Genomic DNA, 144179 nt, shown 5'->3' with positions numbered 1-144179 from the left:
GTCTTCTGCCACTTTGATCTGCGTGAGCTGATGCCTTGAAAATTAATGAGAATGCTACATGTGAAATCAAAATCAATCTACTGTGGATTTTTTCCTCTCTCCGCCTTTCCAGGAGAGCTGGCAGGGGGAGGGGGTGGGTGGGAGACATGCATTATCAAATCTGAAGCGTGGCAGAGTATAAAGGCTGTAATCTCATCTCAGGATTCTTATGGCTTTAATAAACTCTTCATGCTTCATTCTTGCAGTTTACTGCATCATAGGGACCCCTCTGCAAAATTGCAGCCATAAATTTTCCCTTCTGCTGGACAGATTTTACTCCCTTGCTTTGGTATATATGTCATCCTGCTTTCAACAGAGTTGAGACATGACAAAACTGATTAAACATTTGTATTACTTTTTCAAAATATATAGAGAAATACAATTTCTTAGATGGAGGGAAAGAAGGCAAAAGCATTGTTGAGTACAGTTCATGGGTACTTCTTTGTGCTTACAAACACACAAAGAAAAGTAAAATTCAACTCCTGTCACCTCTTGGGATGAAAATTCCTCGTCGCTTGATCTAAGATGGGCAAAATATCTTTATCACCACTGGTATTTGGCAAAAGGTATTAGTCAATCATCCAAAAAAGCATTATTGTCCTGCCATCTGCTCCCACATCTGCTTAAGTCCTGATGGCCCCCAAGAAACTGTCTGCCATTAGCAGTGATCCCTAAAAATAAAGTCCTTTTTACTATGGGTAAATGAGCTAAGTAGACCACGTTCTCCCTTAAGATGGTCGTCTGGCTGCGATTGCACATTAATTATGGTTGGGGCTGGCAGCTGTAAATTGCAGTAATTGTTTGCTGGCTTCTGCTGGAGGAATTTGCGGGGTGGAGCCTATTACATTCCCATCATGTTTTCATCTCTATTCTTTGTCTCCAAGGCCCAGGCATGGCCTCAGCTCACCCTGCTGCTAGCAAAGCTTTCTCCTGTACTGCCTGCACTGCTCGCTGGGGGCAGCTTACGTGGCACAAGACTGGCGGTAGCAATTGCTGTTGAGATGAGCCCAGTGATGGAGCTACCCGCCAGGTGTGACACCTTGGTGTCCCTGCTGCTGTCACCCAGGCTAAGCCAATGATCTCACCGCTGCCTGTAGGGCCCGTTCCCAGGAGGAGGCAAGCCCCGAGGGCTGCAGTTTCCTTAGTCAGGAGTGCCAGAGCAGGGATGGTTTCTATGTTCTGCAAGGATGGGATATCTGTGCAGGGGAGACAACAGTCTTCCAGCAGGGAAGGCTTCCCCAGAGCTGCCAAAGGAAGGAAACTGCAGAATGCAATTAGAGTCAATACAGCTGGCAAATGTATCTACGCCCGTGACAGCAGTTTAGTACACACAAGTGAGCGAGCATCAAATGAAGAGTCGGAACTGGAAGCAGGCATCTCTGGGCACTCTATGCATGCATTTAGGTCGTGGTCTATACCACATGGAAACTGTACTTGCAGCTAGAAGTAAAGTTTTACGTGTTTGGTCTTCATTGCAAACTGTTTTGAGCAAAGTGTCACACCAGCATTGAAATGGGGTAACAGTGATGTTAGCAAAACGTTTGCTTTATAACATTTTGACCAATAGGAAACAAACTAATCAGAACCTAGCCTTTTGGGGTTTGAGATGATCAGAGAAGTTTTTAAAAGGACAAGGACATTAAGAGTTTCATCTCCATCTTTCTAAAATTCTCAAGTAAGCTGTAGAAAATGTAGGATGTTTCCATTCCAAAAAGCTGCTTAGTACTAAAACTTAAGAGTTAGAAGCATTCTCCTTGTTTTTCTTTTGTTTCAGGGACTTGTGTTCAAATTAATCATGACATAATATATTGAAGGCTCTTCTACTGATAATGAAAAATAAATTCAAATAACGCTGGTGCTTTAGTATAAATGTCACGAAGTTTGAAAATGCAAGTCTAGAGCATCAAAACTCAAAGGTCTTTAAATTAAGAACCAATTTTAAATTTGCAGTTATCACGCTGGTTTCAGCAGGGAGCAAGTCTAAAAGGATGCAGTACATGAATTGAAAAAGGCAGTTAAGATTTATGTGTCTGCATTACCATTGCCAAAAGAATCCTTTTTTTTTTTTTTTTAAATGGATCATATTAAGTCTGTAGATTCCTAAGGAAGGGAAGAAAAGATACTAAGCCTTAAATATGAAGACAAGGATGAGACATAAACATTTCATAGTTAAGGAGGATTGTAAGATGGATGGGAAGGAAGATGGATAGACAATTACTGGGAGTTTCTTTTGGCCTTATTTCCTGTTGTCCTACAAATCTGAGAACTTGTTCTGATCATCCGTATCGATGGTGGGACCCAGTGGTGTGTGGCAGTGGAGGTGCTCCTGTAGATTCCTGACCAGGTCCAGTTGTATTTGTGTATGGACAAGACTTGCTGTCTTCTCTACTGTAAATGAAGACCAGTGATTAAGCCCTTCTGTTTTAGCTAGGTTTAACCCACGTTGGAATAGGGAGCTAAGCAGTTAACTTTATATTTTCATATGTATTCACAGTGTTCCTGGAACCTCTGTCCTTCCATAAAGAGAAGTGAATATTTCAACTGAGTTCATATTTTTTTAATGACTTCCCCAGTTCATTATTTTCTTGCCATTAGCCTGTGGAAGAGTTTGAATCATACAATTTTCTATGATTACCTTGCTCAGTTTTTTACATACATTAGCACAAGGAGCACTTCTGCAGTGTGTTGCACCTCTGATCTGTAGGACTCGCTGCTTCTTGTAATCCAGGCTGCTGAACATGGAACATAAAGCCCTCCCATAGCATGTGCACTAGCTGTATTAAAGGCCCCGAGACATATATGCTGAAAAGACTTTGAGGACCTTTATAGTGTCTCACGGATGTTTTGCCTAACAGGTTGTAGCAAAAAAGGTGATTGAAATACGGAACATCAGTTTTTCATTCCCAGTGGGTAGGAAAAAAAAAAAAAAAAAATTAGGTTTTCCAAAATAGTTATGGGATTTAGGAAGACTGGTTTCTTAGGAATTCATTAGGAATTCATAGAGCTGGCCAGGAAATTGATATCCAAAAGGTATTTCAGCAGAAAATATGATTCCTGCTAGATTGTTATAGGCATTTTATTTCCAGTGGAAAAGCTGAAAAGTCCATTTCAGGTCACTTTCAATATTTGAAATTATAGGGATCTAAAAATTCATTCCAAGCTAAATCAATAAGAGGTTAAGGTGTACGTTCTTCTGGTAACCTGTATTTCCAGCCCTTTCCATCTCATCTGGACAAGGTTTCCTGAAGTACTAGTATTTCCAAAGAGACACTATGCTAAAATATATGTAACCAAATTGTACAGCACAGCCTGCTGCCACCATAGTTGTAGTGCTTTAGGGAAGATGTAGTTCATAGTAGGAGCTTGGGCCACATGCAGGGCAAAGAACTACAACTTCATGAGCCACCTTGGGGATCTCAAAGGAAGAAGCAGTCACTGCACCGTTTTTCTGCTGGACAAGGGCTATGCTCATTAACCTTCACATCACATTGCAAGGTCTATTTGCTCAAGACTTTCCTTGAAGGAGAGAAGATATATGCTGAGCTGATTTGACAATAAAAGCATCAATGTCAGTTCTGTGTTTCTTTACGAATTCATAATGTTTTAAATTGAAATACATTTGTTCAGAGGCTGCCATGGGTATACATGTATCAGAGAGGAAAATAAAGTATCACACTATTTCTGATTCACCAGCAGCTGTACAGAGCACCAGAGGCTGCTGTTCTATGTCAAATATGCTACTTAATCAGGTGGAACAGGGGAAACAAAAGTTTTCACAGCCACATCCTCCTCCCGTTGTCCTGCTGTGTTGGTTGCTGCATTTCCAAGGCACTGGGTTGCTAGCCAAAACTTGCCTGAGCGTTGGGAATTTTCAAAGACATCCAGGACAGCATGTTGCCCAGCTCCCACACCAAACCCTACCCATTTCAGCATCCAGATGTAAGTCTACTCAGTCGGATAAGACGTTGTTTCTTCTAGGTTTATTCAGTCCCTGTAGTTGTACATACTGGAAGGTGGAGCAGAAGAAGAACAGGGTGCCAGAATGAGTCAGTGCCGGGGCCAAGGGAGAAATGGATGGACATCTGCTAAGCAAGAGGACGTCCAGGGGAACATATTGGCCCAGTTACCCCCCAGTACTCTGATCAGACCTGTTTTAGTGAGATTTGTGATCTGTGCTGTGTCCTAGAGCCTCAGAGGATTCAGTCAGAGTAAAGCAATTTGTGTTCACAAGAAACATTGCACTGGAGTTGCAACCTGTCTGTGCTCTTGAGCTGGATACCTCAAGAGCCAAAGGCAGGCTACAGGCATGGTAGCAGTGTCTGGACTGTCCTCTTTCATTGTCACGTGTTATCCCTGTCACTTGGCATTTGCTGGTTTTCTGCCCATTATGCCTGCTCAACTACTTAATCTGTTCACATAACAAAGCTACAAGAAACAGGTTAAGCTACGTATTAATGTTTCAGTGCAACACTGCAATTTGATAACAATAAACAGAAGCTTTTATGAGGCTGTAAATGTCTCTTCCATTTATAAATATTGTACTATAACTGCAGGCTCTGGGGTTATCAGGCAGTCAAACCTTTCATCAAAGCCAAATAGTTCCTAAAGTACCGCTCTTAAAAATCTTTTGCAGGCATTAATGTTTCATTAGTTCTCTCAAATGAGTCTCCTTGGGAATCTGTATAGCAAGTAAAATCTAGCTCAAACCCATGGAAAACTTAACTGCATTTTTAATTCATTTCTTCAGAATTTACTCCACATGGCTTGTGGTGGTACATAGCTGATATTCCAAATGTACTCAGTTTTAAAGGGTAGCAGTAAAATTAATAACATATGTACAAATGCACTTTTTACAAATGCGCAGTCACCCTCCAGCCAGCTTTCTTTCTGTGTACCCATTCAGCTCTCCATCTATCCCTTGCTTTCCCATGGAGAGGGGCTGTGTCTACCCCGAGTATGTGCGTACTCAACAGAGCATATTGCAAAGCTTGCTGAAGCTCTGAGTAGATTCCCAAACTGGGGAATCTACATTGTGTGGGGTCAGCATGTGCGCAGGCAGGCAGGTCTGTATGTGCATCTCTCCAAACCTGGTGCTTCCTGCCTCTGCTTAGCCAAGTCAAACTTCCAAGAAACTACATTGGAGTTGCACCCATGGTGCAACAATCAAAGCAGCACTGTCCAGTCTGATTCATTCACAGGTCGGCAGGGACCACTGTGACTGCCATAAATATACCTATCACCTATCCAATAGACTACTCAAAACACATTGTGCCAGCAACAAACACAGCCTGTGTATTCACCATTCCTTTTTTTTTTTTATCTCTAGCCTTGTAAAATATATATCCTCAGTTCCTGCTCAGTGTTTAAATGTAAGTAATTGGCAACCTGTTGTTACTGCACATTGGCATGGGGCTTTATAATTGCTGTGAAAGAAACTGATTTTGGCATCTGTAGTGGCTTTGTTTTTTCCAGTTCCTATGTGGTTTTCCAAGCAGTGCTTAATTTTGTGTAGCTTATCCAGTAGACATTTAATATAAAGTACAGCTAGAGTGCAAGCTGGTAAGATTGAACCTGCATCTTTCATTTCACAAGTGACTGACAGTTTATCCTCTCTGGGCAGGCTTTTTGGGGACAGTGAAGACCTGAACTGATCAGTAGATGTGCTTTGTGAGCATTTGTGGTCTTATAAGGCCTCTTAGAAGTAGAAACAAAAGGAAATGTCTACATGCTGCCTTTGCTGGGATGTTGGGAGTTGGGATGGCAGGAACCGGAGGGAGGAGAGAGGTGGGGGAAAGCAGGAGCACATCAGGGAGGTGTGTCTCTGGGTGCCTGAGGGGCTGCAGATGTGGAAGTGGGCATGAGCATGTGAAGTCCCATGGATTACACTTCTGCTCACACTGTTCAATTGAACAGTGTTGTAGTTCAAAGTACAGTGAGCTGAGCAGTTCCTTGCTTGGTCATGTCCAGCTCAGTGTGACCTTGGCTCTCCTACTTCAGAGAACTTTGGATTTGGGGCTGAAATTAACTGTTAGCATTGGGAAGAAGTGTGAGTCTGTCCTTGACAGTGAGCTTGAATGTGGTTATACCTGATGTCAGCATGTCTGTAGATTTCTGCAAAATGCTGACATTCATCTCATTCATCTCACATCTCTGTTATTGAACGAATTGCGAGTGTATTTACTGATAGTTACCCAAAAGTATTAGTAAACAAGGAGTCAGCAACAAAATGGTCGCACATCTAATGGGTCCCCCGGGAACCTGTTTGGACTATATTATCTGTTCCTGTGGTCTGGAAGAAACTGTCCAGACTTTGCTGGGGAAAAAAAAAAATTATAATGATAGAATTGGCAGAGTGGAAAATAGCAATGGAGACAATCAAATTGTATGGGGCAAGTTGAGATTGTGCGGTGCCATTGCTTGATTTGAACAACCTCTTTAGCATAGTCAACACAAGATTATGCATCCAGGAGTGCACACTATACTTCCCACTGACTAGGTGGTGTTGAGTATCTCAGAAAATGGTGTCTCAGGAAAGGAGTTGAGCATTGTAAGAGAAGTATTCAACAGAATGTGAGTTGACAACTTCTTCAAAAACCTACCTATGCCAAATCATCATAATAGGCCCACAGGGATGCTTTCTTGATGCATGTGCTGAAAGCATTTGTCCTGCGATATCACATGGTCATTTGCAGTGAGTACAGAGGCCCAATTTGTGAATTCACTCTCCAAGTTTTCCCTCTTTCTTTCTCCCACACTTTATAAAATTGCTGTCTGTGGCAGTGACAAGGCAACATGTAAATACCTTGCAGAAGAGTTATTCATCATTAACACAGACAGTTTGAAGGCATAGGCAAACAGCATTTGGCAGGAAAAACTTTTTAATGAGAATGGTATTAAGGAATTCAATTTAAAAACTGTGAAGGGATTCTTTGCACATGCCTCCGGCTTCTCAGCCTTCCAGTTCTTTTCCTGTCCACTAAAGATTAAAAAAAAAAAGGCAATTTGGGATTCATTTTCCCAAATTCTGGGCTTCATTGATTTCACATGACATCTTTGCCACTTAGCTTCTCACAAACAGAAACCACAAAAAGACTTTAGACTTAGGGGGAAGTGCAGCAGGGATTTTTGATACTAGAAATCTCTAGAAAAAAGGCGTATTGAAAATAATTGGCTGGAAAATGAAATTGGCCGAAATGAGTCTATAAATAAAGTGGAAATGTTTAACAGGGAAGGAGCAACTAACCTCAAGTTGGGGTGAATAATCCATCTTTTCCTGTGACATCTCCCTAAAGCAACTGCTAGTGCTCAGTCAGGAATTACGGGGTCAATGCAGAGATTATTTGGTATTGATCTTCGGCCTGGCTTTATGCAAAGCATAAGTCTGTAAAATTACAATGGTCCTTGCAAATTTTTTAAAATGGCTTAAAATTTATTAATCACTTTGTAAATGCAGGTCATGGACTCTGAACTAGAATAATAAAGCTTTAAGCCACTACCAATTATCTGAGAAGTTTGTACAATGAGGTGGTTCAATTACCCTGTGTGCAGGTTTCCCCACCAAACTGCAGTGAGTCCACACTTGCCATCTGTCCTTCCCTAAGTAAATGGGGCTGCCAGCACTCCCCAAGTTAACACCATATCCCACCATCAACAATTAATTCTCATTAGTGAGGTATATCTGTAAATTATTACAAGGATATTGAAATAAAATATTAATATCAGAATCAAAATATGCCAGACATGAGAAATGGGAGACATTAGAAAAAGCTCCGGGCATGCATCACTGTTCAGGGGAGCGGCAGGGGGATGCTTTCTTATCTGCACAGAAATAATGGCTATGCTGTCGTATCCCATTGCTCCTGATAAAGGAAGAGGTCATTGTTGTACATATTTTCTGACAGAATGAGGTTGTTGACGTTATCCCTGATTAGTTGAATAATGGCCATGACAGATTCTTCGTTGTCTTACCTTAGAAATGACAGTCTAGTTTCCTATCCTGGCTGACCTTTTTGTCTTAAAGGGAACTATACTTGCAAAATAGCAGCAGAAGCTAAGATCTGTGGGGGCTGGGTTTTTTCCTCTCTCCTTGTGAAAGGATAGTAGGAAGAAAATGAGAAGAAACTTTAGTGGGTACTGCAGCAATAATCACCCCTGTTTATCTTGCGGTGCATGTGAAGGATATGGTCTCTGTGGCAGCAGAGCTGGTGGAAGAAATTCTTCCACCTAAGCCGTGGCAGATTGTTGCCCCTCAGATGAGACAGGAGAGCTCCTTGCAGGGTTATTCTAGAAAAAGGATCGTAGAAATAGTCTGAGTAAAGAGCAATGCCTTCTGGATGAAACAGTGGGGGTGGGGAGGAAGGGAAGGGCACTTGTACCATCAGCTCTGCCATCAGAAGTGGATCTGCCCCCTCCACCCTGCAGGGTCTCACAGGCTGGTGCTGGCTGGAGGTGCTGCTCCTCCCACCTCTGCCAGAGATAATGTCCTTGTAGCAAGGATCGCCACTTGCCATCATCCCACGGGAAGTGGGAGGGTGGTGGCAAAACCCCAGGGGGGACAGCAGGCTGTGACAACTCACACGACTGTGGTGAGGAGGACCCCAGCTCATCTGCCAAAATGCTCAGCTGGTTAAACTGGGTCTCATACAGCTGGGGCAGATCCCTGCTGAAGAGACTCTGAACAGCAAAGGGCTACTCTTTAAAGGAAAGATTTAACTGGTTTGCCTGTGAGAGAAATTTCTTAAGTTTGTCTCAGTAAGTTATGGTTAAAAAATCGCAGAGCTGAAATTGGGGCCTTCTTATTTCAGATAAGTTTAGCAATATTTCCACACAACTTGATTCAAACTGGAGAAGGTACTTTTATACCAAAATGAGAGTTTAAGTTCAGGCTTTATTCATTTTCATAAATTTTAAGGCCAGGAGGACACATTAGATCATCTGCTTTGCCCTCCATAGCGTCTCAGCCCTGTGCCCCCGTACCGAGCACAATAACGTGACTAAAGCTCCTCTTAACATTTAACAGCCCCATTAATTTTCCATTGATGCACCACTCAGACTAAGGGATTTGCACCCTTGACCTTGGGCATCTAACACATAAACTATCAGAATATGTTTTTGCAACTCTCTTGTATGCATTCAGTCTTTCAGTGCTGGGAGCACAGACGGTTATAACCAGCTCAGTCAGCCAACATAAAAACCACTTAAACTTTTCTGGCATAGACAAGGCTAGAGACGCTTAGGAGAAATTCAATGTCCTTGTCTTGTTTAATAAGTCTGCAAGCTTGAAAGTGTTATTAAACATTCAAAAAACAGAACGTGACACACTTAGAGAAAGTTTGTGGGAATTACCTTTTCTTTTTTAAAATTCCTGTTGAAGTCTCCTTGAAAAATGAGAACTGAGAACAGAATTCTCATTTTTGGTGCCTTCCAGTAATTTGGATTGAATGTGAACTGGTTTCTTTTCCTCTCCATTCATTTAGCCAGCAAATGGAAAACATATTTTGCTTGAAAAACCTTTAGGGAGTGCATGAGAATGAAGTTATTCTAACCAACCTCTGCATTGGAGAAGTAATATAAATGAGGTTCAGATTTTCTGTGGAACTTCTCTTGAATTTGACCTGAAATGCAATGAACTAGATCAGAGACACACACTTAGAGGAATAGTTAAATTATAGGGAATAGGAAGGAATGTGAAAGTTAGAGCTAGAGCTGACCTGTGCCTGTTCTCTGGATCATCCTCCCTCCATGCCCACCAGACTTGGATAAATTTGGAGTTTGTAGTGGAGGTTGTTAATTACTCACTTAAGCAGCTCATGGGAACTAATAAAGCACCAAGTCTTCATGAGGGCAAACTTCAGTAAGTTAAGTGGCTGCTTTCCTGGAAAACTCCTTCAGACACTTCTTACTTTATTTGCAGCAGGAAGGAGGGTGAGATGTAGGTACAGGGTGGCTGTAAAGCGTGAATAAGCTCTCAGGTGAAGCCGAGTGCTCTATTTCTGAGACTGGTGTGCCACATGCAGTGCATCTCCGGATTCGGCAGGAGAGCAAGGAGGCTCCAAGAGCCTCTGCAGTGTCTGTGCCGGGTGATGTCTATCCCAGCCACTTACGGGGCCCTTAGGGTTTTCTAGGTGCTGTGAAACTTCAAATGCCATCTCAGTGCAGGTGTCTTGGCAGTGTACAGTGTTTCAGGTCACTTACAAAGCTAGTGGAAACCTGCTAATTTGAAAGAGGACCAAAGACAGTGAAAATGCCTTCTCTAGGAGCGGGTTTGTTATCCACCTTTGAGGCAGAGTCGGGACTCATCTTTGGTGTGAGACACAGAGCACTGAGATTATGGGACGTGGGTGCAGGCACATGAGATGGAGCTGGCATCGGTCACCCGCAGGGGCACGCAGGCATTCCCCAGATTGCGGCAACACATTTTCTGGGGTGGCACTGGCCAGTGTCTTCTCTCCTGCAGCAGGGCTTGGTTTGCTAGCCCAGCCTCTGGCCAGGCCAGGCTGATCTCCTCACAATACCCACCGGGTGGAGTCCTGGAGAGAGAGAGATCCTCCTGCTGTGCCGTGGGAGTGGGGTGGGCTCTAAGACAGCAGGTCTCACGCTGCAGGTTTTTTGAGGCATGTTCTAAGCAACAACATCTCCATTTCTTTAGATTAAATGCCTTCTCATTTTGAAACCTGTTAGGAGGCTAACTCAAAGAGCTATAGTGTTTGGTTCATGATCCAGTATCGTCCACTACTTAGAATGAAAATAATGACTAAACCCTTTGTAGAAAAGGAGAGGAGGCAGTCTGGGATGGAGCAAGAAATAAACTGACAATCTAAAGTTATAACCAGACACGGAAAGGCAGAATAATATTTTCCAAGGTTGTTTTCAGGGAAAGTTAATAGAGCTCTAATGAATATTAATTTATATCCATATAGATTGCTAACTTCTGTGCTTTTGCTGACATGGCAAGCAATCAGTATTTAAATGTCTAGTATTTCTTTTGATTTGCCACAATTAATGTTTCATGGCATGTATGTGAGTTTATAAATTAAAAAATTTAATTAGAAGTTGTCGTTCTTGGTTTTTTGTAAAGACTGAATGGCAAACAGAGCCATAAAGCCATGTCATATTCAGAATCAGGATGCTGATGTAAATATGGGTAGATGATGCTAACGACCCTGAATTATTTCTTTTTAATCTCCTCATATTTTGAATGGAAACATGGCTTTAAATGAAAATGCTCATTATACAAATTAGATGGATGTTATTACTAAGCACATTAATCATTTTTTCTCCAAATGTTCACTTTACAAATGTAATTATTTTTAATCATACTGGTTCCACTAAATTAGAGATTTGGTTTCCTTTTTATACTCAAACTCAAGGCCTTTGTATTTAAAGGCACATTATTTTTTATAGATTATTCCCTGCCATTTTATTTCAAAAGCACCTAATAAAATTTCAGTAAATGTGATTAAATAGCACAGAAAAGTTGCCATGGTATTTTTCTTCCTTTCAGCATTATAAAATAGCTGGTTTCTCTATTGCAGGTTTGCAGCTTCACAAGGATGTGGGTGTGTAATTAATCTGATTCCTTAATGTGTGTATCAAAAATATATTTTCTTGCAGTTCAGTGACTGATAGTAAGCTATTGAGTATTTAACCCTGGCAGAAGATCAGGACAGGGTCTTTACGACATACAAATACCACCTATAGCTTATCTTGAAGACTCACAAGGTACATAGTAGACCTCGTTGTCACCTCAAAAGCAAGCGTGAATTCTATCCCACGCTTAAAAAAATCCCAAATCCTCAAACCCATGGGAGATTTTGCAGACTGCTTTTCCCCTGGCAGTTTGCAGCAGAAAAAGCAGCACAACATGTTGTGTTATGAACTGCCATCTGGCAAAATTTCTTTGTCTGAGCTTTTCACCTGCTTTATGAGGAACAACAATTAAACTCCACACTGAAGACTGTTCAGCCTCACAACCAGATCCAGTCATTTTCAGTACTGCCCCTCTGTTAGTATGTATAATTAATATGGACTTTGAGACATTAAGCAACAAATTCTGTAATTGGAAGATATTTCATGTGCAGATTAGGAAGCAACCATCTGCCACCTTCTTTGTGCATTACTGTGGTTTATTTTAGAAAGAGAAGAAAAACCCTAACATATTCACTGTTTTGCAAAGACCAAACATGCTCCCAAGAGAACGTGGCTTTGCTTTTGCTGGAAAGGTAGTTCAGCTACAAGTAAATTCACATTCTCTGTTCACATTTTCTACCGCAATTTTGCTAATGTGTTAAGGAATAGCACTTCTGTGAGATTCTGCCCGACAAAAAGTTCAGCAGAAGCAAAAAAAAAAAAAAAAAAAAAAAAATCTGCCTTTTATGTTAATTCACACAGCAATCCATGAATAGCATATTATTTGTCTGTGATACAATGTTACTTATGGTGGCATAGCTTGCTCTAATTGCAGTGTTGCATTCTGTGCTGCCACGCTCCATGTCTGATCTTGTATGTTACAGTGGTTTAGTGGGTTAACTCCCAAACTGCACTTCAGTGGTGCATCCCCATCCAGCTTGTACGATCTTCACTTTTTTTTACAAAATAAAAATCCACTAGCTCCTATTGTCCCTGACAAGTCTGCCTCTCCACAATTCGTCTACAAAAGGGATCATGCAAAAATGCAGATGAAGGAAAGAGATTAATTGATGGGATTTTGTAATTTGGGATGAAGCAGAGAGATGCTGTGACTATTTGTGATAGTTTAAGGGAGCATAGGCATTCATAAACATGTAAAAGAGAACGTCCATTCAAAAACTATTCCATGAGAAAACACTGCTCATCTCGTTGAGTTAGCAGTTTAATGCACTTTGAAAAATAGTGTGAAAGATTGTTCTTTTTTCAATCATTGTACATCAGGTTGCTGTTGTAGAGCATGGTGTTATAGCATCGATGATTTGTTGTTTCAAAGACATTTTTTTAAATTGGCAAAATATCTATACCGGTTTTTGTAAAAGTGAGCAAAGATCTGTCAAAAAGAAGGATTGGGGGAAAAAAGGCCTTAAAGACATTGACAGGAGAGAGGCCCATTGGCAGCTATTACATGCAGCGACCCACTTGTAATCTGTTGGATGCAAGTCTCTACTCTACAAGAAGGTGGGAGAGAGTCCCAGAGGAATGGGTACTCTGCCTATGTCCTCCTCTATGTTCTTCTGCAAGGGCTTCTTCCTGACAAATTCAGAGGTAGAAACTCATTCTGTGGACATTTGAATTGATCCACAAGGGCTGTATATGTAATTCCCATGTTGCATTTTATAGATTTTACTGAGATGATTGTCTTGGATTTCCACGTGAAGTTCAAGGAGGTAGGGAGCTGTTTCACTGAGTTGTGCTTGTCTCAGTCCCATAGGGTTTTGTAAGATCCCAGCTGAAATATTTCTCTTCTGCACTTCTCTTTACAGTGTAAAGCTTGTTTTTTTCATTCCACTCCATAGTAGGTACAGTGGACTCATCTCCTCCTTGCAGCTCTAAGTATAAAACCTCTCAGGTGAATGACCACAGAAATCCAGTACCGCAGACAATCAGGGCAGTAATTATTTTGCCAGTGTTATTGCACCTCACCGGCATGTTAAAGAGCTGGCAGCTCCATCGGTGGTGGGATGAGTATAGCTTGGTTTCCTATGACTTTTTGTGCCATGTTGGCTTCTTGGAGGTTGATGCACGTGACTTGTCCCCATCTGTTCTTTCAGTCAGAGGCTGCTAATATATATCTCTTTCTTAGCTTTTCTAGTTTGTGAAAGTTTTTAGGAATTTACTGTCTTTAAAATCTCTGCCTTTTTGTAAAATTTGATGGAAATCTTTACATTTACTGGGGACGATGAAGGCATAGATGTACGCATACATACAGCATGATTACCTGGCCTTTGTTTCCTTAAGGAAGCTAGGTTAAAAGTGTCCACTGCATCCCCAGTCCCCATCAGTGCACAGTGGTGAAGCTGTCTTTCTTAAAAGGCATTTAATTATGGCACAATTTTAAAAGAGAATGAGTGATGTGAGTTCTATCTAGTTGGTAGTAAATGGGCTGGGATTTTTTTTCTTTTTCACCCCTCAGAATCCTTGACATATAACCTTTTGCTTATATAAAACACTTCAGCTGTTCATTCATAGGTTTAACTATGCTGAAGACTATCCAGTGGAAAGAAATCTTATTATCTCCAGCTTAATGTTTCATTATCTGGCACAATATGAGGATATTAGACTTTGATTGCCGGTTCTCTTCAGAGATTACAACATTTAAGTTCTTATTCCCATCTTCATGTTAAATTTTATCTTCTTTTTTTTAAACTGGTCACATTTATGTTACATTTAAATCTTGTCTTTCAAGTTTTCAGGGTAAAAAGTTTAGGTGAGAAATATTCTAATTAGGTTTGCCTTAAATTGTCCAGATTATCCTGATGTTCATCCACTCATTTTATATCCTAACAATATGTAGACAAAATAATGGACATCAAGCAATTGCAATGACTGTTCGCTACACACCAACATCACAAATCTGACCAAAAAAATCCCTTCAAGAACGATATGATGACCTGATGCACCTATGCATTTTACAAAACCATTAATCTGTGACAATGTCACCCAAAGTTACAGTAAATAAGTTATTGAAGTAGTTTTATGGGTCACAGTAACTTATCTGTTTGGAATCTGTGGTACTCAGAAAGGCATATACTTTTGCTGTAAATGGATCTTCAATCTCTGTGAATCATTTTATTCTTTTTTTACACACTATAAAATTGCCATTTTTATGGCCAGGCTTGATGTACGATATGGCTGAAGAATTGTATGAGTTAATTAAAGAATAAAGGGCTGTCCCTTCTGCTGTATATTTCTGTTCATGACATTAGCATCTTAGGAGCACTGGTTTGTACCGTGCAGAGATTTAACTTTAAGTGAATCACATAGGTTGTGGCAGCCGTACTCTCATACTGTGCCAGAGCATGTGATTTGGTCCAAAATCCAGAGGCTTTGTATCACCAAGGCAAGCATCTGCACTCCTAGGACTTCTTTACATTTCTTTGGAAGCGTCAATAACATCCCAGACTGCAAAGCAGAGTAGTGTCTGTAAATGGTAATCCCACCAAGAAAATGAACATGGAAAAGTAGGGCAGGAAAGGATCGCTTAAATTCTGTCTGCTGCTATCACAGATGGCCATGTTGTCTCATGCCAGTCAGGCACGCATCAGCCTCTACCTTAAATCTCTTTGATGTTTGCTTTTTGTTGCTTTTTTTATTTTTGCTTTTTCTACCCCCACTGGAAGGCTGTTCCAGGAAATCACTCCTCGAATAGCTAGAAATCACCCTCAGCTTTCCAGCTAAAATTTATTCATGCTAATTAATGCTCGTTTGTTCTCATGCCAACATTGTTCTTTAGCTTAAATTGCTCTTCTGGCTTCCTGACGCTTACCCCAATGTATTTATAGAGCACAATCAGATCTCTCTCGGCCTCCGCTTTGCTAAGCGAAATAAGACAAACACTCTTAGTTCACTCTTGAGGGACAAACTCATTGTTTCTTTGATCATCCTGCACCTTTGCCCTGTTGGGTTTATATTTTTGCACACAGCTGGCAAAAACTGTCCCCTGAACTTCAGTCAGGGTCTTCCCAGGTTGTCTTATGTGGCAAATGATATTCTCCTCTCCTGGGAGGAGGGAATCGGGGTCACGGAAGCGGCCTGTTTTGTATCAGCCTTCAGAAGAGAATGTGTGTACCCGAACACCTGACTCTGAAATTTACACTAGCCATGTATTTCCCAGTCAGTAGCTCTCGTCTCACACCAGACCAGAGATGAGCAAAAATCGTATAGCCAGGGAGCACCTTCAGTTTCGGTATTTTCCCTTTGAATCCTGGCTGCTGTGCGTTAAATAACGTAGTTTCTTCCTCTGTAACTATGTGATGGAAGTTCCCATGAGCACGTTCCTTTTCGTCAAGAGAATATTATTTAGACAGCCAAAAGGAAGGCAATTGTAGCATAGGATGATCACCGGAAAGAGAAAAGAACGCCTCCTTATATTTACATTTTAGAAAGCATGAAATTCTGTTTAGCTTGCTCATCATTATCTACTATGAGCTAAGACATTTGCAGAATGTGTGCTCTCCAAAATGATTTTAAAGGATAAAATATTCTAATTGCTCTGAAGTATATAACAATTTTTTTTCTCCGTATTAGTCTCAGAGAAAAAATAGCACGAAAGTGTCAGGAACTGTAACTCATTGCTGTTTTTCCACATAACTTAATCATGTGCCTTAATTTCGAAGCCCACATCCAATAATGCATGTTCACTTTTAACAGCATCTTCAATAAATCATCCTTCTTCTGCACAGCCTTTATTATAGCTGGGCCCTTCCTGTCATATTTTTTCTTCATGTAAATGCTATTATATATGCAGATTTTTAATATCGCATGGATACCTATGTTTTCTCCTTGAGATCATTTTGTTCTAAGAAAAGAGGTATAGTCTTTAGTTGCAGTTACAGACAGATACAATGTCTCATTCCCGCGGGGCTGGTTTGTTGCAAACATGCTAGAAAAGCTAGAGGCACAGTTAGAGAAATGAACAGTAGAGATGGCAAAACACTGCAGGAAAGTTCTCTAATGCCTTGTGGGTTATAGGGCTTTAAAAGGTACATGGCTCTGTTATATTCCTTCCTAGAACCCAATTTTGTCTTCACAAATATGCCATACAACTATCATTTCTCTCACATACTAGGCTTTATCACCTCCTTGCCCTTTACAGCCTTCCTCATGTCCTCTGTTAGCTCTAATAAAAGTTAATCCATAAGAAAAGGCTCAAAAGACCAAGCTGACCAAGCTCAATTAGTTCTTTGATTAACTTTATAATTGAGCAATAAGCCACAGAACCAGAACTTCCTCAGCTGAAAGGGATGGCACTCAGCAGTGGCAAGGTAGAGCCTGCTCAATGTGCATTTCAGCACAATTGTATTTATATCACAGTGTTTTATAACTTAAAGCATTTTTTCTTATTACCTGAGTCTTCATGCATTTTTCTTTTATCTCGCCCTGTCTGTAAGTCAACTGGAAGGGCACTCTCACAACCTCTCTGGATCTCATCACATGTGGACCTCAATAAATGACGATACCAGCCCTGTTTACTTGGCACGAGCCACTTAGGACCTGTAAATATAACTTAGCATGAGTGCAAAACATTTGCAAAAGAAACCTCTAGTTTCTTCTCACACATTTCAGCATAGTAGGAGGGGGGCTTTGTATTCTAATGAATGTATACAATGGTTAGGTGAGTATATCTTGGTTAACACCAGGTAAATAGGTGAAAGACCGCAGATAAGACCACAGTTTGTTTCTCTTACTGTGCTTTGAATTGGACAGATGTATGCTAATTGTAGCCTGCAAGATGCAGATCTTTTAAGCAGGGTGTATTTGTCTGAGCATATGTGCTATTGCTGTTATGTATTTTCTGCCTCAGAAATATTTTGGCTGTGGGTCTTTGGATTGTACACTGAGCCTGTCTGCTTCTGCCCACGTAGATACACCTGCTGAGACACAGTCCTGAGGCATATGCAATCGTTTTGTCATTGTGCTCCTCCTCTGTCACCCTTACTGGATGCTTTTGAAGACAAGATGCCGGGTCAGAGGGACCTTTCATGTGATGCAGCGTGGTCATAGCCTTGTGCTCTGCTCCGGACCAGGCTGCCCACAGCTGTGCGCCAAACCTTTCGTGTGCTCATGAGCCTTTCCCTGACATCCTCACATTTACATTTGTAAGGTTTAGCAGGGACGTAGTCTGGGTGTAACATGGGCTTTTAGTAGGAACACCAAAACATGAGCAGCCAGAACTAGACATTAATTTTTAAGCCTGCTTTTCTGTGGTAAGAAAGTCACCCTGCTGAGTACTGCAGAAAGGTCATCTTTTTGAGGCAGCTGTGTCCAGAGGAGGGTGGGAAATGCAAGGATTTGGGCTGGGAGGCAGAGGGGAGGCAGTAGAGGAGAAAACAGAAGGGTCCAGGAAGGGTGCCTGTGATGCACCAGCATTTGGGAGCATAATTTAGATGTCTGTCTGTGCAGGGGGAAATCTGTCTGTCCGTCTTGGTATAGTGTGCAGTAGGTGGGGTTTCCCATGTGTGTTTCTGTACTGAGATATCCATATGTACGATACACTATATAGGTGTTTGGAGGAGAAGAGACAGAGGAATATATTTTTTTAAAGGACTCTGCAAACAACTCAGATTGGTTTTCAGAAGTTTTCTTCTGCAATTGAATAGTCGAAAAATGCTCTCACAATAAACATCTACCCATCTGTGATACTCGCTAGCAGCTTGTTTTAACTTTATGATGCTGGAGACAGACCTCTAATCTCAGCGGGTGCATTCTCACTGAAGAAATAGCCCTATAAAAGGTAATGGGTAATTAATATAATCAAAAATTCTTCAGTAATGGCTGGGGATATCAGATTTTGGTTCATATATCCTTTTGGGACCATGGAAATTAAGTTTTATACTTTGTGGCAAAAAAGGCTGATCTTTCTATTCTGACTACTTTTATCTCAAAGTGTACATGCAACAGCAAATAATACACTTCCACAGTTTTATACTATTCTTACTGGAATTTAATTTCTTCCTTTACTTAAGGAAGGAAAATCTGAAACATCCTCAAAGTCTAACGAGATGCTAATGTGCTAGAAAGAGCCTTTGAATTAGTTTGTCTTAGTCAAAATATTGCAAGTGTGTTAATTCTGAGACCTTCAATGACACTAAAAACACTCATTGACAAATGCCTCATTTTCTCTTAATAACACTTGCTTTAATGTTGCTGTAAATGACATCAACTTTGCCGTAATGATACAGCGTTAGCAGTTAAAATCTACCTTCAATGGTTATTTGTATTTTAAATTTCACATTTTCATTTGATCCCATATGCTTTTGACAACCCTGGATTGATTTAAACTCAGGTGATTACAGAACATTGAATTAAAGCAGAATTCCGGGTACATTACAAAGGTGAGGGAGCAGCTGGATTCTAGGCAACACCTGAGCTAGTGTCTGTTTTCTAATTGAGTGATAGTCAGGCAGTTTGCAGTGCCAGCAAGTATGGTTAAATCAAATTGACTTTTAGTGTTAGACCAATGGTGCTAATAGGCTGGGTTCACTGTCTATGAAAGGATATGGAAAGACAAATACATTAGAAGCAAAGGTCATTCTTATCTTTTGCTTTTGGCAGCACAGACTTAACTGTACAAAGTTCGTTTCCCCTCCAAGAAATTATCGTTCTTCCAGTTTATCTCAAATGAGTTTGGTAATGAAAATCTAGGACTTTTTCTTTCCACGTCATTCTCCATAACTCAAGACTTATCACCCCCATACCTTGTTGTATTTGTTCCCTCCCCTCATGCTCAGATGGGAGTAGGGATTGTTCTCCTTTTTAGTTTTGCTTACAGCACAACGATGTCTTGATGTTTGCTTCAGGTACTAATGTAGCAACTAATAAGCAACAACAGATCCAAGTACGGGAAACAGGAGGAGGCTGTGAGCTGTCTGGGGGAACAGAGCACGTAGTAGGAAATATGGATCGTTGCTTCCTTCAGCAGCCAACAGAAAGAGAAATAGGCATCCTGGTGAACTTGAAACACTATTCCCCTGCTGAATTCATGAACTTTTTGCCAATGCTAAACAAATGGCCTTTTCACATAGCTGAATACCGTGGGCAGGGGAAGAGTTTTAATACTGCTTTCAGTGTTAAATGTCAGGTACTGAGGGCTGCAGAAGTCTTGGCCTATTGATTTGTGTGGGGCTTGCAGGCTACTTGGGGTTAAGTATGTGCCTATGTCTTGGCTCAGGATAGCAACCAGAGAGCTCTGAACACTTGTGTAATGCAGATTAATAACAATGCTGGTAGCGGTTAGGGTACAGAATAACTACCTTCAGCAAAGTGGTAGCAGTGACAGCAGAGTAAAAATGCTGCATGTTTACAGCTGAAGGTTTGCGTCTGATGATGAGGCAGGATGAAATGAGTTGCATTTCAGGGAGGACTTCAGCAAAAGACAGCAACATCTTCTTATGCTAAGAAGTAAAAAAAACATTTTGCCAGTAAATAGCAGGAACCTCTACCTATTGATCATGTCTGAGAGTCCTGCCAGCATTTTGACAATGTCTGATCTGTGGTGTTATGTACCTAGTGCTTCCTGCCCCCTAATAGGCTGCTGAGAGCTGTCTGGGCAGTGCTGTCCCCCCCGCAGTCACACATGCAGGAGGAGAAATTCTGCCGAGAGCCTGATCTGCTCAGGGGATCCGTATAGGGTGCGCTTCAAATCCTGCCAGCACCCACAGGGTGGGACAAGAAAGAGATCTCTTACTTCTGGCTTGGAGCATGCTGAACGTGATGGCCATGATTCACAACGCATCACTCGCTCCCTAAACCGCTGATTTACCGAGGTGCTTCTTTCCAGTCTCAAACTTCATGGTTTGCATTACTGGAGGGCACACACGGAAGGAGCAACTTCTGCATGCTTGGGTTTAATGAGCTGAGAACTGACAGGAGTCTGTGCATTGCTGCCGCTGCAGCCAGGAGAGGCTGTGTCGTGCTGCCTGTCGCTGTGTCTTTGAACAGTACAGAAATACAAGAACTGCGGAGAACAGATGCAAGAGGTCTGACGCTCAAGAGCAGGTAGGGCCAGACACTCATGCGCTTTGTACCCTCAGTTATCGGCACATTCCTTGGCGCTGGCCAAAGCCATTTTCTAGAATGACTTTTGTTGGAAAATGCTCTGTTTTGACATCTGAAAATTCTGTAGGAAGATATCCAACAGCTGAATTAAGACAGAGCACTTTTTTTTTTAATAGTTTCATTTTACCCATCAATAGTACTGCCTATTTGTATTAGTTTGGATGATAAGTAATTTTTAAATGCAGCTGTCGTACTCCGCGCTGTGAATTGCAGCAATTTTATCATGTTGCAAGGAAACAGTTTGACACTATGAAAACTAAACTTTTTACTCAAACATTTTTGACGTCCACAAAGGTAAAATTTTTCTATGGTCATTTCATGGTTTCACTATAGACCAGGTTCAAAATGCTGTTCCACAACACATTTTGAGTGTGCAACAAATTTTTCTCACTTGATTTAGGGAGGGCAGAATAACAAGTGAACTGAACACCAAAAGTCTGGAGCTTCTTGCAAGTTGAAAATTCCGTGGTTTGTTTCCCTCTAATACCAAGAGAGAAAAGGTTAATCTGAAAGCACACAGAAATTCACATTTACAAAATCTGGTCTCCACAAGGCCGTGAAATCTTTAATTTGTTTATTTCTCCCAGAAGAATATAAATCACTGTTGCATTCCCCAAATGTTTGTGAGTTTATCAAAAGGAGCATTTATTCAGCATTCATTCCACTCTGTCATTAAATCCTCTGGATTATATGGCTGTTGTTGTCTTTTAAATTCCTGGTAAATATGTTGCTGACAACCAGCTGTTCTTTTCAATGCATCATAACCAAGCATCCTAGAGTAGATCATTAGTCTGCTTGCATCCATCTATTTCATTTATGTTGCTCAGGGAGATTACAATGGCCATCTGCAACTGTGGGCAGCTTTTGTTTTGGAGGAATGGCACCACCGAGGGCAGAGGAATGTGAGGGACAGGGCAGAGCTTCAGAGGCTATTAGCTCACTCGGAGTGGTAAGGCTTGCTGAGAGCCTGGTAAAGGGACACTTTGGTGTCTCCGGTGACTTTGGCCCTTTTTGCCCTGGAGCTGTGCAGACTGGTGACACTACGAGAAGCCTCTTGGGGCTGGAGCCCCAAGCAAAGCATGGGGAAATGCGTGACCCATGCACCACCTGGTTATCCCTGGGAGCCAGTGGGTCTCAGAGACCCTCTGCTCCGTCAGACCCTCTGCTTCCTCCTGGCCCTTGGACAGTGAGCCCGTGCTAGTGGCAAACTCCATTGCATCAGCTGGGGGTACGGAGAGAGGCAGCCTGTTTCTCACACGTTTCTCTCCCACATCCATCCCATGGATGGAGCAACCTGGACACTGGCCCCATGTCTACATTTCCATTTCAAGTATAAGGGTAGTCCATTTTCAGAGCAAAAATTTGGGTGTACAGTAAGTGTCAGTTATGGTACAGTCTTTTCCCCCTCATACTCTTACCCCATGTTATATTTGTTAAAGAAAAGGTCAGAGCTTTCCAGCTACATTTGTTTCCCCCTTGACAGCATGCTGAATCTTCCCGCTGCTGCTTTTGACTTTTCGGTGGTCTGAAGCATCAGGTTTGGTTCACTCGCAGTTCAAGCTGTGTCAGACTCCCATGTACAGAGCAGTCAGAGGATGTCTCTGCTGGGGAAATCAAACACTATGTTTTCCAGTTTGCAGTGTTCAGCCCAGCTGGATCTTTCTCTGAAAACAAGGGAATGCTGTCCCTTCCACTTGTAATTTACAGTAATTAGCAATGAAGTGATGCTTGGTTTGAGGGAAAGAAACACTGAGTAACTCGTTCCTAAAAAGGAGATTTGAAGAGGGGGGTCCCCAGTGGGAAGTAGTACATTTTGATTCCCGGTGTAAACATAAATATTCAACACTTTATGTAAATCAAAAATTGGAAGGAAAAAAACCAAGTGATTTTGGATTGATTGAACTTTTTCTCTCGTAGCTTACGCTGAAATGCTTAGTATTTCAGCTCTGTGTGAAATGCAAGCAAACTGATAGATTAGTTGTATTAATTAGAAAAAAGGGGAAAAAAAAAAACCTACCAAAAAAATCCTAGATGAGATACTTTACTTTCAAAGAACAGATGGTTTTCATTTCTTGGGGCTGTAGAGTATTTTGCTGAAACATAAAGGCATATAGTATATCCTCTGGGGATGAAGGAAATTGAGATGGAGAGAAAACATTGCAGGGAAATTCATTAGAAGCTCTAGAAGTAATAGAAATACCAGGCATGATTTTTGGTGCCACTAACCTTTGTTGGCTTTAACTGGCAAGTCTTACAGGGCTTGCCTGAGATCAAGGCGTCAGGACCCCTACTGGCCCCGAGTTTCAATCCTTCTCCCCATCAGGACAGCAGCAGGAGAAGTCCCGTCTGCAGATATTTCTTGTGGCAAAGGACATTTTTTATGTTTTCTCTACCAACCTGCCTGGATTAACCTTTTGACCATCCTTCAGCTTGCCTCTTAATGTGACTGTTTTATCGACAATTGCAGTTAAAATGGCAGTCAGTTTAGCCAGTCCTGCCTGCTGCTGCTTGAAATTTTTATGTATCATGACCTTGTTTGTGCCCTTAATTTCTGCTGGAGATGCTCATCTCCTTGCACTGTAACCAACGAATCAATTTTATTTTCTCTGCTGAACGTGGCGGGGGAAACATAGTTTCTTCCCCCACTCCTTAACTCCAATAAGAAAACTCCTGCAGTTTTTCTCTCTTTGTAACTGCCTATTGATTGTGTATGTCAACCGTACATTTGTGGGCGCTGAAGGATTTGATTTTATTTCTGTTTGCTCAATGATATCTGAAAAGTGACTGCTCGAAGGGCTGCGGAGAAGTGAGGATCTTGTCAACATGTTTTATAATGCGTTATTCGCCTATAATTACAACACGACAATGTGATTACATGAGGTATTTCCTTTTGCTTGCTTAGATATTCTTTTTGGATGATATATGCATCTGCAGTCCCAAAGCCCCAGAACTGCAGTAGGCAAGATTGACCCATATTGCCTGTTGCGCGTGCCCAGATTTAGTGCTCTTATACAAACGGTTTGCCGGTAAATAAAAGTAGTCATTTTTCTAAGTGTTTGATGGCAATGGCTGCTATGCTCACTTCTGTTGGTCTGGACAGTCCTTTGCCACTGAGAGCGAGTCAGATGTGTGCCTTAACGAAGCTTGGGCTGCGAAGGACCACAAGAGTTGCCTAAGGGATGAGAAGCAAACATCTTGCTCAAGGATGAAAAGCTGTTTGGTGGACTGCTTATTTAGATGGCTAAGCCCATCTTGCATCTGGCTTCAGCATCCTGGCCTTGCACCTGCAGCACATCTCCTAGCACAGCTGTGGCCAGCTTGTGACACTTCAGCTCTCGAGCAGTTCAAAGAGGACTTGTGCGCTGGAACTGCTGGCCGGGGCCATGGCCCATGGGCAAAGGGACTCTGAGAGGGAGAAGCAGTGGCTGAGATGGGCTTTGGTCCATTGTGGACTTAGGCACATCAGCACTGGAGCAGGGCAGTCTGTGGAGACTGTTATCTCCTATCTGTGAATGACTCCTGAAGCTCACACACTTTGACACACTCAGTCGAAGCGTCGTGTCTGCCCTAAGGATTTGGTATTGCAGTTTGTAAGGGCAGGAAAATTTGCCACCACTTCTCTGGTAGGAACTCAATTTCCCTGAGAAAAAAATGAAGACAAGTAGCTATATATAATAACATGGCATGCAGTAATTCCCTGTGTAACTTGCGTTAATCTGTGCAAGTCTGTCACGTGCTTATAGTGTGTGAGTGAGAATTATTCTAAAATGTGTATTTCCAAACTAAGTGCACAAATGTCTGAGGTACAGCTTCCAGCAAATATTTGCATGTGATCAAAATAGATTACCTGTTTATTTAATTTCAGATCCATAATCAAGATCAGCACTGCCTTTATTAGATTGCCGTAAATCCTTATTGCACTGCTGTCTCCTGGGATAGATGCCCAAGGCACTGAGACCCTGTGTAGACGCCAGCTCTCAGATTGCTGCAGCCCTGTTCACTTTGTTTCTATATCCATATAAGCAAAATACCTATCTTCCTTTTACCTGCTAGGGCCCTCTGAATAAGAAAACATGTCAAACATGTACATGAGAGTGTTGCAGCTTCTATTGTTACAGATTTATTGTTTAATAGTAAGATACTGTTGCAAACCTGGAAGAATTATACGTATATTTTTGCAGAAAGAAGTCCCTGAATAGCTTCAACCATGCAGAGGTTAGGAGCAAAGGAAGCAAGGACAGTCATTTTGAAGTTAGGGCTCAGGTACTGCAGAGTATTGCAATTCACTGCTTTGAGATTTAGCTCTGTGTTCTGCAACTGGATTAAGGTGGGATGTTTAGCAAGTCGCTGAACGTGGCATCGTGCTTCATGTGGCTATTGGAAGGATAACTAAAAATGGCAGCAAAATAATCATGTATGTGTGGGGCAACAGGGCTGAAATTGGTTAAGAGTGTACAAACAGATTCTTCATCCTTAATGTTTTGAAATCAACAGCTGTTTTTCCTGTGACATCAGTGCCTATATGAAAGCTCTAATAGGTAAGTAATTAAGAGTTAGAATGAAAGTCCAAATGCAAAGCACCTCTGCAAAGAGATGATGTAAACCAGAGGGTAGAAGAATACAGTGTTTGTATATGTGACAAATATTCCCTGTTGGTTTAAGAATAGGTACTTTGTTTTTCATTAGATACGATATTGGAGATGTGTCATCTTTAATCCATTTCTGTCAAGCTCAGTTGTCAGAAAGAGTGAAATTTCTTTCCAAAAAGACATAGCTGCTAATCCCTAAAAGCACACTGCGACCACATTCTGGTCCTTCCAACTCTCTAATCAATGTATCCTTCTGCAAGGATGCCCTTGAACCTGGGAAATGGCCTCATATTATTAGTAGAAGTGAAAAAAAGTACCTTTTTTTTCTATTCTTGCCTTGAGGAGAGGGACACCTTTATAAATATTTGTTTGGTTTGTAACTCAGTGACACAGTGCTTCACCAGTCAACTGAAAACTCATCAACTTTTCAGTACGAATAAGAGGAAAATAAAGTTTGATGTGGTCTGTTTTCTTTGGAGCCTGTCCTGCAGTGCTTTAAAAGAGCCCCCAAATGGTGAAACTGTGTAATTTTAAAACAAAAGCCTTCCTTATTGAGTATGGCTGGGTACCTGGAACAAAAGGGATCACTGGTAGAGCTATATTATTTTTCACAGGAATAATACTGTGTATCAGGAGGAAGCTGGCTAACAATCAGATTTCTTTGACAAAAGATGTGAAGTTTGCTTTTTGAAATAAGGAATTCATTAGTAGTATTGAATACTCTTATCATATTTCTTTTAACTATCAGTGATTTCCTCTTACTTGGTTCCTCAGTCTTCAAAGGCTTTAGAAGTTAGATAAAAGCAGGTATATGTTAGAAGCCTGGGTATTGTGGAGGTGTTAATATGTGGGAGGTTTTTTTTAATCAAAGCGCACATATTTCAGGACCCATTAACTTGACTTTTGCTTCGGTAAAGGGGTTTTAGATTGACTATTATAATGCAAGGAAATTCAGTGTGCATTATTTCAGTCACACAGTGACTGACGCTCCTCACCTGGACAACTGCTTGTCCAGTCAGACAAGGTGGGCAAGGAAATGTTTTTTCAGATATCCTCACAGGGCAGAGCCGCATGAGAGCCAGTCTCTGGTGTGCTAGACAAATAAATAAGCAAACACTGGGACCATGATAAAGGCCCAGGACAGCTCGGCTCTTGGTTCCAATACCTGCAGAGAGAGTTGTATGTTTGAGTCACATATGGCTGAAGATATGCAGAGACCATTAAAATAAACATTCTTCTGTGGTGCTAAACATGTATGATGTGAAAATTGCCTTTAATCGTAGCTATACAGCAGCCTTTATACACTCATCTGTGATAAACCAGGCTTTTCATAATAAAGTATTATTCATGTAGATACTAATCTGTGTGCAGTGACAGCACAACACTTCATTTACGTTTATCTGTGGAACACTGGAACAGGCATACAGTGCATTTCTCTAAAAGCTTCCATGAATGTTAATGACAGGGCATATTGCTTGAACACAAAACTTGTGCCTAGGAAAATACGGAAAAGGGAAGCCAATAAAGCATCACGTGGAAAATATTAGCTTGCTGGAAAACTCTTTACGGTTTGAATTAATTTTTAGTTCAGCAGCACTTGTTAAAACTATAAATAGATAAATAGTCTCTTGCTTTCCTACAGCTTTCTTCCTCTTATACTGTGCTTTAGAAGTCTTCACATTCAGTGATTTTTATTTTATTGTATTTAGCTATCACTGCAGGCTCTCTTTCAGAGAACTACTTTGATATCAGGCTGCTTTATCTCAGTTCCTAGTGTGATAAAAGCCAATTTAAAGTCACTTTCTCTATACAAAACAATGGAAAGTACAAGATATTTTGATTATAATAGCATCTTTAAAAAAGGATGACCATCTGCTTTTATTCACTTCTGCTTTCAGTGTCCTTTCAAGCTCTACTTTCCCTATGGAAAGATGAAATCATTGAGATCATTTTCAGTCCTGTCAGCTGCAAAGATGTGGTAACCGTCCTATAAGGCAAGCATATGGCTGGGGTTTAAGGGCTTTTTCAAACTGAGGTTCCAAATACAGGCTGCCAAGTTGTGTACAGGAGCATCTGCCACGTTGGTTCCCCATCACAACGCCTCCCTGCACCACCAGGAAGCCCGAGCTGGTGCCTGCTCTTTTCCAGGCTGGTGTTTCATGGCAAGAGCAGGCCACAAAAATGCAGAGCTGCATATATGAAGGCTTAGCTTTAGGCTTCTGAGTTTGAAAGTCTTGGGAATACTTTGGGAAAGATGGGACTTGCCCGCCTGAAAGATCACAGCAGAAACCCAGCTGCAAGCTGCAGGGTGAACACGGAGGGACCTGGATGTTAGGCAGTCTCTCCAGGTGGACCGGGAAGCATTTATTTTGAGACACGCGTTGAGCCCACAGGCTGAGCAATGCCGTTCGCACAGTCCTTGTGGGCAGGCCAGGAAGGCCCCGTTGGCACTTCTGATTTATTTTTACACAGCCCCTGCCAAAACTGTTGTCTAGTAGGCCCAGTGCCTCTGTATCTTGCTTTATTTGTGGTCCCCTGGCTCAGACGGCTTAGTTTCTGAGGAGCATTGAGCAGGAATCACCCCTATACCTGGGGCCCTAACTGTGCCAGTGACCGCACCGGCTCCTCATATCTAACCTGAATGCGTCTCCAACTTCAACCACTCGATTTTTCTGCTGTACGGCGCTGCTGCCTCCTGCCTTTTCTGACAAATGCCGTAATTTGTCTCTACGAGCTGTTAGGAAAGCTTTGGGGCTGACAGAAGCCACAGGGCAGCTCGGGCTGGCCCTGGGAGCGAAGGCAAGGGCAGGGCACCAGTGGGAGTGGATTCACTGCCCTGCAGCCTGCCACCTGTCCAGATGCAAAAACTGAGGAGAACGGCATCAGAAAGGGATTTCGCTCAAAGGGACAAACTGGGTTTTCTTGCAAGTAGTGGATTTCATGGCCCTCATGGAGAAGCGGGATTGCAAAATGTAATTCATGTTGTCCTGATTATTTTCCCTTTTCCATGGACACCAGTGCATCCAGTGCGCTGGAATGGTGACATCCTCAGCAATGCCTGTGAAGCCGCTCCGTATTAAGAGTGGCCAAAGCGGGGAGCAACTACCCGAGCTGCATCTGACGGCTCATACTGGAGGTTGACTCCTTCCCTTTGACTTTGAAACACGATGAAATTCTGGTAGTAGTGTGGCCTTGCCCCTGCCTGCCTTCTACTGATGGCTCTGAAAAAGTTAGGTCTGTGCTTAAGAGAAAATATTGCCAAAGGAGTTTGCAGTTAACCATTTACTTCCTCATCAGCCCCTAATACAAGAAATACCAGTACATTTAGAGCTCAGTAAGGCATTTTTTTCCCCAGGTAATTACTACAGTCATGACAAACTTTCCCATGAAAATGTTTGTGTGGAGACAACTGTTTTGATTCAAAAGGTGCATTATACTTGTGGGTAAAATCACTGTCGATCGCAACTTTTTATATAGTGATACTTACTTTTTGCCTGGGTTTTTTTGTTTGCTTGGGGCTTTTTGTGGGTTTTTTCTTTTTTTTCTTTTTTTTTTTTTTCAAAAGCAAGGCCCCCAAAACACTTATCAAAACAAAGACTGACCATTTTTATATACTTTTTGTTTTAAAGCAAAATGTGTCCCCCATGCCAGGAAGTTAACTTACCTGCTCTAGCCACATGGAACTTGCCCTGAAATCAGAGAGGACAGAGTAATACAGAAAGATCTGTGAAGGTGCAGGAAGTTGGATTTATTGCTATTTGTGAAGCCATTTAACACTGTTCAGAGCAATTTTAGCTGGTCAACACCTCATTGGTGAATCTCAGAATATCTGCCACATTTATCTGAGACAGCCTTCTGTGACATATCTTCATTTGTTCTTACCTAGTGTTTGCTCTTACCCCCGTTTTAAAACTTTAGTCGTTTACTACAGGAGACAAACCCCTTCTCCCCACCCCCCCGCTCCACGTGCTGAATGACCAACTAATAAGCAGGGAGGTAAACAATTTCCAAAGTACTTCCTTTGCCTAAGCTAACTGTTGAATAGGAACCTTGCTCATAGCAATTGGAATCACTCTGGAAACAAGCCTTGAACAGACTTAAAGCTGCAGCCATTGTAATCAAGAGATTAACAGGTAAGGAAGTAATTTTGGCAAGTTACCCTCCCACATGAACTATTTTAAACTTGAAGATTGCTAAAATGAGACTTCTAATAAACATGAAATGAAAACAATCCTAGTAGCTGGATTAAAAAAAAAACAGTCAACCATCTTGACTCAGGAATCTATCACTGGCTGGAAAAAAATGGGTTTCAAAAATATTGTTGCTAGGTATAAGTGACTAAAGAGTGCAGAAAATCATTTTTCAAAGATAGGTCTTCATAGCAGTCTGGGTTAGAGGACTGGATGTTCACTGTGACTCGAGTTTTTCATTGACAGGAATAAAAAATTCTAGGTGTTCACAGGTTACAAGTTAAAAAACTACAGAAAGTGATTTATTTACATTACCAAGACGAAATTGAGTTACAGTGGCTAATAGGATAAGTGTTGCAAGTTAGACATTAGAAGAGGGATATGAACCCGATTTACTGGGCAAATTAACTTTGTTAGAAGACTTGAGCTGGTGCAAAGATAACAGCGCCTTTAGGAGACAAACTGCCTGCCTTGCTTGTGTACTCCGGTGTTTCTCTAATGATTAAAGTTCTTTAGGCAAGATTTTTCACCAGCCTAAGGGAGCCAGAAGACACCGATAAATGTGCAACAGAAATAGAATGAAAACTGGACTTAATGCCCTAACGCTCCATATCTTAATACTTCCTGAAGCAGTTCTGGTTCTTTTGCTCTCTGTAACTGAGATTGTGCTTCTGCCTGACATGTATACCACTGATTTGCAAATGGAGCCAAATAAGTGTTTTCAGGACTTGCAATAACAAGCCCAGAGAATCCTTTAAAAAATAATGTCCTGGAAAGCAAAGTAACAGATAGTAACCAAACTGAAGGGGAACTGAAGCCTTTCAGCAGTGTCCACCCGAGGCAGTTCAGATATGGACTGAAATGCATTTGGCAGGATCCCTTTCCTTTTCGATAATGAGCTGTACTCTGGTTCACCTTGTGCCCAAGGATTTCACAGTGCTTGATACAAGTAAGGTGAATGGTGTTTGATGCAGCTGGGCACTGAACAAGGGGATCTTAACATGCTTGTTAGTCCAGAAAAGTCTTCTCCTATTTCCAAAACTGTTCAATGTAAGAAAGGGGGATGGACTTAAATGATGTTCCCAAGGTCATGCTGCACATTAGTAGCAAGATGGGAAACACCTCACAAACAGTCCCCTCCTGGGATCATGGGGCTGATCTGCCTACCTGAAAATAAAAGAAAGCCAGACCTCTCTGCAGTGATCAATTTAAGCCAATTTGTATTGAATAATTTGCTATGAGATTCAATTTAAAAAAAAAAAAAAAAGAAAGAAAGAAAAACCTTGTAAAGCTAGACTAAACTGTGTTAACAGTGCAGCAGTCATTCTTTGATGTGATGCTTTAAAGGAGCTGAGGCAGAACGTGCTGTTTCTGTGCAGTTTAATAAAAATAAGGCTGTGAAACATCTTCTGATGCAAAGAATCCAAGACTCTCATCAACATCTAACACTGAACCTTAAAATCACCAGACCTGAATGCATGCAGATGAGCTGTATTTGTTAATTTTAACAGCATCTGTGCCCATTTACACCAGCTAAATATCTAGCCTAACATTCAATATAAGCAATTTTCTTGTCCCTTCCCAATTAGCTCCATTACAGAAAATCTAATTAAATCATATCTTTTAGCAGGAACCAAGGCTTCAAGAGCTACATTTTTTCACTTAATTAAAAGCTCTTCATCTTGAACTGTTAATTTTCTGAAAAAGATATCCAATAGTTCTTCCTCTGATCCACTTTGGTTACTGAATGAAATGGCTCATTTGCTCTGAGTTAGCTCTTGAACTGTACACATAGGCTCCAACTCTTGTGAAGAGCTTAGAAGATGATAGGAATCATAGCTGCTTTTCTCCGCACCTCTGGGTAAAATCTCTTCAGGTACAGCTTGTGTTTCTTTTGGGCCCAGAGAGACATCTGGATGACCATCAGGAAAGCAAAAATTCCAACTACCAAGGAAAAAGAGGAAAAGAAGAAAGGATCATGTGTTTTCTTTCAGTGTCTGTTTCTGTGAATACAAGAAGGTTCATGGAAAAGTCTGTAGTCTCTTCTGTGGGCAGAGACAAGTTAACTCTGCCCTTGCTCTCAGCCTTGCAGTTGCTGATATACCGTAGCCTGAGGCTCAGCCTCCACGTCAGAATTCACACAGATGATGTTCACATCTCTTAGACACGCCCTGTATCACCTATGACTTTGCCATAAATCACAAGGCCTCCTTGGGCATGGTGCTGTCTCAACACAGAATTACCCATGGCCTCTCTCAACTAATTTTCTGGTTTGCTTTTGGCCTATAACACTTCTTTGTTTTAACCTCTGGCTCCCAACCATAAGAGGGAGCTGTGCTGAACTTCCTATTGTGTGGAGGGAGAGCTTGGCCCTGGAGCAAGTAGGCAATAGGTGCACAAACAGATATAGCTGCCTGGCAGCGAGGTCTCACAAAGCCTAACAACTATAGATGCCCAGGCCCCTGCTGCAGTTGTCAGGAGCCAGTAAGTGGTGTCTCAGGTACCTCTCCCTTCGGGCTGAGTGGCACTGAATGGGGAATGCTTTTACAGGTGCTTTTTCCAAATTCATTACCCTTTCTTCCTTAAAATGAGCTGGTGGGTCAGAAACATTCATTTGGCATCTGGTCAAGTTATCTTTGGGACAGTTACAGCAAGGATGAGTGTGCTGCATATGTTGCTGCTCCCTGTCCTCATCAACGCAGCCCTACAATGTCCTCAAACTTTCAGGTCATTTCCATACCAGAGCCTAACGCACAAAAAATGTTATATCTTTAAAAAAAAAAAAAGAAAAGTTTGATTTTTGCATGAAGCAGGTTAATCCACTTTTGAAATTCATTTCTTTTTCATTTGTAAACCATGTGGGGCTACTTTTTGCAAGTAGCTTTTATAGGTTTCAATTTTGGAATAGAAAAATAATTTAAGAGTTAATATTTTGGAGACCTCAGTCCCAGGGACCATATTTGTATGGGTATTTAGGTCTCTAAGGATGCAGGAAAGTACTGAGCAAGAGTTGTGAATGCTACTAAGCAGGCTTCTGTTACAAGCTGGCTGCCTGATATAAGCAAACAGGGAAATGCTACCAGGAACAAGTATCTTTCCTCTTTTGAAATACTAAGTTCATCTGTTTTCTTCTCCCTGTTAGAAGTATTATTCCAGGTTTACAATACAAAGAAATTTTCCTATATAAAAAATGATTGACTGTAAAAGAAGAATACTGACTTTTTTTTTTTTTCCCCTACATTTCAATGTCTGCTTTCACTGTGGAAACAGAAGAAAAAACAATATTTCACAAAAAGCAGAGAGCTGGTTTTGATCAAAAGAAGATATTGCAGTAGTGTTCATGCTCTCTGCAGCTTTCTCAGGGTAGGACTTTAAAAGTTTATACAGTCATGTCACAAGGGGGATTCGATGGCAATATTTCATAAGCTATAAATTTTTTGGCAAATTTTAGATTTTCAGAATTTACTTCCATTATTTAGAGGCTATCTTCATTCTGTTTCAAACCTACCTGGCAGGGTTTGTGTCATCACTGTGAAACTAATCCAAGACCCAACCTGTTGCAAAGAAAAAAGCACTGTTAATCTGTTAATTGTATACTTTATGTAAAGCAAAAGGGCAAGTTTTCGAAAGCTCCTCCTGGAAGAAGAGCGTGATACTTGTACTGGAAATGGAAGAGGAAAAATAGCTAGAAAGGAACCCTGCAGTGTGCTGGATGGGGTGAGGAGATGGATGGTAAATCCTTGGATCACTGGGGAGTGTGTAGTGGAGGGGAGTATACACAAGAGTCATGATATTGATGTGAGGGAAAAGAAGGGTCTGGTGCCGAAACATTGTGGGAGCACGGAGACTCTGACGTACAGAACATAATGATTGATGAGCAGAGGGAACTGCATGGAGGCATTGCAGATTTTCTGCAGGCAAAGGCTGTAACACAGTAACCACCTACCCTTTGCATGTAAGCAGAAGAAAGTCATGTACCTCGTATGTATAGTTGGGACAGGATACCAGCAAGAAGAGCCACGTGAAGGGGTTGTAAGTTGGACTTGGAAAACAGGCTTTACTTCCTTTAAGAAAGGAAAAAAGAAGGAAAAAAAAAAACCAAACAGACAAAACCAGTTTCAATACAGGGAGGGGAACTGAGCCTTATAACTTGCCTGTGTAACAGCCATCCCCTTGGCCAATGCTCCGAGAGTACCACTTGTTAGAAAAGTTTCACTGAAATCTTTTGAGACAGCAAAAGCTGTATTTATCCTAGTGAGAATGCTGCTTAGTGAGCCAGGTATCACTTTTTACAGGAAGTTCTGGCATGTCCAAAGGATGCGACCTTTGTTCAGAGGAAGAAAGACAAGTAGTTTAATGCGGGCTAGCCAGCAGGCGAGGGCTAAGGGCACTCTTCTGGGATGTAAAGGATGCAGCTGTATCTTATTCAGCCTGACTCAGGAACGTGAACCTGTCCCCTCTCGCATCTTCATCCTTCATCCCAGGGTAGAACAGGAAAACAACTCCAGAGCTAACAGGATGACTCTCTACAGCCACAGATAAAACTCACAAAATGCCATATACGCAACACTTCATTTTTAAGTTCTGGCAATAATGTTATCTTTAATACTTGTAGGCACTGAGAATGTAGATGAATTATTTGGGTCTTGCTGTTTTTAAACTGAATTAGGCCCCTTGCAACAAAGAACATAAGGACCTGCCTAACCACAGCACATCAAAAGTTTTCCAGACTAGAAACTGACGTCAGTGTGTGAAGTTGATCATACTGTGGTAAAGTATTTTCTTGAATACAGTGTTATAGTGGGAATTATACTATTATTATCTGAAAATATATTTTACTTTCTAGTATATAACTTTTATTCTCATGGTACAAAAGATCCTGAAAACCTACGCTTGGAGCAGCCTTTTAAGAGCATATATATACTTTGATGCCTGTGTAGGTATTCATGAGTCTATCTTTGTGTATTTGTACATATACGTGTGTGTGTATCTTTGCATGAGATGCAAGTACCTAAAAACTCTGCAATCTAGTTTAGAAGTTTTTCAAACATATTTAAAATGGAATCCTCTGTTGTCAGTCAACAGGATGCTTTAGAGAAATTCCATGCTTAAATCCATATTTAAATTGCAGTTGTGTCTAATTAAGATAAGTTTGCTATAAGCTTCGAAACAACAACAGTGTTGCTAATGTTTCCTTGTCACCACATTTATTTTGAAGATGTTATACCAATGGCATGGTATCTACTTCATCTTTCTTTATTCTGTGGATGTGGATACATAAATTACTGTATACCAGCAGAAGATAGATAGGTTAAGCACACTTCAGTCTTAAATAGACAAACAGACAACAAAGACAGACCTGAATGATTTTGGTGAGCTAAAGTTACGTTGATAAAGTGATTTCCAGCTTCACACATCTGCAAGACATTAAAAACATATTTTCAGTTGTATCCCTAAAATGCTGCAGTAACTCCGTTGCAGTGCATAACCAGAATCCCCCCATTACAACTCTAGTCTCTGTATTTAGAAAATATGTACTCTGAAATGACTCTCCCACAGGAAATACATTCTGTGATCTTTGTCAAACACACAAGCGTCTAGCGAGCACCGCGGGCACAGCCTGGGGATGAAGGCCCATGTTTCAGCTCCGCAGAGCTCAGCGCAGGCACGCCTTCAGCGGGGTTCTCATGCCCGGCATGTGCAACATGCTTTGGTCTGGGGAGATCGGAGAGGCTCCCTGGGGTCTAAGGAATTTAGCAAGATACTTTTCTGAACCGAACATCATTGTCAGGATTTGGATTTAATCCAGGCTGCAAAGAAGCAGGTGAAAAGTTGACCACTGTTTTTCTAAAGATGTCACGAGTTAACGTGCCTACCCTCTTCCTACACACAGTTTGAAAGGTGTTCAGCGTAACACCTTTGTTATGCCAGTTACAGAGTACGGTAACTGGTTCTTTAGGTAAGTCAGAGGAAGGAAAACCAGGGTGAAAAAAAAGGTAGCGGTTCTCTGAAGGGCAGACTGGTCAAATAGATAGTAGTTGGGAATTGAAAAATGAAGGGAGCCAGTATTATTCCTGGTTCTGCTACTCTCTGGTTATGCTGTTTCCAGCCCTAACCAACCTCTCAAACCTGGTCTTTAATATTTAGATGGTTTAAATCTTTGGAAGAGGTACCATGTCTCCCCACTTGGTTATATAGCATGTAGTACAAGGTATTTCAGATTTGCTTGTGGCTTTCAGTACTTCATCAATTACAACTACTGTAGAATCAAACCCAATCACTGCCTATATTTAATGTGAGAACTGGTAGGAAAACCAGTTTCAATTCCTTGAAAAGAAAGCCTGTCAGCACAGCAATCTAATTTTTTTTTTTTTAATTTTTCCCCAGCTTTGTGAAGAAAACCAAAATGCTGTATACATTTCAATCTTGGACTGAATTGAACTTTTTTATTCATTTCTGGGTTTGAAGACTGATTTCTCCTCTCAAATTGAAAAAATGCAGTGTTAAAAAGTTGTGTTTTCTCATATCATTTGTCATTCTAAATTTTACAAGGCTGGAAAAAATTAAGAAATTAAAATAAAAATGAAGAGTGCTAAAACCTAGAGACATTAAAAGTGTAAAGTCACAAAATTAATACAGAAAAAAAGAAATACAACTGTAATTTTTTAAAGCCAATTCTGAAAGTCATCCATAACAAACTTCAATTACAACTAATTGAAAGGAATATGTAACTTCATTTTGTATTGAAATGTGCCATTTTCTGAAAGAACATTGTAGATAGCGTTGCTGAAGAATTTTCCCCTTTTTGGCAGAGAGATTTCTGTGGGTTTTGTCAGGAAAGTTTAAATCAGTTCTATCAGCAAAGCTGTTATTCTGCATGGATATGTAGTCATGGGTCAAATCCTGCAGTCCTTTTATGTTTTTTAATTACAACTAACTGGCTGTCATCTATCATAAACACCAGATGTAAAACACTAAATAGCCAGAAAAGGAAATTCTATTATAAAATACCATATCAGAAGCTATAATTCTAGCCACAGCAATAGAAGTAGTTTTAATTTACGTACTTCCAATTATGAGCTAGGAACATGATTTTTTCTGATTACTATTATTTTAAAGAAAAAAGTTTCAAAGTTAAAAGTGTTTTTGTGAAACACTATACATACTGAAATATGCAATGCCCATACTATTGTGAAGCAAGAGAGATTCACACACTGTAGTTAACACCTACTAATTCTATAATCAATTCTAAGTAAAGCAAGCAAAGGGCATTTCTGCAGGGATTTTTATTGGCTTACCTTTGACTCTGCAGCTGCATTCTGCTGTAATTAGCTGTTATGTCCCTCTTTATAAATGTGGCTGCTAATGCTCTATATTGAGAAGTACTGCTAAATGTAAGCTAGTCCTTAATGTCTCAGATATAAAATATGGGGCAGTGGGGAACAGCAGGAAAAAGGCTTACCATATTTATGCTGATAAAATATTGAAGTCTACGTACTGTTCCCCCTCTTTATATTCCATGTGACCCTATGAGAAAAACATCCCTGCAAAGCTTAGAGTGGTTTCTCAAAATATGAGAATCAGAAGGGCCTGCTGACACTCTTCAAATTATTCAGTACTGTTGTTTACAGCAGCTGCAGATGTATACACTTAAATCAGGATATGTAACAAAGGCAAGCGTTAAAAGAGGAAAAGAAAAGAAATCTTCCAAATATTTTATTTGTATGTTTTAGAAACCTGTGAAAACAGATTCATGTTATTTTATTTTGTATGTTGCTGTTTTAAATTCATTGTCTGGGAACCTGCCAGAACAAGGTCTGAAAGGGAAAGGTTTTGAATTTCCATGGGTAGGAAGTTCTCAAAAGAGCTGCAAGAATTCAGAGCGCAGACCAGGTGCTGATGCAGATCTGAAGGGGTTGGCCATGTTTTGTAGCAAATACCCCCAACAGGGCTCATCTCTTTGCTTGATGGCAGCGTTTTCCATAAAAGCTATAGCAGGGCCTGTTATATTGAGGTGAGGAAGGATGTTTCATTAGAAAAGGAGGCTTTTTCTATGCAGAGATTTTGATGAGGGCTAGTTTTACTGGTAGCAGTGAATATTCAGACAAGCAGTTGCTTTTCAAGTAACCCCTGAGCTTGGGAAGGGTGCAGACAGTAAGGTTCTGGGCGCACCACTGCCTACCGCTGCCACAACCTCCTGTCTCCACAGTACAGGATTATTGCTTTCGGCTGTAGAGCCTCACTGAGTGCATGAACTTCTTCATATGAGTATTTTACTTGTCTTTGCTATACTTTATTAGAGCAGGAAAAGCTGAGAACTGCATGGCCAACCCCAGAGACAAACACTGCCAAAACTGGGATCTTTAAGGGTCCCAAATTTACAAAAGCATTTAAATATTGCAAGGAGTTGTTTGAATGCTTTTCTGAATAGTGTTTGCCTGAAGAAGCCTAGACAAGTTACTGTCTCATCTTCTTGTTATATTTCTGGAAACTGAATTGCACCTGATTTTCAAAGAGGCTGACCATTTTGGTTACTGACCCATGGTTGCTCGGGAAACTCAACACACAGCATTTCCAAGTGCAATGCTCACAGAGGACGGAAGAGAATATACATTTCCATGTGAGAATTTCTTACTGAGCCTCTGTCTCACTATATGGTTCTGTTCATTCAAACATCAGGTTCAGTAGTCTCAGCCATCCTTTGTCGCCTGCATTTTCCCTTGGCTTAACCCACTTTGGCAAGGATTGTTTTTATTGTTTTTAATAGCTGTTGAGGTTAAGTTATTCAGGGCACGCAGTACTATCGCAAAGTCTGCTTAGGATGTAATTCTTCAGTGTTATAAAAATGGCAAGTTCCAGTCTAAGTATCTGTGTTTTTACACAATTATGAGTAGTAATAATGCTGATGATGTTTTCATGGCTCTCAGATACAGTCCTTCACATTAAGCTTTGTATAGGTAAACAGTACTAGGAGACTTCCTGGCCTAGAAACTGTAATAGATTATCACTAAATCCAGTCAAAGGACACACGGCTATGGGCATGGACATATATATATATATATATACACACAAATGCATAGCAGCCTTACTGTATTTTGCTAAATCGGGAGTTACTCCTATTCCACAGTCATTAATAAAACTTTATTTTTGTACATACCAGAAAAGCAAGGGCAGCAAAAGAAACTTGTCTGTGGCCAAATGCTAGAAAACAGAACAAAATTATAAATTGCATTTTACGGTATGCACATGGTTTGCTATGGGTGAAATTAATCTAGTGCTGAGGAGCAGAAATACTTCTTTCCTGACAGGCTCTGCAGAAAGAATTGATATTATCACACACAATAGGAAGACAATGCAAATAGTAACAACACTCTAGAAATGCCAGTCTCTTCGCCACTGATCTCAAGGCAGTTTTCACCTAACTTTTTCTAGTGTTTGTCAGCTTCACATATCCAAGTGCTTTGTGGTGTTAAATTCCTTGGAAAGGCACGAGGAGGGATGAAGTGAAGGTCAGTGGCAGAACCAGGGCAGGAATCACAGGCCCTTGTATCCCATGAGCAGAGAACCCAAGATATAACCTATGCATTAATTTTTCCTTTTTTTTTAGGAGTGAGGCTTTACTATATAGCCACTGTCTGCTACACAGTCTCACCATGCAAGAAAAATATTTAGCCTTTGCAATTTTTACCTGCCCTTTGCCTGTCCTCTCCCTTTTTCCGTTGTCCCCAGATCACTGTAGTGCTGTATCATGTTCATCTCCAAAGGTTTACAGTTCCCAAGTAAATCTTGGTTATGGTTGAGGGACACAAACCACGTTTATGTACCTCACTTCCCTGACCAAGTCTCATCGAGACTTTACTTTTGAGAACCCTTTTTCTCTGGCTGGCACACAACTCCTCTGCAGTGCCAAGGGCATGTGCTAAAACTCCTGCTCAGAACAACCAGCACATGTCAACTTGTGGGTATGTAGCGGCTAAGCAGATGTTCTTCATGGGTCCTTTGTCAGCCTGGTTTAATTTACCACTCCTGCATAGCATTCTGCAACTACCTGCTTGCCTTTCCTTACCTGTCCCCAAACCAGCAATCTCTGGATATGTCTGTGGAGGTCACCCTCTCCTGCATCCAAATAAACCATCAATATTTTACTGATCCAGCTAACTATGCCAGAGGGCTGGTGATCCCCAGCATTAGACCCATGTACCTATAACTGTCATTTTAAGGCAGTGGCAAGCAATTAGAAGTACTTCTTCTGAATGCTTTCTCTGTTGGAAAGCTGTCTTGAACAAATGGTTTCGTCTATAAAGAAGCTGCACCTACTGATTTGATGGCCCAGACTGCTAAAAACTGTGTCTAGGGAGGTTTCAACGTTGTTCGCAGCATTACTGTTAAAGCCACACCAAATTTAACTGTCTTTCAATGAATCACATCATTTTGGAACAGAAATTTTGTACTGTTTTGAAAGGAAAGCAAATGCCATGTAGGAGAAATTTTTGTAAAAAAATTAGTAATTTAACTGAGTGTAAATAAAAAAGGCAAAGCAAACTCTTTGTTCCCAAAGCTCATAGATAAGTATAAGATGCAGAGAAAAAGAAAGATCAAGGTGTCACAAGAAAGTAAAGTAGCAGGAAACAAAACTTATGCCAATTATGCTCAAAAGAAGCAAAAGCTCCAGGAGTAAACAAGAAGAAAAAAAATTGTGAAGAAACAGCAGTGCAACAATAAAATATAATGAGAGGGAACAAAATGATGAATGAAATCTGGAAGCAAAAAGCATAGGATTTTTTTCATTATTATCAGCAGTATCTGTTTGACTTCTACTGGTTTATCACCAAAAAAAAATTAAAAATCTTAATTTTCATGAAAAGGATGTATCTTTAGCAAATAAATATTTCCTCCAAGAAAATGCAGCCAGCTCTAGTTCTCCCCTGCATTCTTAATACAAATACTGTGAAGATGAGCAAAATACATCAATCTTTGTGTTTTCTCCGCTGAGCCAATATTTCCAGTTCATAAAACTGGGCAGCGATTGACCGTCACTGAACAGGAACGTACATGCAGTGGCACAGCAGGAGTGCCTCCTGCACAACAGTCTTCCTTCTGACAGGGAGTAAAGGCTAATCTCTGGCTAGATGAGTCGTATGATCTCATGTGGGAGCCATCTATCGATTTTGGACGTCTTAAGGTTGCATACCAAAAACTTTTTAAAACCAAGGTCAGTTTTGTGCTCTACTTATACATACATGGTGGCGTATATCGTGGATGGTTGATGTAGTATGCAATCCAGGAAGTGAATCCCCAGTAAAAGGCACAGCCCTGGAAGGGACAAAAGATACTTTTTTTTGTTAGAAAGGGCGATAAGCAAGTACAAACTGTAACTTTATAAATATAAATTCTGGTAAGTGCAAAACCCAGATGACCATTGAAAGACTTTGTAGTGGCTTCTTGAGACAGAATACAGAACTTTTCAAGACGCTATGAAGCCACTAAAAAAATATATAAAAGGACACACAGTGTAGATTTTTTGGGCTGCGTTGAATGCGTTTTATGCCTGTTGTAGGAATTGACATTTGTTTTCTCCTTATTTGATTCTATTGCTGAAGGGCACTTTTCTCTGAGTTGTACTATTAAAAGTCTAGGGCTGGTTAACACAGCTGAGCTGTTACCATACCTTAAACTCAGCATTTCCAGGCAAGATAGAGCTAGCCAAACAGAACACTAAACCAGCTGAGACAATAAAGAGTAAAACTGAGTAGGCTTGGTTTAACCCTGGCAAAAAAAAGGCACACAGTTCCTATAAAGATATTTGAGTCACACACTGCATCTACTCCCATGGATTCAGCCCCACTCCATCCTCTTGTTAAAAAGCAGCACCCCAGCTGCCTTTGCTTGGTGACTGAAGCCGTGGGCTTGGGAAAGCCCAAACAGAGATAATGCAATCATGGTCTTGCCCTTTGTAGGGGTCACTGCTCCCGTCCTTTGTACAAGGAAAAAACAAAACCCACCAGCCAAACAACCGAAACCACCCTGGAGACTCGATAAAGCCTTTCTACATGTCTAGGTTAAGGGTCCCATGCTCAGGAAGAGCAGTGTGCTGCGACTGTCTACAGCTCCATCCGATAAGTAGGGTTGCAGGTCAGGATTTCTCTTTTTAATCTTTTTATGCAATGCTATTGTGGCACACGAGGGAATAATAGTAACTGTTGGTCTAACTCCCACATGCATGAATCACTTTGGAAATGGCACTTTGGTTCCAACATCGTTCAGCTTATATTCCTCTTTTTTTTTTTTTTTTTTTTTTTTAAACACTCTGGATTGTAAAACAACATCTCTAGCTGCGCATCTCATTAGCTCCTTTCTGACTGGAATCGGGTCTAGCCCCCTATCATGGCCATACATTTATCTTCTTTACTAAAATCTTAAATGTATTGCAAAGGGAGGGTCTTTACATCACACTGAATGGGATGGGGGGTGGGGGGGTGATACAAAATGACCGAGATTGAGTATGTGAAATAAAAGAAAGGAGAGCCTATAAGTAATGACACACAGTTGAAAATTGGGAGGCTTTGGGAGACAGAAGACTTTAGGCCAGCTCAGTATCTTCCTGAGGCCTCCATCTATAGAAGGAGAATACATTTTTTTTCCTACTTGTAATTTGATTTTCGCTTCCTGATGCAAGGCCTGTCTCTTGCTCTGTATTTATATTGCACCGAGAAAGTGGAGTGTGATTTCTGTCAGCATTGCTAGATGTTGGAGCAGCATATCTCATAATAAAATAGCATTCAGTCTGAAAAATGTCCTGGACATGACAATCAGCCCCTTGGGTGGATGAGTCAAAGTGGACATTGACATGCAGGAGCTAAAATGGACATTGATTTCAATTCATGTCCTTGGGGACATGGCCCTGAAATTCTTCCTATATTTGTATTTTGACTAATCATAATTCCTGGAGCTAGAAAATAAATTATTTTTTTATTTTCCTATCTTCTCCCAAGGACTGCCTTGATATAAGGATATTCTCTCTTACACAAAATGATAAACATATTGTCACCTTTATCATATTTTTCAGAGGAGTGTGCCCTCCCGAAAACTTGTGAACAAATAACGTCTCCAGAAGATGTCTGATGTAGTGTAAACAATGGCAGAAGCAGGCCAAACTGGAAGAAAAAAAGAAAGGAAATTAAGGTACGTGAAAGATTGCTTTTTATTACTTCACAGTTTAATGTCACAAAAGGAATAAGGACTAATATTGCAAAACTGCAGTCACACTGAAATCGTGGGATTTAAGATATTGTCTTAATTGAAGCATCTGGAACCAAAGATTAACGGAATCATTTTCAGTGTTATACAAAGTTGCTTTCATTTTGCAGGAAAGCAACTTATTTTTACTAGCCATGAATTAAAAAGAGCTCCTCGAGCTCTGAATGTGATACATGGCCTTGACAAGACATTAAAACAGGACAGCTGTGTATACAAGCAGGCGCCTGCTGTGCTTTTCCAAAAGACGTCTCCCACATTTTAAGGCCACCTTAATGCTCCTGTAGGATGTGCCTGACATTTAAAAACATTCTGAATCTCTTCTGAATGGTTTCCTCGTCCTTTGCCAACTCAAGTAGCTGCATGGAGGTAGTTTGTATTTCATTTCCTTGTGGACGCAAAATGAGATTTTGTTGCAAAGTTAATCCATTCTGATGGCTTTTTTGTTACCCGTTATAAAGAAATGAGGTAATTGTTGTAGAAATTATTATAGTGATTCTCTTTTGAGGAATATTATGAAACAATAATGGGCATTGCTTATTTGCTTCCGAGAATGAGTTGCAGCTCATAGAGATTGAGTTTCAGAAACAAATGTCAAGAGTGATTCCTGGTGTCATTTTATCTTGGTTACATTTGCCATACTACCAGAGCCTGTCTCACTGCAAACCAATTACAAGACGTAAATAAAAAGTGGTTTTCAGCATGTGAAATCTCAAATACTTTTATTATGCACCTTGTACGGTAGCCAGAGTCAAAGATTAAACAATTTCAAAGTAATTAAACCAGAGAGAGTTGAGCTAAGGAAATTTCAAACAATTAACGACTTCTCCAAATTCTAGAGCAAACTTCCAGCTTTGCTGGGAATTTTAAAATTAATTTGGCTAAGGATGGGGACCTCAGATGAACCCATTAAGGAGTGGTCACTGGAAGGATTCTGCACACCCCTTGCCCACTTGAAACAGGGTAAAGGCGTTGCTGGCTCTTCTGTGCTTCCAGAAACTCTCTCCTTTTAAGTGTATGAGCAAGAGAAGGAAGGCAAGCCTCTTGCAGCTCTGGGTTTGAATTCAACTAGTCTGTGTTCTCATTCCCAGCTCCACTAACTCCCTTAATGTCTCTCCAAGTCTCTGTTCCTCCATCTGTAAATGGTATTATTACTCACTGTGTTTCTCTGCTGTATACCAGCTCCTTTGATTCTGCAATCATAGTGTGCAAAAAGTGCTGTAGAAAAGCTGTACAGTTCCTTGAGGCTACTAGTTCCCTGTGTGCCCTCCCACTCCCAGTGCTCCAACTTATGCAGCAAACAGGCTTTCCTTGATCATGCTCCACCCCTCTGCCAGGCACTAATCCCCCAGAATGGGGACAATCACACTGAAGAGAAGTTCCTTAACTGTGAAATTTCCCAGCCTGCCTGGTGCATTAACCACTATCCTGTGGAGGGGTATGGTTGGTGGTGGCAGTGCCTTCAGCCTCCCTGGCATTATTGTGTATAGCTGCTTGCCACTTTCTTGTCTGTAACAGTTCTTAATCCCTGGCATTGATCAGGTCTGCTTTGTTTCTTCCAGAGTCCTTCAAAAGGCTTGGGAATGGCAGGGACTGTCAAAGGTCGTTAAAAGCTGTCTTGTTTGGCTGTCCTCTCTTCATTGCTTTTTGGCATGCTCTTGAGTTCTAGCAGACTAAGCAGGTTGCATTTCCTTGTGGTCAGCTCCTACTGTATTATATCAGAGCTGTTTAATTTTCCTTTTTAGCAGCACTGTTCCAGTGATGGAGAGAAGCAAAACTATCTGGTTTATGCTTATATATGAGCTCCCCTGATTTGTTTCTGTACAGCTAGATACAACCTGTGCTCTTCACTGGTCTATAACAGTGGCTGAGCTCTTATTTTTGTTTGTCACTTAAGTGTTTTACTTCTTAAAAGTCTTTCAGAACTCAAATATGTTGCATATGGCCCTGGGGAACAATTACAGTTTGAAGAGGTTAGTTTCAAAAATCAGATTACCAGTTCTGAATGTCTATGGTGCTTATTTTGAATTTCTCAGTTGTTCTTGACCTGACTCATGACATGCAGACCTCTTGAAATTCCTCCTTGTGCTTAGGTGAGAGCCGGTGTGGGTGTAGTTATCTTCTGTGCTGGATGCTGATGCTACTCATCTTACGAGTGGGAATGCACTGTAAAGAGACTGGGAGCAGGACACCTGATGTCTTGTCCTCTCTTCTCTGTCAAGCATGACTTTGGGTTACTACCCACTGTGTTTATTATTTCACCTTCTGTTCAGGCTGTCTAGAGTGCAAACTATTTGGGGAAAATACTACATGTCCCATTGTGACCAGGTGCAGTGACCATTGCAACTGGGATCCCATTTTTGGTCAGGCTTACGAGTGCTGCTAAAATGCCAAACCGCTATTGATAAGAACAATCTGAAAGTCCCACTGACTCTGAGACCAGGCATGCAGCCTCACACCCCTTGTAACCTTCTCAGCCCTGGAAATGAGATCTCCATCCGTCCGGCTCCCTATTCTCCAGGAAGACAGTTCACACAAGTGTCACTTACTGAACCACTGGGTGGCGGAAGTTCTTCGTACTTTCCACTTGATCATAAATAGTTGAAAGGCGAATGTAAAAGAGCAGATATATTAGAAGAGGCCCGGTGTATTCTGTTAGAAAAAACTAGAAATGAAAAAGAAAATAACTGTATAGGAGTAGGAAATTGTACCAATAAAGGCATGAGAAAAAGAATGCCCCTATCCACAACACCTATTCATCCTTCAAATGCCATTTTGGCTTCATTTTGAGGACTTAAATGACACATAGGGTTTTTCTGCTGTCTCTTTAGCAAAGGAGTAAAATCCATCTAGGAAATGAGAGAGAGGTTTCTGTGCAGAACATTAGCCCAATCAGGAATGCTTCACGGGAGGTTGTCACAATCACAGTTATCTCCTCTTTATACTTTTGGCTGTGCCATCAGATGCCTATTTGGAATCTAAATAACACTGAAAATCAAGGCCCAAAAGCTGAAGGCAGCTTGCTTTCTGCCAGTGTTTTTTGCAATTAAGTGATATATCAGTTGAAATCCAACCAAGCATGATAGAAACAAACACAGCTTTGAATCCTGGTTGCTAGCAGAGTCATCTGGAAGGAGGGATCATTGCTTGGAATTTGGTGGTGGGTGGAAGAGCAGGACCTGCCTGCCTGGTGTATGGTGCTTTGAGCCTTTGTTCAGTGACCAAGTGGGACTCCTCCCTGTGCAGGCATCAGCAGAAGTAGCCTGTGGTGGGCAGATTGGACAAGTAAGTTACCCTGTAAAACAGAAAGAAATAATTTCATCTCCCCACTGTCACCCCTGCTAGCCACAGAGAGCAGAGAGGACATATGGGCACAGGGAGAGAAGGCAGAGTTATAGCACTGCCATGAGCCTCTCTCAGTTTTACGTTCTGGCTTTGGTTTGGTACAGCCTGTATTGCCTTTTGTCAGGGCACACTCTTAAGCTACAAACAGCTGGAGGAAGTAAAATATGGTTAGAGTGATGAGAAGTCTGAGTTTGATCATCTGTCCCCACTGGAATGAATCTCAAAATAAAATGGAAATGGTGTGGTCCATATTTACAAGGACCAGCAACTGGTAAATCATAATTCAAGTGCATAGTATTGCTTAAGGGATGAAGATTCATAATTAATGGTCCATTTGGCTTTAAGGTGGCTATTTGCACTGCTATAGAATTTTAATGGATAAATACCTGTGGCTTAAGAAAGCAACACTGAATTTAGACTACCTTTCTCAAAAGTAGTATTTGGCAGGTAGTCCGAACCCCAGTGGGCTGTTCTTCTAATCCCTCTTCAGAAGAGCTTTGAAACAGAAAGGTTTTCCTGCAGAAATATTCTGCAATTAGGTTTCCTTCATTTGGGTCCCCCAGTACCATTTCTTTTCCTCTATTACAGGTGGAAACTTTTTGAAATTTCAGCCTTTCATAGCAGGACTGTCTCCAAAAGTAACAGACTTCAGCACTCGCTACCAGAGAAATGTCACATTCTCTTTTGTTCCACGTGACACCATGATTTCTGTGCTGCATTTAGACTCTGCATGATCCCAAGAGTGTATGTGTGTGTATGAAAACATTTAATCAAGGAGTGTCTAAGAGCCCACATCGTTGTGGAACACACCACAGCCCAAGGGCTTATTAGAGTTTTGTCCTAACAGTAGTTGTATAGGTCTCTTCCTAACTGTGAGCCCACTGTGTTAGGCACTCTGCAAACACTGTGAGAAACAGCCTCTGCTATTGAAACCTAATAGACTAAATATAGACAATGGTGGTATAGGAGACAGAGGTGCAGGTAACCTGGTCTGGGCAGGTGAGTGTAAGAGCTTGGAATGAGCTGCTTTCTTCAGTGTAGCTTTTTCTGTCAGCCATGAGTTGCACCACAAAATACACCCATAACTGCCAGCTTTTATCATCTGTTTGGCACGAGCGTATTACAAAGCTGCCAGGAAAATTTTGGCAGGACTTAGCACCAAGTTGTGGTTACTTGTCACTGCACCAAGTGTTACCCCCTTCCCCTCTGGCTGATTTCAGATGCTGCAAGGAGAAGGAAAGCTTCAGGATTTAGTAAAAAATCCAGTCTCTGTTTAACAGCCAAAGCTACCAGCCATGTGTACCTGAATCCCTGTGACTGGGTGAGGACATGTTTTTGATGTAGAAGGGGGGATGCAGAGCATCCCATCAGAGCAATCAGAGAAGCATCTGAGAGCACCAACAGCAGCTCTTGCATTGGGGTTTGTGGAGGTGAGCAGTATCAGCATGCTCAGGGTGCTTTACAAGCTGTGGACAAGGTCCCATCTTGTCTGTGTGTCAGTGACATCCGACACAAAGTGTTAATTGCCTATGCGGAGGCAGGCGGTCCAGGGTCAGCTGTGAGATTTGCAATCAAAGTAGGTATTGTCTGTCAGGCAGGACTGTATTTGCCTTTGTCATAACTGCATCACACTGCTGGAACATAATTAAGATCAGTAGCATCCTGTTTTAGAGGATGAGGTTCCATTTGCTGTAGCGGTTTTGGGGTATTTTTTACATTTTGGGTGAGTTTCAGTCTGCTTTCCTCTGTTGCATCTCCCATGCTGCAACCTCTGCTCTCCTTCTTTGGCCCACTGATTTTAAATTCAGCAGAAAGGAAAAGTGAGTTCCAGAAAGGCAGGCAGAGACACTCTGCTAAAAATCCCACAAGTTCAAGCAGGTGGAAGGGAAAGTAGTCTTAAATTAACACAAAATTACAATTGGTTCTAACCATTGGCAATCAAAGGAAAGCACCATTTTTTTACTATTAAGTCTCAATGAATATATGCAATTAAGCCTGCCTAATATCTTCATATTCATCCTATAGCTGACTAATTGCTGGGCTTGGGGAGTTATTAGTTGTGTTAAGGATCAGTTCAAGCTATCGTTTCTACAGATGCTCAAAAAACCTACAAAATTACTAAGATACTAGTTCAGGCTGACATATCTTGCAAAAATAATAGTCAAATTTTAAACAAAACCCTGAAAATGATAACATCATAGCTTGTAGTTTCTGGACAAAAGAAATACTATTTTGTAAAAAACAAAAAACTGATCATTTAAAACACAGAGCATTTTTCTTCTGTAGAAATGTAAAAAAATCCAGTATTTAGAAGAAAATTACTTTTTCTTTACCATCTTGTGGGCCTGCCTAGATTATTTTGATGTGTTTGGTGCAGTGAAGTATGGTGGTCCATAGTAAACACAAAGATCTTTTCCTGGAGGAGCATTACCTCTCTATTACAATGTGCATAGCTCAACAGAATTTAACTGTTGAGCTCATTATTAACTCCCTGAAGAAAGAAAACAAGAGATTGCCCCTTTTTTCCCCACATCTGTACGCTCTTTTTTATATCTTGTACAGTGTCCAGTTCTCTTACCTTCCTTCTCTCCTCTTCAGTGTCTGGCATTATATACTCTATATACCTCTTATTCTCAGTGCTGTTGTTGAATCAAACCTCTTCCAGACATGAGCACCATACAGGGTGCTAAACTCAAGCTTCTTTAACTGTCTCAATTACCAGGTCCTTGGGGACCTGATTCAGTAATACCTAAACTGGAAACATTTACTACATAAACAACAAAACTGAGATCTGAAATATGTCAAAAGAGAGCTAAGGTAGGAGTCTCCATCATTCAAGAGATGATGAGACAAATGGGAAAACAATACAGGACAGCTAATTCACAAACCAGCAAGGCATCTCATCTTGCATGAGCCAGATTGTATCTGCTTCTTTTATCTCTGTTGAGATGATCATGCCAGTAACACCTTGTTGAACTGAGTAACAACCAGGTCAGGAATTACAATTCCATACCTTAAGAGGCAGAGGGTATATTTAGGGAGATATGAATGCAGCAAAGGTGAAAGGAGCTCTTTAAAGTTATTTGAGGGAATGTGAGGGAATTTTCTGGCTGGTAGGAGCAGCTGGCATAGTGCCTGACACCATCCCAACAGGTCTACTACAGGGAATGGAAAGGTTTTTGTTTTGAGTTAATAATACCATGTGTACTGGTTGGGAAAAGGCAGAAAAGGACAAAAGGAAGCTATAAACAGAGGGGGTGGAGTGGAGAGAGTCTGAAAAAAGTCCAACAGAATCTTTATAAATGAACAGCCCACGGATTAGCAATCTTCACATGAGGGCATCAGCTAATTCCTCTCTGTAATGTTTATGACATGCCCTTTCTCTAATATCACACAACACACCCTATCTTGTATCATGTTGCCTTTTGGCATAGTCTCACATTATCTCATGTATGACAAGCTGCAGAGCAGAGCTGAGGAAAGGCCATTTCCATACTGATCCCTTCCTGCAGCTCTTTCCATGCCATGTAGGGGCACTTTCCCAGTTCGTCGGTGCTGGCCATGATGTTTTCTCTTCCACTGCCAATGGGATGTCTGGGTTCAAGCAGGGGAAGTGGAGGGTGTGGTATGAGGACAATACCTGCAACCAGGACAATGACTTTGGGTCATTGCCTGAAATTCTCAGCACAGCAAGAGCTACAAAACAGTTTAAGCACGTCCTGAGTAACTTTGATGGAAAAGCAGCTGCGGTATATAAATTATCTAATGGACAGAGCTTAGTTTCTCTGATAAATGTGAGACAAAGTCACTAGTTGCAGGTCTGAGCCAGGGTCAGCCTGAGACAGTATGTACCGCATAAAGAGGAGGATCTACTGATACGAGACAGACAGACCATTACTATGTGCAAGGCTACAGAACGCAGATGGGATTTCTGAGAAACCCAAGAGAAACAGGCAGTTGAACCCCCCCAAGTCCTCAAATCACATTAAACTTAGCATCTAACTACCTTGGACTCCTTTTACAATCCCAGCCCTAAGTACTCTTGAGCTAATGATCATTAAGAAACATTATTAATTTCTGGACTAATTTCTATTTCATATGCTTTTCTACCTCATTAAAGGCCATATAGTTACCTGGGGATGATAATGGCATAATTTTAGCAGCATCTCTAAATCTTCACTTTTTAAAAATTTTTGTATTTTCATGTTTGCAAAAATCCGCAGCAGCAGCAGCAGTTTTGCGTCAGGTAGTACAATTCTTAAGGGCTGCGGGAATATTCAATGATTTTTGTTCCAGTTCTCATGGAACTGGCTAACCCATTCTACAAAACTTAAATAGCACATGCAGGGGCACCTGAAACTTCCCTTGCCTGGGCAGATTTTTCAGTGACTCGGTGCCTAAGAGTATTTCAGGCTGCAGCTCAATATTTACTGCAAACACCTGAGATAAGGAAGGATTTGCTGTAGGATTTTGTAGGCAAATTGCAGCTGACTCAGGCCAGCTTCAGGAGCTGGGGAGTGAACAGTGTGACGGGTGCTGTTTGTCCCTGAGCCAGGCCTGTGCTCCCTCTGTGGGAAAAGGGAGGTAAAATCCCAGCTTCGTCCTGTCTTTTCTCCTAAGACTGAGCTGTCCGAAACCACTGGTTTGGCATCAGATCACTTCATACTCTGGTCAGGATTCTTCCCTGGGAGTACAAGCCTTTGCTTGTTTCTTATTCAAAATGGAAAATTACTGCAAATTAACAAATGCTTTTATACACACACATATATACATGTTATATATGTTTGTACCTATACATATTCAGCAAAGCACTCAAGTTCTGTTTGTAACCAAACACCTATGTGAGTTCAGATTTGCTGCCAAATCTTTACAGGCCTTTGACAGCATTTTGAAATCTGCCATACAATGTGTATCATTTTAAAATGTATATCTATTGTCTGCTATGTAGATACCTAAATGAAATAGTGCTTTTTAACACCTGGCTATTACTAATAACCTCAACTAGCTCTTGCACAGTGCTTTTCATCTAGAAGTCTCAAAGCACTTTGCAAAGAGGAAAATACTGTTACTTTCTTGCCGCAGATCTGGAAACTGAGATACAGAGAAATTCAGTGACTTGTCAAGGTCACCAGACAAGGTGGGCAAAGAATGACAAACGGGCACATGGTCCTCTCAAACACTGGTTCACTCTCTGGTTCACTTTCCTCTTTGTGCTCTCCTCACCCCCAGTATGGGGTTGGGCAAAAATTCCCCATACAAAATAATTTTGCCAGGCTTATGCATTCTAGAGGGACTAAAACTTCTCAACTTTGCATAGATTGACAAATTGTCAACCTCTCTCGTTACTCTGAATACAAATAGGAAAGGGTCTACATTTATCAGCACCATACATCAAGTAGCTCTTTGTTCCTTAAGTAGCAGGAAGGGTTTAAGCATAAAGCTGTGTATAAGTGAAAGAAACAGTTTGTTCTGTTTATGCTTACTGAATTCCCTCTACCTTCTTTTTGCACTTGAAGCAGTGAAAACTTAAGGGTACGACTATAAACACTTATGCATATGTTCTTCAGCCTGTACTGTGCTCAAGAGCAACCAAAATGTTTACCCCTCAAAACTGATTTTCCTAGTAGCTCCCTAACTCCCTTTGGCACCTGAAAAAATTGACACGCTGGCATGGTTCATTGTGAGCTTGTGGCATTTGTTGCTGGGACCAAGAGAAATTATTGCAACACTGTTTGCCTTATTAGACACAACTTCTGAGGAACCCCACAGCTGGGCAGTTTCAGAGGTCTCCTCTTCCCTTATCAGTTGACTTCATGCTGCCACTGGGCAGTAACAAAGAGCCAAAAGTATATGTGGCCCAAGGAAAGGCACAAACAATATAAAACCATGGCAAGAAATCAGGCAAATGCAAGCTGTTCTCTCCTGATAACCCTGGAGGTGGAAAATTATTAGACTTAATTAAATGAAAAATAAGACCACTCTTGTGTGTGTAGTTTGCCTTTGTGAAAGGTTACAGTATTTTGAAAGTTCATAGCATTTGACTGGGATCAGCTCAAGACTTGGCTAGCTGTACCAAGGTAGAGCAACACTTACTGTGTGTTCCAGCAGAAACCTCTGCCAAGTACAAACTGTTAGCTGTAAAATGAAGGTGCTTTGTGTTACAAATAATTGTAGTTGGAAAAGGTGCTGTAGAGGAAATAGTGACTTCTTTTTTTCCTGGAGATCATCTTCCATGACCAAATTATCTATTGATCCAAGAGGCTTAGCAATGAAAAACCATTTGGGGATTTCTCTCTCTTTGGCACTTTGTTGTAGTCATTCTTAAGCCACCCACAGATTTACACAGAATCACACGTTCTGTTTATTTGGCACTGCTGCTAAGTTCTCCTGGTACCCACAATTCCCTGAAAGTGTTATTCGATTTGTAGGGTCCTGTCCCACAGCTACTTGTGTTTGAATTGACCACAAAATATGCAAGCTCTGATACGTATCTGCTGAGAAATATATTCAGTGACATTCTCCACTGATACATCCTACAGATCCTCAGCTCTCTCTCTTACCTTGATCTCAAATGCCTTCCTAAGCAATGATCATGTGAGTTTTCTTACATTTATCTTCATCACACTGGCCCACTAATTTGTTGGGACTCCCAGCCCTTCCACTCCTTCAAATTCCTCAGATCCTGTCTTTTTTCTTCTATTAAAATTGTCTGTACTACTACATCCCATTGAGAAGTTATAAACCCTTATTGAAGTTTCTTCTTCAATTCCCAAATTAGGGAAAACATCTTAACTTGTTCCCCATGGAAAGCCCAAATCTGATCTCAGTATGGAGAAGGTAGAGAAAATGAGTATGCAGCACTTTGGCTGCCTCTTTCAAACCCATCAATACTCATAAATTGCTTCATATCACACTCATCCCACAGACTTCATGGGATTGTTCCACATTTACAGGACGAACTGAGTGAGCTCTGCCAGCCACAGTCAGTGCAAACTGCTCCTCCCCTATTCACCACCCACCCACACCCACAGGACAGAAAAACTTTTGTATGCATGCACTGTGAGAGTAAGAGGAGAGAACCACACCGACCAAAACACTGCCTTCCCTCCCGAGAGAACAGGCACACCTCGCTATTCAGCACAGCATGCACTTCCCCACGCTATACACCTGCTATACATAACCACAAAGCTTCAGACATAGATCTCTTGGCTTCTTGTTCATTTTCCACAATGCCTAACTTGGTGATAATTTTGTTTGCCAGCCAGAAAGGAACAGACCAATTAGTGAAAGTGTGGATTTTCAGATTTCAAAGATGTTCTTGGGTTTAAATAAGTATTAGTCTCTACATTTCTAAATTGAGCAGAATCTTTTTTTCATTGGAAAATTTGAAATGGAGCAGTTCTGTTGCCAGCCTCAGTATTTTAAGGCTCTCAGGAGTCAAAGTATTTAAGCAAGCCCTAATTTTAAATCACAGTTACAAAAAATACTGTGGTTTAGGGTTAATCTTATGAAATTCACAGACTTGGAGGTAAAATATGTTTTTCACAGTTCTGTGCTGTTTTCTCAGTTATATTTTGATCCTTCTGGTAGCCTGCCTGGGTAGCAACTAGACAACAGAAGCTGATAAATCAGAAATTGCAATCACTGCTCAAATGAGGGAAGCTTTAACAGAAGTCTGAATTTGAGCAGGAAGAATGCTTTTTTTTTCCTTTTGTCTACAGTAGCAGTATGCATTCTTAGAGGTAAAATACCAGCCACATTTCAAAAAGTCACATGCCACATTGCAATATGTAAAAAGAGGCCTCTGTCAAACATGCTTAGGCCCAAAATTGGACAGAGATTAAAAATAAAACCCATCACTCCAGTGGTGGGAATTTCAAACATGCCTGGGGGTATAATCTTTGCAGGAGGCATACAGAAAAGATCTGTAAACTCAGCTCCCATTAGTATCTCTGCAGCATCAGTCAGAAAAACCTCAACCAACCCCTCCAGGTAGGGTAAAGGAATTGGTAAATCTTGTGCAGAAGTAAATTATGTGTTTCAGGTAATATTTGTTTTACAAAAAAGAAGGCAGAGTAGAGAGCGAGTTCTAACAAAATCCATGATACTAAGAAACAGGTTTTGGTTTCTCCCTGAATTGCTTTCTGGAAATGAGCTTTGAGGGCCTCCTTTCTTCTAAAAGAGCCAGCTGAGGTTGGATTTCTATCCACATTATCCCAGGAAAGGGCCTCATTCTCAAAAGACATTGAAATGTATTTGCTCCAGTGGAGGAGAACTGCAAATCCCTCACCCCAGTTTGTCCTCCCTCAGAGCAAGCCAGCCTCTAGAACTTGTTGAAATCTGGTCAAACAATCTCAGAGCTGTAGTGTAACCTGAGCCCAGGGGATGTCTGGCCTTTCACAGCACAAAACACCAAAAATATTTTGGTCACTGTGCAACCATGTTTTAAGAAGGCTGAGGATGAAAAGGAAACTTCCTTCCTACAAGTGGCAGCCTTTGTCAGAGGGACCAAGTAGACAACAGGAGACGATAAACTCTTTAGCCACCACGGTAGAGTGTGACAAGAACTGTTAATCAGACACTGTGCATGCTGCAGGAGGGAAGCTGAGGTTTCTTGGTTCAGAAATATCCTCCTAGACTTAGAGACCCAAACTGATTGTTTGGGAACAGACAACAGCATCATCTTTTATTTTACAACATGCCTGGAGAGAATACTGCTCCCAGGAGGTGGAGGTGGGTACCACTTTCCCCTTTTAAAAAACACAAGTCATTGTCTTGGTGTAAATCCCCCCAGCATTGGGGGTCTTAGTGTTCAAGTGGGCATCTCAAGTGTGATCTCCAATGAGGTGACAAAGTCCCAGAAGACCCACCTCCGTGCTTGGTTTTCCCCTAGACAGATCCATGCCCAATGCATCGACTTCTGGAGCACCAACATATCTCCACGTGCTTCTGTGTCTATTTTTAGAGTCCAGACCTGAATGTGGCCCTTTGTACCTCAGCCATCATTTTGCTGATAAGTATATTTTTATTCTATGCCTTGTTTATTTAAACGTCAACCCTTTAAATCAGAAGCATCCCTCACTGTGTGCATAAATCTGATAGAGCGTCAAGGGGGATGGGAGAATGGGAGCTCTAAGCACAGTAAAAATGGCAGTAAAACTATACATTCTGTGTACAAATGCATTCTTAATTGCTATTGTTAGAATACAATCTTCTATGAACTTCTTCTCTATTGCTATAGACTAGCTATAATATAAAAATCTCTTGACTGTTTAAATGACGTTGCTAGGAAGATTTCTCCCACTGAGAATGGAGACAATTTAGAATATGGAAAAGAATAGGATAAGATGAATATTCAGAAACTCATGGAGTCAACTTTCTGCACACACAGATTAAATCATAAAAAAATGCCACTGCCTGCAGTATCAACGCCTAGTCATAACTGCACTATTTATAATGGGATATTAAGCTTTAGTTATGTTACTGTCTCAGGCTACATAAACCATGAGGAAAGGAGAGAATAAATAAGGTTCTTGCAGATTACTTAGTTGTAGCAAACAGGAAGCTGCACTACTCATAATTTTGCTTTGCAAGGAAATTCCATGGTCGAGAGGCAGTGGGATGGGTTGGGGGAGAAACAGGACCCCAACTAACATTAATCAGTATGGCCCCAGTAGGCTATTAATCAGCATGGGAATCAGTGGGGTAAAGCCTCAGCCTTGGTAAACTTGCAGATCTCTACGGAAACGGGTAGGTCACACAGTGCAAACTGCTCTAACTCCACTGAAGTAAACTGCTTGTCACCACCTGGGGATTTGGGTCCTGTTGTCAGAACTGGGAAAGATAGATATAGGTCATGTTCTTGTTCACAGGGGCTAAAACCTGCCAGAGTTTGTGCTGCTAGGGGCTATCTGCTTCCCTGGAGAGAGAGAAATGCACATGAGCTTGAGCAGGTGAGATGATATGTGACCTTACAGTGCTGATCCAGAAGTTGATTCTTCCCAAAGTCAAGGGCACTTCTGGCAGTAACATCCACCTTGAGTGTACTGTTTAACAGGTAAGGAGCTGTAAAATAGCATGTCCATTCTAAGTGTCACGTAGTAATGCTTCCTAGCCCATAGTGACCTATTGGAAAGAGGAACAGGTACTATCATCTGCAAGTTGCTTAATGACCTGACACTCACAAGCTCCATCCGTATAAGCACAGCCAAGGAAGAACAGTGGCTTGTCAGTGGGTCTTGTAGTCACCCCAGGTGAGCAGGGTAGGATCTGTGGGCTGCCTGAGATAAGAATCTGATAATTTGGCCTACAGCCATGATGCCAGTTAGCAAAACCTCACTGGTTTCATTAAAGGAATTGCAAGCAATTGGCAGTTTGTTTTCCATTGCTATGAATAGTCTCATCATCACTTTTATGGCTTTCAGAAACTCTAGTTCTGCCTTACTCATGTTTCTCACTGCAGAAATTGGGAATCTCATTACCCAATATACAGATGTGGGCTGTGTGTTACTCCAGCTAATGCAGTATATGCAAAGTACAGCAAAAGCTAGGTCAGTGAGACTATCAGTAGCTGTAAGACTACTTTCAGCTCTGCCACCTATGCCTGCCACAGGGCGTTGGAAAGGTCTCTTCACCTTCCATTCCTTCCCTGTCCTTTCAAGCCCTTCCGCTGTCTTCTGTCTTCGGGCTGTGAAAGAATTGAATCTTTTACTCCCTCCTTGCACAGACGAGCCTGCAAGGTTAGAGTTCCCCACAATCCCATTTGGGTGGAACATATTGCCTCTCTCCCACCACCCTGACCTTCCAACAGCTGCTTACAGGAAAATAACTGAAGACCAGAAGTAAAAACAGACCATGGTTCTACCTACAGCATAATACAGGTATTGTTGCTCGTGGTGAATGCTTTTGTTTTACAAAGAGATTCAGAAGTTTTGTGACTCCTGAGCCTGGCTGGGCATCTTCTGCCTGGAATCCTTGGCCTCACCACTCTCAGAACTGTTCTTCGGGTGAACAGAGAGTAAGATATTTCTATCCAATAATTTTCCTGTATTAGTAACAGGATTACCAGAAATCCATTTTTTCTTTTTAATATCCTCCCACTTTCAAAGCTGAAGAGCCTTGCAGCAAATGAATGTATTTGGCTACAGGATCCTGCACAGGCATATAAACCCTAGATAAGCTAAAACTGTTTTTAAAAATTGACTTTTTTTTCGTCAGGCAATATTGTTATGTCCACCTTGTAATCTTTAATTGGATGTCAGAGTTAGCACATTGATAACTTCACTCACCATCCATTTAATTCTGCTTCAACTGCTGATAAAGTAATTACACCATTTGACATAGGGAAGGACAGGCTGAGTAAGTTGGAGTAATTTGATGCTAAAACACATTGTACATTAAGATATATCATGTTGATTGTTACAAGGACATACTTACTGTGGTCCAACCAACCTGCTGACCCAGGTCTGTAAAATACAGTGTAATGATAGAGGAAACGGCAAGGCTTTGAATGTTAATGGAATCCTTCAAATAGGGCCCATCTGTAACAACAGAAGGGGAAGAGGAAATGTCATGAACAAGAGTCATCCTCTCAGAGGCTCAGCATAACACGTAGGCTGCCCTGCTAATGCTCAAGGTGTAGGCCCAACTTGTATTCTGATGTATTTTGGTGACTTGGTACTTATTCTCCAGGTTAGCAACTTAGAGCATTTCTATGAGAGTTATTCTCCTCTCGTTTTAACAAAAGCATTAGGCTGACGTGACACTGGGTGGCAATGCATAGCAGTTGTTATGGTGCTATCTCTGTTAATCTAGACCATTAGAGACATGCCATGCAATCACACAGACAATTTCAAAGAGCACTTTTTGTTCTGTCTTGCAAGACTACTGGGAAAGTCGATGTTATGCAGTGCCTCCCTCACTGATATCTTTTGCTGAAGTGTTTTTATTCTCAGACTATTTTACAATAGGTGGCATAACATGATGAACACAACTTCTTGGGCAAAGGCCCACAGCCCAAGATTTCTTTGTAAGCTGTCTGACCTAGGCAGACCAGGTATATCTGAGCATTACATTACTTTTCACAGTATTCTGAGGCATCTGCTTCCTGTCCTGATGGGCCCAGAGTGTACAGGCAGAGACATAACATGGCAGTATCTGGTTCTCTTTTTTTTATAGACACAGTGAGCTGGATATTAGGAAACCCCAACAGCCACTGGCATGGGGTGTTGCCATGGCTGCAACACTTCTTTTCTCTTTTCCACCTTATGTATTTTGTCTCCCTTTCAATATATGTTTGTTGACTGTTTAAGTCAGTGAGGGTGCTAAATTCCACCAGGTGCTGAGCCCTCATTTTCTAGGGTTCTGCAGTGCTACATGTCCACAGACCAAATGCCACACAGCCTGTGGCAGCTTCATCTCCCACTGCCATGCCCACCAAGAACTGGTGTACTGGCACAAAAAAAAGAGACTGCCTCCTGCAGCCAGTTGCATCTTCTGATGAGGCTGTGAGCAAGTATTAAAATGGATAATGCAGTGAGTGAGGAAAGTGAGTGAATGGTTTTAAAACTGCCTTGTCTTCATTATTTGATCATATACTGTATTCTGACACATTTTTATTCAGTGGTTATGAAAACCATTAGATTCCTTTATTAATGAGAAAGCTAATAAGTTAATCATTGATAATAATTAATGAAAAAGTGCTAACAGTTCACCCAATAACACATATGGAGAGAGCAATACTGTTAGGAGGAGAACTTGCCAGAGAATTAGTAATACGTTAGGTGACTGTATTCAACCATACGAATACTTACTGCGTTCTAGTTGCAGGCCAACACGCGAAGGGTACCACTGGGGACCTGTTCAAATCACAAAGCATGGTTGTTAATTTCATGGTGGAGGATCTAAATTTCTCTTTCTGTTAGTATTCTTTTTAGCTGATAGATACAAATGTGAGATTAAAAAAAAAATCCTCTCTTTCAGTCTCAGCTATACAAGGAGAATACAAGAGATCTAGCAGGAGCACACAATACACACATTAAAACAGAGATCCCTTCTCCCCACTTAAGTATTGCAAGGGCCAATCTCAATGCTGAATTGCTCCATCAGCGCACGAAAAATGGGCGTATGCACACACCACTGGGAAGTATAAAGAGGATGATGTTTATTACCATATTTGCTGAAACTCTATACTAAGAGTGTCACTCTTGCCCCTCCCTCCAAAATGATGCTTGTTCTACAGTCTGGTCCAAACGGCTTGTTTTTTACCATTTAGGAATATAAAACCTGACTAGGGATGTGCAGCTAGCACTAGTTCTTAATCATGGATTAATCAGGCAAATGGAGACACAAAAAGCACAGGCACCCGCATAGCTAATACTGGGTAACATATGATTTCCATGTTACCCATCAACTTAAGGATGTTCCCTAGAAGCAGATTTTTAAATGCTCTAGTTTAAAGGTTCCTCCTAAATGCACAATAGCAGTTGGCAGTTGTTATTAGGTGCCCTTTGATGATTTTGGACAGAGACTTGTCAGTTTGTTCAAAGAGGTACAGGTCTCCAGCTGCATTTGTTTCTCTCAATGTCAGGGCAAGTGGGTAACTGCCAGAGAAAGACTGCAAAAGAGATCATGGCTGTTCAAATTGTTAACTTGTCCGGCTCCTTGTAGTGTCTGTATGCAGAAGGTTGTGCCCCTACAGCTGTGCTGGCTGACTGGACAATATAAGCACTCTTCCATTGCATCACAAAGACACAGAACTTCGCTTAACCCCACACACACACTTTGGTTTGCTGTTGAAGGGTTTTAGGGCTGACCTGGAGCAGTCTGGGGACACCTTACACAGTTCATGGTGTTGACTGAGATTTGGGGGCAGCAAAGTCTGACAGAGGGAACAGCTGCACTATCACCACCCCCAGCCATTTCTACCTCATTTGTCTTTATTTCCTTTGACACACCTTAGGACAGCTGATAGCCTGAAAGAGATTTGCTTTGTCTTTTCAATTCAAAGTCTGGGTGAAATTGGCCAAATACAGCCATGGTTTTCTTTAGACCTATCCTACAATTGTTAGTATTCCTGTATTTAAGACACCAGTATTCCCGTACCTTAAACAAATGGAAAAAGATTCTTCAGAATGACTGTGATCAAACATGGAAACATTTGCCCTGAGAAGCTGTGGGATCTACTACCCTGGAGATAGTCAGGCCTCAGTTGGGGAAGACCCTGAGCAATCTTACAGGACTTGAAAGTTAGCCCTGCTCTGAGCAGAAGCCTGGACCAGATGAGCTCCAGAGGTTGCTGCTACCTTAACTGTATTTGAGGGTGATCAGGAGAGCTTGTTCACCCCACCGGCTGCCAGCTGGAGGGGAAGGGGAGCTGTACACAGTGTGCACTGCACCCACCGTGCAGTGGCACCAGCACACTCTCATTTCAAAAGCACTTGGTCTGAGTTTTGTTGGCAAGAACAGGCATTAGATGAACCCATGAACCAGGGCTAATAGCAGGAGGTGAGACATCCATCAAGTAAGTCGCAAACATTTTTTTTCAAGGTACCACAACAATCCATGGCTATTAAAGATAACAAAAGGAAGATAGAGAAGGAGCAGCTGTCTGACTTGTCAAGAAAGATATGATTTGCTCCAGGACAGCAGATTATCAATAGTTATTTGGGAGCCTGAAATGCAATGTACTTGCGTTAAATTGGAATCTTCCCCCCAGCCCCCCCTCCCCATATTACAGTATGTTTCAATAAAAGCCAATTTACCTGATCCTGTGGCAATGCGCTTTTAGGTATGGCTCATAATCTTCACAAGGGCAAACAGAGGTTGTGCATTTAAGCACGTCATCCCACATTTCCAGTCCTTTAGCCTCAGTACACCACTCTCTTCAAACATACTCAAAGATTTAGACAGATGGAATTGTGCCTTTGCTGCTGCTTGTTGGCAGTGACCTTGTTATCACACTACTGTGTGTCTCTGGTTTCCAGACCATCCTTGGGGTCCTGTGTGTATTTTGCTGGAGGGACCTGGAATTAGCTGTTGGGATGTTCCTTCCCAGCTCTTACTATAGGTGGGGGGCCACTAGCTAATGTCAAGTGGAAATGCTATGCAAATGGAGTGGGGGACAAAGTCTAAACATCTCTATTTGTAAGTATGTCAGGTTTAGTCTGAACATGAAAGTTTCCCACTTTCAATCTTCACTGGCGGCAGACTTTTGCAAGGCTGTTCCAAAGTCTTAGCTGCCCAGGGTCCTGCAAAAACCACTTTATTCCTCAGGAGGTCTCAGAGGTCTGGCTGCTCTGCTTTCCCAGCCTGATGAGACTCATTTCAGAGAGAGGAAACCCCACACATTCCTAGGCATCAGAGTCTTGTCTGCTCACCACTTGGTAGCAGTCAGCCAAGGGGACCCTGGCCCCACTTGTCACCATTTACCTGCCTTCTTCCTGTGACTGAGTGTTTTCCACGGGGTTCCTCCAGAGCTCTCACTAGGCCAGCTCTGGATTTCTATTTGGCAATGTGGGAAGCCATTCCAATCCAGCCTGGCTCTGGCAAACACACATTCATGTCATTCCTATAGGAGAAGAGCTCTCCTTTCTTTTAATAGTGAAAAGAAGCCAAATGCAGTGACTAATTAGCACCTGTATTAATTCTTGCTACCGCCTGTCAGAATAAGGGGTTGACGGCTCTCTTGGATACCTAGAGCCAGTACTGTCTGGCAGATTAGCTTCCCCTGCCATCAGCAGAAGTTCAGAAGTGCATGTTGAGAGTGCATGCTCCCAGCCAGAGTAAACAAGCACTCACTAAAGACAGAGACACAGCTGCAGCTGTGTGCAGCACTCGAAAGCCTCTCTGCGTTCCCACACCTGGCAAAGCTCCCCTCTCTTCCAGTCTAAAGCTGGCGGATTCCTCTTTTCCAGGGTTGTTTTTGGTTTGGGTTTTTTTTTAGTAGGGTTTACGTCCCAGTTTATTCTTATTAACACTTTCCATTGGTGCCTCCTGCAGAGATTAATGGCAATCCAAGAGCATGGGTGACTGAAGTTTATCTTGTAACTCCTGTTGCATCTAAGATCAGGCACATATTATTATTTACTTTCTGACATTGTGATGGTGCATCAGAGCTCAGCCCCATGGTACTCGGTAGGCCACAGTCCCTGTATATTCCTTGTGATCTACAGAGCTGTTCAGCTCCCTTGTGCAGGGCTGTTCAGCTCCCTTATGCAGGGTTATGGTTTTGGCTACACATTCCACACGCATTTTCAAGTTTTGACTTGAAAAGACTGACCAGAAAATAAGAATGGCCATCATGGTTCAAACCACAGTTCTATTTAGCCAATATTATATCCTCTGATATCTAGCCAATATTGTGGTTTGTCCATCACATTTCTTAGATTTCTAGCATTTGTGTAGAACAGCTTGGGTTCCTTTCTTTGCAGTGTGTTTGGACAGCTATTGAAATGTCTTCTTGGTTTTCCATCTCCTGTTTGATTATTTCTAACCTCCTGACTTATCCATCTATTGAAGGATGTCTCAGTCTTTAATACGGTCACCCTACAATTGCAGGCGCATAGCCACCTGAAAGCTTTGCCCATTCCGCAGCTGAAAGGTTATTCACAAACTCCTTGATTTTAAGTGACATCACAACATCATTCTTCTTCACTGAACAACCTGATCCAGTGAAAGATGTCCCTGCCCGTGGCAGGGGGACTGGACTAGATGATCTTTGAACATCCCTTCCAACCCACACCATTCTACAATTCTATGATTCATTCTGTTATGATTCAGATAATGTTCCTTCTATGTGTACAGGGTTCCTTTATTCTGGGAGTGTAAGCAATTCATGATGAGACTTAAGCCTTTTACCTTATTCTGTCTTCTCTGTCAGGAATCTGTGATTCCAAATTTGTGGAAAAAAGCCATACATTTATTTAAAAACAGTTAAAATATTTTAATGCTATTATCTTTAAAGCATCATAATTTTTCAACACAGGATGGTATTTTCTTGGAAAGTGACTCAATGTTTACTTTTAATAATCTGTTTTAAAAAATGGACATGAGGAAAAATATTTAATTTTGGATGGGTTATTTGTTGTACCTGCCAGTATTTAAAATAAAAATTAAAACATAAGCAAACTGACAGGATATATAAAAACTGACAGCCACCTTTAATTTGACCATCCCCAACTATGAAACCACCTATTAATACTGGATATAAGAAGGAGATGTAGTGCTATCAAACAACCATACAAATGCTTGCTAAAATGACAGCCTCAGCGCCATGCCCAGCTGCCAATACCACTATGCAAAGATGCACAAAAAAAGAAGTTGTACTGATCCCACTGTTCACACAGTTTGTTCTTTCACTTCATTTATACTAGAATTTCAATAAATGATTCAGCTGTCAATCACAGGAACTGAAGACAATTTTAAAAGCCTATATGCAGTTTTAAAAATGTCCAAAGGTACACTCTATCCACATGATTCAAATTGACCTTAATATGTGCTCCACCACTTAAATACCACAAGAGGTTTCAAAAATTTCACACCTAAGAAATCTAAGTACTAGGTACTTTCCAATAGTTATGAAATTGAAGGGGTCAGTCTAATTTTTATTAAGTTTCATAAAGATCATTCCATAAAAATTCTTTAGTGCGCTGCCTGTTCTGTAGTAAATTACACAATCAAATGTCTATTTGTCACAAAGTATTTATGAAGTTACATGAACCTGTATGAGAGCAAAGGTGTAACATGAGGAAAACCTCTCTTGCTGGGAAATTCGGTGTGTTCCTTAGAACACAGCCCTGCAAAAGCTATTCCGCTGGGGAGGGAGAAGTCTAAGAAATGTAAAACAGAGATGATGGACACAGTTTGGAGATAATTAGCAGATTGACTTTCCATGATCAGCTAATTTTATTATCAGTTAAATTGTTTGCTTCTCATTGTATTTCACCACCCATGCATTTCTAATAACAAATAGTCTTAATAATTACAAGCAATACCTGCTGTGCTATGAATAGGATGATTATGAACAACAAAATTACTGTAATCAATCAGCAGCAGCATGTTGTTTAAATTTGCAGAAATACAGGAAATTCTTGGGACCACTGCAGCACCGATATCCCTTTATATGATCATAAAACGTTACACATTAGCTGAGAAATGTAACAGCACTTGCTCATGTGAACTGAGCACGGCTGAAATGCATTCCACCACCTTAACCAGACAGTAGTTTTGATATCTTTGTAGCAATGAGAAGAGATAGCTAGGAAAGATTCACATATTAGTATGTGTGGGGATGGTGGTTTTGTGCATAATATGTAGAGACACACATACCAACACAAAGATTATCTGAAAACTTGCTGATGTCTTTTCCTTGACAAGTAAACGCTGAACAAATACAGTTGTTCCATGTCCGCAATCTTAAAGAGCAATGGTCATAAGTGTTGTTTCTCTTGGTTGCAGCAGGCAAGTCTGAGCGTTCTCAGGAACGCTTCTGAGAAAAGAGGAATGGATAGAGATATCACCATGCCAACAGTTGCAGCCTTCGCTGGACTGAAGTTTGCATACCCTTGCTTCACTGAGCTGACAGCAGGAAAGCAGGATGCTGAAATGACTTGAAACTGTTGCTTTTTGCTTTTATTTGGAAGAAAAGGCTGCGGGATTTATTGTGCTAACATTGCACTTGAGTGATTCCCGGGTACGATGGCAGTAAGCAAAGCACACCTAAGAAACCACAGTAAAACTAAGCTGGGCCACAAGACCAAGAAAGAAAGTGTCTGAAGCTATTACTTACTATGCTTGCCTTCACTGTAATAAATGACAGCCACTGAGTACTGCTACCTGAACGACCAGCCCACTTGAAGAACTGCAGCTCTTGGCAACAAGCCCGGGGCAAGCAAGGCCCCAGTGTCTCTTCACATGGCCCCATTTGAAAGGCCCTCTTTGGCCACAGACCAAAAGATGTTTTGCTGCTTTGACCTGCTAAATGGCAGCACAATCACCTTGGGGGTTTTTTTCAGGGCTAGTGCCAGCCCCCCCCCCACTGCCTTCAGGTACCACTCAGCTGTACTGGCCTGGCACCATCCTGAGCCTGGCTGGGCTACTAACTGTACCGTGCCACCACCTCTCACTAAGTCTTTAGGGCACAGGGCTGGCCTTGAGAAGGCACTTGCTGGATCTGGGATTATTCAGCTAGGTTGTGTTTTTCTTGTAGAAGGACCTTTGCTACGGTGTATCAGACTATTTAAAGAGTGGGAGCGAGGTCTTGAACTAGATCCATGTTTTTACGGGAAGTCAGTGGAAAGAGCAGCTCCAGTGTGTCCTGTTCAGTAAAATCTCAGTAGGGTACTGAAATGGATGTTGTTTATAATGGCTCCATACCCAGGGATAAATCTCTTTTCTTTGTCAGCTTTCTTCTCTGAGTATTTTCTCTGATTTGTTTAATTTGTAAGCTTTTCAGGGAAGATCTCTGGCCATGTGTTTTACAAAGGCACCTTGACCTCTAGTTGCTATGGGGACACAAATAACCACTTTCTTAATGACATGTGGAATTTAAAAAAGGAGCTATTTGATCATAAGCATCCATTTCTTTCTTCTGTTTTTTTGTAATACATGAATGCATCTAGCTATAACCATACTGCTTGCCCAGGGAGAGCAAGCAGTGAGCTGGCTGAATCAATGTCTCCGGACATTGGCTAAGACCAACAGTGCTAAGGACAGGGTCTGGCCAAGGGGCAGAACAGCATGCACTTCCCACAGAGTACTAAGCAAGTAAGCCCGAGCCCCACGAAGTGTCTGGCTAAATGCTTCCTTTTTGGCTGCCCATTGATTATTCCCACTGGCCTTAAATGCTTAAAACCTGAGCATCTATTTTTCCTACATAAAGTCATGTAACTGGCACCCTGGCACCTCCACTGAAGCCCCACAGAGCCTGATCCAGAAGGTTTTTCAGAGCGTACCTAATGCCTCTATAGCAAAGAGTATTATACTGCATACAATGCCTGCAGCCATTGCCCTTAAAAAGTGTCAGAATTTTGCTTTTCTTGCCCAGCATCTGGCAAACACGATAGCCCTGTCCATACATTGGTTCCTGGAAGCAGTTAATTTGCTGCAACTGTGCCCAGATGTGGGATTCTAGCCTGTGAGACTCTGCACTGCACCTTGGGTTACAAATTCACCTGATTGCATTTTCATTGAAAAAACTTATATAAATGCCTGAACTCCTTGAGGAACAGAACACTTCTCTCCCCACCACCCTTTTTTTCCCTAAAAAAAAATCTCAGACTTTAGCTATATTCTGATCGGGCAATAATGGACAAATTTCTTAAGAGTCAGCATAGTTTTTCTTAACGAAGATCAATTGTTATTAGTGGTAAACAGAATATTATTTGTCATTTAGAGGTCAATTTATGTCACTAGCAGATTAAGCTTTCAATTTTCTTTCTGAAACAGCTTGGCACTGAAAGCAACTGTGGAAATTCAGGCAAGCAAAAAGCATCACAAACTAAAAGCAAGCAAACATGCAACATTTAGATGCGTTTTTAAATATTTTTGCTACATTGTTTCTTCTTTCCACTTCCAAAAAAAAAAAAAAAAAAGATAAAAGGAAAAAGAAAAGCCAGCCCTGTGCATTTCAATTTTCCATGTAGCCTGCTGCAGAAAGTATAATTAATTTTGATCTTTCTGTGTGGATTTGCATTTAAATTAATGTGCGTGGGCAAGGAAAGGGAAAGGGAATGAGGCTCACCTTTTATTTCACTAATAACAACCATGGAACAGAATACAGAGAAACAAGAAAACAGATACTCTGACGAGCCTGGAGCTTGAAGCAACGTTCCCATAAGGGACTGCCTTTAAGCGGTGCGAGGAGGTGAGGAGGTGCTGAGTGCATGGCGCTGCTGCAGGGCACAGCTGCAGCAGTGTGACACGCAGCTCTGCCTGGCCCCGAGCAGCGTGACGGTGCCTGCAGGGCTGGCTCCCCTCGCCTGGGCTTCGTCCCGCCTTTACTGCCTGCGTGACACACAGCCACTGCACGGAGGCGTCCGCTGTCGCTGCGGGGTGGTTGGTGGTGGGCAGGTCGGTCAGTGAAGCTGGACTCAGCGTAATGGGTTTGGGGAGTCTTTGGACCAGGGACCCCCAGGGAGGACTGCGTCCTGTGATCCACGCACTAAAATAGCACTGAGTTTGCTTCATATCTGCAGACGGTTGTGTTCTGGCTCTGAAATGCCAACCCCAATTAAAAGAGAAATGAGTAATTTATGCCAGTTGAGAATCTGTATTCTGGCAAGTTGTCTTTGTCTTTGATTCTCCTGTCTCTACAAGTTTGGAAAGGGTAACAAAGATAATTGTTGAGGTATCAGGGGATGTGACAACTCGAGCAGGATTCGCTTCCTCAGTATAAACTCTACCAGTGAAGCCTTCATACAAAGGGTGACCCAAACATGCGAAACTGCACATCAAGGAACATGCATTTGCCAAACTAAGTATGTGTTTCAGGGACTAAAAATACCCTTCCTTCTCTATCTGCCTGTCCATATTCTAATGTGGGATTTTTAAAAACGTGGCTTAGTGTTTGGTGGTTTATGAAATCAGTTGCTGTCTATCTGAATCCTTAACTGCTCAAATACCTTTACTGGCACGGCAGTAGCCAACCCAGCCAAGGGTTTCACAGGCAGAAAAGCAGAGCATTTAAACACAGGTATCTGACCATCCTCGTGGTCTCAGAAAACACAAGCAATAAGATATAAAGGCCTGTTTTAAAATGTCGTTTCTTTTAAAACTTTTGTTCATGTTCAGCCTGTGCCAGGTTCTGAGAGAACGGCGCTGTGCCTTGCAATGTTACAGATACGCTGTGTTTCAGGACACTGATAACACAGGTCATTGCCTCCTCACTTCAGAGAGCTCTAGTTTGGATACTGCTGCAATCAGCACAACTGCTAAGTACATTTAGGTAGCAGCTCTCCACAGAGCTGCATGAGGGGCAGAGAGCAGAGAACCGGCGAGGTTGCTGTTTTACCCCGCGGTGCTTGCATGCTGTCTGAATGTGATACGGTGCCGGTGCATGTTACAGTGGGCCTGGGGCCCTGCTGATTTACGTTCCAGCATCAGAAAGTACCCAGCGGTCGAACAATCACAGCTGATACAGCGGAGATAGCTCAAAAGCTCATTTGTGCCTCCACCTCAGATGTATTGGGCAGAGGAGAGTCCTACCCCAGGCTCTTGCTACGTTTCTTTAAAACCATTCCTTAGTCAATTAGCTAATAAAATATGCTAATGAAGTATAATTTTCTTTCAATATTTGACTGTCCAGGGGATAGCGCTCTCTCCAGCCTCTAATCTAATCAGGATGCACTCCCTTGCTAACCCCTAATAGCAATGCATTTTTCCTATCTAATGGCCACACCAATGCCATCAACAATTAACTGAACACATTTGAAGTGACATGATTTCTTCCTTAGTGCAAATTAATTTCTCATAAATTCATTGGTAAATTCACCACATTGAAAATTAATCCCCACTAGAAACAGGGCTAAATTGTAGTTTCTCCATGAGGAAAAGGCAGCACAGATCTGCCCTGCTTTGGCAGCAGATCAGACACTAGCATGCGAGCCAGAGGCTCAGTCATGTTCCCATGTCCTTCCTGGGAGAAGTTTATTTGGGCTGGTTTAATTCCCCCATCCCACCACCTTAATTAGGTTGAGCAGGGGCTTCAGTGCCTCGGAAGCACTGCCACAAGGCTTGGGAAACTGCTTTTCCCATCTCAGCTCTACACACAGGACAAGTAATTTTCCCTCTGCATACTGCAGTTCCCCTGCTGTGAAACGAGGCTATAGTACCTTCCCAGTGAATAGAGACGTTGTGTTAACTGCAAACATGGTTGATTCCAGGTCTCCTCCTGTGCGCGCTGTGAGTGATGCTCTAGCCCACATGGAGAGAACAGGACCGGCCATCCCAAGCTCTCCCAGCAGGAAATAAGCTTAGGCAGGCTGTCTGCACATCAACCACGAGGCAGCCATGTAGAACGAAGTGTAACATGCTTAAAATTGATCAGCAAACTGCTTTTCCACAGTTATACAGACACAGCCCATGAAGGACTTGATTAAGGTGGTACTGCTTGGTATGTTCATCATCATACTTGTGGGATGACGTTTCATCCCAATCTATATGGCAAACACTTAATGGCCTTTGAAGACCTCTACTGATTTTCCTCTGTAAATGTTATAGCCACATCTCATCTAGACTGCTTGTGAACTCTGAACGTGCACTCTAATGGCAGAATATTAAAAAAAAATGCCTTCCCGTTAGTATGTATTTAAACGAGAGCAATATACGTTGTTCAAAGCAAATAAACCACTGGCATAACCTTCTGTTTGTTGTATTTCGGTGCCATTCAGTAACAATTCTTGGAGCTGGCCTTCTTATTTGCAGGCAGAATTAGTTGAAACTTTTCAAAAATATTTTTGATGCTGTAGAAGCACAGCTTTTGTTTCAGAATTCAGAGTTGTTTATGAGGAAAGTAAGGCTGTATATTACAAACCCAGAAAAAAACCCTAATCTTGTGTTTGGTGACTGTCTTGCTGGTTCTTTTTCAGCCTCTGATTTTCCATGTACAGTTCTCTTTTTACTTTTTCTACCTCCAGATTTTCTTTCTAACCTCATTTATGGAATAATTTAGACTATAAACTTTCTTTTCTTTGACTGAAGTTTTGGTAACTTCTGGTTGGCAGGCTATGAAGTTAAGTTTGCCTGCCTTAAGAAGAAAATTCAGTCTTGCTAACTGATGCTAAGCATGACTTAGCTTTCTGAGCTGGAAATCTTGATTGGAAAACATGGTACCTCCTATATTAATTTTGATGGAAAATATAAAGTATAAGCCATATTATCCAAAAAACAAGTCAAAATGTAAGTCTGCATTGAAAACAGTCTAGTGTCTAGATTGCACCCTTAAACCCACATCCAATATATGTCATCACAACAGCAACAACAAAAGAGGTAAAGGAAAAGTTAAGACTTTCCAAGATATATGCTAAATAATGAAATAGTTTATCTAAAACCAAAATATATACAGAAATACCCACCTTTCCCCTGGGCTTAAATGCCTGTACCTTTATGTGGTAAATCTTGTTTGGATCGTACAGGAAATGTGGCTATACTTTGCAACATTCAAAGCTTGCCTCATATCAAGGCATCTAGCCAGTAGTGAATCCAGGGCGTTTGGAGTCACACAGCTACTCAGTTAGAAATGGAAAGTTTATGACAGATCTTCAAAACCTCAAGAACAGTGTCATTTTTTTTAGGGATCAGAAATGCTCCTTCAACAAAGGTGCTGCCATGCAGTCATCTCAGTGTAAATTAAGACAGTTCTTGGCAATGGTCAAACTAAACAACATGTTGTCAGCTTTCTACATGGGAATACGGCAACCGCTGCTTTTACCGAATGGATACTGGGGTTATCTCCAGGAAAAAAATGGCTTGATCTCCTAAAGATAAGCATATTCCAGAGAAGTCCCCATCTGCTCTTAGCTAGACATTGCTAAGCTTTCCACACTTTCAGAAGCCCCATCTATTTGTGTATGTGTTTCCTTGTTTTCAAATATTCAAAAAAGAGATTAAAATAATGAGAAAGGGAAGGTAATATTTGAAACACCAGGTAGCCTCAGAGACTAGCTTCTTTTTCCAGAGTCTTTTGAGAGATCAAGAGGGGCCTGTGCCCCTGTTTTCCCAGATATGAGATGAGGTGTTTGGGTCCTTCATTGAAAACTTTGAGACTAACTGGTGGGGATAGGAATTAGTTTCAGTCTAGCATCAGTTGGTAGAACATGCTTGGGGGACTGGAAATAACTAAATGCTAGACTGCAATACAGAGGTAGATGAGCAAAGGCACCTAACACCCATTAGTAGCAATGAGAGCCAGACAGTGGGCAAGGCCAGCCCATTTTACATCAGCACAGCTTGTGCATAAGCTGCAGATCCAGTATAACTCACACATCAATTATTTAAATGGTAAATAATTTCCAACAGCAAATATATTCAACATCATTGCAATTTGGGGACAATTTAGAAAGAGGCAGAACTCTCCTCTACTACATTATTTTTATTGTGAATCGTTTGTTCAGCTTCTTGTCTTTGATGCATTGCTTTCATTAACTTGAAACAGTGGCAAATATCAAGTTTTGTTTGAAAGATTTCTTATTTTGGTTTTCTTAGGGTTTCCTTCCCCCCATGCCCAAACAGGAAAAGAAATAAAAAAACAGGCTACAAATATGAGAGAGAGTGTGTGTGTAAACAAATGCAAAACAAGTTGCCATCACAGGGTGACATCCTTCACATTCAGGTCTGAACAGCCTCCCTTGCTCGTCCTGCTCACCTGACCCTACCCCAGAATTGCAGGTACTTGTTATGCCAAACCTCCTCTTGGCCCTGTGGAAGCTGGGGGCTGCAGAAGCACAGAAAGGGAAGCCATGAGGCAGAGAAGAAAGACCTGGGGGAAAGTCTGAACTTTGCAGCTGAAGCAGCTGCCTCTTCTCTAACCTGTCTAGCAGAGGTGACACCATGGGCCATGTCATTTTTTTCTCATGGTCTCCCAGAGTTTTCCAAGAAGGAGGTAGGTTCCTTTCATTCTGGCATGGGAGGTTCTCTTCCTCTTCTGTTATCCAGTGCCTGTTGGCTCTCTTTCACAAGAAGTCCCTGGGACATTTCACGCAGATCCATTCCATACAGCTCCTCATACGAGAAACTGTTGGATCTTTCTGTAAAGCCATCTGCCCAGCTCTGGTGTCCAAAAGCACAGAGACTCCTATGAAAACCCTGATGTAGATGCAGAGCACGTTTAAAGGCCTGAAGTGATCTTGACCCTGCCATAATCAACAGGCATCTGTCTTATTAATGGATATGAGATTCTTTTCACAATCTTGAAGACCCACTGGGGCTTTTAGTATCTTGAGTTCCTTGAATGAACATTAAGCCCTCATGAATGTGGTGGTGAACACCAGGTTAATGCTGGAAGTCTATCTGTTCTTCAGACAAAAACCAAAATACCCGAGTTTAAATTGATGTAGGAGCTGTTTAAAAACCAAAACTGCTTTGGCATCTTCTATTAATAGTTCAGTAGGCTTTAATTCTTCATTTTACCTGAGAAGAGATATTCTCTAGGGCCTGAATTACTTCTGTAGGGACTTGCACTGTCCTTTTCTCAGTTGAGCCATAGGCACTAATATGAGACACATTGTAACTAATAATAGGCAATTCTGGTAAACAAATTTTGTTGTTTCTCATCTAGATCTGTCAATTAAATCTACTGCAAAGGCAAGAAAAGCGAAGAATCTAGCTATGAAATTTCCTTTTCTTAATGAGGCATTTAAATAGCATCTCACATTTGTTCTCCGATTGTTTACATAGGATGTCATTTGTGATGCATTGTTAGAGCCCTGTAAATCTCAGCTGGGAACAATATCCCAGAGAGCAGAGAGGGCCAGCTCTGCTTCAAGCTACGTCTCAATAGATTCGCTGCCTTTTCTTTTATTACATTACTCATCTGAAATGATATCTCTAATCCTGCTAATGAAATGCAATAACATCAGATGCAGCAGCTGCCAAAAAAAGAGAAAGAATGTGAATTTCCATTAAAGTTTTCGAGTTGATCTTCACTTTTTCCATTGCTGGTTTAAAAAAATTGCTGGTTTTTCTGAAGGTCATCTTATTTCTATGAGCATTTAATGGATAGCCTGGCTTTTGTGTTTTAGATATTTTACTCCCTCTGGTTCAATAGGTCATTAGGCATATATTTAAGTCATTCTTTGTCCCAGATGTTTCTTACGGGACCACAGCCAAAACAGACAAAAGACCCCAAGGTGGATGAAAGGCAGGTTAATTATTCTTATTTTATGGATGAGAAAATGAAGCTCGAAAGGGAGAAAGTGTCTAGCACACAACTCACCCCAGTCAATAGCATGACTCCCATTGGTTTTGAATCAAGTCTTAAAGACCTAAGTCTTAAACATCACATTCATTTCAGTGTGAATCAGGAGACTTCAAAGAGCCCAGCTGGCCCCCTGGCTTTTATTGTTATCTTTAGAAGACCAAAATGTTTTAAAAATGTGACCGTAAAATTTTTGCTTAAGGTCCTATGTTACTAAGTGCACTGCTTCTAAAGCAGCTGGGTGAGCCAAACCTCAGCCATAGTTTCCTAATGCAGTTCATAATGAAAATATTCTTTGTAACCACATGTACATTTCAGAAAGCAAAACTCCAGGGGTATCTGATCAGATGCTTTTCAGACTGATTTAATATCTCTTTCTCCACAACTTATAATGAGATTCAAGTGCTCAGCAAAAGTGAACTGCAGGTGCTTAGCCATCGTAAGCTTGCTCTCATTATTAAGTCCACTTAAGTTGGGAGCAAGAAGCCGGATGTCAGCGCCCCAGCTAGAAATGTCCGAATGCAAGTTCTGGGCTTTAGCAGTTTCAACAAGAGACACATGAGACAGGGCTCAAATGGGAGGGTTACGACCACAGCTAGGGATGCAAAATAGTGTCTGTGAAGTGCATGGCACCTTCTGGAGGGCTACCTGATGGCTACGCCACTGCAATTTCAGCTGGAGCACTCCATGCATTGTTATCCCTTTTGAAAACTGGGCAGAATTGGTTTTCTGTAATTCCAACACAGAAGGGGGGGGGGCAATAGGTTTTGGAGTCTAAGTTCAAGGTAACTTTTTAGTCACTTTGAAGAAGAAAATCATGAGGCTAAGTCATTTTGGCTTCTTCTTTCTTTTAACTGTGTTAGGTCAATGACACCGTTCGCATTTCCTGACTGGTATTACAAAAGAAGTGAAAGTATTCCTAGCTTTCACAGGTGTGCTTCAATTATTTTGACAGCTAAGCCATAAATGCAAGTCACACAAATCTGTACCAGCAGACAGAGTCTTGTATTTTGTATAGAGAGATTTGCACAGAATATGCCACAAATAAGCTGAGAGGAGGTCATCTTCCTGATACTTCTTCCTGCACAGATCAGAAATGAAGCCTACTGGACAGGCTGGCCTCATGGCTAAAGCAACATGCCAAGGCAAGAATTTAGGTCTCTGTTCTGACATGCACACGCTGCAGAGGCAAGAAGCAATCTACTCACGGATTAGATCTCCGATTGTGAGCTGGGGAGGAAGATGGTAGTGACTGGTTTGAGTTTTGTGGCAGGAGCTCTTGCTTATTTTGTGCTTAGGCTTGCAAAACAAACAGTAAAGAATTTGACTATATACAAGCCTCACTGTGGCAGTAACAAGAAATTCAAGGAGTTTCTAATAAACTGAGTTGTGTTGACAGGCATAGAGAAGTAAAAAGAGCTTAGAATTGTGTCATTTGAGGGATACTGAAATTCATCATAAGCTAGTCTTCTATTGCTATCTGTTGTGTGACTAAGACAAAAGAAAAATAAATTATAAATATAAGATGAAATAAATATCATGTTTCCTCCTAATCTAGTCATTTTCATTTACAAAGTCAACACAGATGAATGAGCAATTTACCCAGATGAAATCACTGTACTTCTTAGTGCCCATTTGCAATAACTGCCCATCCCTAGTGATTCGCCTTCATTGTTACTTTCCAATTGAGTTGTTATGAATGCAGAGAGGGGAAAATTTATTGAAAACAATAGTCGGATGTGACTGCCAACCCAATGTGCTCTGCGAATCTGCGCTGGGGACATAATGCTGGGCCTATGAGCTCTGCAGACAGTCTGCACAGCAGGATATTGCCTGTCCCTTTGAAAACTCATTCATATATGGATTTGAGCTGTTACTCTGGGCTAGTGTGAACTACTTAGGATAAAAATGGGGAGGAAGGAGTTTGAGATTTGTTAAAAGCCATAGACTTTGTAGCTGCCTTTCTGTCCAGGGAGTGCATCCAGCTCAAGGCGACTCATGGCAGGATCAGATTGTGGCCCTCTTTCAAAAATTTTGGCTTTTTCAAAGCCTATTCTCCTAATATAGGACAGAAGAAAGATCCCTCTGGAAGGTTCCATGCCCTAGATATAACTTATTTGGGTCTCTTCAGTTTATGAGACGCATGAAGGGCTCCTGGTTGATTGACAGGCCAAGACTGAAGTCAGCTTGGGAGAGCCATAAATAGCATAATTCAGCTTCTCCAACTCCCCAGCAGGTGTATTCATCGGGCACATGAGTCTCTCCAGGCATCAGAATTGACAGATTTCATTAACTTTCTTCAACCTGAGAATCCAGCTGTAATAGACAGTGTGGAGAAATCAGAGGAACTGCAGGTTCTCAGCAAGACTGTGTTATCAGACAGTCCTGATTATAGAGAGCTGGTAGGCAAGGCACTGGCTTAGCAGTCACCATTCTCCCTGGTACTGCTCTTAATGACTAATTCCCAGAGCATCCTTTCTCACCTCTCTGAGCCTTGCAGTTTAACATTGCAGCCAGCCTCTAGAAGGGAGTTACGTGATGCAGTATGAACAGTCGTCCTTTTCAGCAACAGGTCTGCATCCAGCTGTTGTGTTTTAGCACAGGCCTGGCAAAATATGGAGTTATTCCTTAAGCCCTTACTCTTGGAATTATGCTACTAGCTCTCAGACGTCATTAAAAACAGGAAAGTTGCAGATTCAGAAAGTGAAAACCCTTAGCAGACTTTTTGGAAAAGAGAAAAGAAAAAGGACCTCCTCCACTAAAGGATTAGTTTTCATACCTCATGTGCCTTAAGCTCCTCTCACAAGGCTTGCCTTGTGATTTCTAAGCAATGAAAGATTCTTCTTGCTCTTCACCAGGCCAGCTTGGCTTCCACTGTTCTGTGTTTTGAAGAGCTGCTTCACAGTTTTGGGTGAACAAGAACCTGTTGGCTTTAAAACGCTGCTCTCCTTCCAGTTGCTCAGCACTGGCTGAGCTGAGTACTACTGACAGGCAACTGGGGGGAGAAGTGAGCTGGAGGCAGTAACAGATCATCTTGAAAAGGGAAGGAGGGAGAATATGCACAGGCCTCCCATGCAGCTGGAAAAGAATTGTGTGCTATGGTACTTCTGCTTAAGTTTGTCCTCTGAGATGGTAAGGTATGTCCTTGCATTAGGTGATAAAGATCTTATTCAAGGCACTTGGAAGTCAGTGGGAGTGTTAGACTCAGTGAAATGGCGTGTTGGAAGGGCCTGCACAGAAGCCTCTGATCTTGCTTTTGTGCAGGGAGTCAGATGGGGTAAGCTCTGACCAGGTGGTCTGGAGGCTGATGACATCTAAGGGGCTGCCTGTTCTCCTATGGCTTCTGGGGAACATGCAGGATGAGAGCAGTAGGTGAAACCTGGCACATTAATGCATCCCAACACACAGCCCTACAGCCTGTAAGGAGCAGCCTAAAAGAGAGATTGGTCCCCACCACGAAGAAGGAATTGCACTGTCTTTCTCCTTGTCCTCTCTCGAGAGGAAAGCAACAGAAAATATTTCAGCGGTTTTCCAGGGAACATAGCTCTTAGGATCGCTGTAGAAATACCTGTAAGAAGCAGTTGTAAGATGGCATAGCAGACTTCTGAAGTTTCATAGTGTCCAGAAATGATGCTGTTTATTCTTGAGTGCCATCTACTGACAATTTCTTTCTTAATGATTTACTTTCATTGACATTGCTTATTTTAAATGCCCTATGTAACACCTGTTAGCTTAGATGGAGGGGCGTGCAATTTTGGAGCTGAAAGTTTAGGAGTTAGTATTTTATTGAGACAGCCAGCAGCTTGTAATGTTCCTTATTCCTCGAGCGCCTCATTCCCCTCTGCAGACTGGGATACTCTGCACATGATGTTTTCAGTTCTCTCTTCAACTTCCCTTTTTCCTTCCACCCATCACCAGGCTTCCTCCCATCTGCCCTTCCTTCCCTGCCTGCTCCTTCCACCTAGAGGGCAATTTCTGGCCTCCCTAAGCTCACTCTCCTGATTTCAAAGAGTAGCTCTAGTTGTGCTACTTCCTTGTGCAGGAGGTTGCATCCGTGAGTGTGTTACAGTATTGCTGAGATCTTATTTCCCGCTCTCCTTTCTGTTCTTCCTCTCCTTTCAAGAGCTTTTTCAGCAACTTTTGTGCAGTAACCTTGAAAATATTTAATGATCACTGACTCCACTATATTACCTGTTCTAGAGGTATTTTATTTTAGTTATGTGATACTTGAATTAGCATTATTATTACAGTTTTTCATTTTCTATCTGTAAGATTTCCTCCCCCACCAGTCCAATACATTCTGCAAAGATAAAAATAAATTAAAGGTGAAGAGTTATTGCCAAGGACAAGAGCTCGCGAAGTTTAGCCTACAAGGTATTTCTCTCTCCATTGGAAACATAATCTTTCCAGATAAAGAAAATGCCAGGTACCTAATTCATTATAAGAAACTGAGAAAATGGGACAAGAGGCTTCCTTCTTATACACTTAGGTTTTGGCTTGGTTTCACCTCTGCCAGCTAGCCAAAGGAATGAGGAAAACAGTAGTAAAGTCACCTAGTGCACAGCACCAATTTGAGTGAGGCTTCTTTGATCATACCTTACAGAATACGGTGTGATGGCCAGTAACACCCAGGCACTCAGCTGCCACTCAATTTCAGGCACAAAACATCAAGCAGTAGAAGTATAGATATCTGTCCACAACATACTTATACTGTGGAGCTCCTTCCCAGAGGATTTTGCTGAGGTCAAAACTGTAAGTAGGTTTAAAAAGGATTAGACAGATTCATGGTGGGCAGGTGTGATGTTTGCTATTAAGCATGACAGCCTGGATCTAACATCTGTTACAGAAAGCTCCTGCAGAGCTGATGGCTGGAAGGCTGCAACAGGGGAACTGCTGTTCTCTGCCGACCCTGGTTGGTGTTGCCAGTCCCTGCCAGGGGCAGTGGCTACAGCGACTGGGGGCCAGTTCAAAACAGCGGTCTTCAGTCTGGAGAAAGCCTTTGAATTCCCATGGAAATGGCAGTTTTTCTTAAATGGTTATTCTCCACTAAGAGCTCATAGATCCCCAAGTCTCCACTGATAAAACTGGGATTGTGCCCCTGAACTCAGTGCCACAGAAAGCACAGGGTTAGGTTTTGCCAAGGTTGTTTCAGCAGAGACAGTTTTGCTGAAGTGAGGGCTGAGGAGTATTTCAGTATTTGTTCTTGGCCTTCTAAGTCCATATTCTGCCTTTCATATAAACACAGATCCAAACTACTGTTTGACTGACTTAGAAACTACTTAACAGTAGCACGTTATCCGTCACTTGCATCCCATTTCTTTTATTTTAATGATTAACAGCCTCCTGTGCTGCAATTCATAATTTAGACTTTTTCCTCCTTTCTTGAATCAGGCGGTGAACACTGATCAGTGACAGACATGATGCTTGTGAAATTGCTGCACAGGGCTTCCTCTCACTGAAGGGCTGACAAGATACCAGCTGAGGAGAAAGCTTAATTGCATGGGTGATCAAAGGAGAATGTATGAAGACAGGGAGACTGTAAGGGGGTGTGCGTAGGAGTGCGTTTTAGCAAGAGATTATAGGGGAACATGTGAATCTGGCACACGTGAAATGACAGAAATGAATGCATGAGCTAGTACAAAATAGCATGCTAACCAAAGGCATCCACAGAGCAGCTTCAGCCCCTTCTCAGCTCTTGCCTAAAAGAACTGTATCCTATTAGCTGTCATCCTCCAAACTATATGAAGAGAAAAAAGTGAAGGTTTGTTCTTCGCAAGTGGGAAAGGAGTAGGAGGGGAGAACCTCATGAGACAACAATATCCAGGCTGAACTGGAAAAGAGAGATCAAAGCAAAGAGCTGGAATGGGAAGAAAGGACATGGGACACTGATATGGTGTACTCCTGGGAATGGGAGGAATTGGCATAAAAAACTGAGAACTGAAAAAGCATTGAATGCACAGGCCAGCCCTTCCATGTGCTATAAAACACTGTACTGTCAGAGTTGCGGTTCACAGTTTGTATCATGCTTTGTTGTATTGCTTACTGTCTTCCTTTATACTCAGCTCCACCTACATCACCGGGAGTATTTGAGGAGTAAGATGCCTCTAAATATGAAAACAGGCACCATTAAAATGTCTTATACACAGACTTGCACCATTTTAGCCCAAATCTATTAAAAACCTCATTACAGTTAAATTGACATAAACCTTTGTGCCAGTGATCTTCAACTGATTTAAGCTGCATCAGTATAAATCCAGTTTCAATTGATTTAAGAGAGTCTAGGCAGAAATGCACTGCGTTTCACAAACTGATGGGACGACATACTCTTATAGAAATATTAAAACTTTCACGCTCAGTCTTTTCATATGCAGCTGTGGGATTTTTGAACTTTTACCATTTTGCATTTTACAAGCCCTTACAGGAAGTGAAAACAAGTAGTTTTACAGCAGTCTAGGTCAACAGCCTTTTGCTTTATCAACTGAACCTTTGTGCAACCACAGAAGCCTTCAGCTTTGGTTTTTTATAAAATTCTAACAACAGAGGAAGAGCATAATATTTCTTCTACTTACCCTACTCTGAACTCAGAGTATTAGTGTCTGACTAAACCTTTTTTTTTGCAAAAGGCATCTAGCCTTTAGTTGAATACACCCTTTCTTGTAAAAGTAATGAAAGCCCATCATCTAAGATGCTTACTCCAAGAGTAAACCGTCCTGCCTCTTGGAACCAAATACCTCATTCCCAATTTGAGTTTCTCTGGCCTTCACTTCCAACCCTCAATTCCTGTTGCACCTTTTTCTGCTCAACTAAATACCTCTGCAGTTCTAAGAAGTCCAGTTCAAGTTAATAGGCCTTGCATAGACCTGCACATCTCAAACATGAGTGACACTCAAGGTTACCAGTCCTCATCACAAGTAGCACCTTACTTCCCACAGGCAGAAGCGAGAGAAACATTTCTCAGTGTAGGAACAAGTGTGGCACAGTTAGGATCTCTGGAAACACAAATACAGCAGTATTTTGTCATTTCAGAACTCAAGGCACACTATACACACATATACATCCTGTAGGTTTCAGGTACATTTGGCCCCACTCCCCAAAATCCTGGCCAGCAATTCAGTGGATAAAGCTAAATGCTATCAAACTTTGGCACTTGGCTACTTTCATTGCTCTTTCTCCCACTTTTTCAACCACCTCCCTCTAGTAAGGGCTAGAGGCGTGTGGTGAGAAGGAGGCAGAAAGGAAGCATCCACTAAAACTGCTCTGTTCTCTGGCAGGAAGAAAAGAGAGATTTTTGAGAATGATTGCTCTCATCTCTTCTCATGTACAAGGTCCGTATCTGCAGTCTACGTAAAAAAATCACCCTCTCCTCCACTATTTTCTCCCCTACTCATGGACATGAAAAACAAAAAAAAAGTGGTACTAGAAGACAGGGAGGTTGTCCTGACCATTAAGGAACTGGACATGGCTGAGTCAGTTGAGAAGTCTGCCAGATTGCCTGCACGATCCCAGGTAAGTCATTTAATCGCTCTGCGCTCTAGCTCCCCACTACAGTAGTTGTTTGGTCTACATGGTCTGTTTATGGCCAGCTTGAAACAGTCTAATGTTATCGAAGCTTATCTAATATAACACTGAGAGGGCAAATGCAGTTGTGGTCTTGAATTGACACTGAGTAATGTTAAAAAGAGGGTAGAAAAGTATTGCCGCTCATGGGCTGGCAGTGATAAATTATGCAGTCCTCTCCTTCCAGCCTCTCACCTCTGTGATAGCTACAGTAGAAACTTAGTCCAAACACTGTTCTTATTTAGCACTGGAGCTGTCAAGCCAGTCTCAGCTTTCATGTGAGATTTCATGAAAAATAAATTTGTCAATTTCTCCAAGCTGAAAGGCCTCTAACCATGCCTCCAGCCTGCTAGCCATAGTACTTACATGCTTTGTGAAATTTGTGTTTCACATCAAGAAGGGTGGATGATGGAGGTACCTGGAAAAGAAAACAGAACGCATGCAGATTAGTTTTTCTGTCTTCTTCACTGGAGGATCCCTTCTCCCCTCTTCTAATGCCAAGATGATTCAATTTGTCTACAAGTTCCTTAGGCAATAATGAAGCAAATCAGCAAATTTGCTCTCACATGTTGATATGTTATTAAGGATTGTCCACCTTTGATTTATACATTACCTGGACCACCTCCACTTGGCCAATGGAATGGTAAAATCCCAAAGGTCAAGAAGGAAAGCTGCTGGCCCTGCTTGAGGCAATAACTGCCCCCAAGATCAAACCAGTGGGACAACTTGAAGGGTTAGGTTTAAAGTTAGGTTCAAGCATGCTGGGGCGCCTCTCTCAGAGACATGAAAGGGTTTTTCTGAGGGGCAGGTTCTATCCTTTCTGCCTGAAATGAGTTTGCTTCTGCATGCTGTTGTTGATGTGCACTGAAGCAATTCAGGTGTCACAGTGTTAGATGGCAGTCTGGAGGCCTTTTAGGCTCTATTTTATTATGTATATTGATTTCTTAATACACTTTGTACAAAGTATCTGAGAAACACAGAATTTACTAGAGCAAAAGACTTAGAAGTACCTTACATTTACAAGAAAAGGCAATGGAACACTTCAGGAAGTAATATGTTGAGCTTGAGATTGAGGTGGCAAGAGGTAAGGGGGTCTGGTCTTTAACAAGACCATCCCTTTGCAGTTGACACCGATTTAATATTCTATATTGTTCATTTAAGCACAGAGACTGAGAATTAAATTGAACTGTGTCTTAATTATAGGGATCTGCTTTGGCTCTAGCAAGAGACCTCATTGCTGCAGTCAGACAGCAGAATGCAGAAAAACACCTTCCCTGGAGACTTTAGGCACCTGTGCAGCATAGGCTAATACCAGTATGAAGTGGTGGTGACATATAGCAAAATCTTGAGGAGCAGCAGAATTTCTTTGGGTTGAGGTAAGGAAACAGCCATGGCACCATTTTCCCTGGCTAGGCACTCATTACCTCATTTACCTCATCTCCAGCTTCCCTCAGTCTAACCAGAATGTGGCAGTTTCCTGACACAGCCTCCTTGGCAGTTACACAGGAACACAACAGTTCTGCTCTGCAGAAGCTTGTCTGTCTCTTCCCACCTAAAGATTTCTATGGGGTTTGCTGGGCAATCCAATTCTTGTTTCATTGCATTAGTTAGAACTCATACACTTAAGCATTAATCAACTTACTGAGCCTTGCTTAGTTCTTGGCACCATCTTTAGCCTGTAGCCCCAGTTCTTCCAAGTGTGATTGGTGATGTTTATCTATATATCTATTTTACTTACTAGTGATATTAGTGAACTGTGACAATAACCATGAAAAAAATAGAGAAGAACATAAGAAATCCTGCTACTAGAGATCAGTCAGCACCTTAACGTAGGTTGTTTTGTTGAAAAGACTGAGTTTGGAGAAATACTGATGTAAGAAAATAAAACTGCTGACTCAAAAGCAACAAATCAGTACAGACAGAAAAGTTTTGCTCTTATATAATTTGACACCCCACGCAAATATACAATATATGTGCCACTAGTGCTTAGTAATAAGCCAACTTGTTTCCAGTAATAATATGAACTGGCAGAGAGCTCAATACAGATTTCAATGATCTAAAGCTGTAAAATGATACCTGTGCTAAATGGTATGTAAAGTTCAGATTTTTTTCCTAGCTTTTCCTTCGGGTTTTGATGAGAACCCTTTCTTTTCCACAGTTACAGAGGGTTTTACTGGGCATTGGAAAGGTCCTTATTTGCAGAAACTGCTGTAAGTGAACATCTACTTAAACCCTGATTTGTCTCTCTGATGTGCCTGCTGAGCGATGCCAACTCCACCCAAATCAAAGGCTGGGCCCCTTGAAACCAAGGATGTACCCTTTCCCCCTTACCAACATCACCAAGGTCTGTGTTGCACCCAAACTATGTTGAACAGTACTGGGCCAGGAAAGGGACATTGCCCTTTGAGTTCCTCATGCCAGCTGGGTCCTTTTTCTTCCTGGCTACAGGGAACAATAGAAGAAGCCATCTTACCTTTCTCAGTTCAAACAGGAAAGAAAATATTTTATTTGTATTCGTTGCACTTAAGCCATTCCACGTAACATCCAGTAGAACAGCACATCTCCCATAGTCTACATGTGCCTTTTCTTGCAACGTGCATAACCGCTGTGCACTTGAATACAGGAGACGGAGGGGTTATGTTTTCAAAACCTCTAAAAATATCTGAAATTGCTTTCTCACACCTGTGAGGTCTGGAGCCCAGAATCCGTCAGATATGGATGCAAGTGCTGTTAGCTGGCAACAACTACGTGGCGCACAAGACTGCAGACCAAAATCTGTCATGTGTCCTAGCGCAGGGCAGGTGTACAGGTTTTCAGAGAGGGCATTGGCAGCTCAAGGACAGGGATGGTCTTTTCCAACGTGATGGAGGATGATCTGGCTTTCTAAATACAATATAAGCCGCATTACTGCAGGGCCTGCATCCCTACAGGAGATCGGTATCTCACCATGCCGGGTTCTGGGAAGGAGTATGCAGGGCCAACCCGTGCTCTGGAGAGCTGATCATCTGATTAAGTCAAGGGAAGCTGAAAGACTGTTAAGCTTAGCACACTCACAGAGCAGTGCTGGCTCAAAACAGAGCCCATGGTCTCCATCTCCTGCACGCCTGAGTATGTGTTGACTTCAGGGCAGCGCTGCCTTCAATCAGTGCAAAATTTCTAGTCCAGCCCTTCCTAGCAACTTTACCTTTACACCCCTCTCCCATTTTTCAACCTGAGGCTTTCAGTTCTTTCTCCCCTCCAAATCCTGCTATGCCAGCCATGGGATTGAGGTCACCTAAATTTAGCTGTCAAAAAATTATTATAAGCTTGTGGTTTAGGTCTACCTATAGAACCATTCACATGCCTCAGGTGTTTAAAAGTTACAAAGCGCCTGCCAGGATCTGCGCTTACAATGAGTGAGCCATACCAGTGAGCGTATCCACGTGGCGTGACGTGAACCTCCAGGCACCACCTCCCCGACCTCCAAAGCTGGTGCTTGAACCGCGTAGCTGCAGCTGGGAGGGACTGTGCTCTGCACCGCACCTTTGAGAGAGGCAGAGCTCATTAGCAAGAGCACTGCTGAGCCGGAGTACATCCAAGCTGCTTTAGGCTAGAGCTGGTTTAAATCCTGCCAGCTCAGGCCCAGGCAGAGCACATACTTGGTGGGTTAGTCGCAGTCTGGCAGCTCTGCATGGCACCACGCTGTCCGGGCTGCATCTGCCCAGGGAAGGCCTGGAGCACACATCCAGCCGGGAGGGCAGGAAGACATTTGTTTTATGGGCCAGCTGGCTTCGAGAAGGAGCCTTCCACTTGAGACAAGCTACACAGATAGCAAGTTGAAAAATAACACAAATACCTTCCGCTTCAGAATGGGCTATGGCATAAAGGAATCACAGTGTCCTTTCCCAAGCAGAATAATGAGGCTATAGCCACAAAAGAATGAAATACATTTTTTTATGATCTTGATAATTCTGTGTCCTTTTTTTTTAAAGGCCTCATAAAACAACCAGTGAAGTTATAGTTTCTAATATTGATCAATGTGAAGATGGATGCTGAGACATCAGCTTACTGCTAAGAGTGTCCTCTTCGTAGACCATTAATTATCTTTTGTTCTTTTCATTGTGCATCAATACAAGCTAAAGAATTGTAAGGACTGGAACAGCATCTGCTCTTATTACCCTTTGTACTAACTGAATAAAACACCCTGGAACATTTCACTGTAATTATTAGTCTTACTCTCCTTTTATTCTTTTAAATTATTTCTGAAAGTGTTCTAACCTTCCTTTTCCTCTATTTCAGCACTTTTCAACTTTTCCCTTTTCAAGGGAAAACAGAGTGAAAGACCACCCCTAGTTTATTTAAAACAAGACAGATTTCATTGTAAAAACACCTCTTACTTGGCACATATCTTCTATGTTTGATGGTCAAGCCAGTTTTCCCTCTAACTTCTTAACTTGTAGTCTAACACCAGATTTTAAATATAGTTAACTTTCTGGTAAGTTTCTAGCATGTATAAGTTTCAAGACTACTTTTTCTCCACAAAAAAAATGTTATGAAGAAATGCAGATTTTACAGGTGTGGGTTGCGTTCATTACACTTCTCATTGAGAAAAGGATGATTTAAAAACCTCAAATCCTGTTCTTCCTGTACCTTCATAGCAAAAATACTTTTACTTTTCCATTCGAGGCAACTTTTCATTTCTTAGGAATTCAAGAATGAAAGGACCTTCTGGGTCATCCATTCCAGTTCTATCCTTCCTTTATGCAGCAGTGCACAAAGCATCACATTTCTTCTTAAGATTTAAAATACTGTATTAGTTACTTAGGCTACGACTCAAGGAAGAGCACTAAGTGGAAGATATTATGGGAACTTAATACTGCCTTTTGTGGGTGCAAGCTAATCAGGTAGTTATCCACTTTCATACCTCTTTCACATTTGTAAGTTAAGGAATTATAACAAATCTGGTGCTTTGTATGTAATTGCATCACACAGTTCTTGCACTAAGGAATTATTTTAGGGGTTAGAGGTTAGCAGAATATCAATAAGAATTTGAATAATAGAATTTTAGCAAACAACTGATCTTTCATTCAATATTTCCCTTTGAATATTTTTTCTCTTTGTGACATGTCAGTACCACTGCACTGCTGAGTCACCTACTTTCCAACAGGCAGTCATTTTCTGTAATTGCAGGAATTCAGAAATTCTGCCACTCCTGCTGCTCATTAACCACAGACAGCTCCATCTTCAGCTTGGGTAAATTTGTTCAAAAGGGTGACATCAGCTTATTGCAGCTGAGGATCTGACTCCAAAACAGATAACCAGCTAATGGGAAAGCCAGGTAATTTCCAAATTCAGCACTCAACAAATACTTCATCATTACTGCTTTTGCACCCTGTCCTTGCTTTGGGACCATGCTGTATTATTAGAAATCAGCAGCATTTCACAGAAAGTTAATCGGGGAAAACACCTGTTCTAATTGATGTCTGTGTTTTGTGAATTTGGCTTTTAGATCAGATTACTTTTTCTTATTGTTAATTTTCAAAGACAGTATTAAAAATCGGGTACTGTTTTACTGTAACCTTCCTCAGTGTGTCCCACACTGCTCTCTTGTTAGTTTGGTGAACCAGTGTGCTGGTCATGTCCGAAGAGATATAAATAGATGAGCTCACTGTGGAGATGACATAGAAGTAACTACATACAGACAAACGTTGTCAGCAGCTACACAAAGGCTTTACACAGAATTTGATATTTTACTCTGTAGGCTGCAATGAACTGCCTACCAAACAGCTAGCTCTGATCTCAAGCCAGTTTTTCCAGAAACTGGATATATTCAGAACTATGGTTTTAGCTCAAGTCGGTTCCAGTATATGTGAGTAGAGGGCCATATCACTTAGAAGTCTCCTAGATTATTATGTGGTCACATGAACTTTGGCATATGAGACAATCCAACTGACTAATATTTCCAGTGACTATGGGTCAAATTATCTAAGAATACACATAACCACATGCTTGCTGGGTGCAGTCATGTCAATTTACACTAGCCAAGTTTGTCTCTAAAGATGTTATATTGTTTTTGCACTGCTTGCTGAGTACTTATTAAAAAAAAAAAAATCCTCTCCCTTTGCAAGAAATTTTCAGAAAAAGTGTCAGACCCCAGAAAGAGCTTTTTCTCCCTCTGCTAAAGATGAGAGTGGAAGCAAAGAGAATGCAATTCATTAGCAGACAGAAGGCGTGCAGGCCATCCCTCAATTTACAAAATTCACCACGTTCACCTATTTCTGAGCAAATCTGATTAGACTTGGTACGCCTCCGTGCCTTCTGACCTTTTGTTAAAGGAAACTGAGTAAGGTTGCCATATTCACCTTGAGAGCTTAACAGCAGAACCAGTCAGGAAGCCTCTGTCACAAAACTCTTCTACCAGGGAAATGGAATTGTTCTGGCAAAACTCTGGATGTGTAAATTTGTATTGACTTCAAACTTAAAAAATGAAATAGAAAATGTTTTGTTTTGTTTTGTTTTTAAATCCTGCTTCAGGAACATGCTAAAAATTCATTTCATTGTGTTATTTCCATTTCTTTTTATTTCTCATTGGTATGGAACTTTCATTACTTTTGCATTATTTTATGACACATCAATCATGATAGTGTAAAATAATATAACACGTGGCTCTCATGCCATGGAAAATAACCCAATAGGAAATAATATGTATTTAAATCACTATTAAATTGTAAAATAAATTGCACTCAAAATGAAATATCTATTGTGTCATAACAGATTGAAATATTCCAAAATTAATTTGTAATACCATCTTTCCCAAATTCTACCTCATCAAAAATTCAAGACTCATTTTTCTTGCACTGTAATTTGCAAAGAAAACAACATTTGGGATATGCACTTTAAAAAAAAAATAATTAATTTTGACCAGTTCCTTGCAGGAAGAAAGTGAGGTTTAGGGTTTTGTTTGGAGTTTGATTGCCAGTCCTAGCACAGATTAAATATATAGCTTAGCTGTGAAATCTCGCTGAATTTGTCTTCCCTTTTCTAGCAAATGGCTGTGGAGGTTTATGTTTGCTTTTTTATACCTATGCAGGCTGCTAACATTTAAAATCAAGCAGTGCACCCAAGAAACTCAACCAGTACTTAGCACAGGATGGTCACAAACTATCTGGGGGACTATATGAAAACAAAAAGCGAGAGTGAGATCAACCAGCTCCAAAGAGAATTCACAGGAGAACATGTATTGGCAAAACGAGAGTTTCTATGAGTAGCAGGGCTAATAAAGCCTTACTTTCTACTAATAAAGGACCTCAAAGCCTTTTCCAGCCACCCCATATCCTTTACCTGTCTCCTATGGTGTTTCCAGTAGGCAAGAAACATGTTTTGCTGCCAAGCACTTGCTGATTGCCCAGTCAGAATGTGCATGTTGAGCTGACAGCTGGGTACTGGCATACAGCAGGGGTGAAGGCTGCACTCTGCCTGTGCTCCCTGCTCTGAAACACTACCCTACCCAGTCACCGGTTCCCATTAGACAAGCTGGAACTAAGTAATCTTTTGACCCTTTTTTCCTCCCTCCCCCCCTTCCAGATGTATTTAAATTTGGCCAGTAGGTCCAAAGTTATGTTGGGGAGAGCAGGCAGGGAAAGACGGAGAGACAGCAAGCCCCCTGTGGTCGATGAGGGGAAGTATGAAGCTGAGAAGCAGAAAGGAATGGGAAGAAACAAGGGTGATATATGAGAACAATTAGACATCATCAGGTCAGTTGGAAATCTAAGTACTTTTCACAATACCAAGTGCAACAAAGAGATGCTTGCTGTACTTCTGGTAGAGATTCTCTGACTGCCACAATTTGTTCTCTTGTAGCACAAGAGCTGTATATATTAAGAAAGGAAAGCTTGCATTTTAAGGACTTTTTAAAATCCAAAATTGTTTAAATGTAGGCAGATATGTTATAATGATAACATTAATATATACTGCCAGATATTTGTAGATCCGTTACTACATGGCTTAGGTACTTTGTGAAGAATCACAGGTCTGATTTCAGAAAGAACCCGGAGCATGTTCTGATGGACCAATAAGTCATGGGCAGCAGTATTTTAATGCTACAATAATGCCTATGTGAGATGCCATTATACACCTAAATTTCCATCATGGGTTGTCCTGATTAACTATTAGAGTAACAAAATACCTACAGCTCCCTATGGTCTTATATTGCTCCAGTACACTCATAATTTGCAATAATCTGTGAATTACCTTTGATGCAATAAGGCAAACTTGCAGCTGGGGTAAAATGTCATAACTTTGTTGGGAAAGAGGACATTTTCACACTGGCTGGGAATCTGTCTCTACAGATACACTTTTGGCAATATTCACTGCTCTGGGAGCATAGCTGGCTTTTACTGTTGACCAGAAAGGCTTATATTCATGAAGAGCTGGAGCACCATTGGTGCCTCAAGAATTCATTCTCTTGTTTTCACTGAACTTTGAATCAACCTTTAATTTTTTGGATCATTTATTGTATTCCACTCTTTCTTTCTTCCCCACAGGCTTAGAATTTTCTATCTAAAATTAGAGATGTATAAAAGAGATGTATTTAAAGGCACTTCTAAGCTTTGAAAATTAGTATCAGCTGAAGCATTAGTCTTCTGTAGTATCTTCCACAATTCTTTAAATTATCCCTTCACAAATGCTAAATGCCCTAAAGTTACCAGCTTCTCCCTTCCCCAGTCTCTCTCATCTAGATAAATCAAAGGCCATTTTTCCAGGTATTCCATTTTAAAAGCCATATTGAAACAAGAATGGTGATGGCAAAGAGCAAGTAGAAATTAATATGTCTAGTTGCCTCTTTTCATCTGAAAGTATCTGTAGCTATATTGACATTAAAATGATGTGAATTTCTAGTAAAGCAGGAAAAAATGAGTGTAATGCATTGCTTCAACAGAATTTGAATATGTTTACCTACTTTACCAGGTGTAACTAATAACTGAGGAAGAAAATACTACTGTCATCCCCTCCAGCACTGGCAGGGTAGGCATAAGATTCAATTCTTATGGGCAAGAAAACACATAGACTTTATAACATGTTTGTAACTGCAATGTATTTTCTTGCAGCACCTCCCAGCAGGGACCAGATCCCCCCTGTGCTGGATCCTGTGAAAACACACAGTAAAAGACACAAGACACCATGAAATCCTCCTTCCAAAAGGAAGTAAAAAAGGGGACTTCCACAGCAAGGAGCCTATGTCCAGCTAGTTTTGTGTCCGTGTTCCTTCACCAGTATTGCTGTGGGAATCCCTAGTTTGTGGCCTCAGCATCAACGTGTGATCTTACCATGGAAGACCCCTCCTTTGACATAGCTGGTTATTCAGTCGCTTTGGGCATCTTTGGCATCAGAGGCAGGACATCTCTAATGACAGATTGCTTGAGTGAGAAAGGTGATGATCTTAAAAATCCTGTGCATGAAATAAGGCCGCTGTGGAAGTGCACAGGTTCTGCTCATTCTCCACAAGGAAGAATATAGAGCTCTGTGAAGTGAAATATTATATTTGCAAGATTTAGGAAAAAAAAGACTATACAAGGCAATGAAAATATTAATCTCTTTCCTGGGAAAGGACTTCTTTACTATATTTCCCTAGAATGAAGCAAATGAGGAGAGTATGATGTAAAAGGCAATGTCCTGGTACTGCAAAGAGTTCCTTTGTAGAGTTTCATTGCCTACTTTAATGATTGTATTTGCTCACCTAAAATGAACGTGGTATGTCTAACCTCCAAGTCATGATGTGAGAAGTTATATTTATTTGCTAGAGATGACTATGCAAAAGAGAGCTGGTGATGACTGTTCTTGGCTGCTCACTTTCTGTGACAGAGCTGCAACCCACAGGTGAGAGTAATAGATTTCTGATCCTGCAGATACCATTTCTGCATGTATCTGATTTTGCTGTCATGCCAGTGTAAATGCATTGTATTGTTAAGCCATAGTGAGCAGATACAAGGACGCTATTGTTTTAGGTGCTTTACAAATAAAAATGCTTGTGAATTTGTGAATTCCTTCAGAGGCAGACAGGCCTTTCAGAGTAATCAGAATAAGCCCTAATTAATCTTTGGCAAAAGATGTGGTAATACATATACTGTCTAATATTTAACAGCAAGAAGAATTGTATATATAAGTGACTGGATTGATGCAGCCTTGTGTTATGCTGGGCGTGACAAAAATGTGTAACGAAAGGACAGGCCCCGTGCAAGGGTCCTTTAATTTCAGAACAATAACAATGTTCACATGACTTTCATTGTAGGCATTGCACGGCATGTCTACACTCACAAACATATAGTTAAATATTCCTACAGTATATATCATTAACCATAAACCTTTAACTATCAGTAACTGGGTTTTCCAAAGAGATTACAGTGGGAAAGGGCACTGGGTGCATGGAGAGCTGGCTTAAGGAACAGTAGGAAAGTAGCTTCCATCATCTTTACAGCACACGAAGAGAAGAGGCTCTTTCCTGCAGGCAAGCAAGCTCTCTTCTGAAGGCCTTAAGAAGTTTTCTGGAAAGGAGGGCCACTGCGTAGCAGCCAAAACCTGAGTTTGCACCTCTGCTTATAGCTTAACTTGCAAAATCATGTAGCACAAAACTACTGAGCTCTAAGGCTTTTGATGGGAAAAAGCTTTCTCTGCTGCTTTCCCCAAAGGTGATTTATTCTGTAAAAACTATACTGTGTAACACTTTCTGCGTTAAAAGCAACTCATGCAAAATTAATTACATTGCACTATGTTTGTGGGAAAATACATTTTACTACAAGTTAATTTGGAGAAAAAAATATTATACAACGAATGCTATAACAGAAACAGTTATGAGTTGCCTTAACAGCATTTATAAATCAAATCACTGTACATCGATAACTTTAAAACTAACCTACATCAGGCTTTTGGAATAATGTACCAGTAAAAGAGTTTTTGAGTAGCTATGTATTTTTCATAAGTTGCGGCTGATGATGAAAAATGTGGCTTATTTGTTAAAAAATACAAAAAGGAATTATTTTCTTTCATTTTAAGACTTGATGAATTTTGCATGTTCTGTCATTTTCTATAGCTTTTTGGAAGTAATATGGGAGCCAAAATCCTTAGACATTTTGGGACTCTCTCACTTAAAACATTTCTAACAAGAAACCACTAATTACACGCCCTCTCCTCTTTACAGACAGACAGGAATTTCATCCATAGAAATTAATAAATTGTGAGGAAAAAAGGGACTTGTGATCATCTAGGCTCACCCGCTGTTTTACACTTGCCGAATACTTCTTTCGCTCCTTGAGCAAGAAACCTGTATGACTCGTGTTTCAATAACAGAACATCTTAAAAAAAAATGCAGTATTGATTTGCATGTTGAAGAGACTGAAGATTCACCCACAAGATGCCCAACTTATCACCCCTTGACTGACTGTCAAAACATGAGCCAAATTTCTTGGCTGAATTTGCCTAATTGCAGCTTTCGGCCACCAGCTCTTGTAAGGCCTTTGCCTGCTTGGGTAAACGCCTTTCTGGTCTGAGAAATCCCCCCCTGGGCCGTAGGGGGATCTCAGGTCAGGCAAGATGCTCTGCGTACAGCCGAGCCATGCAGTGCGCTGCCTCCCCGGCGCGTGGGGAGGGAAGGAAGGAAGGAAGACCCAGGACTCCGTCATTCAGTCTGACCCGCACGCCTGGACTCTTGCCCTCCCGTGGGCAGTGCGCAGAGCAGGAGGCTGCTCGTACCTCTCCTCCAAACCTCGGTGCCTTTTGTCCCCCGGCTGCCATCACATCAGTGTGGATACCTCTGCTCACATGAGTACGGTCCCAGGGTACCTCCTCTGAGCATTTATATGCTGCTTTTAAGGACAAATGGATGGGGTTGTTGTAGCCTTGGCTTAAATTAGCTTTCCCTACTAACTCCTTTTTGAAGCTTTTTTTCCAACTGTCAAAGGTAGCCCCCTTTTGTCTATAAATTCCTGGTGTCTGCTGTCCTGCCAGAAGTAGTTTGGAGACATTTTGTAGAATAACTGGGAAAAACTTTTGAGACACATTTGCGTTTCCTCCCTTCTCTCCCCATCCCCAAAATCTGAAGCCTCTTCCCCGTGACATCTCACCTCAGAATTAATTTCTGTACCAAGAGCAAATATGGGGAAAAAGATCTCACGCTGCCATTTCTTCTCTTTTAAAATCTTCAAGTAAGTCACTGGAAAAGCTTGTGTGCACCAAACTACTTGCATAATGTCATATCCATAGCAGAGAAAGTCCCCAGAGCAGGTTGACAATATTAAATAAAAGAAATGATACTCCTATAAAGAATTTTATGTTCAAAGTACACATGTGCAAAATGAACTGCCAGTGTTGCTGATGCTTGTGAATTTACTTCAAGTTTTGCAAGATTAGGTGTTTTTCTTCAAGACCCAGCTCCTGGAGGGGATGACTATGGGACAAAATGTCTGGGTTGTTCCTCTTCTACTACTTTCTTTCAATATTTTTTTTCTGCCTTTCCTGACTGCGGAAAAGCCTGCAGTATGATGTGAATGTATCTTACAGGCTTAAAAACCAGGCAAATATGTATTTATTCTGTTCCTTTAAGACAATCTTAAAGACGATCAAGACCTTATAGTAACCACTCAGTTCACTTAATATAAGTGACTGATCCTTCCCCAAAGTATAAGATGGGTAAGAAAGCTAAAGGAAATAATGTTATTTTCATTTTATAGATGGAGGATTAATTCACAGTTACTTATGCTGGATCCAAAGCCTATTGATGTCAATTGATTCCTTGAGATCACACAGCCGAACACACCTCTTCTAAATCCCTGACACTGCACTGAGCACAAGACATCGTTTCTTTCTAGATACCGAAACTAGTTAGAGGTATCATCATTTTGCAGACTTTACAGAGCTCCCACTAATCTGAATAGGATTCATATGCGTATGCAAGGGTCTCATAGAAACAAACCCTCTGGAAGCAGTGACTGGCATTTAACCACATAGCATTAATCATCTAATCATTCTGCCTGAGTTTCTATTAGGTGGAGAAAGAAGGGGTCTTCTCTCTGCCATCATAATATAGTTTTTCCCTTAATAATTAGATTTATTAATCTGAGAGTATTAAAAATGTATTTGCTAAATCATAATAGTCTGAACTACTAACAATATGCAATAAGAGTGTAAATACATACATTTTAAAATCTATGGTTCCTATTCTCTCCTATTATAAGTCCTGACAAGTAATTATTACATGCAACCCTGAGAAATGAAGCTAATCATAATTATCTTACAAATAGAAAACAGGCATTAGAAGTGTCATGTTGGCTCTATATCAATGTTATATTTAATTAAGCAGAAGATTATGCATAATCCAGTAAAATGTTCTCGTTTGCTTTAATAACCAACTGAAATGAAGTTCACCAATACTAGCAAGTGTTCATGGAAGTACAGAACTCAACTTCTGTACTTTCAGGGTTGCCTTAGGAAGGGATTATCACAGCAAATTAAGGGACTTAGCCAGGTGAACGTGCATTCAAAATCCAAATTCTTTAGGCAGTCTTGGAAATCTCAGCCCTGCACTATACTTGCACCAATCCCTTGGTACTGTGCCAAAAAAAAAAAAAAGAAGTAAAAAAGGTCCATGCTGCTGGCCACGGCCATGTAAATTGAACATAGATTCCTGAACAGACACTTTCAGTTTAGTTATTGCTCCTCTGTGTATATTTTATCTCTATATAGACAATACTTCGCAATCACCACTCGTCACTCTCTTGCTACCACTACAGGGGCAGAATCCATGGTTTGGAGAAGGTATAGAAAATGTTCAGGCTCATCAAAATTCAGAATAAAGATTAAAATGCTATTGTCCCAGCAGTTTACAGTTCTTCCATGCATCATGGAAGGATTCCTGAATTGTGGCTCTTCGCCTAATTCTGTTTCTGTTAATATATTTATTTTAATGACACTACAGGAAAGTTTAAGATAAGAAACAGACTGTCTTTTTTTGGATCAAAACCTTATTCAGTATAGTATTTAGAAAAGCCTTTTTAATAACTGCATAAATATCACTCAGTAAATTAAATAATGCAAACACTATCATTAGAACTGGTATTAATAGTCATCATATTTGTTTGACCATTTTGTACATGTTTCCCCTTTGGCTAGATTAAAAAAACCTCAAGAAATATTTTGCCACATTAAGAATAAACAAATGAGACATTTAGCTTTAACTAGGCATACAAATTGCAAAAACACCCTTTAAACAATCAAGAACACTAGTAATCTGGTAGTGTTCTACCCTGCATATTTCAAAGGCATTAAATTAAACATTTGAAGCAAACTTATCCACCAGTTCCAGCTGTTGCCAGTGAGGATAAGGGAATTTTTTATTATTTTTTTCTTCTAGCAAAACAGTAAGCCTCAAAATTCTACTATTTTCATGGCACGCAAGAGACCAGCTCTTCTACTAGAGGGACAATGAATCACAAAAACTGTGATGAAAATATTTATGAAGCATGTTTTCAGCTGTTGTTTACTGTGTTGTAAACTTCCTTCCTACCCTGTCCTCTCATCCTGCTTATACAATTTGACTGTAGTTTATTTTTTTAATTCACATTATTAAAAACAAACAAACAAAAAAAACCAACAAAAAACCCCACCTGCTGTTTTAGTTAAGACCCTTTGTTTAAAAATAAAAATTTTTAAAAATTGCCAGGTTCCTGCCCAATCTGATAAGTAGGGCACAGCTGAGTATGTTTTGATACCAACAAGAACCCACAGCATTGCAGAGATGCTAAGCTTTACAAATGTATTCAGAATATCCATTCTGAAGTAGACATTTAAGTATCATGCTCTGAAGTAAACACTGTAATCTAAGTGTCAAGAGACGTCCTAAGGACATATCTTGAGTCCACAGAGGAGGTCTAAAAGAAACCAGTGTTGGATTTGTAAAAATCCTGGGGAAAAACAGCCAAGGATTGTGACTAACGAGAAGTTCAGAGTATCTCCCAAAGAAAAGAATGAAAGTATTTCTATTACAGAATAAGACCACAACAGAGTGAAAACAGACTCCCTGAACTGGCACCGTGTGAACCAGGCACATCCCCAGCGTGCTGGAATAATACACTCACCTTGTCCACAATGCAGATCTGCTTCTTGCTTTGCATATCAAGAATTTCCACTTCAAAGTAAGTGATTTTTGAATGTTTGAGCACTGGTGGTGATTTGAGATGGCCAGCAGAGAGCACAAGCTGAGAGAAGTTGAAAAAAGAGCGTGTGTCATTGTGGGACATGGACAGAGCTCCTCCATGAGCTGCAAGATCCCTCTTGTGTTCCAGAGCACCGGGTTTCTGCCTCCTGTGCATGGTGTGACCCAGCAGTAGCGATCGTCATATCAACAGGGGACAGTTCCAGGGGGAAAATGTTTCCTCCCTGCATCAGTTAAATACAATCACAGACTGATGAGACACGAAAGGTCAAGTGGCATTCCATTTTAAGAGTACTGTCTTATTTAGCAGGAGTGAAAACAATGGCTCTGTAATCCATGTCTATATTTAACCTGCTATTGTGATGTGCTGTATTGCTGCTGCTTTTTTTTTTCTTTTTATTTAAACCAGCATTTGAAACAACACATCTAGAGACTCCCTATTAGAAGTAGTCAGATCCTGAAATTCCAGAGCTCCAAAGGAATCAGGAATGAATGCAGCAAATTCCACTGTTATCTACTGAGACAGATGTTTAAAAGTGTCCATATATACGAATATGTATAGGTATGTGTGTGTGTATATATATATATGTTATATATGCGTGTGTGCGTATGTATGCACCTTTAGTATGTATCTACAAAATTATGTCAGATATCATCTATTCTAGAAATATTTACTAACAAAATGCCAGGAGTTCATCAGCAAAATGTAGGGGTTGCTTGCAAATACAGAGAGGATCTTGTACCTGCTTGTATTTAGTACTATGGACTCTCTGTTATTTAATGGGGTAGAGCTTTCCTTGCAGCTCTGCCAGGGAAACTTAACTGAAGTAAAGGAAATCATACCATAAAGGCAGTAATTCAGGCCTTGGGTCATTTCACTATTTTCTTATTCTTTCCTGACAATCAATTTTCACAATGCAAGTCTGCAGCAAAACAAAAGTAGACTTAATGGTAAAAATAAGGATTACTTAAACCAACAAATTTTCTCTAAAAGGTCTTCCCCAAGCCTTGTTTAAACTTCATTTTTCCTTGTATGATTTTTTTACAGGATTTAATAGAAATAGCAGCACTTTTCCATCCTGAGATTCTCCCTATATTTCCCTGGGCTGCCTAGGATTACAGTGTTAGGAGGGCACTGCTGATTCCTGCAGACAACTCTTTCCAGTGGAGACACTGAATACATTTCTACATGGTAAAACCTCAGGGAAACTACAGTCAGTATTACAAAAATCATATAGCTTTGTTACACTAAGGAAATTTAATTAAGTGAAAAAAACCTTCCACAAGATAAAAGTGACCACACAACTAACACCCCATCTGGGAGGCAGGGTAGGAACAGAACAGGTCTCTCTTCTTTGGTTCTGCTATAACTTACAGAAAATTTAGCAGTCACCACATCTTGTCTAGCAACACATGACAAGAAGCTCTATGAAATAATGGAGAAACTAATTGATAAGTTGTTGCAAGAATTAAAAACCCAACTGAGGGGGACACCCAAAGGAAGGCAATTTCCAAACTAAAGCTCCTCTCCTGACAGTATTCACAGATATGCTCATCTTCACGTGTATGAGTTATCTAGTTGCTATTGATGGAATAATCCATGCTTCATCAAGTTGTATATATGCTTAAGTTCCGGAGAATCAAGCCTGCATACATGAAATGTTTCCTGCTTACAGACATAGGAGAAAACAGCAAATTCTCAGGGGCCAAACTTGTGAACAGGTCTGACCTCAGTGGGAACAGGTCTGACCTCAGTGGTAACAGGACTGGGCATTTGAAATGACAAAATACTTGCAATACCAAGAACTAGCTAACTTATTTACAATTCTTTAGCCAGTTGTTCTAACTAAAGAGGCTAACCCCAACTCATAACTAAGATGCTTTACGTCCATATGACATGACAAACTTCTGTGTAGCTAAGGTCTGAGAGAAAAGTTCCTGTTACTTGTCGATGCAGTCATGCAGCTTTTGAATGCCTTCACTGGCTTTGTGAGTGGAAAGCCCTGACTGTGGGAATGCAGATGTATAACAATATTGGTCACCTAATACAAATAAGGATTAAATTTTGGCTATACTGAAATCAGTTAGAGAGTCTTGCCATTGATGGAAGACAAGTCAGAATGTAAAGAAAAAAATTGCTAGAATGGAACAAGATTATATTGTGATCAGAAGTACAGCTGTCTCCAAGTTTAGGTGAAAGGTGGACAAGGAACCACCACCTTGGTGGAGTCAATATAGCAAGCAGAAATTTTTGGTATAAGCTAGTCGGAACATGGAGAGTGACAAATTATTGGCTAACTGTAAGGGGCTTCTTAAAAACAGCCAGGTAAAGACCACAGAACGCACAGGTCCTAAGTTCCAAGTGTGAGATACACTTATTTGAACAGACTACTATAAGGAAACTGTATAAATTGCTGTACAAGAGATGAGACAAACTGATAAAATATCCCCTTTTAGCCATAAAAATCTATGAATCAGTGAGCTGTAATAGCACATATTAATAAATTTCTAAATTTATTTCAATTCAAAAACAATAAAGAATAATATTGATCATCATGGCTAATTTCTGTGTATATAAGGAACTGGTGTTGCAGTCATTACTGTGGGTATATTTATAACGTTATTTAAAATGATAATATCTGAGCTGCTGCTTCGGAAAAAAAAAAGCTTGTGATTTACTGCAGACATTTAAATGATCAGAATTTTATTACTGACCAATGAACACTTGAATATCTGAACCAATTCCAGGAAAATGCTTACAAAAATATATTTTTATTTTTTCAATCTAAGCTAATGATATGCAATTTCAATATTTTGATAAACAATCTTTACAGAGCCAAATACTTTGCTAACATAAACTAGTAGGGCTTCCCCGAAGGTGACTGGTCCTTTCCTTGCCGTATTAAATTATGGGTCTAGGATTAGACTGCAGCACCATGTCTACAGCAAACATATTACTTGCATATAAGGTGGGTGAGAGCTACTCTACCAAAAATAATCAGGGATAGAGTTACCACTGATAACCTAAGCTCTGAAAGAGAGATGCATAAAAGCAGTGGAGATTTTGCCATTAATGTGACAAATGCTGCACTTGCTTGAAATGTCATCAGCAGGTTTGGATGTTCTGGCTCGATGTGAAGTAATTCAGTCCATTCTATGTAGAAGTGCACATAGAAGGGAAACATTAATTACTGGACAAAAGGCACATCTTCCCTTTCAATGCAGTTACATGTACCTCATCGCAGTCCCTGACACTGGAGATGGGGAGTCCCAGCACATGGGGACAAGCAATCAGTCCTATGATGAGATTTATTGATCTACATTACATGGGTACAGGCTGCTGTTCCCAGAGCTGTGGCAGGGCTAGTAGCCAGCAGTCACCGAGTCCCTGACCTCAGCTTCATTCTGGGACTCTGAGAGGAGTCAAAGAGCACTCAGCAAGAATTAAATCATCTCTGACAGCTTCAACTCACACTGAATTTCCTGCCATATAAGGGGCCGATATTTCTGAGGGGCCACGAGGATGGGCATAACTCAACTCAAACTGTGGCTCTACCTCCTCTCCTCACTTGGCACTCGGCTGACATGAGCCATTTTGCAGATGGGCAGGCATTTTGTTAAGCCATCCTTCTGAGAGGCACTTTTTCCAGGAGGGAGGGAATGCCTGCCCCCAAAGCATGCAGCAGAGCCATCATTTCTGATTAACTGAGCTGCTGATATTTTCATAACAAAAGCGACACCTGTAATGGACTTTTTGCACCCTTCTAATACAATATCTTGAAACAAGCATTAACCCGTGCAGGTCACGACAAAACAGGTAACAAAGCGCTGGGCAGGGACTAAGACTTAGCATTCAGTTTCTGCTGATGACACTGATTTCCTGTGAAGTGTTAGGGAACTGCTGTTTTTCCTGCTTTTCCCTTCCCATTCCACACGCCTTCTCCGTGTGAGGCACTCTTGCACTGTGCATTTTGCAGACAGCCTGGCACAAAGGGATTTCACAAGATCTCAGCTGGGCCCTTAAGGCGCTTCAGAAGTTCCTTTTCATCTTTGCTCATGTTTTGTACTCCTCCTTCCCCAGAGAACTAATGCAGAATGCCAACTGTTAAGTTAGCAGCAGAGGGTCATCCCTGTCAGTCTAGATGCTTGTCGGCAGCCCCTCACACAGCGCTTTTTTATCCCCTCCACTTCAAATGCTTGGTGGAAGCAGGGTTATTCCTTTCCTGCTGGTTTTGTGATGCCAAAGAACTGAAAAATGCCCCAAGACACAAGACTCCAGAGCCCAAAGTATGTGGGGTTCAGTATTGCAGGTCATGCAGCCTAAAGCAAAGCGGATTCCCAAGGTCACACATGCTCACTTCAGCATCCCATTTTTGGAGATTCTGCCATTCATTTTGCTGGGGAAGGAGACATTGGGACCAAGCGCTCCAGTGGGTTGTAAACAAGCAGTGAGATCCCCTTGCTGAAGGGGGTCTGAACCTATACGTTCACGTGGTCCGTACTGTGCCCCACGGCCTCACCACCCTCGTTTCACAGCTGTGCAGTCCATACACCTGGTACTGCGCTTGACCCCATCAGCGCTGCTCCACGTCTCCCCATTTCAGTCTTGGATTTAAGGTTTTCAGAGCCAGGCAAGAGTGTAGCCATGCTTTCAGTCTCTCTTTACTGAGCTGTCCAAGGAAGGATTTGAGAACCTGATACAACGTACTCATTTGGAAAAACACTAACAATAATTTGTTTGTCTGGCTCCTGGCTTCATCTGGCTGAGAGTTTAGGAATAGGTTTACCAGATTATTTGGGGGGCTAATGCTTCTAAATATTTGGTTTGATTCTGTTATCCATATCATATTAGTAACAACTAGAATGCATCTCTGAAGCGTAGTAGAAACTTAAGCATGTGAGCCCAGCTGTTAGAAATGAAGAATGTAGATCTAAGATCGCAGTGTATAGTATGTGAAATTTGATACCGTTATTCCCAAATACTGTTTATAAAGGCTGCATGGTTAAAAAAACAAACAAAACCCAACAAAAACCCAACCAAAAAAACCCCTGCATAAACCTCTGGGATTTCTTTGCCTGCACATGCCTACCTTAGCAGGCTCAAAATCAGTTTAAAGCATTCTGTCTACAAGTGCATACACACAAAAAAGCCACTTAGAAGAAGCTCCACAGCGTTACTGCTAAAACTACTTGGGAACTTTAATTTTCCCTCTTGAAGCTAAATCTCTTAACAAATAAGTAATGGACAGGGTAGAAAGGCACAGAAGGAGAGTGCACTGACTCCGTAACACAAAACAATCCTAAAGCTATTTTAAATAATGCTGAAGTCAGAACTAGACCTCATCGGTGCTAAGGGACAGGGCAAAAGCAATATACACCCACGTTCCTCCCCTTCAGCTATACTGGCAGGGCTCCTCAGCAAAGGATGACAGCCTTTCTGACCCTGTGAGCTGCACAATGGAAACATTACATGGCCAAAAGCCACAAGCCTCAGGCCACATCCTTCAGAGGCTGTGAGAAGGGAGAGTCCAGGGAACAGCTTGCAAGCAGGGCCCAGAGATCACTAGTGACCACCTTGTCCCTGCAGGAGAGGTTTTTACCACTGACTGTCACAGCAATGGAGTTTTGCCAGCTGTTTAAAATCCCACTCTAGTAGCCTGGCTTTACCTTTCTGGCTTTGAAAACTGAAAATGTTGACTTTAAACTTTGGTGTGGGTGGTGCCAATTAGAAGCAAATTCACAGTGCAAATCAAATCCAAAGCTGGTGTTTATTTTATCCCCCACAGATATCCACAAGGGACATAAGAGAAATAAGCAAAGCCAACAGACAGGCACAGTAATTCTATCTGCAAGAAGTACAAAGTGAAACCTCCACCCCCAGCCCCTGTTGCACACAAACACACACCTACTTCTCTACCAAAATAAGTACAGTTTGATACAGAACTCAAATCTGATGACAGTCAGGATATATTGTAAAAGACAGCTGTTGGGCTGCAGCACAGAAGAAGCCTGAGGAGATGCTCCTTGTGATGAAGAGGCCCAAAGGAATCTTTGTAGGTGACATGCTAGATCAATCTTTTAATGTTATTGACAGTAAATAGCATATTTAGAGCTATGCAGCTGAGAATTTTCAGTTCTTGTTTAAATTAAATCAGTGCAAATGGTGCTATTCCTGATGTTATTAACTCTTATTACTTGAGGCACATGATGGTCTTTTCCCCTAAATACATGGCATTTGGAAGTACGTGACTATGTGAAATGCTATGTGAAATGTCTTTTTTTTTAAAACTTATATATTTTGTTATACTTTTTCACTTAGGTAAATGTGTAGCCCTTAGAAACATACAGGAATATCTGAGAACTTGACCTCAAAAGGTCTAGAAACAAAGATACCTTTTTTTTTTTTTTTTTCCAAAACAAAGCTTATGATTTTTAAGCCAGTCTTTCCATTTTACAGACAGTCAGACAGGGAGATCAACACTGTTCGTGTTTAAGTCCTTACACAGACAATATGCTTTGTACCCCATTGTTTCTTTGAGGCAAAGATTAGAAAGCAGTAGTAGAAAGCAGACAAAGAAATGTCACCCACACTTGTCCAAGAACTACTTTTAAGGAAAATTCCACTGACCTTTACCTGCGGAATTTTCCCTACAGCATTAGACTCACCCTTTAGCATCTCCTTAAGCAGCCTTTGCCTCTCAACGGCAACAAGTGTTTCCATCCATTGGCCTTAATACGGCGTGACGTCCCCTTACTGCATCATCAATTCTGGCTAATAAAATGGCACCTCAATTAACAAAGGTTAGAAACTTGCTTCCAAACGTTTGGCTTCATTTCAGCGTTTCACAATAGGCTTTGTGCACTCTAATGTGCCATTGCTTACTTGAGGAAAGCCGCTGTGATGAGTTCCCTGACAATTTCAGCACCCATACTCATGCCCAGCAGCAAAGCAAGCAACAAGGCCACATCTAGGTGGATGAGAGTCCTCAAAGCATGGACAGACAGAAAGTTTCCACGTATTTCATTGTGGCTTTATGTTATCATGCCACTTCACAGCGTAAAGAGAGAGGACTGAGCGGATTAATGAAGGACAGGTGCTGATACCCCATACTTTGCAGCAGTGTAAGCTTACTTCACGTCCTCACTTAATTTCAACTGAGGATATGTATTACTGACAGCATTTTTTTAATCCCCCTCCAAGAACATATCCTGACGAGATAATGGATTGTAATTTCACAGGGTAAGATCAAGTAACCACATTATCGGAAGCTGATCAGCCACTAAGTAAGGATGATGAAAAGAAATACAGTAGGGCAAAGCCATTTTTCACAAACAGCAGCAGTACAGAACTGGCAAATCCATGCTCTTACAGCTGAGATTAAATGCATCTTTCTTTTGTGCAAAACTATTACGTGCAAGATGAAGTTGGAGTCACTTGGAATAGTTTCAGGAAAACAAAATGTTGTTCAAATATGCAGTTTTCATTGACGCTGAAGCACTTAAAAAGATTTACTCATTTGGTTGAAAAGACTTTGAGGTTCAGAACAATCTGGTCTCTCTGATAATTTCTGACCAGTAGGAGGGAAGAACAACCTTGACTAGAACACCTACAGATTCCTAAAGGAGCTATTTCAACATAAAAATATTCAAAAGGTTTTGTTTGCTCACGTAGAATGTATAAAAATCCTGAAACCTCGGTAATTGTCACAAAATATAATCACGGTCTTTCAGACAGTTCTATGCAGAGATATGTTTTAAAAGTTTACAATGACAAAAAAGAAACCTAACTCCTGTTTTACAATCCTTCTTTTTTGTCTGAAGTTCTTGGGGTGATTGGTCTTTTATTACTTTTGAAATGTTATGTGTTATTTCTTCTCATACAAGAAGCCCAATTGTTCTCAGTCTTTTTCATTTCAGGGCTTCATTAATTAGGTTTCTGAAACATCTGTCAGCATAACCTCCTTCTTTCACAAACTTTCGAGTTTTCAGAAAAGTTGCCATTTAGTATGACATTTTTAATATTCAGGCTCAGCCCCAAAATTATTCTTCAGCTAAAAGAAAAATGATCAGACTTTTTTTACATTCATTTTGTGACTAAAAAATATTCTTGTGACATTTTTTCTCTCAAAGCAGAATGATTTTGAGAAATAGCAGAATTCCTGAAAACTTGGAGTTATACAAGTGAACAAAAGAGGATTTTATTTATTTTATTAGAACTGTTGTTCAGTGCCAGGTTTTTTTCAAGCTTGAAATGTTTGGCAAAATGTTCCCATGCAGCAAAATTAAAAAAACAAAGGCAAGCATGCTCATCAGATTGAAGTACTCATTTTTTTTTCTAATTCTTTCTCCTGTTTAGACTGTTCTGCCTGTACAGCTACATCATCTGCCCCCAGACTACTACCACTCTCAGTAATGACCCTGATGAAGTGACCCTACCCCAATTTGGCTATTGTCCTGGGCTAGTTAGTGCCTTCTGTTTCTTGTTTTGACCATTATTTCTGCCAAGGCTGCAGGAGACACCAGGGTCTCCTCACTAGTGTTGTTTAAAACAGTACAGGAAATCTATCATATTGAAGGCACTACAAGAAACCCACTCTTTATGTATACTTCAGAAGCAGAAAGAAGTTTCACCTGAGATCAGATCATTCTTCTGCAGGGCTGGGGTCTGGTCCAGCATGAGAAGCAGTGCTCAGCCAGATAGTTCTGCTTGCAGCAGGTTTAGATGAAAATGTCACTGACTTACTACCTCCAATTTAGCAGGATCGGATGCTCCAGATTACCACCTCATCAAACCTGCCATCCTCACAGCACCTGGAGCCACCACATACCCTGAAATAAAACCTGCCTTTCATCAGGAAATCCAGCCAGATGGGAGGATACTGACAGAATCACGGTAAGTAGTAGCTCTGTGGGGAGCCCGGCAGCACATCCACGTGTGCCATGCTGAATCGTGGGAGCTGGCTCTCTCGCAAGCTAGTTGAGCAACCTGGCCCTTTCACTCATGCCTAAGTATAAGTCTCCAGAAACCAGGCACAGAAAGACCTGCCTCCTGACTACCTCGCTCTTCTTGGAGAACACCCAGCAGGTCGAGCTTTTGAGTCGCTGTGTAACTTCAAAGGACAAGATCCAGATAAGTACCCTGTGCTGAGACAGCTGCCTCCCCTACACGAGGTACAGCGTGCCCTGGTAGCTCAACGCTGGACTCTGAACCCCTCTCTGGGACCCACCTGGCTCAGAGCAGAGTTCTGTAGCACTTGGGTCCCTTTTAGGATCTGGCCTGTGCTGTAATGCTCCATGCCACAGGTTTTTACTCTGAGAAGAAAGCAGAACTGACCTGTAGGGGAAGTGAGCTGCCCGCAGACATAAAGTCAATGAATCTCAGTACAGCATCAAGGCATCCTGCCACACACAAGAGGATGGAGCCTGTGTGAGCTCCAGGCTTCCCCTCACTTCCATTATTAACCACCAGAAAGAAGCGCAGACGCAAACAAGTGTGCATTTCATCTACGTAATGATATTATAGCACACAGCAACCTGGAACAAGTTGAGAAGAACAGGGTTTTAAACTTGAGCTCTAAGGAAAAATGGTACTGTTAGCTCCATAAATGCTTTTGTGGCTTCTTGTGAAGCACTTGTATTCCTAGTGAAGAAAGCATTTTCCACCTGGCTCTCTGTTGCTGCCACATCCCAATTTATTCATGCTTTGTTTTATCAACATTGGCACAGAAGCATTTTAAAGTAAAAAAATTTGCTTCTGTACAGCACAGTTGGCAGGGAAGAGTGCACTGATTTCTGTGAAGTTTGCAATGCACAGGCTTCCCCCATCCTGTAGCAAATCAGAAAGGAGCGAGGCTTGCTCCTTATATTAGTTAGCATGTGACAACTCAGCGCTAAGTAGTTTGGCTCTGAAGACAAGCAAAGCCAAAGCAGGCAGTTGCCATAGTAGACTCCAAAACCTTGACAGGAACCAATATGTAAGCTCAGGCTGCCAAAAGACAGCACTTGTTGCTTGACACATTAGGACAACAGCATGTCACTCAACACCTCTGGAGTCTGAGTTCCAGTTTACAAGCTCCTAGTCAGGAATAACTGTGACCAGCTTGCAAACAATGTCAGGACAACCACCGTGTGGTTACATCCAGCTGTCAGAATTATTTTTGCTTAAAAAAAAAAAAAAAAGCTGATGCCGTTCATAGGCTGACAGCTGTCTCTGTAAAGCATTCCTGCAATTTCCATAGCCATCCTGGGGGCAAGGTCATACAGATAGATGTGACAAGGAGAGCCCTGACATTTAACACTCTGGGAAGCAACACTGAAGGATTACAGGTAAGATACCAGCATGCTTCACCAGGACTGCCTGTCGCAGAAAGCAACTCAGATCCACAGGCAGCTTCAAAAATTCTGTGAAATAAAGCCCCTGGGTAGAAACGATGTCCTCCTCCTTCTGTACCCAACTGTAGGAAGTACTCTAAAAGGCTGAAGGTGCTGCTCAGTTATAAGGATGAAATGAAGGAAGCTTCAGCATTACATCTGCAATCTTCCATGGCTAGAAATCTACCAGTGGAAAGGGAAAATCCATAGTTGCCTAGTGGGATTTGATGCAGTTATCGCTAGTTCTACAAGCTGATGAGATACATAAATTCCTTTTTTTTTTTTTTTTTTTTTTTTTTTACAAATAGGGAAACTCTCCAAGAACCCTGGCTTATCTATGCTATCTTACAGCAGAAGACTGGAGTATGTCTGCATTTGAAAGGACCCACTCCCATCAGCCAGGTTGCTAGACATCCTATACAGCCTTAATAAATAATGGGTCCTGTGTCCTGTCTGAAAAGCAATGAGGTACAGCTTTGCTTTTTCCTTCCTGACCATCAGCTATTTTTCCATATGCCCAGCACCTCAAGCTGCCAGACGTTTGGCAAACCATGTACTGCTGTAGATGTACTTAGGCATAATCCTTGCATACAGCTCTATTGTGCTGACTGGGAGGTGTGAGTTGACCAGGGTTACTCACTGTGCACGTGTGACAGCCACACTGCACCTTCACAGTCTCTGCTCTTTTTCTCTTGCTCCAGAGCTCCAGACAACTGTGGTTGTCACTGCCATACAAAAGACCTTGCTCCAACGTGCTTTCTGCTGTGACTTTCCACTGAGAGCAAACCACGTATAAGCACCACAGCTGCTGTATCCGCGTCCATTCGGTTTAGTGGTCTTTGTGCCAGAGCTCTTGGCGTCATGTCAGCCCCAAGAGGAACTGGCTGTGCCTGCAAGTTTCTTTACAGATAAATAACCTGCTTTGCTGTTGCTGCTGTTAATACAGAGGAATTGGGAGTTTCATTCTGTTCTCAAAAAAGCTGATTTTGCATGCAAAAGCACAAAAGCCAAGAACAGATACGGAAAATAACTACTGAAGAGACTTGATCACCGTCTGTTGCAGTTTTTCTTTGTAGGTTTAGCTACTACAGCACCTACCTGCAATGTGAACTGTTGGTGTATACAGTTTCAGGAATTAAAAAAATGGACATATTGCAAAGTCTCAGGTTTCTAATGAACATTTTAATTCCCAGATTTTCTCTGAACTCGCAGCGTTTAGAGCAAAGCAGACTGACCACTGGTGTCAGCTTGATGTAAGCTAAGCACAGGACTACCTACATAGAAGGAACTGCAAACTCCACCTCAAAATATTTCTTTCAGAGCACTCCCTTAGCAGACTAAAACCCATTTAAACTTAAATACTTGGTTCTTCAGCCAGAATAAAAATACAGCTTTAATGAATAGGGCCAAAAAAGAAGTTTCTCTTGATGTTTCTCCCAGAAAACTTTTCTGTTTTCAGCTAGCCATAGCACTCAAGGGTAAAAAAGAATCTGTCAGAACAGGAACACAGCAACCTTCTACCTTGTTTTTGCACGGCTTACCAGAAGGTAAGGTTGAAATAATTTCTGCTTGTTCTGCTTTTATCCTTTTCGTTATTATATGCTAACTGCTGCAGCACACCTTTTTAAAACACTCCTAAACAAAGCGAGAGGTTCTTTTAAGAACAGTAGAGGCCCCAGGAATGCCACACACACAGCCCAGCAGGTCCCCTGTTGTAGCTGACCCGCAGGCTGGACTCACTGCCAGCGGCACGCTGCGCAGAGACCCGTGAACCTGTGGGATCCGGAGACAGGCTGAGCTCCTCCGGCCCATGCCTGAAGTTAGCACTGCTGAGATGCTGATAAAGAAGTAGTCAGACATCTTCACCAGCAAAATCCTTAAAGATTGTTTTAATAGTGTTCTGTGTATTGCTAAAGGGCAAGTTCTAAGCCAAAAGTTAAGGGTTTCCTACTTGATGCTCTTTAGACTTTGAGACAAGCATTTCAGTATCAGTAGCTTCTCGCATGGATATACTTTTCCATCTCTCTCTTGCAAAATGCAACCCAAAAAGGCAAAATCTTCAGCAGCGGCATATGTGCCTCATTTTCAATAGCTCTGTCAGCTTTGTCTCAAAGAAGCTGAAGTACAGTTTACATGTCTCCCTCCTGAAATCCAACAACTGATGGAAACAATACAGGACAATATGAAAGTGCCAGTGAAGCATCTGTAACTACTTAAAAACAACAGAACAAGCAGAAAGTCATTAGTAAGGCTTCTGAAACCCACAAATTAAGTTATATATTTCTCCGCTGAGGAAACCGGGAGATTGAGCATCACAAACTATTCCAGAGGAAAAGACCATCTGGGTAGAATTTTGAAAATCACAGCAAGTGCATTAGCATGGACTGGGTGTTTGGCCAGAGGGAGCTTACCAAAAACTGAAGGCCTCAGGGGGCTCAGCAGACAGTGACCTGGAGGCTGAGCTCAGAAAAAACCACAAACTGAAATGAAACTCTTTGTAGCAGCCAAAAGAAGCTTGGTTTTGGTTGAATAACACCAGCATGTTTTTTGTGTCCTTAATTAAAAGTATCTCAATGAAGCACTTAAAAAATTAAATATTTTGAAACCTAAAAAAGATAGTAACATTTTATGGGATAAAAGGTTTAGAGAGATTTCAGTTTAGTCGTTGTCTCATTCTGATTATTTTAGCCTAGAAATGAATAAAATACAGCTATTCATACCATGCAGCACAGGAAACTGGTTTTCATACCTTTCCTACATACACAGTCAGTGGACAGAAGGTAAATCAAGGCACCTAAATCAGGCCTGGGAGAAAAACACTCCCTTTCCTTGGAGTTGCATGCCTAAGGTTGGGCTCTCTAAATATTCTTCTAGATGTCCGCCATCAGAAACTTGCAAGGAATGAAAGCTCTGCTTTCTGATCTGCTTTAGTCACCGCAGGGCTTAAATTTTGGGATTAGCAGACTTCTCAGAATAGGCAGGCAGGGATCCAGTCAAGCTGTAGATAATCAGAAACTGCACCTTAGATTTCAGCTACAAAAAGCCTCCCAGTAGCACAGGACTCTCACTAGACTTAAGACAAGTTACTACCCCATTCTCAGAGCAGTGCAAGTGCACACCTGCCACCAGAGAGTGAAGGACAAGGCCACCATTCCAACATTGCAGACAAGCTTTTTATTATGAAAACATCTGCACAAATCTGTTAGCCCCTGCACATTTGTCATCATTCCTTAGCGGGTAATCAAGATCAAGCCTTTCATTTTCAGCTCACAGTCCAATTAACAACAGAGAGATATATAAAATAAAAGCCTATTTTAAGAGCTGATTTTTAAAGATGGATATTTATCATTTTGTTCGCACAGTAAATGGTTTGGTTAGGTTTAATTCATGTTTATTAAAGTCCATAAAAGTTGCTGTATGAGAGACAAATGCAATTACCTTTACTATGGGAATAAATGTATAACGAAATCCTAGCTTTCCCTCTTTAAAATAACACACTTCACAATAAGTACAGATTTTGGCAAAGCAATGTTCCCCTGCCACGCAGCACATGTTTAATGAAGCTACTCCTCAGCTGTTTGTTGCTGAACTGAGCACTCCCGGTCCATTAAAGTGGAAGCCTCCACCGAAGGAAAACACTTCACAGTTTCAATCTAAAAGTATGTCAGCTTATCGAAACGACAATCATTCTGTCTTTTCACAAAGCAATTAGAGCAGAAAGCAATCACAGAAAGGAATTAAGAGGGATTTCTGGTCAGATCTCCCATCAGGATCACTCAGACCAGATGGATTCATACAACCTCAGATCTCTCCCTTTGCCTTGTCACATCCTGGCCTGCAACTGCTTTGGCACGGGCATCCTGAAAGAATGCCAATGGTACTTGCATGCACTGTAATTAATAAGCAAGGTTTTAATTTACCTATTAAAAATTACATTCTAGGAAGCTAATGAAAAGCCATCTTATTAACAAAACAAAGTATTTTCTCTGGCCTCGATAAATGACCCCAATATTACACAGTCCACCCAAACTCAGAAGGGAAGATTTTTTTGGTTTCAGAAAAAAAAATCAAGACTTTTTGCATGGAAAACCATGTCACTGGAACAGTATGCGCTGCAAAATGGAGCTTTAATAGCCAATAAAGATAGAAAGAGGTAGTGCTTGCTACCTCATCGCTAGCAGGTTTTCAAATTATGGAATTCATCCGTCACACTCCACTTAGCATATCTGTATCACTTCACCAAGTAATGCCACCATCAGATAGTTATTTTAATAGTGAACAGGTAAATGAATAGTGTAAAGGGTAATAGAATGGAGGAAAAAGAGACAAGACCATTAAGTCAAGTCCTTTTTTTTGCTTTTTCTCTGACACTGAAGAGTGAAGATTCCTCTTTAACTCGCTTTAAACTGGGAGGAATGTAAAAAAAAAAAAAAAAAAAAAGCAGATGTATTTAACCAGGCAATTTACTTAATACAAGAGAAATCTTCAAGCTTATTTCAGGAGCAGATCTCTAGAGATGCTTGCATTTCTCAAGGGTAAATAGACACAAAGAACTTTACTGCATGCATGGATAAATTATTTACACAAAGCAAACTGGTCCAAACTTAAGAGTGACTTGAGACTTGTCCCTAAAAATTTAAAGCCTCCATCTTTACAGTCTTTGTTCTCCACAGCAGCTGGTAAGCTGTGGTCCTCGGTCAAGCAGTCCTCAAGGTCCAGGCTGCAAAGCGTGCAGCTCTCTTGAGCAGGCTGGCTGTGCCCACGCTGCCTCCTGAGTGGGCTGTACGGAGCAGTGAGAGATACACCGCAGTCCTTCGAGCCTCCACAGCAGAGGCAGTGGTTGAACATGCAAACTGCCAAGAGCCTCAGGCAATTCTCCAAATGTGCATCCACGCATTCCCCGCTTCTGCAAGTGCTTCTATCAGGACACAAAAAGGGAAAATCACCTTTTTTGGGGGGGGGGGCAGGGCAGAAGCGAGGATTCAGCAGGCAGGAAGATTCCTAGATAAAACATCTTGGTTTGCCTGTTTTCCTGGTGGCTAGCTTGCAAGAGCAGCACACCGGCCGGCCATCCCCACCTTCCCCGTGCTCCCAGCAGGAAGCAAAATTCACAGACCCGCTCCACTCTGGGAACTGAGGACCTGTGGAAACGTGGGCTGCTCTTCACCCCATCACTCACATTTGTTAGCACGTGTTAGCACAGCTGAAGCCACCCGGAGGTTTTAGTAGCCACTGAATTTTGCTCTGAAAAGCTGTTTCCCCCAGTTCCTTCGGTTCTAGCACTGGCTTGGGCCAGAGCGGCAGCACAGAACACTACCGCAGCCTGAATGCTCAGAGCTGCGACATTTCAGGTTTTGTTTTAAACCTGCCTTCAGTTGCTACTTCGGGTCACCACTCCCACACCATGAAGGGCATGGGGACTGGGGGAGCGAGGGGAGCAAAGGAAAAAGAGCTTTTGCATACAGGGCATGTTTTCTAATGTAAAGCCCTAGCAGCCTCTGATATGTGTAGCCCTCGCATAAAATCTGCCCCCTTATATATTGCTGCTGCATACGTACTGCCACATTCATTAACCAGCCCACTAGAAAAGAGTCCTGTGTCTTCAAGTCTTCCCGTTCCTTTTCATAAAATAAAGTGTACTATTGCACAAGAGATTATCCGAATTGTGCAGAGATCTTTTGTTCATTATTTAATAGAAGAAGATAGCATACATTCAGGGAATATAAAAATGTTTTATTCACTATCTTCAGCTGACTCTTATTTTTCCTCTACCCCAGTAATAGAGTTAATACATTTGTACGCATTCTCAATGTAGTATTTCACATTCCACCTGCAGATATCTTTTTGTCTTTGAAGTATCTATGAAATGCATTAAATAATCACTGTAAGCCATCTTTTGTTGATAACTTTATCATTTTACTGCCCTGAATTATTCATACAAAGCCAACACTGTATCACTATATTATTACAGGAAAGCAATTAAGGTAGACTGCATGATTTGTAAAAAATGGAAACCCCTCTATTCTGTTGCATAGAGAGGGATGTTTCCACCCTCTATTCAGGTCAGTGTCAGAAAATATCAAAAGTTTGCAGAGCTATTTGGGAGTGTGTGTCTGAAGGGGGTGGTTGTTTAGTAGTGTTACCAATTGCATAGGGGAATAAAAACAGGCCATTTTTCCTAGCCCCAGTGCCTGGCTCTAACAGAGCACTTATCATCAAAGCACGTATAAAGAAGTAAGTGCAATTTTTTTCCCTGGCTGCTGCTGGTGAAACAGACGCCTGGCACAGTCTGCCTCCAGTTTCGCTCACAGCTACTGCCTGCTGCGAGGTGCCTGCAGTGCTCAAATGCCAGCTCAGTGCAAGAGCTGGTCAGCCGTACACCCACACGAGCGGACAAAACCTCGGCCTTGTCCCAGCAGATGGAAGTGGCTGGTTTTAAAAATGCGGCCACTGGTTTCAGGTGCCTTAACACCTGCATATTGCTTTCATGTACCTGTGAATGCTACTGATCCCTTAACACCAGCCTGTAAATTAAAGTCTACATGGTGACTTACTTTATGGAAGAATCTGAGTCCATCTGAGCACCAATCTTCCTGTATCTGTTTGAAACCTGATTCAGTAAAGACACACTTACTTCTTTCACAGGGCACTCATTATATGAGATAAGAGTATCCAATACTTGTCTGGGGTTTTGTCTTTTTTTTTTTTTTTTTTTCCTTTTAACAACTCACAGAACACTGAATAAAGCACTCTCCAATCTAAAATACATATCAAAGTCATGGATGTTGCTAATTTAATGAAATCAACTGGGAAATCTGCATAGATAGTCAGTATGGTTTTGTGTTTAGACCAGATTTAATGCAAACATGCCAGAAAATAGGAAACAGGAATTGTCCCCACACACATTCTCATACAGCCAGCATTATAGCCTGGCACAGCCAGCCTGTGAAAAAAATCAGTCCCACTGATGAGCGGTGCTGACAGAAAATGGAAGCGCTCCACAGTGAAACATCTCACAAAAGCTCCCTGTTTGTCATCAAAAGCTTTTGCTATGAGAAGCATAAATACTATTATAGATACATATATATATATTTCACTAGTTCCAGTAATGAATTATTCTTTCCTAAGAAGCATCAAAGAAGTTAATGAAACATTTTCTCACTCTGTAGAAACCTATTTTAGGTAAAAGCTGTAAAACAGAAAAGGAAAAAAAGATTAAATAAAAATAAGAAGATCTTGCTAAGAAGGTTCAAATTATGAAAAAAAAATTTAAAAGCCTCCCTTCTTTGAAAAGCTGAATTGGTTTAAAAAAAAAATAAAAATTACACACAGGAATTCTTCCTGCTTTGCCACTCTCCCCCACATTAGCAACTGTGCCTTCTCACAACTCTAGAGATGGTAAGATGGGACCACAACACAAACTGGGACTGTGTAGTCAAGTAAAAAAAAACCCACAGAGCTATTACAGATGGAAACTGCAGTGAAGCCTTTGAAACCACAGCCCAAAGTGAATAACAAAACCACAAGGCTGAGCCTGTGTCCAGCATGTCCTTGAGGTCTACAAGCCATCTCAAGCCTGTCTGGAAATCCTGCCCACTAGGCAGTGGAAATTACTGGGCAGAGAGAAACCATCCCTGAGGGCACCAATTAAGAAAGAAAAATAGACCCTCCTACCCTTAGGTAGCTCTGTCCTTCTGCTAATGTGTCCTTTCTTATCAACTGGAAACAGTCCTCATGGATGTAGAGTGCGGGGAAATCACCTCTAGGTTTGTGAGAAACCACTTTAAGTTCGATAGAAAGAAAAAAAAAAAAGCTTTGTCAAGTCACTGTCTCTTGCACAATGAAACAATGGTCGAATAGGCACTATTCGCTTATTCACATTCAGCAACCCAGAGCATAAAACAAACCAGGGAGCTACTAGGTTAGCTGAACATAACATGCTGGGTAATTTATTATACACAGCTCTCTAATGAGCTGTGAAATAAATTCAGATGTGGCCATTTTAGCAAATTCAGAATAATCTCCATCTCTCAAATATCTGAGCTAATGATTCACAGTTTGTTCGCGAATGGAAACGTCACTCCCCCAGTCTGTTGCTACTGGTTTTAATGTCAAGGGAGCAGTAACAATTCTATACCTCCTCTTTGCATCATAGAGGTACCTAAACGCTCCAGCAGAGCTCAAGTCTCTCTCCTGCCTGGGACTGCACAGGCAGTCCCTTTTGCAATGCCTTCACCGCAGGGTGGACATTTTCTAAGAATCGTGAGACAGCTCAGAAAATATCTTTTGATCCAAGAACTTTGGCAAGGGCTATCCTGGCTACTCTTCCACATAATCATCATCACTTTTCTCCATTTAACCATAAAACCAGTTCTTTGCTGAGCATGCCTTACCAGCTAGGGTTGCTTTTTCTCTTTTTTTTTGTCAAAAGTGAAAGGAGCAGACACACATTAAAGGGAGCAAAAAAATATAGTGGGTATGTGCTTATGACTCTCAAACATACATGATGGCATGCAACAGGTAAGATGTACATATTAATTTGGCATGTCTGTTGGGAAGTATTAAACATGATGAGCCCAAGCCTGCAAAGCAGCAGCTAGCTTAGCCCCATGGCAACTATAAATTCATATGCTATAAACACAGAATCTTTCTCTACCTGGAAGACATTTGTATTCTGTCACACCCAGTTTTAAAAGTCACAGGCGAAGGTGATTTTGCAGACTATTATATTTCATTAGCAAGAAGCTTTCTGGATACTAATTTACAATTTTCCCTTCCTTAATTAACTCCAACTACTTCTAGTTACACCTTTGTGTGCTTCATTAAATCATTTCATTTCCTCCTTGGTATTTAACAGCCTTCAGTTATTTGCAGACTGCTGAGCTCCATTTTCACCCTTTAGGTTGGCTAGTGGCCAAAACTAAACTACCCAGCTCAGATCCTCAGCTGGCATAAATCACTTTAGTACTTTTAATCTTTCTCATACTGCACAAGTCATTCATTCCAAGTCAACAACCTGCTCATCAATTTTTTCTCTTTCAGCTCTGACCTCTCCCTACCGACAACACAATGCCCAGGCTCAGCACGGCATTCAAGAAAGGAATACTTCTGTAAGAGGCAGAGTACTTCTGTAAAGGCAACCCAGGTTGCCACTAGCTTTTTCTAAACAGGTTGCAAACCAGTGTCTAATTCTGGTCTACTATCAGAATAGTAGACTCTGTCTCCTTCAATATTTCCTTCCTATGCTGTATACATGTGGATGTTTTCAGTAAAATCATTGGGAAAAATACAATTTAATACAACTTAACTCATTTCCATGTATAGTTTTGTAGTTTCTACCTGCTCCAATGCATTTGCCTCTCATTTTGAATCACAAAATCTCAGCTCTGTTTATCTCACTGAGTAAAATATAAGCCCCAAATGAATCTCATCAGAGTGCGTGCCAGTTAAGTGTATGGGATTGGCTGCTTCTGAAATGCAATAGCATAATTCCTATCCAAACCTGCTCACTAGGAGAGATGTGGTGAACACCTGTGGAGTTTACAGATGTCTACAGTACAGAACTGGAGGAAGGAAGTAGAAGTGCTGTCCTCCAATATGAGTTACTATCTAGCAGTGCTAGAGCTGCTATGCAAACAGAAAGCTAGTCCTTGTCTATGCTGCTTGCAGTGTGAGTATGTTCAAAGAATTGCAGGCATGCCTGTGAGTAACTTTTATTGCTTGCTACTGAAGGAACTATGCATACTGCATAGTGCTGTCATGATGTGCAGAACTGATCTCACTAATTAGATGTATTGTCCTCAGTTATTTCGCAATGACTTCAGTTGACTAACTGACAGAAAGAAATAGCTTCAGGCTTTTGTGCCTCTGAGGACTCAGCTTCCCTCCCAGCCCAAGGCAGATGTTGCTGTTTCTGCTGCGCTAGGGACGGTGCTTCTGAGTTTTGCTTCTAAGCATAAATGCACTTGCACAGTCCAGAGTGTTCAGAGGTCATTTTGTGCCACGCGGCTTCTCAGAAACAACCCCACTAACAGTCTGCGGACGTGAAGCATGACAAATGGACATGCTATGAACAGCAATGATTTCTCACAACAGAGAAGCTAGGCGCACAGCGCTGATAAAAGGCATGAAAGGCATTCAACACCCAGGTTTTCAATGGCCTAAGTAGAGAGGTTATTTTCCTCAAGAAAGGAAACAATCATGGCTGGGGTACTGCAAAATAGTGTGAGCTGAACACAAATGCCAGGAAATAGTTTTCGACAGAACTGACACAGCTGAACTAGTGTTTAGCAAACAGGTCAGTAGCTGGGGCTATCCCAGAGGGCTGCAAATGTCAACATGGCCAAGTAGTTTCTGTGTGAGATGAAGGGAATTACATCCTACCCATTCCCTCAGAACAGCAACATAAGGGACAGTGGCGTGACTGCCAGTTTCTAGAAAGACGAGTTTGCTTCTCGCCCTTCCACACTAAAATTGAACACCTTTTGCATCCCATAAGCTATATACATCTATCCCACAGAGGAACAAGAGGATGGCTATCTGAGAATTACCTATGTGCAGGTTGATGAAACAAAAACTGTCTTCTCAGACACAATGGAAATAGCACTAGCACTAAACGGCCCTTCACACTCACCAAAGATCAGACAGGGCATCAGATGTTCGGTATTGGACAATTTGTATCAGACAATATTTGCTAATTAGACAATTCCTTGCTATGTCTTATTAAATAACCAAAATTAACCGTGACTGCTTTAGAAAATCCTGTTCTTTACCTTCAAATACAGCACACTGAACACTGCCAGGTTCTTGAGGCAGACTGATTAACACATTAGAAACTGCAGTCTATGAGACAGCTGCTTCCAACGCAATGATTCTCAAGACCAGAACTGGCCACGTTATCATTTAAAGCTGCTCTGGGGTTGCTCTAAACTACACCATTGTCGTGGTTTAGGCCCAGCCGGCAACTAAACACCACGTGGATGCTCGCTCACTCCTCCCCCTCGCTCCTCACTCCTCAGTGGGATGGGGAGGAGAATCGGAAGAAAAAGGTAAAAACTTATTGGTTGAGATAAGGACAGTTTAATAGGACAACACAAGAAGAGAAGAAATAACAACAACAACAACAACAACAATAATAGAATATATGAAGCAAGTGATGTACAATGCAATTCCTCTGGGCTCTGCGCTGCCAGTTGCTCTGCTTCCATTGCTGCAACCAGCCCCACAGGGCATTTGCCACCATCCCTGAATCAATATAGAGATAGACTGCTGGCCATTTTCCTCCATCAGCTATGTCTAAAGCTAGCTGGATGGTTTTCACTTCCGCAAACTGGCTTGATTCACCTTCTCCTTCAGCAGCTTCTGTGACTTGTCATATAGGGCTCCATACAGCAGCCTTCCACCTCTGATGCTTTCCCACAGTCTGACAAGACCCATCATATTGCTTCCCACTTTCTGGCAGTTTATTATACAGTGGGGCCTCTTCAGCACGTGTCACCTCCTCCTCTGGCAATATTCCAAAATCTTTGCCTTCTGGCCAGTCCGTGATCACTTCCAAAATTCCTGGGCAACTGGGGTTTCCTATTCCAGCCTGTTGTGTGACCGGTGCAACCTACTTATTCCACATGGCATCAGTTGCATGATGCATAGAGGGGACTCTCCCTTTGAACATCCAGCAGTCAGGGTGCTAAGAGGAGCTGTGCTTCAGTACCAACCACTTCCAAGGCAGCTCGAACTCCTTCATATGCTGCCAATATCTCTTTTTCAGTTGCAGTACAGCGGGCCTTGGATCGTCTGTATCCCCGACTCCAAAACCCCAGGGGTCGGCCTCGGGTCTCCCCAGGTGCTTTCTGCCAGGGGCTCCACGTAGGGCCATTCTCCCCATCTGCAGTGTAAAGCAAATTTATTGCATCCTGTCCTGCCCGGACTGGCCCAAGGGCTACTGCATGAACTATTTCCTGTTTAATTTGTTCAAAGGCTTGTCTTTGCTCAGGGCCCCATTTAAAACTGTTCTTCCTTCAGGTCACTTGATAGAGAGGGTTTACAATTACGCTGTAATTTGGAATATGCATTCTCCAAAAACCCACTTTGCCTAAGAAAGCCTGTGTTTCCTTTTTGCTAGTCAGTGGAGACATAGCTGTTATTTTGTTAATCACATCCATTGGGATCTGATGACACCCATCTTGCCATTTTATTCCTAAAAACTGGATCTCCTGTGCATGTCCCCTGACCTTACTTTCTTTTATGGCAAACCCAGCCTTCAAAAGGGTTTGGATTATTTTCTTCCCTTTCTCAAAAACAGCTTCTGCTGTGTTGCCCCATATGATGATGTCATTAATGTGTTGCAGGTGTTCCAGAGCTTCACCCTGTACCACTGCAGTCTGGATCAGTCCATGGCAAATGGTGGGGCTGTGTTTCCACCCCTGGGGTGGTCAATTTCATGTGTACTGGACGCCCCTCCAAGTGAAAGCAAATTGTGGCCGGCACTCTGCTGCCAAAGGGATTGAGAAAAATGCATTAGTGATGTCAATTGTGGCGTACCACTTGGTTGCCTTTGACTCCAGTTCATACTGAAGTTCTAGCATATCAGGCACAGCAGCACTCAGCAGTGGCATGACTTCATTCAGGCCACGATAGCCTACTATTAGCCTCCACTCTGCGTTAGAGTTTCACACTGGCCATATGGGGCTGTTAAAGGGTGAGCGAGTTTTGCTAATCACTCCTTGGCTCTCCAGTTGACGAATCACCTTATGGATAGGCATCGAGGAGTCTCAGTTGGTGTGATCTTGCCGCCAGTAAACCATGTTGTGGTTTAAGCCCAGTGGGCAATAAAGCACCACAGGGCCGCTCACTCACTCCTCACCCCAGCGGTATGGGGAGGAGAAAATATAACGAAAGGCTCGTGGGTCAACATGAGGACAAGGATGGATCACTCACCAGTGTCCTAGTTTCAGCTGGAATAGAGTTAACTGTCTTCCTAGTAGCTGGTACGGTGCTATGTTTTGAGTTCAGTATGAGAAGAATGTTGATAACACCGATGTTTTCAGTTGCTGCTAGTAGTGTTTAGACTAAAGTCAAGGATTTTTCAGCTTCTCATGCCCAGCCAGCGAGAAAGCTGGAGGGGCACAAGAAACTGGCACAGGACACAGCCAGGGCACCTGACCCAAACTGGCCAACAGGGTATTCCATACCATGGGACGTCACATCTAGTATAGGAACTGGGAAGTGGGGGCGGGGAATCGCCGCTCGGGGACTAGCTGGGTGCCAGTCGGCGGGTGGTGAGCAATTGCACTGTGCATCATTTGTACATTCCAATCCTTTATTATTGCTGTTGTCATTTTATTAGTGTCATCATTATCATTATTCGTTTCTTCTTTTCTGTTCTATTAAACTGTTCTTATCTCAACCCGTGGGTTTTGCTTCTTTTTCCCGATTTTCTCCCCCATCCCACTGGGTGGGGGGGAGTGAGTGAGCGGCTGCGTGGTGCTTAGCTGCTGGCTGGGATTAAACCACGACAACCAGTTATGGTCACGGGCAAAATCCAGACTCGACTTGGGGAAAAAAAATGAAATCAATTTAATTTGTTACCAATCAAATCAAAACAGGGCACCACGGGGCTGTGCTCGCTTACTCACCCTTCTTCCCCTCGGTGGGATGGGGAGGAGAATCAGAAGAAAAAGGTAAAAATTCATGGGTTGAGATAAGGACAGTTTAATAGGACAACACAAGGAGAGAAGAAATAATAATGATAATAATAGAATATATGAAGCAAGTGATGCACAATGCTCACCTCCCGGAACCCAATGTCCAGCCCATTCCTGAGATGTGATCCCTTCTTCCCGCCCCCCCCCAGCCAGCTCCCCAGTTTATATACTGAGCATGACGTCATATGGTATCCAATAACCCTTTGGCTAGTTTGGGTCAGCTACCCAGGCTGTGCCCCCTTCCAGCTTCTTGTGAAGATTAACTTTATCCCAGCCGAACCCAGGACAACCATACATATGGGATCTTAATATAGACAGTGCAGAAAACCAGCAAGCCCCACACAGATATGATCTGTACCTTCCTTCCATATGGGCTGCATATTTTTTCTTCATCATTATTAGATGCTAGTAATATTACAACAGGTGATAATATTTGTCCCATCAATGATCTCAAAGGTCAACTCTGCTCTCAGCCACTAAACAGTTGGCCCTGATCTATGCCAAACATGGGTACAGCCACAGCAAATCCAGAAATTCATGCTGTTACTAACTCTTGACATGAATATCTCTCATCCCCACATAAGCCTCATTTTTCTCCAGCTGAGAAACGTGTAAGACCTTTGGATGTCTTTCTAATCCAAGGATAATCCACATGGAAGTTGTGATTTGAATTCAGGCCCTTTGAGTAGCATAAAGGAAGCTGTATATAGCAGAGTACAGCCAAGTTCCCAGTATACATGAAAAATGAATTATATAAGAGCCAAGTCAATACAGGAAAGAGTTGAAATTTGAGTAGTTTGCCCAGCAATTTACAAGAAGAGAAAGTTGCAAGTAAGGCTGAAAAGACAAACCTACACCTGAGCTGAGCTCTCATCAGAAGTTCTGACAAGGCGGTGCACTGCACTGCAAATTATTCTGGACTATAAAGGCTGCAGTTTGAAACTAGCCAATTTTTAAACTAATGAAATACAGGGAAAATGAAGTATATTTTCTGTCAGAGAAGTCGTCCTTCCTAAGGGGGATCTTTGCTTTGTTTTCCATCACTTAACCTGTTTTAATTCTGCTGCTCACAATAACAGGCACCATTATGGCTACAGGATTGATTTTTTTCTCCAAAATCATCCTGTGCTCTAAATTAGATCCGCAGAGGTTTTAAGCAAGAACCTTGCAAGTTTTGAGGTTTTTGAGGTTTCCTGGAAAAATCCACATCTTGGAGTAAAGTGATTAATGCTACAGTATCAGCTTTCATTACAAAAAGTTAGGCTTCTCAACTTTGATGCCCATGCATGATATTTTTAATGTCCATGTTGGTAGGGCAGTGTCTTTCTTAGCAGAGAACGACTGGAGCCCTGATTCTAGAAAGGCACTTCATTTTACATGTTATGATCAACTCCTGTGGGAATATCAAGATGAGGACCTTCAACCATGCACAGAATTCTTGCCATCACTGGCAATCAAATGTGCTACAGAGGCTTGGCCTCACCCCAGCTTGCTTCCCCTGCCAGTCTGGATTTTAATATTTTTATGCTTTTCTCTTTCCCTCTACAATCAGTCCACACACATACATGTGCATACACTCCCTTCTCAACATCTTTACCTCTGGAATCCTATAACTAATCCAAGAATCAATAATGAAACTCAGAACAGCAAGCTTTTGAGGGCAGGATTGCGTTTTTTACACTGTGCCACTTCTGCCAATAACCAGCTTCTCACTCAGGTAACCCCTCTGAAAGCCTCAAGCAGCTACATGTGTGGCGAAACCACAGTGATCCCAATACAACTTTTGACATATGTACCCTGCCTGGAATACTAGTGCTGCCTTCTGCCCCAACTTATCTAAGTGTTAGGGCAGGACAAACAGTGACACGCTCTTTGCCTTCAGTTTTAGAGGAGTTTAACCTCAAGACCCTATCTAATTGGGACGCAGCCACCTTCAAACAGAAGAGATTTGAGAGGGCATTATCAACAGTCTCCTGCAATGCCTGTTTTAATTAAGCTGCGTTGAGCCAACTGCACTTTGAGCTTCATATGTCTTTGTTTGCTGGGTATGAATCATCTTCATCATTTGTGCTTTCATTCTTTCACTGATGGAAAAGATAGCAGGAAAGGATTCCTCAGGATTGATTAACTAAGCTCTCACCCCATTGCCCTTGGTAAGTTTAAAGAGAACTGGAGGTTATAATCATCTTTATCGCTGCACGTTGCACAGCCATGCAGATTTCCATCTTTCATTCTATCACATCATGACTTTGCACTTAAAGGAGCCCATAGCTTTGCTAAAGCAACCATCCCCTCTCTCTCCAACCAACAGTTGCCAAGAAAGTTCTGGATAGCTACAGAATGCTGTGAAGTCCCCTTCAGTGAGCATGGCTTTATAAAACTGCTTATTTTGGTCTAGAGAACAAGACATTAATCATATGGGGGTTGAAATCTGTGCTTCATCCCATAATACCTGTGTGACCTTGGGCTGTTTGGGTTGTGTTATAGGCACAGCAGGACCACGCCTGTTCTGAATGCCTGTGAAACTCTCAGGGACCTGGGATTGTTCTTCAAGGACAGCACTCATGGCAAGCGTATGAGCCTAGAAAAGAACTACAGAGCCAGAAGGGTTTATGAGGGAAAAGCATAGTGTTTCAGGGCAAACTGGAAAAGAGACATCACAGGGGTCTCAGAAATCACCCTCCTCTTGGGCTTAGAGGTGCAAACCCAAGTGCAAGAGCCAATTTAGTTCAACTATTGCAGACCTCATCTTGCGGGATGAGTGCAGGAGTCTGCTTAAAACATTTATAATAAGTAAAACTCTTAACTGAGGAAATGCAGTCCAAATTTCAGAAACCAAAGTGTCTACTGTGGCTTATGGACCAGTGGTAAAATTCTTGACTCAAACCAGCCTGAGAAGAAGAGCCAGCTGGCAGGGCATGAGGGTGCTAATAGACTCTAATTAACCCTCACCAACATCTCCTGGTGCCTCCAGCATCCACCCATAGCCCAGGAGCTCTATATAAGTTCAGGTCTGACAACTTCTGCTCTTTCTGTGAACTGTGTTGTGGATAGGGTTTGGGTCTAGTCTTGTTCTCTGCTGAACCTGACTTGCTTACTAGATTTCCTAGCTTGCCCTGGGACTTGCTTCATGTCCTTTGCATGTTTGTCTGATGGTCACTGGGCTGTTGTTGGGACTTGCTATTGCCACCAACCCTGCTCTGCTTGTGCTGCTTGGCAGTGTGCCCCACACTGATGAAGTTGCTGTGGCATGGTGACCTGTGTATCCTGGTTTATCGTCCTCAACAGAGCAGCCCTGTTCTTCCAGCACCCTGCTGCTGGCCTCCTACCTCCAAGGTAAGTGCCCTGTGCACCAGTTACTGGTCAGACTGGCTGAGCACCCCTTGGGGCAGGGGGTCTGCCCATACCACAGGTACCAAGACTCGTTCTGGTGTTGGTAACTTAATGCTCCTTGCAGGGCCTTGTGTGGTGTGAGAGCCCGGAAAATGCAGCTGGGGAATGCGTGGGGCAGGGTGACATGAAGGCACAGGACCCTTGTTTGTTTGCAGTAGAGAGATTTGGGTGGCTTTGTGAGAGCTCCTAGCCCAAACTTGGGGACCTGGGTGCTCCTGGACTGCAAGGTGGCAGAGCAGAAGCTTTAGAGAAGCTACTGATACTCAAAAAGACTTGGACAGATACATTTGGGGGGGAACAGATAACTGTTTGAATGAGGGTCTTGTGCAGTTTGTGGTGCTGCTTCTCTAGGGAAAGACAACTGATGAGAAAAGGGTTTTTTCAAATGTTTAAGGACCTCTGGCTTTGTGCACTTCCTGTTGTTGAACTTGCTTCAGTGACACTAATGAGATGGCCTGATGGAGCATTGATTCCATCTCCTGGTTGCCAAAAGAAAGTCTGAACTGGAGTAAGATTTTATTGCTACTGTGAAGCTTTGTAAGCCTCCTCCTAAGCAGTAAAGCAGAACAGAAAGGAATTATAAAGAACAAACACATGAACTGTGCTTTTTCCAGAGTTTAAAGGTGAAGTTGTACAAATATCAGAAACTAATTAAGCTGACTGTGTGATATTTAGTTATCTTAGATCCTAGGAGAAAAATTGATTTCTGTTGCACTGAATTAAATTACATTTTCATACTGATTGACACAAGCAGGCTTTGCTTCTACTTGTCTTGCAAAAGTAACCATTATCTGACTTCAGTTCTTTAAACTAGACTACTGAACTTTTGCAGTGATGCTATTTTAGCACTGTATCGATGAACAAACACTTTGGGGGTAACATTGGTCTGAAAGATCTTATATACATATTACATTGCTTTTTCAACTATTTGCAGTTTTCAAAAGGGTGTTATTTTTCCTAAGCAAAACAGTATTTCTAACTTGTACAAATATGCTGTGCTGTTACCAGCTTCCAGGTGCAGAAGCTTTTTGTGTGAGGGGGTGAATGCAAGTAACAAAAGCTTGTTCCCTTCCTTAACTGCAATCAGCTTCCACTGTAGGCTGGTGCAAGTATGAATTAGACTGCTGTACAAATACATGCCTCCAATCATGGCTTCTCGTCTGATAAACCCCGAATTCAAGGATGTGACATCTGCTACTGCTTGGCAATGGTGCCACAGTGCAAGTACTTACTGTAGATCATTATTCACTGCTGTGCTTCAGAGGGAGGAAAAGGAGTGGTAGGTGTCCAGCTGATGGCTGGTCCTCTTCATTGCTCTGTTGCAGTCAGCTCCTGCATGGGATCTTCCTGCACAGCAGCATGGTGCATGCCAATTCCTTTGCTGGGAGTGGCTTATGCAGCTATGGAATTTGAGATGCTGCTAAAGAATAGGATCCTTGTTTCTGATCTCTCATTGTCAGGGCAGCTGTGGTTTTCAGCCTCTGAAAGCCAACTCCACCAACAGTCCATATCCCTCCTCCAGCACAAAGGGAGAGGATGCTTGTACCTGTGGAGGAAGTTGCCACTGTCAGGGAAAGACAAGGAGGATGTAGTACGCAAGTGAACCAGGAAGGTGGTCCTAACTAAGTGGAAAAGCACTAAAACTTTTTTTGGATGATACTAAACCTGCTTTCCTACTGTGAGAGAATTTATTGCCTTTTTTGCTTGAGGTGAAAAAATATAGGAAGGTTAATCTGAAAATGTTATCTTGCTATCTTGATGTACTTTGTAATGGATGATCTTCTCTTGATCTTGTAAGACAATTTGAAGAATCCTCTTGATTCCTATGGAAAGCATGCACACCTGGAACTGCCCAAGGCTTCTGGTCTGAATAATTTTCTGCATGCCTGACTTGTTCCACTCATTCATGCTTCTTATGGATTCCTGGTGATCTCTGTAATGGAAATTGCATGTGGCATGTCTTTCACACTCATGGGCTTATCAAGGTAAAGCTGACAAGTTCTCTCTTCTCAGCCTCTGACTCTGCATGACAACCTGTACTAAGTCTTGGCCGCTTCCAGACAGATGATGACTTCTGTTTCCCACAAGACCAGAGATGCTTTGTTACGCTGATAAAGTGCCTGTCACAGAGTGCTGGGGTTAAGTGCCGCTCAAAATACACCAAAAGCAATGGGGAACTGGCACAAGAAGTGATAATGAAAGGGAAAAGGAAACTTCAGGCTAGACCCAAGCACTGTGAAGAGCTTGGTCACCTTATGGGGAGAATGGCACAAATTCAATTCAGTGGACAAGCTTTGGATGGTAGACGAATGTGAACGCACCCAGTTTTCTTGGGTCACAGCCATGTGCTGTGTCTACCTGCTTTCCAAAGTTTTAGATAGTTTTTCTAAGCACTGTGAAGAATTTGCATACAGAAATCTGTGCCCAGATACTTCACGTAAGAACTGTACTGTAGTGAATAAGTATTGCCTGACCCAAGGGAGAAAGTTTAGGGCCATGTCCTCCTTCCCTCTTTTGCACTGAGCAGCAGAGAGATGCACACATCCATCCAGTTCTGTGCTTCATGGAAGGCCTAATGCACATGAGTGGGGAAGCAGTACTATCCCCTGACAAAAAGGTGATTATGATAAAAACTCCTGACTTACCACTGGAGACAGCCTGTGTGCCAGGGTAGGGACCCTTAACCAAGGTATGCCATGAGGAAGTGGAGGGGAGAAATTAGCCTCTTTTCCCCAGCACCAGTTGGAGCCCATGTCCTCTGGAGACTGACCTGAATAAATTCTGTCTCCAGCATGCTGAGCAGACTCTCCAGAAGTTACTATTATTCTGCCATGCCACTGCTCCTTATCCTACCAATGCATGTGCTGCTCTTTTCCCTCAAGGTATTTGCATTGATACAAGTCACCTCAAACTGAATGCAAACCCACACACTATCTTGTATACTGTACACACAGGTGAATACTCTGAGCTGCAGAAAACCCCATTTCAGTGGCAATGGAAAACATATTCAATTCATCTCACCTTTTTTTTGCATGGTCTTCATTTAATAGGTACTAAAGTGACAGCATCACTTTGAGACAGCACTCCTTAAAAGAGCTACATTATGTAAAGGCTGGCTAACAACCTTTCTACTTATTTGGGTTATTGTTTCTAAGCACTGCAGAAAGAGGCTAAAAGGCTATATCAATTTGCAAGCTGTTCTCTTCCGTAAAAACTTGTCCTTCCATCCCATCTTTATCCCAAATAATGTTCATTAAGGAAGAGTTCCCCTTCCTTTATGAAGGTTGAAATGAATGCTCTTAGACATCATTTGAAGAAAATGTCCCAGAGTCTCTGAATATTATGACAAAGATTTCTTACTTGTTTGCTTCATTCTTTCATTTTGGGTAGTTTACATCAAATTAATGTAAAGATATTTCCTTTGTTACTGAAAATGACTCCAGTTCCCCTTCACACAGGAATGTATAGAGACAAAAAGTTCTACTTTGTAAGACTAAAGTTTGTAACACCCGTTAACAAATGCAAGGCGTTTGCATATGGTGTTGATAAAAACCACAAGTACTGGGATAAGCAGAAAGGGTAGAAGTAAATGAGGTATACTAACAATACCAAAATAGCCTCCAAAGATCAAGAGGTCGCAGCTGAGACACACGAATAGTGGTGGAAGTACAAGCTGCTGATGCAAAACCAGAAGAGAAATGATGGCTACAGAGATGACAGTGGTCCTCCCCTAAGTTCACCAGCTTACATGGCCTTGGTTAGAGTAGATTCAACTTGCAATCTGTTGCTTTTATTCTCATGCCAGCATTACATATAGGGCAGAGGTGGCCACACATTTCAGATGGAGGCATAGGGAGGGTGGTCACAGTGCAAAGCAAGCAGTCCTTCTCCTGCCCTGAACTATCCTCCAACCCGCCAGGGCACTTGCTCTTATTCTGCTCAGCCAGTTTCAGCAGTAGTACTCAAGGACTACATTTCCACTTAATTTAACTGAGAAAGGCTGTAGGGCTTTACTGCTATCATTGTTTAGCAGTTATTTTTCCTGAAGCTGCAATTATCGCTGCCAATGCAATCCAGCGGGTAATGGAGGAAGTCAGGACAGTATATGCTTCAAAACCTCTCAGGTGCTGCCTACCCATGACACTTATTTGTGAGGCTCCCACTCTGCTCCTCTATTGTTCCAGGCAGAACAAAAAGCATGAGCTCTCCCTGGTTTAAACCTCTAGCCCATCTTTTACCCGTGCATTTGAAGGAGTAGGGAAGGAGTGTTGGGGGAGGAGGGGAACAAATTCAAAATGTTAAACAAGGGTGTGCTGGTTTTGGCTGGGATAGAGTTAATTTTCTTCATAGTAGCTGGTATGGGGCTATGTTTTGGATTTGTGCTGAAAACAGTGTTGATAATAAAGGGATGTTTTTGTTCCTGCTGAGCAGTGCTCACACAGAGCCAAGGCCTTTTCTGCCTCTCACCCCACCTCACCAGCGAGGAGGCTGGGGGGGCACAAGAAGTTGGGAGGGGACACAGCTGGGACAGCTGACCCCAACTGACCCAAGGGATATTCCAGACCATATGATGTCATGCTCAGCAGATAAAGCTGGGGGAAGAAGGAAGGGGGGGAAGTTCAGAGTGATGGCATTTGTCTTCCCAAGTAACCGTTACGCATGATGGAGCCCTGCTTTCCTGGAGGTGGCTGAACACCTGCCTGGCAATGGGAAGTGGTGAATGAATTCCTCGTTTTGCTTTGCTTGGGTGCACAGCTTTTGCTTTACCTATTCAACTGTCTTTATCTCAGCCCATGAGTTTTTGCACTTCTACCTTTCTGATTCTGTCCCCCATCCCACTGTGAGGGCTGTGTGGTGCTTGGTTGCTAGCTGGGGTTAAAACATGACAAAGGGTAATTACAGAACAAAGGCAAGTGGTCTGCACTCACAAATTTAGCCCTCAGGGGAGCTGATGAAGTGTCAAAGTAAGGGATCACACCGTTAAAGTCACGGGCAGGAAAGATTGTTAGCAATTGCATTGTGGACCAGGTAAAGTTTTTTTTAAAAAAAGATTGTGGGATTTAGGCCTTGGTAAATCCAAGGAACATCTGGCACTCAGTCATTTGTACTGAGATGCTTCCAGCTTTCCCCTTGAGGTTCTCATTCAGAACTTGAATCCTAGCCCTTGAACAGAAGATGTGGTAAGCCACCCTCTGAAGATTTCACCCTAGTCCCTGAAACATTTTAACTTCAGATCCTGGTCAGTTACATTTGCCATTAAGATTCTGCATATAATGTGATAACAAATGTTTTAATACATTCTTCATGAAGTCATAAAATCCAACAGACCAGCAAGTTGTTTCTACCTGTGGCCTGTAACCATCTGCAGCACTCACTGATGTATTTATAACCATCTAGAGATAAGCGGCATATGTGATAGCACTTCATACTCATTTAGTAACCACATATAGCCCACTGGAGAATGTTCCTTTGATATGAAGTTGAATCATAATTTTATTACTCAGAGGACATAAATTAATTTCCATTTACCATCTAGCCAAACAGAAGGTATCATTGTTTACTTTCAGTAGCAATTCATTGCTTTTGAACCAAAAGGACAAAAGAAAACCCTGAACCATGCATGAACACATGCAATGAACAAACCTGCTACAAACCTTCTGATAGAGAAAGAAGAAAATACCAGGCAAGGAAAATTTGCAACCCTTGGAAGAAAAGGCTTAGTAACGCAAAGGCAAATTTCTTACCAAACTTACTGAAAGAATGAAAAACTAATGAATTATCCAGACAATATCTGGGATTAAAATTGCAAAATACAGGGCTTTCTTGGTGTAATTATTTTGTATGCCCTGCTTATTCCTACTCAATACTACAGTGCTAGATTCCTTTAATCAATTAAACAGGTACATTCATGATGCAAAACAAATTAAGTGGAACAACTTTGGACAGGATTTGCTTCTTGATCTGTCCTACCTTCAGCCTGCAGTGTGCTAATGCAAGAGTGCCATCAAGTGGTACAGCAAGAAAGAACTTGGCCAAGAACTGATCTCTAGCTTAAGCCTATTAAATACAGGAGACTTAGTGTCTCCTGAAATGCCACGTTTTTAACCATAAATAACAAGTGACAAATATTGATATGCCACATAACACTAGGTGGGAAAGAGCTCTATGGCTGGGGTTACTGGGCATGTAACTACAGGGGCAAATGTCTGTTAATTCAACAGGCTTTGAGGCTCTTGTAACAGGCTTATATAAAAATCCAACCTTTTTAAAGCCTGCCAAAGGCCCTAATTATCATACAGTGTGGTGTATGTCCCACAGAACAAAGCAACTCCTGAATGACCCTTCTGAGGAACTGATGAGCAGCATGACTTGTTCAGACAGACGATGCTGATTTCAATGCAGCTCAATTCAGCCCAGAAGGGAAACTGCCACTGTCATCTGGGACCTGCTGGTAGCGCCTGGCTGGTGAAAGACCTGTACACCTATGTGGGGACACCAGGAGATCCCCCATTCTCCTCGCTGCATTGCTTCCAGCCATGCTGGAGCTGATGAGTTAAGCTCAGAAATGTCCGATTGGGGTCAGGGATATGAAGGGATTAATTTAAGGACATGAAGAATCTTTGCTGGGGATTTCTGAGGGACCTACACCCCTTCCATCACCAAACTACCTCAGTATCTCAAACCTGAATGCATCAATCCCTCTGTTACTATGGGGAAATGTTTTACTGCCTTTTTTTTTTTTTTTTTATCCAGGTAACTTGAGCACATACAAGGGAAAGGTCATACTTCAACAGCACCCATACTCAGTAAAATCACTAGAAGTTAACTGCCCCTAAATACCTTTACAAATACAGTATTAGGCGATATGCCTCAGCATGTACAAGTACATACATTGTACAAACCCACTGTTTCCCTAGCCCTAGATGTAGTGGATGGTAAGACCAAGAGCATCAAAGCAGATCTGCTAGTTTTCAGACTAGCCTGGCATATATTTGCTTTTACCTCTTATAGATATATATATATATATATATATCACTTACGAGTTACCACTGCATTTTCAGTTCTGGTGGAGCTAAGCAGCAGATACTACCCTATGCAGACCTACTTCTGGCAATTGCACTTGTTCTGGATTTTCAGCATTTGCTTGATGCAGCTGAGATTAATGCAGCACAATTTCCATTGATTTCTTTTTTTCTCCATCTTAATTAGAACTTTCCAGTACTTGCTGAATGAAACAGAAAAAACTGAGAAAAGAGCAAGTGTTCAGCATTTTAATACAGCCCTGCACCATGAATAACAATAATAGTCTGCTTGGTTAACATTCAGGTAAAGATTCTTTAAAATTGAGACAAAGTTATCTTCCAAAAACAGGCTGAATTTCTCTTATGGTGACCTTGAACTTCACTCTCAAACAATTTTTTCCCTGGTTATTGCCTGATGCCAAACACATCTCAACACTGCCTGCTTCCTTTGATGAAAAAAGGTAATGCAATTGTGTTAGAGTGCAACTCCGCAAGACAAACAGTGTGTGGTTAACGGGTAGTCACAGCCGTGTTGAAGCAGTCATTTGAAATAACAGAATAGGAAAATGTCAAGGAAAAAGAAAAATATGAGCAATAACTGAAAGACTGTTTGGAGAGCATCAGTAATTTGTGGTTAGCAACAGAGAGATGTTTGAATCAGGACCACAATCGTTTATTTTCTAAAAGCGAACAAAACAAACCTTTCCAAAGCAGCTTGTTCTCACTGTCAAAAGCACTAGGAAACATCCAGCTTTCCTCTTTTTCACTACTTGTGAAGACTTACATTCAATAAGTTATCCATGGTCAGCTGAGCTGGGATATCTGTCTGTATTTGTCTTCTCACCCACAGCCAACCTCCCCTGGCAAAAAAGTCACAGGAGCATAAAGGGGGCCCTCGTTTACTCCTTGGGGAGTATCTGTAATACTGGCATGCTGAAATATCCAGGTGTTGTGTTCTCTTTATTACCAGTATTTACATGGAGCTGCAGATAGGAAAGCAAAGGAAGAGAGGAAATGGCAATACACTGTATGTCAAACAGATGAGCGTTGCTTCCAAGAGTTAAATGGCTATAGCAAAACTTCGCAAAGATTTTAAGTGACTGTATTTACATGCTATATAATTTGTAGTCCAGGAAAACTGGAAAAAAACCAAAGCGAGTTTCATTATTAGTATCATAAAAGAAACAGTAAAACATATTGCATACTGATAGACTTTCTAAACTACCAAGGAAGTGTGAATGACAGGGAAAAGTTCATCAGAAGACAATGGCAAAGAATGAAAGGTAATTTAGTAGGAGATATGTACCCAATTACCTGGGAAAGCAAGGAAAGGAGGGAGGAACAGAGTGCTTACTAAAAATAAAAACACAGCTGAAAGCATTCATTATTAAAGTTGCAGTTATTCTCCCCTCACTGCAAATGCTGTTGGAAAAGTAAACCTGCTGGTAGGTGAAGGTATGGCTAAGACATGGGAGGCTTGGAAAGTAAAGCACAGACTCTGCTTTTCAGGTTAAAGTGGTCAAAGAAAGTGAACACCAGAGCTTCCCAGCCTCTTCCAAGATGCCGCCTCCCCACTGCCATGGTGACCAGTCCTGTCTTGTCAGGCTTGAGTGACTGCAACACTGGTTCATGGAAAGGGCAATTCACCCTCTGCTCTTCAGCTCTTCTATTGTAACACCCTGACTACTTTCTTTCCTCTTTAAAAAGCAAACCTTAAACGAGCTTTTCTGTTCTCCCCAGTGTGGATAATGTGATGCACAGTCCTCTACACCCAGATTGGCCCAGGCTCTCACTTTCTGTAGAAGTCGGTCTGAAGTTTGCTGCTAACAGATCTGTATCAAAGAAGGGTCATCAAAGCTGAAGGCAGCGTTACAGGCAGCATCCTGTATGTACTCATGATCTAGCTATATTTGCTGTAAGCCCCATACCAAGCCTGCAAAAATGAATGAAAAGACTCCAATTCATGGAAAGCTAGTTCCCAAACATGTATTATTAAACACAGCAGCTTTCAAGCATCTCTGTTTATGTACGTAAACCTTCCTCAGGGAAAGTGGGCCCAGAGTTCAGTGAGACTAACGGTCTGTATGTAACAGGTTGAGCTACCGTGCAAAGGTTCAGAGGATCAGAGGTAATGGTGTTGGAAATCTCAATGGCAGAGAAGTGGTATCTCACAGCAGTTGGATGGAAATTGCCCGCCTCTCTTTACTGTCTTAAAAATGAAGAAGTTGGCTTAGATGAAGTTTTAATTGAATTTACCTTTTCCTTTCATCTGCTCTTCAGTCTTCTTGTGGCAACTTGTAAGGCTTCTCCAACTTCCAAATTTATTTTCTTATAATTAATTGGACAATTAACTGTAACTTAGTAATTATCAAGTATGCTAATTATCCAAATATCTATGGATCTAAAATATATCCACACTCAATTTAATAACAAGGCATTGCTGTGGATATTACAGAAATGTTCTTCAATTGCACCAAATATTCGAAAGGCAAATGTTAGGATTATATTTCCTTTCACAGACCTCATAAGAAATGTGTTGTAGAATAAAATTACTGCATTGATTGGAGACTCACAAGCTCTTGAAGACATTTTTAGAAAAAAGTGAAAATAGTTTTGAAATTTGCATGACATTTCCAGGCTGATAAAATGGCCCCTCAACGTCAGTAGCAGTATACAGCTTAAGGAAGTTGTAGGGAGCATCACAGCCAGCAATGCAAGCTCCCTCTGGCAGAGCTCAGAGTAGCAAGTTTTCTGTGCTGCTTTATAGGTGTGACCCTAATTCTGAATATCTCCATTTTCCAACCCTTTTCCCCCCTTTTAAAGTATGCTAGTAGTTCAGTTACAAGCATGTGCTGAGAGTCCTAACATAGTACAGGAGAGACAACTGGGTGTGTGGATCACTGGCAGCAAAAAAGGACCAGGAGAGGCCACACTGACTATGGATTCCAGTTCTCTGCCATCACGGGCCAGCCTGCGATAGCCTATTAATGCTGAAAGGTCTGTAGAACAGCCCTTTCGCATATCTCAAACCCTGCCCATGAACATCCCATAACTTAAAATGGTGGCTCCTGGTTTTTTGTAACAGTCAAGATTACAGCACACTGCAGAGATGAGTGAACAGGCACTTAAAAGATCTTGGAGACCTGCAGTAGACTAGCTGCTTTTTCTCTATTAGCCCCTCCCCAGCAGCTTTCTAGCCTCAGAAATTGGGTAAGCCTTTTTGCTACATCTTAATGTACATCCTAAAACACTCCTGAAATGGAATCAAGTTAAAACAAAAGCAGTATCTTCTCATCAGACTTACCAGCTATACCAAATCAGCTCACAATCCTACATAGTATATACCCTGTTGCTCATCAGCCACATTATTAAATCTTTCTGCTCTTCCCTTTGTAGACAAACTCCCCTTATAATGCATTTTTTTCTGCACCTGTTCTATCATTTGCATTCCTAGAGCACCTCTGAGACCGAGGCATATTTGGGGCTGCTTGTATTTTGCTGTTTGATTAGACTGATGCTTAGGCTGATGCGAAGCACCATGTCATTTTTGATTGAATAAATGGCAATAGCTAATGTTCTGAAAAAGCAACTACAAAAGGAGGAGCAATTTTACTTTTAATGACCTTGGCCTGGATAGTTCTTGTTTCCATGCTTCATTCTTTTGTCTTCCCTCTTCATTCATAGTATTTCTACCGATCCAGAGTACACTAATGTTTCATATAGAGAACCAAGTAACCATAAATGGCAGTTCTTGCCACTCTGTCTCATTTGAGAGTCCCTCCTATGTCTATGATTAGTGACATCTTTTGAATTATTGTCAGTTCTGCACTTCTACCTTTTTGCTGCTGTTTCAACTCTATTTTATCATGAGCCAGTCAGAGGAAGGTGAAGACACTGAACTGGAAAAACTGTTCAGAGTTATATGGCAGTTTCTGTGATTGGCTATTTTTATTTTTATGACTGTTTGACAGGCAAAGCATTGGAAATACTTGGCCTGCAGTTATTTGTGAGTAATGTTAAAATATCCATCATCCTGACTAGTTGGAAAGCTTGGAAGGCCATTTTCTCTTTGGAAAATGAAGTTGCATCAACATTTTCTTTAAGAGCAGGATTCTTCCTGATGGTTTGATGTCAAACTTGCTTCCCTCACACCCACCCTGCCAAAGGTATGGTTCTTCCTCCCATGGCTTCCTTTGAGCATTGCCCAATGCTTTGGCTTACTAGTGAGAAGAAAAAAAGGTAAGTATAATGCATTCCCTAGGGTTAATGGATTTGCGGATAAATCCTTAGCAGCTTTTGATGGGGAACTGAAATTAAACTATTTAGCCAAATTCTGTTGGCACGTTCACCTGTGAAGTCTGGACTCCTCCACTGAAGTCACCCTGGATCTATTCTGGTATTTAGAAGATAAAAATCTGAGCTCTTACTGCTGCACCAGCAAGACACTTTGTTAGTTCAGTCACTTCCCTCTCTCATGCGAAGCGTACAGTATCTCACCTTAATCACACCAAGGTAAGATGTAGCGGCAGCCGGCGCTCGGAATCCCCTGGTGAATGAGAAGAAATGATAAAGGATCAGGGTCTCTTGCATTCTGGGGATCCACTTCCCACCCTTCCTTTCACGGCGACCACTGCGCGGCGCAGGGCCTTCAGATATGCGAAAGGCCCGAGTGCTGCGCGCAGCTGGGTGCTGGCTCTCCTGCTGGCAGTGGCGGGCCTGGCAGGGGAACGAACTTGCTGAGCCGCCTCAGCCCCGCCATTCGCTGCCATCGGGGGATAACACCGCTGAACGAGGGAGGGGGGGGAAACGGGGAGAGGCCCTCACAGGGTCACCAGCCCAGGCTGTGCGTGGAGAGCCGGCCCCCCGTGCCTGGCAGAGCCGCCGCAGCCGGTCTTGGCCGGCTCCAAGCTGGCCCGAGGCCTGAGGGGTGGCCTGCTGCGGGGGGCCGCTGTAATGGCAGCGCCCCCCCCCGCCCCACCCTGGCCTTCCCTTTGCCGGTGGCTGTGGAGGTGGCAAGGCTGGCAGGAGACGGGGTGTTGTTTCCTTACAGAAAGCTGGCAGAAGAAAATAGCGATGCCTTCCTGCAAGGAGTCCTGAAACTCCATTCCCATTTCAGATTCGGATCTGCTATCTGACTGTAGACAAGTAACCTAACTGCTTTTACGGCCTTCATGAGGAAAAGACATAGAATGCGGTGATATAGTCTAATTGATGGTTGTAAAAATGCTGCAAGCATTCATGGGAATGCTTCATAGGCTTGAAATTATTTTGCAAATACTGTGCTCTTAAAAAAGGAATGGATGCTATCAACATTTAGGCAAGAAGATACCCAAAACTCCTTCCCCAGAGATGCTTGCTGCCTTCATTTCAACTGATGCTGCAGCCTGTGCTTATTCTGGATTATAGCAGGAGCTTGGCTCATGGGACAACAAGAAAGCAAAAGGAGGAAATTCCAGCTGCTTCTCTGTTTGGCTGGCAGGCATTGACTGTAACAAATATATCTTCAGGAGGGGAAATGACATTTAGTCAGAGGATCTAAAAAGCTGTAATGTATATACAGTCACCTGTCTTTGAGCGTTGGGAAGAAGCACTGAAAAAAATCAGATAAAAAGGATTGTATTACCATATAGAATAGAGCGGTATATAGACAGGTCTTGCTGCATAGGGCAGCATGTGTGCCAAATAGCACCTTAATGCATAAGAATATCGCCTCCAAAACAGACTCTGTGTAGCAATTGCTGATCAGCAATACATGTGTGCCTGCTGTTTCAGTCTACTCAGCCATCCAAGTATCTCAGAAGGGAAGAGACTGTAGCTAGCACGTGATCACTGGTCTAGCATTTTGCAGCCATTTCAGGTCATCCTTATAAGTATGCCCTGTCATGTTCGGGGGGGGAAAGCATGTCTAACCAATGCTTAAGCATAGTTTCTCTGAAGAGTTGGTGTGCTCCCCTTTTCCCTGTTCTGGGGGTAGTATTGCTGTACTACCAGCCTTCACAAGTCATGCAGCCTAGCTGTTTGAAAATCATCATCTAAGGTGTCAGATAATGAGATTGGGGGCTTTGTCTGACAAAGGAAACCCCAGTGTTTCTTTTCATTGACTATTAAGTGTAAACATATGGCACTTGCAAGCATCTTTCTGCAGCTAAGTGCTCAGAAGAGGTGATGGCTTTAAAGAAAGCTGAAACTCCACTCGTGGGAATCGCAGGAACCTGCACAGGAGCAAATGACTTTTCTTCCTGGTTGTGATGGTAATTAGCCATCTAACTACCTTTCATAAAATCAAATGTCAAGTCTCCTGGAGGAGGGGAGGGGGAGAATCCATAATATTTGTGATAAAATTATGAGATTTGGCAACATCGTCAACTGCTGTGTTGATAATCTGTAGGTCTTGCTCTGCAGGTGGGATCCAGGCAGATGTGGCCAGCACGCATGGGCACGTGTTGCAGGGTAACTGATGTAACTGGCTGTTCTGTTAATGCTGGTGTCGTAAAATGCACCTGCTTGGGCTGGTGACTTGATGTGCTAAGAGATCTGAAGCTGTGCTGTGAAGTCTGAGGCTTCAATCTTGTTTTCTATGCTTTGTGATTCAACGCTTGGGGGAGAGGGTAAGAGACCAACCTCAGATTGGCACAGGGTACTTATCCAGGATGAAAAGATTGAGGTCTGAGTCTGAATTGCAGAGTGCACAAATGTAACCCAAAGGGGAACCTTGCAGAGATCTGGAGGAACCGCACTAGTGATGATTCAGAGTTTCTCCAAGAAATCTCTCTGGAGGGGTGTTTTGTCAGAGCAGGTGGGTTTTCCCCAACACTCAATTTCACCTGATCAGTTGTGTGACATGGTAAATTGCTCTGCTGGACTGAGAGCTGGAAAATAGAAGATCTGGTGGGCCTGACTCAGCCTTTGAACACCTTTCGCATGACCTCATTTTTCAGTGCCTCCAACTACAGCGTAGCAATTGCAGTGACTCAGGGTGACTTTATTTACTGCTGCTTGCAGACATAGAGAGAAGCTCCTGTGGCCGATGTCTTATGTGCCTGTGGAAAGCCAGTCCAGAGCCAGACCTGGGTGAGCTTTTCCTGCTTCTGTTAAGGATGGATCTGGCCCTGTTTAGTTCAGCAATGCATCAGTTGTGCCCTGTGGGCTGTTCATTTTACAACTACCAATTTTTTTTCTGCAAGCAAGAAGTGCTGCTAACTGCACCAATAATACCCCATTGCCCTGGCAGTACGGTGGCTCTTGAAAGATGGATTGATGTGGTAAGACATCTGCTGCTGTCTCAAAGTTGCAGAAAGTGTTGCAGAAAGGCTGCTTGCTTAGGGCTGCAGAGTTTTGGTCACTATGAAGGAATCTTATTTTCTTAGGGACTCTTCCAGAAATTTAGGCCTTTCTGAGCTTGTTGGGCAGGAATTTTTGTTCTGTACCACAGGATACATGATATCTCCACCTGTGGAAACAATGTAAATAAGTAACAGGAGAATTTAAGGCTGCAGAGAAAAATACTGAATACCTTGAGTAGATGTGAAAGTCTTGGCTTAAATGCTACCAGGAATCTTTAACTTCAGGGCAAAAAATCTCCAGTCCTGCTCTAATGTTGTCCTTTCACAGCTTAAGTTGTTTTTGCCTACGCGGAGTCAGTTTTAAATTGCTAGCAAAACAGATTGATGGCATTCCAGCATGACTTTTCCAAGGGATAAGGGGAGGTCCAGTTATCATTCTTTCAATGCTATCAATCATCTCTGTGGGTAGCACAATGATATTCTGTTCTCTGTCCCAATTAAGCTCTTCAGCTCAGCAAGAGTGTCTGTGCTGAAGTAATGGAGGAGCTAGCTGATGCCTGTTGGCTTAGGTGCAGTAGTTCCCAAATTACAGTCTGCTTTCCATGCCAAACTACAAAGCACTGGTCATAAGTGGTCCCCAGAACCATTTGAAAAATACGGGAACATGACAGCTAGCAGCTGTTTGGCCTGAGAAATTTTTAGGGCTGTTACTGCTGTAGTAATTTAAAATATTCCAGAGGCACAGATTTGGAAATTTCCAAAGCTCTTGAGGGTGCTGAAATTTTTCACAGCCATTTTCAAACCAGCTTTAAGGAACAGGACCTGCTGCATTCTCAGGTCCATGCCAGTCCAATTCACAAAGGCAAAAAGAGATCATTGGTGGTGCTTCAAAGATGCCTACTGAGAATTGCTGTTGGACTGCTTGCACAGCTTTTGGTTTGAGGACCTTTTCTTCTGTGTGTTAAAGCAAACCAATTGGCAGACAAGACTTGCAGGCAAGGTTTCTGTACAGACAGAGCAGTTGCTGCTGGGTCATGACTTCGACTTCTTGGTAATAAACACCACCAAACCTACAGTCTGAGCACTGGTCCTGCTGCTTTAGAGTACCATCACTCCTCCAAACCCTGGCAGCTCTAAAAACACTTGCTGCCTGTGTATAGGAAATGCAGATTGTATTTGACAGCCATTGAACTGTGACAGTAACCAAAGGAGCTGGAACCGCTCAGCTTCTGAGTAAGCACATGTGTAGATACAACTTGAAGAGTCTGTGCAAGTTCCCACCCAAGAACTGAACAGAAGCCAAGCCCATCATGTCTCTATCAAGGTGCCACATCTGTATTCACACAGCTTGATTCTGAGGATAGCTAAATCCACTCAACTTCTTAAAGAAACCCGCATGCTTGCAATGTCTTTGGAAACCAAGTTATTTCTGGCAATGTCTAATAAAGATCCACAGGTTTGAAAGTGTTTGGTGATATTCTGATGCTACTCAGATGTTGTTACTGATTGTTTTGTGTGGTGGGGTTTTGGTAGCAGGGGAGGGGGCCACAGGGGTGGCTCCTGTGAGAAGCTGCTAGAAGCTTCCCCGGCTCCAAGTTGGACCTGCCTCTGGCCAAGGCCGACCCAATCAGTGACGGGGATAGCGCCTCTGGGATAACAGATTTAAGAAGGGGAACCTGCAGCGGAGAGAGGAGTGGGATGTGAGAGGAACCCCTCTGCAGACCCCAAGGTCAGTGCAAGGATGGGGAGGAGGTGCGCCGGAGGAGGGGGTGCCCCTGCAGCCCGTGGTGAGACGGCAGGCTGTCCCCCCCCAGCCCACGGAGGGGAGCGGGGGAGCAGATGCCCACCTTCAGCCTGGGGAGGAGCCCATGCTGGAGCAGGGCTATGCCCCCAGTGATGGCCATGACTCCATGGGAAAGCCCACGCTGGAGCAGTCTGTGACTGAAGATTGGCTCGCGGAAAGGACCCATGCTGGGGAAGTTTGTGAAGGACTGTCTCCTGTGGGAGGGACCCCACGGTGGAGCAGGGGAGGAGTGAGGAGTCCTCCCCCTGAGGAGGAAGGAGCGGCAGAGACAAGGTGTGGGGAGCTGACCCCAACCCCCATCCCCTGTTCCCCTGCGCCACCGCGGGGAGGAGGTGGAGAGAACCGGGAGCGGAGTTGAGCCGGGAAGGAGAGAGGGGTAGGAGGAAGGTGTTCTAAGGTTTGGTTTTATTTCTCAGTATCTTTATTTTGATTTGATCTGTAGTAAATTAAATTGATTTTATTTCTTCCCCAAGTTGAGCCTGTCTTTCGCCCGTGACCATAAGTGGTGAGTGATTCCTCCCTGTCCTTGTCTTAACCCACTAGCTTTTCTTTATATTTTCTCCTCATCCCACCGGGGCCGGCGGGGAGGAGTGAGCGAGTGGCTTCAAGGTGCTTTGTTACTGGCTGCCTTAAACCATGACACTGATATAAAAGTCCTGCATATGTCAGAAATACTGATACAAATATGTCTGAAGTAGTACAACTCCTGGAAGATATGTATATAATGCAGATAGATGTGATAAATCTTTTATTCAATTTGATTTATACATGAATCTAGCCTTTGTAAAAGAATTTGAATTCATCAGGCTTAGCTTTCAATGGTGACAAGGCATTTATTCATATGTCTCTTGACTGACGTGGAACTTCTCATATCTGCCACAGGCTGTGAAGCACAGTAATAAGGGATTTGATGTTTGAATGCAGGCAGTTGCATTCAAAGGTGTGTGGGGCAAGGAGTGACAGACAGCAGAGCTTGTCTGGGAATTTTTTATCTTGAAGACAAATCCCACTAATGTCAAGAGGAAACTATACCTGACTTCATCTTCAAGTATAGCAGTCTCAGGGCAAGTTTCAGATCCTTGATGTAAAATTACAGTAGTTGTCAAGCACACCCATGTTTTATTGACACAGAAATGTTAACAAGGAATACTATTTTTGCACGTTATAATTATATCCATAGGGCATTAAAGTGGGAGACTGAAGGAATGCAATTTGTTCTGCTAAACACAAAGCCGATTGAGATGCGATTTGGCAATAATGTAGAAATAACTGTATGGGGGGAATCACCTTGAATTAGGTTAGGAAGACACAGTACTTCTAGATAAAAAAAACTTTAAGGATCAGCTATTAATAGTGAGGCCAATTAACAACTGAAAATGTATGAGAATCTTTGCTGGGTTTCTCCATTACTGGATGGCCTCAGATTGGATGTGTATCTGTTTGAGCATTGTGTTCTTAAGTAATAGGAATATTTGGGCTCTTTTCTGTCCTTGAGTTTGTAAAGGAGGTGAAATGAAAGGACCTAATTGTCCCTGATATTTAACACTTCTGGATTCTTGTAGCACAGTTCCACTGTCTTCACAAGAGCTATGCTAGCAGAAGATGGGTCTTGAGGACCCCCGCTTGTTCCAATGAATCAGAGGGGTAAGCATTAAGAGCAGGAGGCTTCAGTAATCAGACTCTGGAGCTCAAGAAGAGTGGGGTCAAGGATCCCCTTTTGTCACTGCAGACCCCACTCAGGCAGTTACACAAACGCAGAAAATCTTATTAGGACATATACCAGTGAGGAGTACATGCTTCAAGGGAACACCCATGTGGTTGTGTGAGTATGGGGGAAGGAAAGAAGGGCAAGAACAATGACAGCAAGGGAAAGTAAACATCAAAGTGGCAAAGTCAGGAGAAAAAAGAAGATTCATTTCAAAGGACATACTAAAATCAAGACATCTGAACTCCATTAATTCTTGCTATCATTACAAAAAGGCTGATTCACTAACTGCCATTTGTTTTGATGTCAGTTTTGCTTGGGCCTTCATAATGAGGTGGGGGAGGAGGTTGCCTTTAAAATATCTTTGGCCAATCAACATGGTTGGGAGATAATAACTTTCTGAAGAGCTGAAGATGTTCCTGGAAACCTCAGAGATTTAATTGAGGCTTCTGTCATTAAATTCATATTGCTGTGCAATGGAGCTCTGCAACAACCTAGATTAAAATGAGTCATCTCAGTAGAAGCTGGCATCAAGATGGATCCTATCGATATTAGTATAATGAAGGCTTTCAGATAAACATTCAATTAGTTTGAAACAGCAGTGGAATAGCTTTGTATTAAGAGAAGCAGAGTAGTGTTAATATTGTCTGGGTTTGTGTTTGCTGGAGGATCCTGAAACGTCTGCTCTTCTTGGGTTTAAGTTTAATTCTTAATAATGCCCTCACTGAAAAGCAAATAACATATGAAATCCTTAATGGATTTGCAAGTTAATAATAAAAAAGGATTGATTTAAAGCTCAACTGGCTTGCCCTTTTAAATGCCAGAACCAAAGAAATTAAGAGCAGAAAAGACCAAGTAAAACAAGAAAATACACACACACACGCCCTCCCCCTGCCCATATTCAGGCCCAATTAGCTATGGCTTGCCTGAAGTAATAGCATTTTCATTTTTGCAGCCACAGATGGGAGAGTGCCTAATATTAATTGCTAATAGAATTAAGTGACTAGTCATCAGAGAAATGCTCAGGCAGAGAAAAGCCAATGTGTATCTTCATAGCCCAAAGTGCAATGAAAAAGCTCTCGTGGCTCTTTACTAGGCTGATGTAGACTCCGAAAGTGGGTATATCAGCTGGTATATAGATGTCACTCAGCAACTTAACTCTTTGGGTGAGACCTCTTTGGGTAATTGTAATAAAAGATTGCACTGTGAATAGGCACTTGAGTTAATCTCTGGGAACACAAATTCAACCTGGGTTTTAACACAGTACCAGTAACAATGGAGTGTACCTCACTTCTCACATCCCTTCCCATCTTCGCTGCCCTCAAAACTGATAGAAAGAATGACAATCCCCATAAAGCCACCAATAGCCTATAAGCTCGTTTTTAGGTGAGTAGCTTCCCTGCTCCACATGGCAGAACTGGAGAAATGTGGGGTTTTTTTACACAAACCTGCTCTTTCTCTCGTTCCTTTTTAATTCTGGTCCCCTGAATTTCTATGTTACAGAATTTTCATTCAAAGATTTCTAAGCCTTTTTCAAGCCTTAGCCAGCAAAGCCTGGAAACACTCTGACAATACAGATAAAAATTACCCCTGTTTTATGCAAGGTGTACTGAGACAGGCAATACAATTCAAATTAAAATAAATGCTTCATAACTTACAGCCCAGATCCTGAGACTTGTGAGTCCTGTGTCCCACTTCTAATTAAAAGAACCACCAAAACCTGCCTTTTACAACATACTGCTGTTCCCACCGAAGTGTATAGCAATGTAAGTGTGAATTCCTGGGTCAAATTAAGTCAGTGATCTTTTGGATTTTGCTTCAACAGTGTGGTGGGTTGACACTGGCTGGACGCCAGGCACCCACCAAAGCCGCTCTATCGCTCCCCCTCCTCAGCTGGACAGGGGAGAGAAAGTGTAACAAAAGGCTCATGGGTCGAGATAAGGACAGGGAGAGATCACTCACCAGTTACTGTCACAGACAAAATGGACTCGACTTAGGGAAAATTAATTTAATTTACTACCAGTCAAATCAGAGTAGGATAATGAGAAATAGAATCAAACCTTAGAACACCTTCCCCCTTACCCCTCCCTCCTTCCCGGTTCAACCCCACTCTTGGTTTTCTCTACCTCCTCCCCCCAGCAGCGCAGGGGGACGGAAAATGGGGGTTGGGGTCAGTTCATCACACCTTGTCTCTGATGCTCCTTCCTCCTCAGAGGGAGGACTCCTCACTCTTCCCCTGCTCTAGCATGGGGTCCCTCCCACGGGAAACAGTCCTCCGTGAACTTCTCCAATGTGGGTCCTTCCCACGGGCTGCAGTTCTTCATGAACTGCTCCAGCATGGATCCTTTCCACGGGCTGCAGTCCTTCAGGCACAGACTGCTCCAGCGTGGGTCCCCCACAGGGCCATAAGTCCTGCTAGAAAACCTGCTGCAGCGTGGGCTCCTCTCTCCACAGATCCGCAGGTCCTGCCGGGAGCCTGCTCCAGCATGGGCTTCCCATGGGGTCACAGCCTTCTTCTGGCATCCACCTGCTCTGGCATGGGGTCCTCCATGGGCTGCAGGTGGATATCTGCTCTGCCGTGGACCTCCATGGGCTGCAGGGGGACAGCCTGCCTCACCATGGTCTTCACCACGGGCTGCAGGGGAATCTCCGCTCCGGCACCTGGAGCACGTCCTCCCCCTACTTCTTCACTGACCTTGGTGTCTGCAGAGTTGTTTCTCTCACATATTCTCACTCCTCTCTCCAGCTGCAGGTTCTGTCATGCAGCAACCTTTTCCCCTTCTTAAATATGTTACCCCAGAGGTGCTACCACCGTCACTGATGGGCTCAACCTTGTCCAGCAGCGGGTCTGTCTTGGAGCTGGCTGGCATAGGCTCCATGGGACATAGAGGAAGCTTCTAGCAGCTTCTCACAGAAGCCACCCCTGTAACCCCCCTGCTACCAAAACCTTGCCATGCAAACCCGATACAAATGGGAACTGCCTTTTATCCTCTAGACATCACTTGACTTTAGCTCTTTGCAAAGTCACATAGCCACGTAGACGTTGCTCCCTCCTTGCAATGAGCTGGATCCTGGAAAATCTCTAGA

General features: G+C 41.9%; 1 protein-coding gene and 1 long non-coding RNA gene across 5 annotated transcripts; one reads left to right on the top strand and one right to left on the bottom strand.

Annotated features, from left to right (window-relative positions):
• Positions 1-29114: 29114 nt before the first annotated feature.
• On the bottom strand, positions 29115-96141 carry TECRL (trans-2,3-enoyl-CoA reductase like). 3 transcript variants are annotated; one of them, XM_030026711.1, is made up of 13 exons: positions 95735-96141; positions 84021-84152; positions 80997-81048; positions 58975-59019; positions 57599-57702; positions 45367-45482; positions 42612-42717; positions 40804-40876; positions 38721-38764; positions 34923-34980; positions 33542-33627; positions 33072-33117; positions 29115-31507 (listed from the first exon to the last, which is right to left on the bottom strand). In XM_030026711.1, the coding sequence occupies exons 1-13, from the start codon at positions 95966-95968 to the stop codon at positions 31380-31382; spliced, it is 1224 nt and encodes a 407-aa protein (XP_029882571.1). In that variant the 5' UTR covers positions 95969-96141; the 3' UTR covers positions 29115-31379. The 3 variants fall into 3 exon arrangements, with proteins under 3 accessions (XP_029882571.1, XP_029882580.1, XP_029882590.1); XM_030026720.1 differs by lacking the exon at positions 84021-84152 and having other exon boundaries at positions 95735-96135; XM_030026730.1 differs by lacking the exons at positions 40804-40876; positions 45367-45482; positions 84021-84152.
• An 82-nt stretch (positions 96142-96223) lies between these two features.
• LOC115346589 lies at positions 96224-111076 on the top strand. Of its 2 annotated transcripts, none has more exons than XR_003925173.1 (3): positions 96224-96373; positions 104572-104704; positions 106884-111076. It is a non-coding gene; the product is annotated as an uncharacterized LOC115346589 (long non-coding RNA). The 2 variants fall into 2 exon arrangements; XR_003925174.1 differs by having other exon boundaries at positions 104569-104704.
• Positions 111077-144179: the final 33103 nt, after the last annotated feature.

Source organism: Aquila chrysaetos, chromosome 1 (assembly GCF_900496995.4).
Source record: "Aquila chrysaetos chrysaetos chromosome 1, bAquChr1.4, whole genome shotgun sequence".
NCBI lineage: Eukaryota > Metazoa > Chordata > Aves > Accipitriformes > Accipitridae > Aquila > Aquila chrysaetos.
Note: the sequence above shows the minus strand (reverse complement) of the source record. Positions and strands in the feature narration are given on the sequence as shown.

Excerpts from the sequence above, each read along its gene's own strand:
- TECRL (XM_030026711.1), bottom strand. The coding sequence starts at position 95,968 with ATGCACAGGAGGCAGAAACCCGGTGCTCTGGAACACAAGAGGGATCTT. Across the intron at positions 45,483-57,598 it reads AGCAGGTTGGTTGGACCACA|TTTTTTCTAACAGAATACAC; the intron begins GTAAGTATGTCC and ends TTTCATTTCTAG. Across the intron at positions 34,981-38,720 it reads TTGCTGCCCTTGCTTTTCTG|ATGTGTGAAGCTGGAAATCA; the intron begins GTATGTACAAAA and ends AATGTCTTGCAG.